The sequence below is a fragment of the Capricornis sumatraensis genome, chromosome 5 (assembly GCF_032405125.1).
Source record: "Capricornis sumatraensis isolate serow.1 chromosome 5, serow.2, whole genome shotgun sequence".
Taxonomy (NCBI): Eukaryota; Metazoa; Chordata; class Mammalia; order Artiodactyla; family Bovidae; genus Capricornis; species Capricornis sumatraensis.
The window spans coordinates 69809646-69953824 of record NC_091073.1 but is presented as its reverse complement, the minus strand read 5'-3'; the positions used below and the strand labels follow the sequence as shown (position 1 = coordinate 69953824).

At 40.8% G+C, this 144179-nt stretch overlaps 1 protein-coding gene across 1 annotated transcript; it reads right to left on the bottom strand.

The window, feature by feature from the left end:
- Positions 1-14792: 14792 nt before the first annotated feature.
- NEUROD6 (neuronal differentiation 6) lies at positions 14793-15806 on the bottom strand. The gene has a single exon (XM_068973355.1). The coding sequence runs from the start codon at positions 15804-15806 to the stop codon at positions 14793-14795; it is 1014 nt and encodes a 337-aa protein (XP_068829456.1).
- Between the last annotated feature and the right edge of the window lie 128373 nt (positions 15807-144179).

The window sequence follows — 144179 nt, the reverse complement described above, 5'->3', positions numbered from 1 at the left end:
GAAAATGAAACCTCCAGGAATTAATAAATATGCCCTTTTAAAAGGCATACAGCTATTACAGAAGTGTTGCCCTAGTGTTTTGTAAGGAAGCTTGGGAATACTTCTATTCCTCTCTCTATTGGCACTGAGTCACATACTAATCGAAATCTGTCTACAGAGTCCTGAATATACAGCAGGGAAGGTGAGATTCTGGTACAGTTTCCTTTTTTCAACTACAATTCCAGTTTTCTGCTGGTGCTGGTCAGTCTACATTCCTGTCTAGATCCTATTTGATGTGATATGGGACCCCCTTGCATGGTTACTCAGTGGGAATTTGCAAGTCTCCAGATGCAGTAAATAATAAAATTTAAAAAATTGGTTGGGGAGATAGCTCTTTTATTTTCCGAGTCCACGAGACAGTCTTGGAGAACGTGCACAAAGACCGGTTTATCTGTTATGTGCATGTGTGCTAAGCTGCTCAGTGATATCCAACTCTGCAACGCTATGGACTGTAGCCCACCAGGCTCCTCTGTCCATGGGATTCTCCTGGCAAGGATACTGGAGTGGGTTGCCATTTCCTCCTGCAGGGGATCTTCCCAACCTGGGGATCGAACCCCCGTCTCCTGCATTGCACGTGGATTCTTTACCCCCTGAGCCGCCAGGAAAGCCCTATCCATTGAGATAAGCCCACAGTCTTTTAAGACACTGCCATGAAGAAATCCGTATTTAATGCAAGTCTGCATTTATTCACAAAAGAGGAGGGACAGCCTCAGGTCAGGGTCCATGTCGATGTCCTCTGTTATCTCAGGTTATGTCTTAATACAAACACACACAATCCTCTTTCATGACTGATTTTACTTCCATTAGATTTGAGAAGAAATAAGTACAGAACGCTCAGCAAGGGGGATTTAAGAGTGCATGTATTTTAAAAGTGTACCAGGAAGAATGCCAAAAGAGTTGGGTACCATTGCTCTCTAATGACTTATCTCAGGTCTTCCACGTGTTTATCCAACTTTTTGCCTAGAATGCTGACTGCTCGAAAGTCGGAAAGAAAAACGACCTTTGTGTCTCAGCAGATCACACACCTGTGATATTCCTGACCAACACTGCTGTACAAAGGCTGAGACTCATGTTGGAACTGCACTTTCTTCTTCTTTAACACAAACACTAATGCTGCGATTCATGGAGTCGCAAAGAGTCCCACATGACTGAGCGACTGAATTGAACTGAACTGAACTAAATGTTGTTGTTCAGTTGCTCTTTGTGACCCCACGGACTACAGCACTCCAGGCTTCCCTGTCCTCCACTATCTCCCAGAGTTTGCTCAAGTTCATGTCCATTGCGTTGGTGCTACTATTTAACTATTTCATCCTCAGCCACTCTCTTCTCCTTTTATCCTCAATCTTTCTCAGCATCAGGGTCTTTTCCAATGAGTCGGCACTTTGCATCAGGTGGCCAAAGTATTAGAGCTTTAGCATCAGTCCTGCCAATCAATATTTAGGGTTGATATCCTTTAGGATTGACTGGTTTGATCTCCTTGCTGTCCAGGGGACTCTCAAGAGTCTTTTCCAGCACCACAGTTCAAAAGCATCAGTTCTTTCAATTGATCAATCAATTGCCAAACACTAATGGGCACCCAGTATTCTTCCTCTTCTTAGTTATTTTCCATAGTCTGTATCCAACTATCTTTCTGAGAGTTGAAAAGACAGTTCAGCTTTTCTTTCACGCATCTTTACCTGACATTTGATGTCATAAAATACACTGAACTCTATGTGTGAGAGCATGTGTGTATATGAAACAAAGTTTAAGATGAACTAGTACTTACTTTTACTATATGCCAGGGACTCCATTTTTTATTTTATTAAAAATATATTGATTAAATTCACTATACTAAATTTGTATCACAATGTGCAACCTCAGTCAAACTTGAACATAGAAAAATATTCATACTTTTCAAATTTAGCAGGAATAAATATGTTTTGGAAAAGGTCAGTTTTCATTCCAATCCCAAAGAAAGGCAATGCCAAAGAATGCTCAAACTACCACACAAGTGCACTCATCTCACACGCTAGTAAAGTAATGCTCAAAATTCTCCAAGCCAGGCTTCAGCAATACGTGAACTGTGAACTTCCAGATGTTCAAGCTGGTTGTAGAAAAGGCAGAGGAACCAGAGATCAAATTGCCAACATCTGCTGGATCATTGAAAAAGCAAGAGAGTTCCAGAAAAACATCTATTTTTGCTTTATTGACTATGCCAAAGCCTTTGACTGTGTGGATCACAATAAACTGTGGAAAATTCTGAAAGAGATGGGAATACCAGACCACCTAACTGGCCTCTTGAGAAATCTATATGCAGGTCAGGAAGCAACAGTTAGAACTGGATATGGAACAACAGACTGGTTTCAAATAGGAAAAGGAGTATGTCAAGGCTGTATATTGTCACCCTGCTTATTTAACTTCTATGCAGAGTACGTCATGAGAAACTCTGGGCTGGAAGAAGCACAAGCTGGAATTAAGACTGCTGGGAGAAATATCAATAACCTCAGATATGCAGATGACACCATCCTTATGGCAGAAAGTGAAGAGGAACTAAAAAGCCTCTTGATGAAAGTGAAAGAGGGGAGTGAAAAAGTTGGCTTAAAGATCAATATTCAGAAAATGAAGATCATGGCATCTGGTCTCATCACTTCATGGGAAATAGATGGGGAAACAGTAGAAACAGTGTCAGACTTTATTTTGGGGGGCTCCAAAATCACTGCAGATGGTGATTGCAGCCATGAAATTAAAAGACACTTACTCCTTGGAAGAAAGGTTATGACCAACCTAGATAGCATATTGAAAAGCAGAGATATTACTTTGCCAACAAAGGTCCATCTAGTCAAGGCTATGGTTTTTCCAGTAGTCACGTATGGATGTGAGAGTTGGACTGTGAAGAAAGCTGAGCACTGAAGAATCGATGCTTTTGAACTGTGGTGTTGGAGAAGACTCTCAAGAGTCCCTTGGACTGCAAGGAGCTCCAACTAGTCCATCCTGAAGGAGACCAGTCCTGGGTGTTCATTGGAAGGACTGATGCTGAAGCTGAAACTCCAGTACTTTGGCCACCTCATGTGAAGAGGTGACTTATTGGAAAAGACTCTGATGCTGGGAGGGATTGGGGGCAGGGGGAGAAGGGGACAACAGAGATGGCTGGATGGTATCACTGACTCGATGGACATGAGTTTGAGTGAACTCTGGGAGTTGGTGATGGACAGTGAGGCCTGGCTTGCTGTGATTCATGGGGTCACAAGGAGTTGGACACAACTGAGCGACTGAACTGAACTGAATATGTTTTGGGGGGCTTCCATGGTGACTTACACGGTAAAGAATATGCCTGCAATGAGGAAGACCCGGGTTTGATCCCTAGGTCAGGAAGATGTCCTGGAGAAGGAAATGGGAAACCACTCCAGAATTCTTGCCTGGAGAAACCCATGGACAGAGGAGCCTGGTGGGCTGTAGTCCACGGGGTCACAGAGAGTCACAAACATACCATACCAAAGTCTCTGGTATTGGCATTCCAGGGACGTATGTGGACCAGATGATGAAGTAGCAAAGGATTTAGTAAGGAGAGGTGGAACCTGAGAATTGATGTTCCCAAAAATGACCTCTGGGTGATTTTGATGCTTAGCAAAACTTGAGAATCCTGACCTCCAAGTCTAGGACTTGATTGGATTCTTGCAGGCAATTCTGATGAGTCCTTTAAACTTTTCCTTTTTTGGCTCCTGCTCTATACTCCAGTGTAAATTCTCTGAACTTATTTAAGTCTTCCTCCCCTTCCTGATATTAGAAAGATTCTTCAACATCTCTTCCTCAGAGTTCTCATTGCAGTCCTGCCTTTTTCAAACTTTGGAGAGAAACAAGGTATAAAAATATGCTTATACCATATTTGTAATAGAAATAATAGCAGTTTCATCAGCTGCTTGCTTAATTTGAATCAGGAAGTGGGCTAAGCGCTTTTCATAAAGATTGCATTTTATCTTCAAAACCCTATGACATATGTGTTATTCTCACTTTGAAGGTGAAAAATCTGAATCTTACATGGTTGCTCAGTGTCAGTTGTTGGATATGAAAGTTTTGTGCTGTTTTGCCTTTGAACTGAGGTTACTCTGTAATAAAACAAGAGCTTATAGCACTAATTACAATCAATGAATCAAGAACTTAATGAGTGCATGCCCCATAGAGACACAAAGAGGATTAAAACATTGCCCCTGCTCACCTAGAGTGTACAATCTAGTCAAATCTCTAACTTAAATAGCAAGGCATGTGTACATGTATATGTATGGCTGAATCCCTTTGCTGTTCACCTAAGACTATCACAACATTGTTAACCAGTTATATCCCAATAAAAAATAAAAAGTTAAAAAAAATAGCAAATGTATGACCTAAATGAGATTTTGATTATAACATGATATCTAGACAGTGAACATTTAGTTGACAGCTATGTGATCCAAACAATCTGAGCTGCGTGCTTCAGAGCAGCATGACGTCACTGCACACTAGAGAGAACTGGGAAGCTTCATGTAGGTGGCCTTGAAAGACACGTGAGTTTGAAATGATAAAGAATAGAAATGAGAGCGTCTCAACAGCTGGAGGATCAACATACTGTAAACATGTTCAACCAGGGACGTACACTTGCAGGGACTTCCCAGGTGGCAAAGAACCCGCCTGCCAATGCAGGAGATGTAAAAGATGTGGGTTCGATCCCTGGGTCGGGAAGATCCTCTGGAGGAGGGCATGGTACCCCACTCCACTATTCTTGCCTGAGAATTCCATTGACAGAGGAACCTGGCAGCTACAGTCCATGATGTCACAAAGAGTTGGATACAACTGGAGCTACTTAGCATGCAAGCACATATGTCTGTAGAGTTCAGTTCAGTTCAGTTCAGTTGCTCAGTGGTGTCTGACTCTTTGTGACCCCACGAATCACAGCACGCCAGGCCTCCCTGTCCATCACCAACTCCCAGAGTTCACTCATGTCCATCGAGTTGGTGATGCCATCGAGTTGGTGATGCCATTGAGTTGGTGATGCCATCCAGCCATCTCATCCTTTGTTGTCCCCTTCTCCTCCTGCCCTCAATCCCTCCCAGCATCAGAGTCTTTTCCAATGAGTCAACTCTTCCCACGAGGTGGCCAAAGTATTGGAATTTCAGCTTCAGCATCAGTTCTTCCAATGAACACCCAGGACTGATCTCTCCTTTAGAATGGACTGGTTGGATCTCCTTGCAGTCCAAGGGACTCTCAAGAGTCTTCTCCAACACCACAGTTCCAAAGCATCAATTCTTCGGCACTCAGCTTTCTTCACAGTCCAACTCTCACATCCATACATGACCACTGGAAAAAGCATAGCCTTGACTAGACGGACCTTTGTTGGCAAAGTAATATCTCTGCTTTTCAATATGCTATCTAGGTTGCTCATAACTTTCCTTCCAAGGAGTAAGTGTCTTTTAATTTCATGGCTGCAATCACCATCTGCAGTGATTTGGGAGCCCCCCAAAATCAAGTCTGACACTGTTTCCACTGTTTCCCCATCTATCTGCCATGAAGTGATGGGACCAGATGTAGATAGAGGTTGTCTAATCTTGCTCCTCAGAGATATCTCAGGAGCTAGGGCAGGGATGGGGAGTGTCTTGGTTCTTGACTCTCCACACCTATCTTTACCAAGGTCAGAAACATTTTCATGTGTATACTAGCTCCTAAGAAATCATCTGAAAACTAAGGGTACTGATGCTTAAAAAAAAAGTGGGTGAAAACCATTTATATAATGAAACAGGATATCAGGTTGGAAAAGAGGACGTGAGACCTTAGGTGCTCAACTAAGGGGCAAAAATCTGAGAACTGGATTTGTCCACTTACATCTATGGGCTCTGAGCCCATGGATGAGTGATGCAACTTGGCTGATTCTGTTTCCAATAAAATAAGAATCATAGGGATTATTATCTCATGATAAAGTTCCCAGGATTAAATAAGCTGAATACGTGAAACGTGCTTTATAAATTCTAAACTCCTATATGAGGTCAGCAGTTGATTTAACTTTCAATATGGAGAATTTAGACAAATGAAAAATTTTTATCATTCATCAGACAGAAAATGAGAACTGTGAAAGATGTTAGTTACTCCAAGGGATTTGAGTGTTAGAGTAGTTTGGGAAGATTAAGCCAACCTCGGGAAACTGGCTGGAAGGAGGAAGGGTGGAGTAGGGGTATTTAGCTTGATGGTGGTTATTTAGTCGCTAAGTCATGTTCAACTCTTGTGACCCCATGGACTGTAGCCCCCCAAGTTCCTCTGTCCCTGGGAATTTCCCAGCAGGAAAACTGGAGTGAGTTTCCTTCTCCAGGGGATCTTTTTGGACCCAAGGATCAAATCCAGGTCTCTTGAATTGCATGCATATTCTTTACAGACTGAGCCACCAGGAAGTAACTAGGAGATTGACAAATTAGTCTAGATGTGAAGGGATAAGGGGAGTCAACAGAACCTGAAGACTAACTGCAAAGGGCAGTGGCCAGAAAAAGAAGGAAATATAAGAAACATTTAATTTTTTTATGAAACGTTTTTCACATTTGTGCTCATTTAAACAAAGAAGGCTCAGAGACTTTATTCACAGGAAACTTCAGTAATGTTCTGGATAAGGCTGGCAGGAGTGGGTAGTGTTTTGGAGGGGGAGTGTTTAGGGGAAGTGTTTCATTATAGACAGTTTGTTTTAGAAGACAATGGGATATTCAAGTGGAGATATTTGGTGGACTTCAGTGCAGATCTCGTAGTTTTCATATAGAGGGGACAGGAGGAGAAGTGGGGTCTGCTAGGCAAGGAAGAGGTGCAAAGGGCTGAGGAAAGGTAAGAGGAGGACAGGCCTGTGAAGCACACAGAAGGATAGTTAACAAAGTGAGAGGAAATCCACAATAGCTTGGGAGGGCAGGAGCAGCCAGAGAGATGGCAAAGAGGATAAGGACTGGATGAAAATCATTGAATATCAGTAAACTATTTTTTCGGATGGACCTTATTTTATCAGAAATTAAGAATCTGCAATATCATGTGTGTTGCTTGCCCAGGGGTGCAAAGCTAATGGAAGTAACTGGAAAAGTTGGGCCCTCAGCCTTTACACCCTTGGGTGATCTTCTGTATTCCCCACCTGGCCCCCAGGGCCTTGTATAGTGAGAACTCTAGTCAACTTTTCCAATTTGATATCTGAATTCTTTTTGTCAGTGGTTTTTACACGCTCCCTGCCCCCTTCCTTTTCTTATTTATTTATTTACCTATCTGTCTAAACCCTCTCTGGTCCAGGATGTCCACCTCCTTCCCTGGCCTGCTGTGCCCAACCAGCATGTGGAGCCACATCCTTTTCTCCCAGCCCTTTGCCTCCCAGAGGTGCCACAGGGCCACTGTGCTTGCCCCAGGGCTGGCTCACTGGCTGCTAAGCCCGCGGCAGCTTCCTGTTGGCTGGGGCACAGTTCTTTCTTTGAAACATTAGAATGCTTTGTTAAAAGGATATTTTAGGGGTAAATATTAAAATATATGGAGCCTCAGGTGGTAGAGATGAAAGAGAGAAGGTGCTAAAGAAGGTAAGACATTCTGGAGACAAATACTTATTGAAGAACTTTGGCTAGGAAGGAAAGAGGGGAAAAGTCTAGGTGGAGGCTTTACAAAGATGGAGGGTCTTTTGTTGCTGCTTTGGTTTGATTCTCCAGTTTGGAAAGAAAGCCTTATATACACAGTTCTTCCCAGGTGGCTCAGTGGTAAAGAACTGGTCTGCCAATGTAGGAAAGCCAAGAGACCCAGGTTCAATCCTTGGGTCAGGAAGATCCCCTGGAGGAGGACATGGCAACCCACTCCTCTATTCTTGCCTAGAAAATCACACGGATAGAGGAGCCTAGTGGGTTATAGTCTGTGGGGTCACAAAGTCAAACATGACTGAGCACACCTCATATACATAGCTGGGTTTCCGCCTAGGTTAGAGCATCATGTTAATATACTTTAGTGTAAGAGTACAGGGTATAGACCCTCCCCTTCCTATGCTCCTGGTATACAGTTACTCACAGGAAGAACTTGAACCTTGTCCTATTTGGGGTTTCCACTGGAAGCCTGATTAATAAATAGAGTCCCTGTTGGAAAGGGAAGATACCCCACACATATGGAATGGCTCAGATGCATTGAAGACAGCTCAGGATCAGGGCCAAGGGGAGACAAGCTGCAGTAGCTTTGAAAAAACAGGAAGCCATGTTTGAACCTACCCAGACCGATCTCCCTGTGTGCCTGAGTGCCTTGGGACCAAGAGAGCTGGGTCATTAAAGCAAGAGACCCTTAACAGGAACTCAAGAACTTTGCCCTCTTATCAAAATATGAACATATTTTTTCCTTATAAACCAGAGACCCACACAGAGGTGAGAGAGAAGAAAACCAGTTTCAAGGGAGGTCCCAAACACTCAGAAGACATTTGATGGGGGTGCAAAGATGGGCTCGATAAAGGACAGAAATGGTACGGACCTAACAGAAGCAGAAGATATTAAGAAGAGATGGCAAGAATACACAGAAGAACTGTACAAAAAGGATCTTCACGAGCCAGATAATCACAATGGTGTGATCACTCATCTAGAGCCAGACATCCTGGAATGTGAAGTCAAGTGGGCCTTAGAAAGCATCACTATGAACAAAGCTAGTGGAGGTGATGGAATTCCAGTAGAGCTATTTCAAATCCTGAAAGATGATGCTGTCAAAGTGCTGCACTCAATATGCCAGCAAATTTGGAAAACTCAGCAGTGGCCTCAGGACTGGAAAAGGTCAGTTTTCATTCCAATCCCAAAGAAAGGCAATGCCAAAGAATGCTCAAACTACCACACAAGTGCACTCATCTCACACGCTAGTGAAGTAATGCTTAAAATTCTCCAAGCCAGGCTTCAGCAATACGTGAACTGTGAACATCCTGATGTTCAAGTTGGTTGTAGAAAAGGCAGAGGAACCAGAGATCAAATTGCCCACATCTGCTGGATCATGGAAAAAGCAAGAGAGTTCCAGAAAAACATCTATTTCTGCTTTATTGACTATGCCAAAGCCTTTGACTGTGTAGATCACAACAAACTGTGGAAAATTCTGAAAGAGATGGGCATACCAGACCACCTAACCTGCCTCTTGAGAAATCTGTATGCAGGCCAGGAAGCAACAGTTAGAACTGGACATGGAACAACAGACTGGTTCCAAATAGGAAAAGGAGTACGTCGAGTCTGTAAATTGTCACCCTGCTTATTTAACTTATATGCAGAGTACATCATGAGAAACACTGGACTGGAAGGAACACAAGCTGGAATCAAGATTTCTGGGAGAAATATCAATAACCTCAGATATGCAAATGACACCACCCTTATGGCAGAAAGTGAAGAGGAACTAAAAAGCCTTTTGATGAAAGTAAAAGAGGAGAGTGAAAAAGTTGGCTTAAAGCTCAACATTCAGGAAACGAAGATCACGGCATCCGGTCCCATTACTTCATGGGAAATAGATGGGGAAACAGTGGAAACAGTGTCAGACTTTAGTTTTTTGGGCTCCAAAATCACTGCAGATGGTGACTGCAGCCATGAAATTAAAAGACGCTTACTCCTTGGAAGAAAAGTTATGAGCAACATAGATAGCATATTCAAAAGCAGAGACATTACTTTGCCAACAAAGGTCCGTCTAGTCAAGGCTATGGTTTTTCCAGTGGTCATGTATGGATGTGAGAGCTGGACTGTGAAGAAGGCTGAGTGCTGAAGAATTGATGCTTTGGAACTGTGGTGTTGGAGAAGACTCTTGAGAGTCCCTTGGACTGCAAGGAGATCCAACCAGTCCATTCTGAAGGAAATCAGCCCTGGGATTTCTTTGGAAAGAATGATGCTAAAGCTGAAACTCCAGTACTTTGGCCACCTCATGGAAAGAGTTGACTCATTGGAGAAGACTCTAATGCTGGGAGGGATTGGGGGCAGGAGAAGGGGACAACCGAGGATGAGATGGCTGGATGGCATCATGGACTTGATGGACGCGAGTCTGAGTGAACTCCGGGAGTTGGTGATGGACAGGGAGGCCTGGCATGCTGCGATTCATGGGGTCGCAAAGAGTCGGATACAACTGAGTGACTGAACTGAACTGAACTGAAAGGTGGGTCGGTGACACCAGGTGGGCTACGCAGTATAACTTCGGCCACATAATGCTTCATTGGAGGTGGCACTGGCATAGGCATCCTGTGCATGGGGGCATGCCTGAGAAAAGGCATCGGTGGTGCCAGGAATTGTAGATGAAATCCTCTCCTTACATGCTTTCAAAATCCAGACAGCAAGAGACTGGAGGTCTTGCATTTCGCAAGGAGAGAGGAGGAGGACTGGACTTAAGAAGAAATCTACTTAGACTCTATAAGCGGGGGAAGCCAAAGAAACCATTTGGTAGCATGAATGTATGTAGTCAAAGAGGAAAGAGATGGTAGAAACAGAAAAAAAGAATACTTAGGAAAAATGTAAGATCTCAGACAGGGGAAGAAGGAACTGGTGAACAGCAGAGGTAATGACATTGGTCTTGGAAAGAGGCGAGCAAACCATACAGCTGGGAAGGGATGGGGCTCACTGTACTAAGCCTCTTATCTGGCAGGCTAAACTCTTGTGAGTAAGGCAGGCGATGCCATGGGTGGCACGAAAGTATCATGTTGGAGGCCAGGAGCAGTGCAGTGTGGGGATATAGAGGTCAGTGTGATTCAAGACAGTCCCTCAAGGGATACTGATGAAGGATGGCTGTACTGCATCAGTGGTCCGGTGGAGGTTTGATATGCAGTGTATCTCATTAGCACACAGATGGAAGACATGTCCTGAAATGTTTCCCTCCCGAACCATCATGAGGATTTTTGAAACAGCTGAAAATTATGATGAATACCTATGATGTGCAAGGCAAACTGCTGAGGAGGTCCTCAGAGTGTATAAGGTGAGGTTCAAACCTCGAGGCTTTCGAATTTAGAGGAGACGCATGGCAGAGATTGATGGATACTAGATGCCTAGGGGAAGGGGAAAATCACTCAGTCGTGTCCGATTCTTTGCGACCCCACAGACTACACAGTCCATGGGATTCTCCAGGCCAGAATACTGCAGTGGGTAGCCCATCCCTTCTCCAGGAGATCTTCCCAACCTCGGGATCGAACCAGGGTCTCCTGCATTGCAGGCGGATTCTTTACCAGCTGAGCTAATATAAATATTCGCTAAAGGGATCTGATGAGGTAGGTGGCATATCCTTTTGCCACCCTCTTTTCTGCTTCTTAATTGAAATGAGGATGCAATGACTAGAACTCCAGCAGCCATTTTGGGCCATGAGGTGAACATGAGAATGAAATTTATACTAAATTTAGTGGAGTAGAAAGGGAGATGGAGCCTAAGCTTCTGGTGCCTTTGAACAGCCATACAGGTCCTACATTACCTACTGCTTCTCTTATATAAGAGAGAAATGCATCTTTACTTTGTTAAGACCACTTATATAGATGTATGTATATTATATATATAATATATACTAATTCTGTTGAAAGAGAAAAGAATCTTTTGAGAAGTTAAATATGGGAGTCACATAACAGCTCAAAAGAGATGCTTAATCAATTTGAGAGACAGTAAAGACCTCTCATCCTGGGAGGTAAGGAAAGTATGAGGTCAGGAATTGGACAAGGAGCTAAGGTATCCTGACCTTCTGGGTGCTGTGTACCATCTCACTGTAATTGCAATAACAGGTTAGCAGCGAAGTAGCATTTTGACCTGAATCTGTCTGTTTCCAGGCCTTCCTGATCCTAAACTGCAGTCTCTGTGCTATCCTATTTCCTCTTCCATTGGAGTGATACCGTAAAAGTATCACTTAAAAGGATTCTGCAGGGCACTGAACCTGTGATGTTGGTGTATGAATGAACAAATCATATGATTTCTTGGAGTTGCAGTCAACAGGGAACAGAGACGGCCCTATTAAGGAAGAGAACTGATACTCTGCCCTTGGTGAGTGTAAAGGAAGGCAGCTGGGTGATTCCAGGCGTCATCTGAGATCTGAAGGATGATTAAGTCACAGGAATCAGTCCCACACACCCTGTCACACACAGCACAGTATCCTGGATTCCACCAGCCCACTGAAGGAGAGAGCACACATCAGATTTGTGCATCCCAATTACAGAAGAAATTTCATTATCTCTGGGGTCTTTGACTACAGTCCCACTCTTGCTTGAATTTGATGCGAAGAAAGCTCTCAGATGAGACGCTTTTTCTGAATATTTGCTTCTTCCCCAGACATTCAGCCAGCTGCTTTTCTTTGTAGCTCTCCCATATTGCCAGAAGGGAGACAAGAGAACGCATCTCCTGTTGCAGCCTCCACTTCCAACATGAGTTTGTGACCGTGGAAACACTATACAGCTTTCAAAGGTTTCCTGGACCAACAAGACACTGAGAAGGCGCAGGGCGGGTCACCTTGGAGAGAGCAAGGGTAGCGGGGAGAGACCGCACCTATTCCGCTAAAGACTAAACAGTACTGCCTGCTTTAAAAATCAAACACAACAGATTCTTCTAGTTCTAGATGCTTCCTCACGTTCGTGCTCTTTGCTCAGACAGGGTGAGCAATGATCAGACTCAGCGTCTAGGGGGCCTTAACGAGGCCAGGCAGTCCAGGACCAGTCCCAGGGAAGGGCAGGTGTGCGAGGATGCGAGGAAGCAACCAGTCACTCCTGCGTCCGCGACATACAGGGGACAGGCGGCTGGCTCTCTACCTGAGGCAAACTTCTCTCTGTCCGTAAGGGGCACTGGGCTTCCCGTTTCCCGACTCCTTTGCCCCTGCCTTCGAGGGGTTTGAAGGGGCAAGTGCTTTCATCACCCGTCCAGTCCCGCGCCAGTGTCTACTGGCACCCTTGCCCCTGGGAGCGCAGCGGCAGTACGCGCCGCGGGACGGGGAGTTTAAGGTAGGGGGAGCTTGGAGACCGGGAAAGCCGCGTCTCTCGAACTTGGCTCAAGAAACCCCGCCAGCCGTGGAGCGGCAGGACGAAGCAGGACTTTAGCCGAACTTGGGCAAACTGGAGCGGTAGCCGCCGCGCGTGCCCCGCTGCACAGGTGAAGTGGGCAACCCTTTTCCCACCTTTCGGGGCCTGGTCGCCAAGAGGTCTCCTCCTCCCAGTTCGGGGCAGGGTCTGGCGGGCCCGCCCCCGACGATGGTGAAGTCTCCTCCGCAGCCACACCGGTGCGAGAGCCGCGGCCCCAGGCCCGAGGGCGCCCACTGCGGGCCGCAGCCGGGCAGTGCAGTCCGTGTCCCTGCGCCCCGGTGACCGCAGGCGAAGGAAAGCCGCCTTCACTCCTCGCCGCGCCTCCCGCGAGGCGCCGTCCGGCCTTCAGGGCACACAAGAAGGCAGCGTGGGCGCAGCCGTGGGCCGCGGACCCCTGCCCCGGCCCAGCCAGCCCCGCGCGGTCCTGCCACCCCTGGACCCACTTCTAGTGGCCTCACCAGCCTTCGCGGCTGTCCCCATCTTCCTCTCGGGAGGCAACCTGAATACAGGGGCATCTGGAGTGAGGTCACTGCCACCTTGATTTTTATTTTGGAAGGGGCTTAGTTGTGCTTAAGAGGGTGAGCTGCTTTGCGTTTTTCAAGTAGGGTTTAAACTTACACTCACACAGAATTTAGCCTCTAATCGGCCAGACTTATTTAAAAGGCACAGAGGAAAACCTTCCAGTTTTAACATCCACTCTGGTGTTTGCTGGAAATTTGCCACCAAATTTCGGCTCGAGCTGAAGGTTACCAGGATTTATCATTGTTTCCCCAGGATGTTTAACCCTCATGGGCACCTCTTCTTTCATTTAAGATACTTAAAAAACAATCGTGTAAGCACTTTGGCCATTTTGTTTAAGAAATTTGTTTTATCTCATCTGATTTTGAAATCCAGAAATATTTATGAAATTGGGAGGAGGGAAGGTTGGAGACAGAAAGCAGCTGTGTACCAGGGAATAATAAGTATCATGCAAAAATATCACAGCTAATAGATGTCCTTTAGGAGTGGAAATATCTATTTAATTGCTTTAAAAATGTGGGTGGAAAAACACAATTATACATTGTGATAACAAACCTGTACAGATAATTTCTGAACAATACAAAACAAGTGCTGAAAATTTTTTGTTTAGGATTGAAATAATTGTTCCAAATTATGACACCACCTACCCAAATATCACGTTGCCCCATTTGCAAATCCTTGAAGAGGAATAGTTACCAATCCAATGCATTTAGACTCGTTCTTAATAAAAAGAAAATTGCATAGCTTTTTATACTGTTGTACATCCTCAAATGCATCTTCCAATATCATTGTCAGCTTAGTGTTATTCTCGATTTTTTAAATGTTTTTCAGAGATACATAATATATAAATTCCTAATAATTATAAACACATTTTATTCATTTGATTTTAATAACATGCATTTTCATAATTACTTACTGTACAACTGAAGTAGACATTGAATTATGCTGTGTGCATGTCTTTATTCAACAGTATATTCTTAGACACCTTGCTCAAATGAATTTAAAAGAAAATAAAACATGAAAAATAAATCCTTCCAGTAGAAACAAAATCACAGTGCTTTACAGAACAAAAGGAAAGGAAAAGAAGTTCTCATAGGAAAAGAGATTTATTATTACATAGAAAATTCTCACAATAGTTGAAACACACTCCAGAACTAGTAAACACCTTAGATAGAGTTGTGCCAATTATTCAGCCCACAAGCATCTGCTTTGTCTTAATTAGACGGGGGAGGTGAATGACCACTGTTTATTTTCATTTTCCTCATTAATTATGAAAAACTGCATTTAATTCATCTTGCATGGTGAGAGATTGGCTGCGCAGATGTAAGTCGTAAGGGAAGTGGCTGTCGGTGGGCAACCTGAACATGGCACCCTGCCCAAGGGGACCCCTGGGTGGCACTGCACAGTAATGCATGCCATAATTGTAATTTTTGCCATAGTCCAAGGTTTCTTCTTGCTTCAGGGAAAATATCCCATTATAGTTAATTGGGGGAGGACTTAAGGGACCTTCAAACTGAGGGCTGGCACACTCAGGGGAAGTGCTTTCATAGAAGGATTCGTATGCACTGCAATAATTGTAGGGTTTCATGGACTTGGAATTATCAAGAGTTCCATGCCCTGGGGGAGTGGTGAGCTCAGGGCTGTGGTAGGGTGGGTAGAAGGTAGAGTAGGGTGACCTTGTGTGGTGTGCAGCCTCCCCGCCCTGACCCACCAGGAAACTCCTGGCATTGAGCTGCAAGCAGCCTGCCACCAAGTTTGTAGTTGGCTGGGAAAGACCTTTGCATAAGTTTTGGACGAACGTGAGCAGATCAGGTCTCTTGCCGATTCTCAGAATTTCGGAAAGTGCCCAGATGTAGTTTTTGGCCAGTCGTAAAGTTTCTATTTTGGACAGTTTTTGAGTTTTAGAATAGCAGGGAACCACTTTTCTCAAATTGTCCAGGGCGTCATTGAGGCCATGCATCCTGTTCCTCTCCCGCGCATTAGCTTCCTGTCTCCTGAACTTGACCCTCTCCAGTCGGAGCTTGGTCGTCTTTTTTTTCCTAAGACCCCTCCTTCTGGGCAACCCGTTTTCATCTTCCTCTTCCCTGTCTTCCTCCTCTTCTTCTTTCTCAGTCTCTTCTCCAGGGGCCCTTTTGATGCTCTTTCCTCGAAGGACAATCTGTTTGGAAAAGCTTTCTGGTTTCTTAATTTGCTTCTGGTCCTCGCATTCTCTAGAAAACTTTCTGCACATCTGGGATTCTGGCATTACAACAGACTCATCAAACGGTAGTGTTAACATGGTTCTCTAACCTTAAATTACCTGAAAAAATGCCAGCACAATATTTAAAGTGTTTTCATTTTTAAAGTTTATACACGTAAAACATATTCAATGACTTAATCATAAGAATACGAAAACATAAGAAAAAACTGATTCCAGGACTAATTTTTAGATATTAAATAAAAATTTTGAGTTTGTGCAGCCTAGTAATTATAAATAAATTGACACATGCAATAGGATTAATGAATACAGGCAAAGTATCAAAAGAAAATAAAACATAAAGTATTTATTGTGATACCACCACTACCTCCGTTTCTCTTTGATTTTAAACTGATTTTTAATACACAAAAAGGACTGTGGAATTCAATCAAATGCAAAACATGATATAGCAATGCAGAATTTCATGAATCCCAATTCCCCTGAGTGCAAAATGAGAAGAGACACCAGTTTTTAAAAGAAAAAAAGTGCTGCTTCTCCATTAGCTGACAAATTTGTGGAGATTTTTTTTAGGAAGAAAATAAAGCCTCAACTTTATTTACTGTATTATATAGCAAGGAATTTAGGTAGTAGCTGTAGAAATATACAAATTTAAGGAGAAGATTAATCAGAGCCAATTTAGAAAACTGCTTTCTTTCTGATCAGTAAAGAAATATGTAAAAGAGCACTATTTTCCAAACCTTTACCAAAAAAAAAAAAAAGTGGGGAGAGGATTAGGCTAATTTGGGATAAACTCTATAAATAAAATTTTCAAAATCCCTGCCATTATTTTAAGTCAAAGAAAATAGTGAGACTCCTTTTCTATTTAAAATTTTTCTCAATGTAATTGTTTACTGCTATTCAAATCATCCTGACAAAAAACACTCTCGTAGTGTTTTTGTTCTACGAACCACAGAAGTCTCCCTCTAGCTAATATCTGACAGGAACAGTCCAAGGATTCTGACTGCAATTGTACACGTGTATTCAGAATCCTGAATGAAAGGGAAAAATAATTTGTGTTTCAAATGCAATTTGGCTTTTGTTTGGTGAAGCAGCAAGTATTTTCATCTAAAGTCTTCAAACAAATAGGCATGAAAACAGAGACTTTTTAATTTAACAATCTCTAGCTCCCTCAACACACACACACACACACACACACACACACAAACTCTTAGTAATGTCCACATACTTGCAGTTACATAATAGCAGTGAAAGTATGTGATAATTACATCATAAGAATGAAATATGATAAGAAGTTATAGATGACAAAGAGCATATAAATACTATAAGACAGTGACACTGTATCTTTAAATACTTGCATGCAAAGCCAGCATCAATTGAAGTATATCTTTATTTATATTACCTTAGGTTTTAATTTCATTCAATAATCAGTTTTCATTTTGGATCTTCCAAATCTTTTCAGGCTGAGTGTCGCATCGTCTCCTGGAGTCTCTAGATCTGTGTGTATCTGCACTATCTCATTGATCTCTAAAAAGTGACATTGATGCCAACTGCCAGAGCTGGTACCCATGCCATCTGCTAGTGACGTCACAGGGCAGAGAGAACCATGTGATCCTCTCTCTTGGGACCTTCATTCTGCACTGATCATCTGGCATCCCTGTAAGTGGGTACCAGCATTCATGCATCAACACAGAAGGTTAGACTGATAGGAAAAAAATCTGCACCAGCCTTTCACATACAGTAGGTGCGTTTCTCCTCGAGCTGCTTCGGCTTCACTGGCAATCTGTAGAAATAGCTGTGTTAGTGTTCAGTTTCGCCCTGCCAACGGTACAACTATTAGGGAGTCGTTAATATTCCATTCATTTACAAGATGGGCTTTTGTGTGAGCGAGAGAGGTTTTTTGTTGTTGTTGTTATTGTTGATGTTTTGTAAAGATCACCATCCCGTTTGTGCACCTGGGTACCCAGGGAAAAAAAAGGCAGTGAAAAGGAGCTGAAATCAGGAAAATGGTCTTGAGATGCTTAACCAAACTAAGATTTGTGTAAGCGAACGGGGATCAACAAAGGTCTTCTGATTTCCTTGTTTTGTTTCATGGCATGAAACTTATGGGTGTGTGTCTGTGTGTTCTCTTATTAACATGTAAGACTTCTGTGCTTCTTAAGAATTTGGAATAAAAGAACAGTTTCTCCATCTGGGGTCTGTGAAAGACATGCTCAGATGCTCCCCTTTCTACACTTGCTGGTATCTTTCAACAACTTTTCAGAGAGATTCTTTGTGTATCTGTATAAAATGCACAGACAACTGCAAGCCCACTGTGAAAGATTTCAAACTATATTCTCGTGCCCTCTTCCCAAAGTCACAACTTTACTCTCTTGTCCCTGTCTTTACAGCCTTCACTGACCTGTTCCTCATTTCATTTCATAAACAATAAGCATAAAAATGATCACTTAGGTTTTTATCTTTCTCTCCCTGACATTCTGCTGAGTATTTTAATCAAAGGTTAGCTTTCCTATTTTTTAGAGCTTTCAGATGTTTTTCCCTTTCTCCTAAAAATCATCCCTTCACATTTTTCCCCCTGTAGATCAAAATCAATTTATATATCTTCTCATCTTTATACCAGTGTCCAGTTATTTTTCTCTGTCAGATTTATTTCATATTTATCTTTTTTCTCCCACTTTTCCCTTTTGGTTTCTTAACAAAAGCAGGGTAGAAACAGTTAAGCAAGGCTGGCAAAGCCTTGTGGATAAAACAAATTGTGAAGCCAGAGGCAAACCTTGCTTTCTTCTTTTCTCTACTTCCCTGCCACCATCACCCCCAACCCCTGAAATAAGAGGACATTTTATTTCAGGATTGCCTGTCACTAAAGTTAAAAGTACACTTAAAAAAAAATAAAAGTTTAAAAATAGACGAACACAACCTTTGTTGTTTGACAACTGAGTAATCTCTTTCTATAAAGTGAGACAGTATGCTTTTGGTATTAAAGTAATCCCTGGCAGAGTCATAACTGTTGAATCTGTGTTAGCATTCCCCTTATAAATCCCAGTTTTGAAAGGTTTAAAATTCTGCTGCTTTAATGCATTTTAGTTCCAAATTGGCATCAGGGGCCTCAAGCTAAATGCAGCTTTTCTCCTGTCATACCCCACTCATTTCCGTCTCCTCTCAAAGTTACCTGACTTTTCTTGGACTGTTTTAGAAAATTTGGAAGACGTTGACAAAAAGAAGAATCATGCTAAGTAAAGGAGGGTTATTTTTTTCTCTCAATGGTTTGGTTTAAAAATGCAAATTTAAAATAAAAATAAGGGTATCCATGCGTAACTTAAAATAGGTGGGTAGGTTGGCCTAGCTCATGTTATTTTTTTAAATAATCCGATATGCCAAAGGCATTTCAAAATGTCTTGTTTAAGGGGATAGTCCTGGTAATGGGTGCCTTGAGACTATTTCCTATAGCTTGTGGTTCAGAAACAACATATACTTTTTATATCAGCACAAGAGAATTTCTATAGGAAGACCAGGTGCAGATTTTGTTTGTTCTCAAATATAGTTTACTTTTCAAATGTGAAGGAGTGTAAGTATCGGAATCATAAGCTGCAGAGCAGCCAGCCTTGTCATGAATGTTGCATATTGCACTATATTCTAAAGTTGCAAAGTCTCCAGAAGCCGCATTGTATTACAGGCATCACAGACGTGAAAATCAAAATCCAAGGAACAGATAATATGACGTGTTGGTAGAAAATTATCACCGGTGTAGCTCATCCCATGGATAGATCTTATATTTTATCTTTGCGATGTGCAGACAAATGAGAAACAGCTTTTCCATGAAAACATTTGGGGCTGTTCTATTTCTGCCTTTGAACATGAAATAAAATCCTTTGGTGGTGGTAGTGATGTGCTGGGGTGGGGGGAATAGAATCTGTGTTGAGGTTTTCTGAATATTAATCTATTGTTTGATAGTCTTAGCTATTTTTTCCCAAAAAAGAGGACACAAAAAGTTGTTATGTCAAGATTTATCAAGGATTCAGTATGTTTGTACAATAATCTTTCAAATGGAATTTCATTATGCATTTTCTACTATAGTTAAGATATGCAAATGTCTGTGCTGTTAATATGCATTCATAACATACACCATAACGGCTGTTCTACTCTCTGCTAAGAAAGCATGTTAACACTAATACTCTAAACAGAAATACATTCTGAGTTATAGACACATACTCAGAGTGTGGGGTAAGTATCATCCCCCTTTCTATAACCTATTTTCTCATTTTACGGCAATCACTGCACACTGAAGTTCACACCTATAACTCAGTTCGTTATTAACTGAACTGATATGATCTTTGCTTCTGGGGATATGACATTTTATAATAGATTTTTTTTAAGGGCCCAATGTCTGTCTGTCTGCCTCTGTCTTGCTTTCAGTGGATGAATGTTCATATTTCACTTATAAAAATGACCCAGGGGAAGTTTAGATATAATTTGACTCAGTTGCAAGGCAACAGAGACTGAAAGTCTAAATTAAGGCTCAAGTGTTATTATTTTTAGGTCATTCAGTTGGTACCTGTGTCTTAGCAAATGGGAATTCTGTTGACTTTCCTTTTCACAATCCCCTCATTACTTAAGAGATCAGTTTGGAACATGACAAGCATTTTCCTTAGCTCTCCAAGGGTATAAGGCAGCAGAATGGAACCTGCCCAAGATTAGGCAACAAAACCCCAGGACTGGAGTTTTTTTCCCTCACAAGTAGGGTACTTCCTGAGATAGATATTGGATAATTTTCTCTACTGCCTTCTCTTTCTTTCTTTCTTTCTTTCTTTTTTTTAAGCTCTTAGACAAACGCTTCAGGGCAGCCTGGAAGCCTGTGAGCCTGCCAGTGTTAATCTCTAGAGTTTTAACTCTGTGATCCCCATTGCCTTGAAAGAGTTTTATGGCTGTGGCAGAGCATCCCACTTTGGAAAACAGCCCTTGGGATTTAAATAAAGGTATTTAAATTATAAGACAAAAACACAAAACAGTCTTATTTCCCTTGAAGCTTTAGAGGGCTTAAAATATAACTTAAATGAAGATGTCTTAATAGTTTGTCTACATGTATATACACGAGGATGACTTAGAATACAGACAATCTGGAAATAAAGCAACATTTGGATTGTTTTTTAGATTTCTTTCAGAGTGAAGACTAGACTGAATGGTACTGTTATTATGCAATAAAATACATTGTTGTTTATGCCACTCACAAAGCACGACAATATACAGTCTTTGATTTTAGCCTTTGCGCAGAACAACACTGCAGTCCTTTCTAGAAATACATTTCTTATTTTTCTTCCATGAAGCATACTCTTTATTTTAATCACAAAATTGCATTTATTAAATTCTTTTAAAAATTTGTTATCAAATAAGGTCAGCTAAATCTGCCAGTGAAAACTTCTACCAGTATGAGAAAACCAGTGTCACTAGACTGAGTTATTAAATTTCCAGCTGTTAGTAAAGAAATGATGTTTTATTAACTTTTGTGATCTTATTGTAAGAAAATGTAGTTTTCTTTAGTTTTTATAATATTAAGAATGATTTATTGTCTCCAATTACTATTTTTCATGTTACTGAATTCAAAATTTTTGCTATATCCCACTCATATGTACTGTAATCATTACCTACAAACATAGAACACAGAAGTGCAATTTGTCATCTTCCTGTTGTATGAATCTATTTTGTAAGATTGCAGTGAGTATTTTATAAGGAGATTTTTATTTTTTGCATAAGTATATGCAAACTGCATCTTGAAAATCAAGTTTTAAGTTAGTTGCTTGTATGATGATATGTAGGCTCTCTTCACACAAGGGATTCCTGAATGGGTTTCAAGGGATTCTCGAGCCTCCTAAGATTGTGTACAAATTTGGCATATACATACAAAAGTACATTTTTCTAAAGAAAGGCTCTCTCTCAGATTCTAAAAAGTTGAGAATCACAACTAGAATTTTGTGGACCTACTAACCTTGCTTTAAGCCCGATCCTGCTGTTTAATAGCTATGTGTCACTCACTCATTCATTTATTCATCCATTCAACAAAGGTTAACTGAATATTTATTTCAGAGTAATGCTTGACTCCTCTTTTTTGCACTCTAGAAACCAAAGGTCTGCAAATTTTCTCAGTACTGTCTTAAAATTATATCCAGAATCTAACCACTTTCTGGCAATTCCACTACTACTTCCAAACTGCCTTCATCTCTCACTTGGCCTAAATGACACCTGTGCTTTCACTCTTGACATCTTATATTCCATACACGGTCGTCAATTCAGCATCCTGAGGCATCTGGTTAAAATCTGAATTAGATTGTATTTGTCTGTGCTCAGAAATTTTCAGTGGCTTCCCCTCTCCCCCACTTGAAGCCAAGTCTTTAGGGAGGCCCAGAGGCTTTCTCTGGCCTTTCCAGTCTCACCTTCCACTGCTCTCACCTTCATTCATTCAGCTCCAGCTGCACTGGCTTTCTCACACTCTCAGGCATGTTCCTACCTCAGGATCATTGCCCTTACTCCTTCCTGAGTCTCCTTCCATGGTTTACTCTCACATTCTTCCAGTCTCTGCCCAAATGCTCCTGTCAGAGAGGTCCCCTTTGACCACCCTGGTGTATACTGTACCCTTACCCCTATCCATCCCTCTCTATCTACCTCCCACCAGTTTTGCTTTTCTCAATAGGAATTATCACTTGCTAACATAATACATTGACTTATTTACTGTGTATATTAATCTACAGTTCTAGCACTTGCTCATGAAAGGCCATAAGTACATACTTGAATGAAGATAGTTGTTCCAGGCACTGAGTTAGTGGTGGCTATTCAGTGGAGTGTAGAATAGCCATGGCAAAGTTGTTGAGGAGGTTACAGTCTAAATGGGGGACAGACAATAAACAGGTAAACACAGAATTGTGAAATTTACATGTTAGTGGCTACAGCGAATCATGGGAAGATCTACTGGATGACATGGGAACCTTTTTCCGATTCGTTTTTCATGCTCAGCCATAAAGGAAGAGCAGCAGAGATAAGAGCACATGTGAAAGGTCACGTGTTCTCTAAGGACCAGAAGGGTCAGACCCCAGTGGTAGTGAGGATCAGCTCATATGAGACTGGACAGTGGTGAAGAAGATGTTTTTCCAGAAACACATCTACTTCTGCTTTATTGATTATGCCAAAGGCTTTGACTGTGTAGATCACAACAAACTGTGGGAAATTCTTCAAGAGATGGGAATACCAGTCCATCTGACCTGCCTCCTGAGAAATCTGTATGCAGGTCAAGAAGCAACAGTTAGAACCAGAAGTGGAACAACCAGTGGTTCCAAATTGGGAAAGGAGTAAGTCAAGGCTATATATTGTCACCTTGCTTATTTAACTTATATGCAGAGTACATCAGGCAAAATGCTGGGCTGGATAAAGCACAAGCTGGAATCAAGATTGCCAGGAGAAATATCAATAACCTCAGATACACAGATGACACCACCCTTATGGCAGAGAGATAAAAGGAACTGAAGAGCCTCTTGTTGAAAGTGAAAGAGGAGAGTGAAAAAACTGGCTTAAAACTCAGCATTCAGAAAACTAAGATCATGGCATTTGGTCCTATCACTTCATGGCAAATAGATAGGGGAACAATGGAAACAGTCAGAGACTTTATTTTTGAAGCTCAAAATCACTGCAGATGGGACTGTAGCCATGAAGTTAAAAGACGCTTATTCCTTGGAAGAAAAGCTATAACAGACCTAGACAACATATTAAAAAGCAGAGACATTACTTTACCAACAAAGGTCTGTCTAGTCACAGCTATGGTTTTTCTAATAGTCATGTGGATGTGAGAGTTGGCCTATAAAGAAAGCTGTGCACCAAAGATTGATGATTTTAAACTGTGGTGTTGGAGAAGACTGTTTAGATTCCCTTGGACTGCAAGGAGATCCAACCAGTCCATCCTAAAGGAGATCAGTCCTGGGTGTTCTTTGGAAGGACTGATGCTGAAGCTGAAACTCCTTTGGCCACCTCATGCGAAGAGTTGACTCATCTGGAAAGACCTGATGCTGGGGCAAGAGAAGAAGGGGATGACAGAGGATGAGATGGCTGGATGGCATCACTGACTCGATGGATGTGAGTTTCAGTGAACTCTGGGAGTTGGTGATGGACAGGGAGGCCTGACGTGCTGCAATTCATGGGGTCGCAAAGAGTCGGATACGGGTGAGAGACTGAACTGAACTGAATTGAAGATTTGAAAAGATCATTCTGGCTGCTATGGGGAGAGGAGTTGAAGAGAGAAGAAGAAGAAAGAGGGAGAGGATTTACAAAGCCTATGAAAGTGGACAGAACAAAAGGGTAGTCTAGATTAGAGAGGTGATAATGGAAATGGAGGTGGCTTAGAGAGTAAAAAAATTCTGCCTATAATGCAGAAGACCCAGGTTCAGTCTCTAGGTTGGGAAAATCCCCTCGAGAAGGTGACGGCACCACTCCAGTATTCTTACCTGGAGAATTCCATGGACAGAGCCTGGAGGGCTAGAGTCCATGAGGTCACAAAGAGCTGGACACGACTGAGTGACACACACACAATGGAAAAGGAGAGAAGGAGTTTGGAACTATATTTTGGAGATACAATCAACAGAACTTACTGATGGATGGGCATAGATAGATGTGGGGAAGTTTCTCAACTTCTGGTCCTGCTGATAAGGAACAGAAATCTTTCATTCACAATCTGCCAAGAACCAGCCTAAATGCTTCATTTAAAGTTAACATTTGAACAATTTAGGGGTGGGAGGTAGATGTGCTAATCTTCCTCACAGTCAAAAGCACATGTATAACTTATATTTGGCCCTCCACACACACAATTCGTTTATATCTATGGTTCTGCTTCCTTGGGTTCACTCAACAGTGGATTGTATACTACTACAGTCTTTGCTATTGAAAAAATGTATAAGCGTACCCATACAATTCCACCTGTGTTGTTCAAGAGTCAACTGTCTCATGGAATCCTTGCAATAAGGTAGATGTGACTATCTCCATCAGAGACTCTATGAAATTGTGGTTCAGAGAACTCATATTTTTAGTTGCTCAGTTTTTAGGTGAGAAAATCATGATTAGAACCTAAGTCTGTCTGAATCCAAATCTTGATTTCTTAACAACTCACACTTTACTGCTTAGAGAATTAAGTGATCAAATAACAAATTGTCTAGCACTGTTTCTAGTACAAAATAAATCCTGACGGAATAGTGAGTATTAGAAGAAGTAGAAAAACTTAACAATGAACCTATTCATGAAGTGAAGAATTATCCAATTAATATATCAGGTGACTTCAGCTTTTTTATTCTAGATATTTGTTTTTTGGATCCATGTATATAGACAGGTAGGTCAGTAGACCGCCGTGTATGACATAATCCTCTAACAATGATTAGCGTCATCATGACAGTGAGCTTCTGTTAGTGTAGAAGAATCGAAGATTGAATTCTTTATTCTTTCATTATTTTTCATTCCTTCAACAAGACACTCACTTTCCTGTGTTACCACTCTAGATATTATGACGAAAAGCGAAGATAAATAAGAGAGAGCCCCACTTCTTAAGGAAGTTAGAGTTGAATTAGCACATAAAACATGTCCATGATATTCTAATGAAAAGTCGTGTGAGGCTACTATGAGAAGAGAGTTCATTGGTAGGGAGTCAAGAAAGAATTTGGGTAGAGTTTGCGAGTATGTGGAGAGTTATTGTTTTCATTCGAAGTATAATAGAGACGAAAAGCATACATGACAATAAGTACGCAGCTCAATTAATGTTGGGAAACTGAACACCTCTGCGTAATAAGATCTTGATCAAGAAATAGAACATTACCAGAAGCCTCCTGCCTACCCTTTCTAGCTACCCACCACTTTGCCCAGGGAGAGAGAACTCTCCTGAATTCTAACACCATCGCTTGGTTTTGCTCACTTTTGTACATTATATAAGTGGTATCATTCAGGATATACTTTTGAGGGATCTGATTTCCTTATCTTAGCATTTTTGTTTTTGCAGTTTATCCATGTTGTTGTGCATATCTGTAGAATATTCGCTCTCATTGCTGTATAGTACTCAGTTATATGACTATAGTATAGTTTGTTTCTCCACTCTGTTGTGACAGGAGTTGGGATGATTTCCAGTTTGCAGCGATTATAAGTAGTGTTATTCTAGTACAAATAATTTATTAAACGTATATATATATATAGTAGGTGTAGTCCCTTCCTAGATATATGACCAACAGAAATGCATGTGCATACATGTATTCTGCATGTGTAATTTTAAGAGAAGTTTGGAATAGGACATTTAGAAAGAGTGAATCTTTACTACCTGCCTGCATGATAGTCACACACTTTCTAAGATCGTTAGGGCTTTCCTGGCAGCTCAAAGTTTTTCAGTCTGTTACCAATCTACAAGTGTTTATTGAATGACACCTTCGAAACAAGCCTTTGTGATGTTGGAGAAAGACAATTGAAGACACAATCCTTTCCCTCAGTGACTCAAGTCAAGAGTCCTGTTGAGGAGTAGAAATTAACAGACTTAAAGCAGTGAGATACATGAGGGACAGACTATGGTATGGCTGCTGCTGCTGCTGCTGCTGAGTCGCTTCAGTCGTGTCCGACTCTCTGCGACCCCATAGATGGCAGCCCGCCAGGCTCCCCAGTCCCTGGGATTCTCCAGGCAAGAACACATGGTATAGAGTATCAAACAAATGAATATCTGCTTTGTTTATGTAATATCCTTTAACATGGTGCAAATTTATGATTTTGCAAAATGCTTACCAGGAATATTTCAGAATGGCTGCGCTTAAAGAGTACTTTAGTTGATTTTAAGTTTTAAAACATGATGGCTAAATTATTGACTAACGTTTGATTATGTTATATTAATACCTTTAGTTAGTCACCCAGTCGTGTCTGACTCTTTGTAAACCCACCGACTATATCCCGCCTGGCTCCTCTGTCCATGGAATTCTGCCAGTAAGAATACTCAGATGGGTAGCCATTCCCTTCTTCAAGGGATCTTCCTGACCCAGGGATTGAACCCATGGCAGTAAAGAATCTGCCTGCAATGCATGAGACCTGAGTTTGAACCCTGGATTGGGAAGATCCCCTGGAGAAGGGAATCGCTACTCACTCCAGTATTCTTGCCTGGAGAATTCCATGGACAGAGGAGCCTGGAGGGTTACAGTTGTTCATGGCGTGGCAAAGAGTCAGACACAACTGAGCAACTAACTTTATACATAAGCAGATCAGTATGTGGTATCTGGAACCAGAAGCCCTGGTTCTTCCACTTTCTTGCTAGTTGACTCTGAGTAAGGTCCTATGCTTTAGCTTGTTCCATCAAATAGGGATAAATACATTTTTGTTTTATAGGTTGTTGGATGTACATGGCTATTATGTTAGCTAGGCCTTACATTATTATTTGATGGATTATTTTAAAATAAAAATGGGGGGGGGAGGCTAAAAATAAGGTATTCTTTGTGAAGGAAAGGCTCATGTCTCTGGCACTGTCCTCTGGTTAGCCTAGTGTTTGGGGTATAGAAGGAGAGCACATATTATGTTGTCAATGAGACCAATTATTTTGAAAATATTATATCCTTCTATTTACAAATTTTGCTCCTTGGGCCAGGAAATATAGTGGAATGTTAAAGTTAAAATAACATCTGAGGGAACCTTGAGCCAGGCTACAGATATTTAAGGAACTTGTGCTTCTCTCCTGTGAACCCTCCATTTCTTTCTTGCAGAAACAGGGCTTTGCCCTTTGTCTCCACCTACTTTTGAATTTCTTAGTGGCTTTGATGGAAGGAACACACTGCATACCGGAAGATAAACAGACAAAAGCATTTTTAGTCCTAGTATTTACATGCTTGCAGACATAAGCCCATGAGATGACTCTGAAACTAAAGCATTAGTTTGAAAGGCTAACTTTGTTCATGACGTGGATTCAAACTCACACAGGCATGATCCAGTCACTTCAGGGACCACTCTCACGTGTCCTGAGATCTGCTATGTGCAGGTAGATCTTATAACTCCTAGATCACACTAAAAAAAATTTACCATTTACTACCCATAGCAATAAAATAAGCAGCAAACTAATTCTGCACAAAATGAAAAAGCCCAAATCATTATTTGTTGTTTTGTATTTTAGACTTCTGGTTGGTTTGCTCTGTTTGGCTGGCAGATCTCATCTAATTACAATATATTTTTCATTTGTGTTTTAAAATAGCAATCCAAACCCACTGTTATTGTAACATATGTGGTAAGTTGTTGTTCCTGGGGTGGTAATAAATTCGTGGCGATCCATTCACATCCTCATGGGTTGGAATTAATCTTACTCCTCTGATTTCCCACTACACTTTGTGCTTCTATTATTGTGCTTAGCATAATTTACTTTGTAGTGGAGCTATTTGGGAATGCATCTGTCTCCCCAGCTAGATCATGAGGACAAAAATTATCTTGAATTTTTGTCTGTTTCACTATGTTTTGCAGTCCCTACATCACACAGCCCACTGATTTGTTCTTAGTATGGACACAATCAATATTGATAGTGGAATCAAGTCGACCACTTGCACATTTGGCTGCAGAGCACCTGAGAGCAATGAGGCCCATATGTCAATCAAAGCTATGATCTTTGCTTCATTAACACCAGGGCTAAGCAATGAGGTAATACGTTAGTGACAAAGAGCTTCATGCCCCACATATCACACATTAGATGGTAGATTATATAATTCCTTAAGCAGCAGATATCTTTTGCTAAGCAAAAGGGTCTGAGGTGGCAATACTGATCCGTGATTTTATTTGGTCTGTGCAAGACTTGCACCCAAGTATCTCCTTCCTGGCTTTTTTTTTTTTTTTTTTTAATCCCCAAAGACTGCTCCAGTACTAATTATTTTTTCAAAAGCTAGAGTAACTGCTTCACTAAGCTGTTTGCTGTTCATTTTGGCTATCAATACTGGTACAAGATCCAGGCTAAGACTGTGGCACATGGCTTTGACTTCTTTAATTGGCCAGTGTTATTTTCTGCAGGAACTATATCATTTTTTGACTCAAAGGCTAAGCATTCATTCTCCAGGCTGGATTTTCTAGCATTCACAGGAGATAAGTTTGGCTTGTTAGTGGCAATGATATCTTTCTGTATGCTAGCTCTACTTTTCTTCTGTTACATTTTTGGGAGATGTTGACATAAAAAAAAAAAGGAAGGGACTGTCCTCCGTCATGCTCCATCTGGCCCTGCTGGTTACTTGGCTGCTGAGGCAGTGCATACATTTGGTGGACTGATAAGGAATGGGAAATCCACGATATTAATATCGATCCTCTTCTCTGAAGCAGAAATCCTTCCAGTTTAGCATGTCTCTTACAAACAATCCATGTCGGGAGGGGGCTGAGAGAGACTCCGTGGAGAAAATGAAATAGAAGTGACTACATTCTGCATTTGGAATTAAAGACCAAACAGAACACTTGAAGATGACATGTTCTTAACAGCTGTAATTATTGACTGTCTAGTATGATAAACCAATAGAACATGGTGCCCATTCTTCAGAGGCTCTTGATATTTAGGGACACTTAGACTCATGTAGACATATTCCTATAAAGTAGCTGGGTAAGAATCATTTATAAAACTCCATAGAAGTCTGTCTCTTTTAGGTTGGAAGAGACCCTAGACATTTTGGTAGTGATAGCAGTAAAAACAGAATAGCGCATTGGAAATTTGGATGAAATAAACATGCTTACCTGGAAGAATTATGATTTTTCTACAATAGGAAAAAGCAGATTGAAAAAGAAATTCTGAAATGTAGCTCAGAAGGTCTTTGAGTACCTGATTTTTAACTATTCCTCAGGAGACTGAAAAACTCATTTTTATTTTCCATGGGAATTCTAGTCATAACTAAATAAAAAAGTGAGAATTATATGGGTGAAGTGGTGTGGTCTTTGATTCAGAAATTCTGGGCAGCATGGAATTATGACTTTTGTGGGCCCTAGGCACCTTGCTTTTTTAGGCCCTGTCCACCAATAAAAAACTAATTCAAATTATCAAAATTATACTTAGTGACTGTGTTGCTATATAAGAAGTATAATCCAAGGTAATTTATATTATTATTATATAATAATATGTTATTTATATGCTTATATATGGAGTAGGCGTCCCTGGTAGCTCAGCTGGTAAAGAATCCCCCTGCAATACAGAAGACCTCAGCTCTATTCTTGGGTCGGGAAGTTCTCTGGAGAAGGGATAGGCTTACTCACTCCAGTATTTTGGGGCTTCCCTCGTGGCTCAGATGGTAAAGAATCTGCCTGCAGTGTGGGAGATCTGGGTTTGATCCTTGGATTGGGAAGATCCCCTGGAGGAGGGCATGGCAACCCACTCCAATATTCTTGCCTGGAGAGTCCCCATGGACAGAGGAGCCTGACAGGCTACAGTCCATGGGGTCTCAAAGAGTTGGACACAACTGAGTGACTAAGCCCAGCACAGCACAACACATACAGGAAAAAAAAAAAAAAAAAAATATATATATATATATAACAGTATATATGTTTATAATTTTTATTCTTGTGTACTGTACCTAATGGATGAATCTACCTACCCACCTGTCATTGAAGGTAGGGCCTGGCCAATAGCACTTTTAGACCTCCACGCGGTTGAGAATCTCTGTGCTTTGGGAGTTACTCCCTAACCTACAAGGACCTTGGAATACCTTTTAGAAGTGTCTACCTCTTTTATTTCCTTCATCTTCCAGTTTTCATAAGCCACCCACTCTCCATATGAAATACACCTGGTTGGGGGACATGGCAGAATGGGTATACTACTAAGACAGCCAGATTTAGCAAGTCAAAATGCAGGATGCCTAGCTGAATTTGAATTTCAGACAAATTCATGTGTGGGAAAAACTTATACTAAAAAGTATTTATTGTCTCTCTGAAATTCAAATTTAACTAGGTATCCTGTGTTTTACCTGGCAACTCTCTGTACTTCTTTTATTCTTGGAACCCAAGTTGCTTTTTCATTATAAGCTACACTTTCTGATTAATATGCTATGCACTTTTATAGTGTTTCCCAATGAATACTCTGTAGACTGTTAATGGGACCCACAAAGAAAAGAATTGCATGGTCTAAGGTGTTTTTTTTTTTCTTGAATTCTTCCATATGACAAAGCTCATTATGACTTTCCCAAGAGCAGGAGGTAGAAACATGTCCCAAATTTGTTAAACTATCGTGAGTGACTTCCTTTCTCCTGGAGTATCTTGCAAGACTGAAACTTCTGATGGGATACATACAGTATCCTGTCAAGGGCCAATGTGCTTTTATTTATGATGAGTCTGATGGATATTTTGAACCTGCCTCACTGATCTACTTTTCTTTCCCTTTTTGCTCTTATTGGCTTCTGTGATGACTGGTACATTGCAGGGTGAAATCCAGCTTTCTCTTTTATCTCAAGTGTTTTACAGTCTCCCTTTGTGACTGGGGTAAGGTTTAGGTACAGCTGGACTTCACAGTGTAGGGTCTGTGGAATCAAGGATTTTACCTTTTAAAATAATGTTTTATTTTATTGAATATAGTTGATTTACAATGTTGCGTTACTTTCTGCTGTACAGTGGAGTTATTCAGTTATACATATATACATTCTTTTTCTTATTCTTTTCCATTATGGTCTATTATGGAATACTGAATATAGTTCCCTGTGCTATACAGTAGGACCTTGTTGTTCATCCATTATGTAATAGTTTTTATCTGCTAATCTCAAAACCCTAATCCATTTTCCCCCTCCCCTCCTCCTCCTTGGCAACCACAAGTCTGTTCCCTATGTCTGTGAGTCTGTTTCTGTTTTTTCTATTTTGTAGACATGTTCATTTGTGTCATATTTTAGATTCCACATACAAGTGATGTCATATGGTATTTGTCTTTCTGACAATTTAGTATGATAATATTTAGGTTCATCCATGTTGCTGCTAATGGGATTATTTCGTCCTTTTTTATGGCTGAGTAGTATGCCATTGTATATATGTAGCATGTCTTTATTGTGGATTTTATCTTATTATTGAATAAAGGGCACCTGAGGCAGGTGTACAGGGCCAGTTTCATAATTAGTGGGGCTGAGAATAAACTGAGGATGCAGGGACCTTAGTTCAGAAATTGTTAAGACTTTCAAGATGGCAACACGTAGATCATTAACCAACTATGAAATCCTTCTAGGTACAGTGTCCTTCTGAGTGAGTGCCCACACAGGTGGCACACTCATGAAGTCAGCCTTGCAGGAGCACCATCCTCAGTGCCAAGACACTAAGAGTCTTCACCCAGGGAACTCCAGAAAGAGTTTTCAAAGCTTAATCAAAACTATTTTCATAGTTACTAAGACTTCATAAGCAAGTGCTATATAACTAGATTAGGCCCCAGAAGATATAGAATTTTGATATTTTATTCATTGTGGATTTTTTCATTAATTTTGGATTTTAAAAACATTGTATTAAAATGTTATTTATATTGATTTTGATGCTGTTGTAGTCTGTTCAGGCTGCTATCACAAAGAAACTTAGACTGGGTAGCTTCAGTTCAGTTCAGTTCAGTTCAGTCGCTCAGTCATGTCCGACTCTTTGTGACCCCATGAATCACAGCACGCCAGGCCTCCCTGTCCATCACCAACTCCCGGAGTCCACTCACGTCCATTGAGTCAGTGATGCCATCCAGTCATCTCATCCTCTGTTGTCCCCTTCTCCTCCTGCCCCCAATCCCTCCCAGCATCAGAGTCTTTTCCAATGAGTCAACTCTTCACATGAGGTGGCCAAAGTACTGGAGTTTCAGCTTCAGCATCATTCCTTCCAAAGAAATCCCAGGGCTGATCTCCTTCAGAATGGACTGGTTGAATTTCCTTGCAGTCCAAGGGTCTCTCAAGAGTCTTCTCCAACACCACACTTCAGAATCATCAATTCTTCGGTGCTCAGCTTTCTTTCCAGTCCAACTCTCACATCCATACATGACCACTGGAAAAACCATAGCCTTGACTAGACGGACCTGGGTAGCTTAAACAACTGAAATTTACTTCTCACAGTTCTGTAAACTGTAAGTCCAAGATCAATGTGCCAATTTGGTTTCTGGTAAAGGAGGACTCTCTTTCCAGCCTGCAGATGGCCACCTCTCACTGTGTCCTCACACGACCTATCTTTGGAGCACAAACTGGAGAAGCAAGGGAGACAGAGAGATAGAGAGATCTCTTCCTCATCTCATAATGCCACTAATAGTATCATGAGGGACACAATCTCATGACCTAATCTCACTCTATTTACATCCCAAAGGCCCTGTCTCCAAAAATCATCACACTGAGAGTCAGGGCTTCAGTTACAAATTTTTTGGAGTGTAGATATTTATTTAGTTTATAATAGACATGTGTGAAAGTGTTAGTTGCTCAGTTGTGTCCACCTCTTTGCAACCCCATGGATTGCAAAGAGCCCACCAGGCTCCTCTGTCCATGAAATTCTCCAGGCAAGAATTTTGGAGTGGGTACCCATTCCCTTCTCCAGGGGATCTTCCTGACTCAGTGATTGAACCTGGCTCTCCTGCATTGCAGGTGGAATCTACCATCTGAGCCACCAAGGAAGGCACCACTTTATAACAGGCACCCCTCTAAATTTTGTTCTGGTATGAATGCTTATTCGCATGCCCCTGCTGCTGCTGCTGCTGCTAAGTCGCTTCAGTCGTGTCCGACTCTGTGCGACCCCGTGGACTGCAGCCTACCAGGCTCCTCCGTCCATGGGATTTTCTAGTCAAGAGTACTGGAGTGGGTTGCCATTGCCTTCTCCTAACCCTAGCAAATGGTGATGAAAAATTATGATCTATTTCATTTACTTTAAAACATAGTTTAAAAAGGGAAACATTTTCTTCCTTTATTTCTGTTTTACAAGTCAAACACAGAGCTACATATATATTACATAGATACATACACACACCCCAATGAATAAATATGATTTCATGGAAATAGTTGGCACAAAAATCTAGAAGCATCCTTATAAGAATGCTTCAAATGGAAATGAAAAATATTAGACTAAACTATTTGTGATTAGAATTATACTTATTTCATATGAGTGTTTTTTTTTTTTTTAAGAATGGCAAATCCTAAAAAATAATTGTGGCCAAACATATTTTATCTGCTAATTTATCTGGTATATTTTTTTATTTTCTCCATATGAAAGCAGTTACTTGGTTAATCATAACATCTGAATAATGCAAAAGAGGCTGTTCTTATTTAACAAATCACAGTTTTAGTTATTTTCTTAAGTTTCTGGACCACTGTTGATTTATTTATTTATTCTTTTTTTTTTTTTTGAATTTTTGCTTACTTGTAGTGGCCATCTGTTTCCAAGTGCCAAGAGTCATCTCTGTATATTTTGGCAAAATGTTCTTCTTTTCTTTGGCAGACGAGCTCTGTTCAGTCCACATGCTTTCAGTGGTCCTAAATTCACCTCCAGGGATAGGTTAGATACAGGGCCCAATTCTGGCCAGTCAACAAATTCTGTTCCCTGAATTGAGTGCATGCTTGGGGATCAGTATTTGCCCCAAGTGAGCCCAGTGAGAGTCAGCTTCAGGCTTCTGATAAAACTACTGGAAAAAGACAATTTTTTTTTTTTTAAACCACTGAAGCTGCAGAGCTGGACAAATGTCAGTCTGGAGCTGCTAGTGCCATCCTGACCACTCCTGAGGGGAAATTGATAAAAGAAGAGGTACACACAAGGGAGAGAGGCCAAGACATGGTGAGGATCCCTAATGGCATTTTTTGAACCCCTGGATCAAGCCATATCTGAAGCCAGATGCCTCAGACTTTTAGTTGCGGTAATAATAAATTTAAAAATTCTAGGATGGACTGGGAGTTTGGGGTTGGTAGATGCAAACTATTACACTTAGAATGGATAAATAACAAGTTTCTAATGTGTAGCACAGGGAACTATACTCAATATCCTATGATAAACTATAAAGGAAAAGAATATAAAAAAGAATATATACATGTGCATGTATGTGTGTGTATCAGTGAGTCACTTTTGCTTTACAGCAGAGATTGACACACTGAACATCAACTCTACTTTAAGAAAAAATGTAAAAAAAAATCTGGTTTAAATTTCTGTCACTTACCACCAACAATACTGACAAAATTTAATGCACAAAAATTTCAGAATTGGAGATGTGATGATTATATTGCAAAAGTGGCCTTTTATAAATATCAGAGTCAGTCTGAAGGCTCATTAATTGATATCTTCCTTAGACTATGTTAGATCCCTCCATATAAGTACCTGGACTGCTATGCTTTCACAAAGAATTGTAAGTACCTGCTTACCTGTCTGTCTCTTCTTTTGGACTGTGTGAGTTCCTTTGTGGCATTTGTTTGCTTGTTTGCTTTTTGGCTGCATGGCATGTGGGATCTTAGTTTCCCGATCAGAACTGAACCACGTCCCCTGCAGCGGAAGCGTGAAATCGTAACCATTGGACCACCAGGAAAGTCTGTGATAGACCCTCTGGAGACTGTTTTTGGGCTCAAGGGCTTTCATTTGAGGCTTACTGCTAGGCTCTATTGGGTGCTTTATTCCATTATCCAATTGTCACTACAATCCTATGCTAAATCCTATACTAAAGTATCTGTGCCTTTTAAAAAAATTGTATCCTTTTGCCTCGCTTGTAGTGCTGTGTGTCAGGGGTCAACTATGTAACTTGGAGTTTTCTGAACTTAATTCTCTTTAGAATGCATATTAAAACTCAAAACAGCCGAATCATTTCTTTAGAATGGAGGTGAATAAACTTTTCTCTCAAAGGCCAGATGGTAAAAATTTATAAGGGCTTTGCAGGTTATAGGGTCTCTTTTACTGTTGTAATATGAAAGCAGCCTTATACAATATATAAACAAATGGGCATGACTGTGTTCCAACAAAATTCTATTTATGGAATTTGAATTTCATAAAGTTTTCACATTATAAAATATTAATTTTCCTCTTCATATTTTTCAACTATTTAGAAAGGCAAAACCATTCTTAACTCTTGGCCTGTACAGAAACAGGTGGTGGATGGAATTTTGCCTATAGGCAGAAATTTGCATGGTTTAAAACTTAGACCAACACTTTCTAATAGAAACATAATGTGAGACACACATGTCACTTAAAATTTTCTGGTACCCATAGTTTAAAAAAGGCATTAAGAAACAAGTGAAATGATGGGCAAAAGCAATACAATATTGTAAAGTAATTAGCCTCTAATTAAAATAAATAAATTTAAATTAAAAAAAAGAAACAAGTGAAATGGATTTTAACAAGATATTTGAATTCTTCCAATATAACCAAACTATTACCATTTCAATTTGTATTATTCAATATATACATTCATTAATGAGGGGCTTTGCATTCCTTATATTTGTGTTGTTTGATATTTGGTGTATATTTTACATTATAGCACTTTCCCATTAGTATGCTAAGTTTTTACCAGGAATACTTGATCTGTATTTAGATTTCATAAAATTTACAGCTGAAAAGTACTTTCACATACACAAGTTGTTAGAAAACATTCTTAAAAGTTTTCTGGTAGTTGAAAATTTTAAAATGTAAGTTAATTAACCTTAAATTAAAATTTAAATATGTGCAATTTAGTTTCCCAATTACTCCAGTCATGTTTTAAGGATTCCATAGATATTATATTGAACAGCACAGACTAAGTACAACAAGAGTTTGTTTGTTTGTTTGATGAGAGTATTTTCACTGGCGTGGTTTAGAACTGCTAGTAAAATGGAGATTATAGAAAGCAGACTGAATATGTCAGTGTTTTAAGCCTTTTAAAATTCTCTACCGGGACTTCCCTGGTGGTCCAGTGGCTGAGACTTTGCCTTCCGATGCAGGTGGCATGGTTCGATCCCTGGTCAGGAAGCTAAGATCCCACATGCCTCTCAGCCAAAAAAACAAAACATGAAACAGAAGCCACATTGTAACAAATTCAATAAAGACTTTACAAGTTGTCTACATCAAAAAGTTGTCAAAAACAAATGAATAAAAAATCATTCTCTATGGACAGTGTATCCCCTCTTGCCTATACTCAGGCTTGGAATGTAGTGACCAAGGAAGAGGAAAATACGAGAGATTGCCAAAGAGGTATCTAGTTGTGGTCATGTGTGGCCTGGCAAGCCTTGGTGAGGATTTCAGACTTTCTCTTAAGTGTGACAAGCAGTCACTGGAGGGCCTTGAGCTGCTGTTGGAGAACAAAATTTATAAGAGGGCAGAAGTACGGTGGTGAAAGTGTTAGTCACTCCATCGTGTCCAACTCTTTGTGATCCCATATACTGTAGCTCACCAGGCTCCTCTATCCATGGAATTCGCCAGGAAGGAATACTGGAGTGGGTTGCCATTCCCTTCACCAGGGCATCTTCCAAACCCAGGGATTGAACCTGGATCTTCCGCATTGTAACAGCAGATTCCTTACCATGTGAGCCACCAGGGAAGCCTTCGGCAACCCACTCCAGTATTCTCGCCTGGAGAATACCATGGACAGAGGAGCTTGGCAGGCTAGAGTCCACAAGGTCGTGAAAAGTAAGACGCACTGAAGCGACTTAGCATGCATGCATGTATAGTGGAGGAAGTCTTGAGGCAGAAGCGGGTGTCTGGTGAGAGACATGGTGGGTACAGAGCTGTGATGGTGGGAAAGTGAGTTGGGTACCTGAGATTCCAAGTTGAAGGAGGCACTCACCCTTAGGGTCATGTGAGAACTGGTGTCCAATCGTACGGGTGAGCATCCCCTTACATTTTGGCCCTATGATGGCTTGGATATAGGAAGTGAGGGAGGTCACCAGAATTTGAATCTATTTTAAAGGAAGGGCTCACAGAATCTACTGGCAAATTGGATATGAAATGTGAGAACAATAGGGGACTGAAGATGACACCACATGTTTGATTTTCAGTGTAAATCTGGCCAGCCCCCAGGGTAGCCTGCACTGCTCTTCCTGCTCCATTGCTAAGTTTACCAGAGCACAGAGTACTTTTGAAAACAGGAATTTCAACTAAACACGTTTTGAAATTACACAGCCTCAATCTCCTTCATTGTAACAAAGATCGCGCTGTCTGTAAAGCTGGACGGTTTTTGGTCCCACTTCATTATTAACTAACACAGAGCTGGCTTGTCCTTAATACTGCTTATAAAGTCTCAGGGTACCATGGCTGCATGAACCTGTTTTCACCCCATTGAATACAAGGCTGCTCTGACCCATCACCCCATCAAATGGTGCATCAGCCCATCCCCCCTGCTCTAGGTCTGTAATGGAAATGCACACTTGTTCTTATCCCCCTTCCCCCCCACCCCCACCATCTCCACCCCTCTTAGATTCCATTTTACAACACACAAAGCAAGATAGCCTTTGTTAAAAAGTTTAATGTGCTTAATTAGTTGAATTGGTTGGGCTAATTAGAATACCAATTAGAACTGGCAGGGCTATCGTTAATTTGAAAGTGCTGTGGTCTAGTGTTAATCGCTATTAAACCTTATAGTTTGTGAAAGATAGAGGATGAATTCACAAAATACTATTTGAAATGTTAGAGGTCGGTGGTCAGAAGGAGCCTGCCAGTCAGTGAGGATTCCAGGGAGGCAAAACCCACAGAGAAGTGCAGTTGCTGAAGACTTGGGCCCTGCATGGGGCATAAGTGCTTCCCTTTTCAGAAAAAAATGTTAAAAGCCTGCAGTGTGTTTTACTAAAATAGCCAAAGTGTTTAATTCACCTAATGGACTGGAATGATTCTTTTAAAAAAATCAGTTTAAGTTAGCAAGGCACACAAAAAAGTTTCTGCTGTTAGCAGAACTGTGTGTCCCTTTTGGGTTGTAACTTTCTAAATATAAAGATCAGCCCTCACCATGAAACCTCTTTTGTTTCTGATCACTGTCTGAATAGGAAATTAAATCACAAAAACAAAAAATCAAAGCCTTAGTACAAAAGAAAAGCCATGTTTGGACTGTAGTCTTGAATGAGTCTGTATTTTCATGTCTCATTTGGAGATGGCTAAATGGATAAGCAAATCTTAATTTATGTCTTCCGACAAGTTTAAAAATCACTCTTCGTTTTCTCAACAAGCAAATATGGAATGGACAATTATAGCTATTCCTGCCGTACATTTTCTGAGATACAACTTGATTTTCCCTCTATTCCAGTGATAAAGACAGAAGGTATTGCCATCCATTATCGTTGCTGGTATCCTCTCAATATATCTGTGATACATTTCCAGAAAATAAACCATGCAGTTTATAGAAACAAATAGAAAGATATATTTCATCATATGTATTATGGCACTGTTAGGAAACAAGGAATCTTTTTAAATGGTGAATTGCTCTACAAAGGATATAAAAACATTCAACTCAATAGCTACCTCAAATCTTGGAGGTATATGGAGAATAAATTTAAAGCACACAGACCAACAAATACATGAGTGACTGAGTGCCTACCAGTTTAGTATTTGTGTATAAAAATTTGTAGGTGAAGAAAAAGTTTATAACCAAGAATTTGCTGTCAGTGTGTCTCAGGATCAGTGGTGACATCTGTATAGATATTGCAAAGTACCATCTAGTTAGGTTCCAGGGGAGCTTATGAAGACCTATTCCACCTTGATCAAATGCCCTTATATTACAGCCATTGTGCTCGATGCTTGCCCTAGGAACTGGAGAGTACATTGTTGAAAAAGACCTGGGTAGGGTGTACCAGGAAAGACTGTATCACTGACAGCAAAACACACAAACAGCAACAACAAAAACTGATAATGGATCAAAACAGACTTGTTGCCTTATATCACGGATTCACACCCCATGAAGCCTTTGTCTCACCACTAGTATTTTTTACATTTTTTTAAACTTCTTTATTGAATTTGCTACAATATTGCTTCTGTTCCATGTTTTGGCTTTGGGGGCAAGAGGCATGTGAGATCCTAACTCCCCAAAACAGGGATCCAGCTTGCACCCCCTGCGCTAGAAGGTGAGGTCTTAACCACTGGACAGCCAGCAAAGTCCGTGCATTTGGTTTTTAATCCAACTCACCAGCTCCAATTCTTTACGACTACTGGTCATATGTTAGCTTTAGGTTATGGTTGAAAATAACATTCAAGCTACTTGGTTAGTCTTATTTTGAATGTCTATGCGAAAAATGAGTAATTCTGGGGAGGTAAAATGCCAAAGAGTTAAGTACCAGAGGTTTTTGTTTAAGCGCTGAGAAAGGGAGAAACCAAGGCAAGGAAAGTGCAGACCCCAAGTAAAAGTCTGAACTGGGGACTGTACTGATCCACTGCTCATTTTTGTTTTCTTTAGTCTTATTTGACTGCATTTCAAGTCACTTATTTCTTTGCATATGTTTTAGAGCAGCAAACATTCATCAAGGCAAATCTCTTGATGAATGTTTTCCATAAAGTAAAAGTAAAAGTCACTTGGTCATGACTGACTCTTTGTGACGTCATGGACTGTAGCCTGCCAGGCTCCTCTGTCATGGAATTTTCCAGGCCAGAATACTGGAGTGGGTAGACATTCCCTTTTCCAGGGGATCTTCCCAACCCAGGAATTGAACCTAGGTCTCCTGCATTTCAGCTGGATTCTTTATCGTCTGAGCCACCAGGGAAGCCCATCAAACCATAAATGGCTTCATTAATTCATCCATGATTAAATCCATGCTTGTGATTTAACAAGCATTTATTTTTTACTCTATATCAGGTAGTGTGCCAGGCTCTAAGATACAAATATAAGATGCTGCTGCTGCTGCTAAGTCGCTTCAGTCGTGTCCAACTCTGTGCGACCCCATAGACGGCAGCCCACCAGGCTCCCCGGTCCCTGATAGCTATGTCTAAAAAAGTGATTGGTCTAAGAAGTGAGGTGAAGATATAAGAGATAGTTAGAATACTGTCTGTCAAGCAGTGTGTTGGTGCAAGGGCCAAGTGCGTTGGAGGACAAAAGATAAGTTTGTCTGTGGGCAGAGTTGGGGAGGTGAAGTCTGAGGGAGTTTTGAAGGGGCAAGTAAGGCCACTGTGGGATGGCTGTCCCCTGGATGTGCCAGGCAGAGGCTCTGGCTTAGGGTTTGTGGTCAGAGAGGCATCTGATGTTATTTGAACATGGAAAATATAATGCAAAAAGAGATGAGATGAATCAAAGTACAACTCTATTGTAATATGCAGGTATATTTCCCCCCTAGAATCTCTCTAGTTCACAAGTACACGAGTTGACCCTCAGCATTACTAATTGTGTGGTTTAGAAAGTTATCTAATGAATTAACAAAGCTCAGTGGTAATATTCATATACAAAAAAATGGGTAAAATTGAACTAAAGTGACATATTTTCAGAAATTTCTTTTGAAAGTAAAAGTTGTTCAGTTGTGTCCAGCTCTTTGTCACCCCATGGACTATATGGTCCATGGAATTCTCCAGGCCAGAATACTGGAGTAGGTAGCCTTTCCCTTCTCCAGGGGATCTTCCCAACCCAGAGATCAACCCAGGGTCTTCTGCATTGCAGGCGGATTCTTTACCAACTGAGCTATTAGGGAAATTTCTTTTAGCTTCTGTAAAAGGTAGACGACATCAAGGAAAGTATATACAATTCATTTCAGTGTTAGAATGTATGTTAAGAAAATAAGTGAAATAATTTTTATTCTCCTTTTGGTTTGACTTGAGGCTAAATGTATCTCTTATTACTAAAGAAACTTCCCAGCTGGCTCAGTGGTAAAGAACCCGCCTATCAAAGAAGGCAACACAGGTTCGATCCCTGGGTCAGGAAGATCCCCTGGAGAAAGAAATGGCAACCCACTCCAGTATTCTTGCCCAGAAAATCCCATGGACAGAGGAGCCTGGCAGGCTGCAGTCCATGGGGTCACAAGAGAGTCGAACATGACTTAGCAACTGAAAACAGCAACAGAATCCTAAAGAAGGCATTCTCACCAAGTCAGGCTCTCTCCAATTGCAATGTGCATCCTTACCCTGAAAATGGTTTAGTGAAGTCAAATCAATCAAGATGCTATTTACCAGTCGTCCTGATTCCCCAGCCTTCCTGGAAATTTTTTTAGTAGATCCCTCATTTTACTATGGGTGCTTAATGTCTATTATTTGAATGTGTGTCTACATGTCTGTGAGCATGTTTATAGTTTATTTGCCCCATGTCATCTTGCAGAAATGGATTCACGCAGTCAACTAGCTAGGAGAGCTTTGAGCTCAGCTATCAGCTGGAGGAACAAAGAAACTGCAATCAGAGCCCCCTGAAGGGAAGGTAGTGTAGCCTGCAGTCCCCTGAGGGGTTTCATCAGCACTAGAGAACTGTTTTGACAGAACCACTGAATTGGGTGCAGGAGTCAGATTCCTGGGACATCAAACCAGGACAGATTTCCCGTTCACCCACAAACAACATAGACCCCTCTGCCTTTGGGGAATAGGAGGAGCCCGGTCTGAGGGGCGTGCTGACTTCCAGGGTTGGTTGGAATAACTTGCTGTAGGCAAAAGGGCAAGGAACATTGAGTAGCAGAAATGGAAGCAAATAATTTACTATTTTTTTTTAAATTGTGAACCCTGATGTCTGGCCCCAGATATTTGAGCATATTCTCCATTCTTCTAACAAAAGAAACACACATGCTTATTCCACCCTTTTCCGCCTCATCTGGCAGCCGCTTTCTGGTCCAGCAGACACTAACATCTAATGAGTCAAACTTCTCATTTTCAGACTAATCAGTCGGCTGCACTAATTGCAAATGCAAATATGCAAATTTATATTAATTAATTACTCCGCTAATTAGTTCTGCGGTCTTTTTTGGGTAATAAATCATTGTGCAGTGGAAGGGAAACAAGTCCTGTCCCATTTCGCTCCACATAAAAATTTAATGTACTCATGGCAAAATATATATAAAAAAAGACACCCTGAGTTGATCACTGTGCTTCCACTGATGAGTCCCCTCCAGAAAAGGTGCAATTGTGAGAGGGCTTTCACATCTTCAGCAAATGCCATCACTAAGGTGCCTGTTAGCAATTTAATTATCACATTATGAGCTTCAGAAAAAGCCAGTTTGCTGTGCTGCAGGCTGTGACATGGAGCTCTGCAGTTCACCCACTTTGTAGCAAAACACTTATAAATAAAATGAGAATATAGAGATGGAATCAGATTTCTTTGCTGAGAAACTATAGCTTGGAATCCAACATTTTCAGAGTTTTTGTCATTATTGTCTTTGATTTAAGTCAAAGGTACCACCTTGTTTTCCATGCCCTTGAATGAAAAGTTTTCTTTTAGGTGTAGAGACTCAGTGAAGGACTGTGTGGTGGAGAAGGGGGTTCAGGACAAGCTCCTGGAAAGGAAACCATCTTTCACAGTATTTAGGAGGTATATCGTGTCCACTCAGACTCAATTATTTAGTAAATCTTGCTGGTGACCTACTATGTTTCCAACTACGCATCTTAGAGGATAGTGTGATATGTGAGTGACATATGAGAAACAGTCTCTCCCAGTTATCCTGTGAATTCTTTGAGGATAAGAAACTGTGTTGGATTTATCTCCATGTTCTTTGCTCAGATAGAACATTCAGTAAGTATTTGCTGAATGATTGAATGAATGAATGGCTGCAGCCTTCAAGAACCTCAAGTCTATTGAAGGTGACAATAACTGTTATTCATGTACAGTCTTGCCTTTGTTATTAGGTAAGTGCCAAGCGAAACTCACTGCTTAGGAAATGAGAGGAGGAGCCATGGAGGTTGAGATTTAAATCCTCATGTATTAAATGTCCCTTCATTTCCTTCTTCTCAACCAGAAATTTCCATTTTAATTCCCCATGCTCTTTCTTTATTGTGCCTGCTCCACATGGGATTGCTCTATTTTATTTGAACAATAAAAAGGGAACTCCTGTCATTAGAGCTGGGCAATTGGCATTGGAACCATGGCTCACCCATTACTGGTTTTGTAATCTTGGGCAAGCCATTTAACCTCATGGAGTCAGTTTCTTTACCTTTGAAAATGGAAGTGGTGGATTCCTTGTCAGCTTTATAGTCAGGAGGCTCAGCACCCAGTCCTCACCCCCTCAGTTGCTCTCTATGTGACTTTACTTTTTACTATTTATAAAAATTATTTACTTTTAATATTTTTGAAAAAATCTGAAATGTAGGACACACATATGTGATACAAAATTCAAAAAGTATAGTTGTTTTCCTTGACCCCTAACCTCTCTGTCCCTTCCCCAGGGGCAACGACTAATTCCTGTGTGTCCTTCCAGATGTCATCACTTGTATGTATTTCCCCGCACACAAGTGAATGAATGATAGCATGCCATGATCCTCGTCTGCATCTTACTCATAACCTATACGCTGGATGCTTTCCATCGTATAAGAGTACGGAAATTTACTTGTATTAGCCACCAATTGATGCACATTTCAGTTTCCAATTTTCAACTACTATAGATAAGGCTGCAGCTAATATTCTTGTACATACAACATATCGCCCATATGGAGGTAGATCTGCAGGGCGATAGCTCAGAATACAACTGCTGGATCAAAGGATACATGCTTCTCAAAATCTCAGTTCCTCAGTTTTCTTATTGGCAAAGTGGAGATAACAGTGCTCCTTTTCTCAGACATGGTGGTGAGAAAGAACTGAGATACTTAACGGAAAGTCCTTAGTATTGTTATGTGTTATTCTTATTCTCAACATCAGCATTGTTAGTTTTGCTTTCGCCACCTCATGGCTTTATTTCGAGGGCAAAGGAGACCATAGTTGTGAACGTATTGTGTGTATATAGAGCGATGCCAATGTTAGTCCTATGTTGTCATCAATAGGAACCTGTTTTGCTTTTCCCACCCTGTTCTCTCAGGTTTTTGTGCCCTGGTGGCCTCTTATGTTAAGCCTTCACATTGATTCAGTTCATAGAAATATTTTGTGAGTGCTTTTGAAGGTTTTTCTAAAGCTTCAGATATTTCTGTACACGTAACATGCTTAACAAAAATAAAGCTAATACTAACTTCATTCCATGAAATTAGTCACATACCTAAGGTGCAGAACAAGAAAAAGTTAAAAACTTGAGTGATGGGAAATGAGAATGCAAACCAAGGAACTAAATGAGGGAGACAGGAAGTGAAGAAAAAACCAGGGATGGAGAAAAGGGAATAGGAAAGAACCTGGGTAGATGATCAGTTGGATTGCAGAGCACCAAAGGGGAAGGTATAGCCAAAGTCCAGGACCCAGAGAGCTGCCAGCAGAGGAGATGGTTGAATGGATGATCTGAGCATCTGATTAGCCTAGAGCATGCACAAATCCTCACTGCCCTTCGGGATCATACTGCCATTGTTTGCCGAGCAGTGGGCCTCCTTCCTGCCTCTTCTTTCTACTCCATGCACGAGTTGATTCCAGGACTTCTACTTTATCCCCTCCTGTTCTATCCTTGAACTTTCCCCGCTGTATTCAGTCTCTCCCCTAAGTTTCAGTGTCCACTAGTAGGTGACTGTCTAGCTGGGCACCTTAGTGCCGTGTTTTAGGTCACCAACAGAGCACTGAAAAGTCATCCTTAAATGATTTGTTCATTTCCAGCACAACTCACCTGCAATCAATCTCATCCTCTCTCTGAAATGCCTTTTTCTTCTTAGTATATTTCCATGGATGTTAATCAACTGTAAATAACTTATGTCTCTGCATATGCCCCATCAGCAAGGACAGCATTGTGCAGTAGTCTGTACATAACAACTGCTTGTCCGTTGACGATGGGTGAATCCCAAGTGTTTCCCATGCTTGTGACAGCCCCCATCTTCCCCAGTGCAGCTCACGTCTCTTATTTTCTATTTTGATATGAACTCAGTTTGGAGATTACTTTCTCAAAGATGAGACAGTCTTTTGAATGTTTCACGGCATGTGCTGGATAATTAACAATTCTTCAGCAGAAGCCTTCAATCTGCTGGTCTCAGAACAGCCTTGGGAAAGGCCAGTTGAGCCACTTACCAAGTGTGTTTACATGGATGGGAGAATTCAAACCCTTCCATTCTGCAGGGCATATAGCTGTGCTCTACAGGGCCCAAAGGGGAGAGCTGGGCTAATTATTTATTTTATGTGAGAGCCTGAGTGCACTTAGAACATAACGAGACTGATAAAAATCAATTGTGATGCAGATTTTAAGAATATGAAAGGATATGGCTCAAATCTGAAGAACTGAACCTTCAAAATCCCATCTGAAAAAAAAATATTATTAATAAATGCTTTATGAAGGTGAAATGGAGAAACACATAAATATATTTCTTCAGATAATTAAATGAAAAACCCTATGCCACGTACTAGATGTATTTTGTATTTATTGGGCTTTTTAGAAAAAAAGAAAAATTTTTCAATAGATTGTTTTTCTATAACCCCTGTTTTAGACAAGAAATTATTCAGTTTTGTTTTTTTGTTTTCAGCCTCACATTATTTTTTAACAATCAGGTGTAGTTAAAGAATGATACTAATGAAGTGGGATTGAACATTTCATGTCCCCAGATGACCAACTGACCTATTGTTAGAAACTTTGTCCTCTGTATGCCTGCACTGTAGCCATCTCCTCTGAAAATACATGCCACTGGATATGAGAAGACATACATTAGGTTTCCAGGAAAAGGAATTTAAAATCCTTATCCCTTTAAAACTATTATTTTATATTCATGGTTTCTTGCTGTTCAGTCGCTTGTCCTGTCCGACTCTCTGCGACCCCATGGGCTGCAGCACACCAGGCTTCCCTGTCCTTCACCATCTCCCAGAGCTTACTCAAACTCATGTCCATTGAGTCGGTAATGCCATCCAACTATCCCCTCCTCTGTTGTCCCCTTCTCCTCCTATATTCAATCTTTCCCAGCATCAGGGTCTTTTCTAATGAATTTAGCATAAAGAAAAAGAAAATCACCCTTAATCTTACAATCCAAAGATGATCGCTATAAATATTTAGGGTATAACCCTTCCCGACTTTTATGTATAGCTACATCTAGAACTGTTAGTGTCTATGTACATTCATACTTCCCCACAGATACATCTCTGACATTACTGGGGTTTGCACTGATGCTGCAACTGGACCATCTGCTTAAGGCTCATTCTGATTGGTTAGAATCAGTACTATATAGACTGATAAATACTTTGAGTGTCCCCTGTCTAACAAAAGGGGAGTCGACCTGTCCATACTAGGGGGTGTGTGTGTATTTGCCACTTACTAGTGTCGGTTTTTCAAAACATAACAGTATTATTTTTATGACTTCAGAGCACTTAGTTGTGGGCATGGTTATGCCATGATGTACTGCAACTAGTCCCATGTTTTGGGATGTTTTGAATTGTTTTCAATTCAATCTTTTTTATATTTATATGTCATACTATTTTGTGTCAATCTTCCCTTTCCCTTTGTTATCTTTGTTGCTTACACTTCTTTCCAGCAGTGGTTTGAGATTTCTACACTTCTTATTCTCAAATAGTCATTATCTTTTTATTGAAAATATTTGAATCAATCTTTATTGGCATTAGGGTTTCAGTTTCTGCTAATTTCCCCAACTCCACTTTCCTGTGAGAGCAGATATCAATATTTCTGCTTTTATTGTCTCCTTCCATCTTCCTATTCTCAGTTGACTTTAAATAATTTGGGGCTTTTAAATTCATTTCTCAAAATACAATTTGTATCTCTTCTTTCAAGAATTATTTTTGACATTTGCATTGTTTATAATCATGTTAGCAATTGTTTAGCTGTTAACTCTACTGCCTTGATTGCTCACTGCCATTTCTTTTAAACAACATTTTACATGTACTTAAATTCATTATTTTGTTACCTCTCTCGGTGAACTGAAATACTTTTTTGGGGACATTTTCCAGAAAAAGCACTGGGTAATAAACATATTTTGCCCTTGCTAATCAGGAGAAAAAGTCTTTTTCTTGTCTTCAAATATAAATGGCATGCAATTTATTTCTGTTATTCTTAAAATTTCTTTGCACATTCCCCTCAATTATTTTCTGGCTTTGACTTCTAATCTGATTTTTTTCTTACTACATTACCTTGTAAAATATATATATATATATATATATATACACACACACACATATATATATAAATGTATATAAAATACAGATATATAGTTTTCTTTGTCTTTCAAATGGAAAACCATCACTAGAGTTTGTGAGTTTGTGTATGTGTATTTACCTTCCCTCATTACCTTGTGTAGTGTACCAGTGAATTCCAGTTTCAGCTAGCCTTTTTTTTTAAAATCACAGGAATCTTTCTATTGTTATTTCAGTCTTGAATAATTAAGTCTCATGCATGTTTCTATTTTCTGTATTCTTCCATTGTACTCATACTACAACTTGTGGATCAATCATCTATGTTGCTTCTCTTTCCACTTATTGCTTGTTCTATTTATCATCTTGCACTGGGTTCTCTGGGTGAAAATCTAGTGTTGTAACTCACAGATTCTGTTTTCTACACTCTCTATTCTGCTATTCACCACTTCACTTGTACTTTACATTAGAAAATCCTGTTTTTCATCTGAAAGCATTCTCTTTTGGAAGCAAATCTTTATTTCATTGCAAAGATGCACCTCTGAAAGATACTGAATTTGTGACAGTATATATTGTCATGTATGCTTAATACACAGCTTCAAATACAGAGATTTTTAAAGTTTCTTGTCATGAACATATAGCATTTGGGGGATTTGACTCTGCTGCTTCTATTGGTCCGGTGAATCTTTGCATATGTCTGATGAATCTTCACCTTTGGGAGTAGGAGCAGAGATAGATGTTTGTTTAAGTATTATGATGGTTTCTTTGGCAATTTTATAGATCCCTGTTCACATGTATTTTAGTTTCAGACAAAAAAAAATAAAAACAGCTTATATTTTCTGCAGTTTTATTTTGACAGATAAAGGTTCCAGATGCTTAAGAAGAAAGAGTAGGAAATATAGCCAGAAGCAATTCTGCATTCTGGAGCCTATGACTTTCTTCCCTTGTCCTTTAATACCTGGACTGCCATGTGGGGTCCAGGCTGCAGAGTGACATCCATGTTGGTTCCATTCAGACTTTCTGAAGCCACTGGGAGGGGCTATCTTTTCACCCTATGGAGGCTGCTGTGTCATTCACCTTTCCTAGAGATCCTGGTTACTCTATATTGGAGGCAGAACACAGATTCTTAAGCTATCATGGTTTCATATATGTCATTTACTGCTACTCCAGACTGGCTTAGCCCTCCAACTAGTCAAGCATAAGCTAAGACAGAGGCATGTGGCCTGTAAGCTGCGCTGCTTTGTGACATCATTCATAAAATTGAGATTTGTTCCCACAGCCTACCCCAGCCCTGCTCTTGTCAGTCTGGGGGTGTTTGTGAGGATCTGCTGATAATTCACTGTCTTCATAGGAAAGTGCATCATTTTACAGCCAGAAATTTCAGCCTGGTATCCCATGTCTCAGTCTGGACCTCCTTGGCATTATGTCTGGCATGTATTCTGTGACATTCTTGGCCTGCAGCTGACAGATCCTCACCTATTTTTATTGTCAGGGTATTTGCATAATTGGAGTAGTTTTCAAAATTATTGAACCTCTGTAAGGACATTGAGAACTATGACAGATTCTACCCAGCAACCTTGTTGGTCTATAGGACACAGGACTATCTGAATGAGCAATTCATTAATCATTGTGATCTACCATCTCTAAGATGTGACCCCCAAATCCAGGCTTTGAATTTTTTTCTTGATGTTTGGCTTCATAAAACTATAGCTGCCAAAAAACATTTTCCCCAACGTCTGAAGATCTTTCAGGCAAAGGTACGTTTTAATGTAGTTGGATTGATCCTGACCCTTGAGACTCTCTCTTGCGTGTTTGTAGAAGACCTGAAATGACAGTTTGTTCACAATTTCCTTTCAAGTTGCTTCGCTCTCACTCTTACCTCCCTTCTTAAGGCACGAGCTGAGCTTTGCAGTTCGTAATATTTAGAATATTTATTTAAAGGCAGTTGTGCTTCCTGTTTTTCCTGGAGAGATGGGATCAATATGTTACTAGATTCCCAAATTTTATTCACATTATGGTAGTAGCCCAGTCTGCAGGGAGCCAGCCTAATAAGGGGCATTGTCCCCCTGTTGTTTAAAAACGGTTCCCTCCACAAACCTTTTAACTCACAAGTTTGCAACCATTAATTCTTAAGGGTTTTGACAAATCTCCTCAGTTAAATATTAAATAATAAATATGGTCCTGTTGGTAACAGGGCTTTGTGAAGTCTGTTTGAAGTGTCCTTTAAAATATTAAATTCAAATAAATGATTGAATCAGAACAAAGGATATATCTTAAGACAAATTCAGCCAAGTCTCTTTAACCTTTGAGCGTTCAACATAGATTAGAAAGCTAGAGCAGCACATGCTTTCATAGCAAATTGAAATGGGATTTTTGAAGCAGGTCTTGCAAATACAGGTAACCCATACCTAGGTTTGATCTGCCTTTGCCATTTTGGGGGAGAGATTTTTCTGCCTATTGTTTGTTAAGAATGTGAGTTTTTTCTTTTTCTTTAAACACTTACATTCAGAGAAGCAAATCCTTGAAAACACTAGCTTTGGGTGCTATGTTTATTCCTTGTCAATGTCTTCCATATGAAATCTGTTCTGCTTATAATATCTACCACAGTTGGAGCCCTGGAAAAAAATCTGTTTCGTATCTGCCCTTTGCACTTAGCTTATTTTGTTTTATACTTCCCCCCGCGTTATCTGCCTGTAATCAGTCTTGCTTACATGCATGCAGTCCTCAGGGAAGAAGACTTGGGGAGATTGCTCTGCATTTAGGGGGATCCTGGATGCCTGACACTTCCGCTGCACCTTATATACGTAAGGAGTAGGTAAAGGAGAAGGGCGTGGCTTCACCACCTGGGATGAAAAGATAAGTAAAGCCAAATTCCGTCTCCTCCTTACTCCCCTATCCTGTCCCAGGCTGGTTTGGCACCCAGCGTCTCTGTTCTCAGGTTTGTGCTCTGCCACTGGGTCTCTGTCTGTTCTATCTGCTTCCTCATCTCTGAGCAGCCTCCCATAGCTCCTGATTGAATCTGCCCAGAACAGTGACTGCATACACCCAAGTTTCCAAGTGACACAGTTGGCACAGGGCACACCCAATAAAGAAACCATGTTAAAATAGGATGTAGAACAGTCTGCTTGGCTTCAGGGGGGCTGAAGGGTGTGTGCTTGTCAGACAGACACCCACCAAACATCTCTGGAATGAACACTTGTAGGCTGCAAGGGCTTTGGAAAGGAGCAGGAATAAAACTCCTGCTTCTCAAATTGCTACAGTGTAGGAGGCCTGTGGGCATCTGTGCCCAGCCTGGTGAGAAGATGCTCCAACACAAGGAAGTCTGATAATCTGCCCCTGTTTTGATGTAGACTTTGATGTAGATGTCCCGCCCTTATTGATGCTTCATCTAGGGACAGGGGTTTCCCTTACTTCAGAAACTGATGAATAAAGTAATTAGCCAATACAGGAAAGATTGGAAATTATCCAAACCGGTAAAGGGAGTTTTAAGATCCAGAGAGAAAGCTCCTTTGGAAACCTGGGAAGAAGATGCTCATCTTTCCTCTACAGGAAAGAGAAGTGTCATTTTTGGGGCAGCTCCATGGTGTGGAACCACCCTTGATGGATTGAAGCCAGTTGTGTAACCTGCTAAGCTGAACTTCTTCCAAGAATCCCCATGCAGACTCAAACCTAACACCTCTTTTCTGAATGGTGTCAGGTTATTTGAAGGCCCAGACTTCGGTGGCTGTATGTCCATCTTGTTCACGCCACTAGGGGTCCTCCTTGATTTGCTCTGGACAGAGCCAAAGCCAGTTTTTAATATAGAAACCACCCGAAGGAAACTTATTTGAATTCTCTGCTGGTTTTAGGCTGTGTGGTTTCAGGCAAGATACTCAGCGCCCCTGAACCTCTGATTTCTCATTTTTAAAATGGGATGGTCGAGAGATTTCATTTTTTGAGGACCTACTATGTGCCAGATACTGCTTTTGTTTTCGTTGGAATTACTCCAAAAACAAAGTCCAAGATAAGCACTTGGATATAGCCGCTTATCTGGGAAGCATGGATCATGGGAAGCATGGATCACAGGAAGCAGGAGTGAGGGTCAGAGGGTGTATGACAAGGAAAAGCCAATACACGGGCATGTTATGGAGGGGTTGCTGAGGACCTCAAGGTCCTGATTCCAATGAGACCTCATCAGAAGTGTCCAGAGTGTGCTCCCAGATGTGTCTAGAAATGTCTGGAAAGGTTGCCTCATTTCCCCACTGGCTCCCATCCCATGTGGGTTGAGGATTGTTTCTGAGGGTGATATGCTCTCCCACAGAGCAGAGAAGGCTCTGAGACAGAAGGTGGAGACACGTGGTGCCACTTAACAGTGGTGGGTGTGAAATCAGGCGAGCTGCCTCTAAATCAGACAGAAGCCAAAAGATGTCATACAGGAACCTGGCCTATAGTGTTCAATGACATACCTGTGTGTGGCCTGCCAATCCATTTGGCACTTGCAAGGATCTAATAGTGCTCAATTATATGTATATATATATACACACACATATATATTATAATATACATATATCATTATTATGGTATAAATTATCATTATTATGATTGCGCCTGATTCAGGGGAGGATTTAACAAACAGAGCTCAGCGCTTTTTGGAACAAGGAGCCTACGTCCTATAGCAAAGCACAGTCCCCTCCCCTGGGGACCACTGTGCTTTGGGGGAGGAGGGAGTGTTAGAAAGAAAGGGACCACCCACCAATGAATCTTTTGGGAGCCATTCAGCTATTCCTATAGCTGCTAAGACCATCCTCAGTGGGAGCTTGTTAAATGAATGAATGTAACCATGGGATTTCTCTTTGCTGACCTGAGTAGTTGCAGGATCCTGGATATTTCTGAGATAATCAGTTGAAACACCAATTGGCTGAAAACCTTCACTATCATATAAAACATCCATGGAATGTGCCCGGCACCGCATTTGTGTGCATGTGGATATTAGAGGTTTTAATGTAATTATTGTCTTCCCTGGTGGCTCAGAGGTTAAAGCGTCTGACTGCAATGCGGGAGACCTGGGTTCGATCCCTGGGTCAGGAAGATCCCCTGGAGAAGGAAATGGCAACCCATTCCAGTATTCTTGCCTGGAAAATCCCATGGACGGAGGAGCCTGGTGGGCTACAGTCCACGGGGTCGCAAAGAGACGGACAAGCCTGAGCGAATTCACTTTCACTTTCAATGTACTTATTACTACATTCCACAAAATGATACATTTTCAAATCTACATAAATAAATCTGTGTTAAACAAATATTCATTGGAAGGACTCATGCTGAAGCTGAAACTCCAATACTTTGGCCATCTAATGCAAAGAACTGACTCTGGAAAAAGACTCTGATGCTAGAAAAGGTTGAAGGCAGGAGGAGAAGGGGGTGACCGAGGATTAGATGGTTGGATGACATCACCGACTCGATAGACATGAGTTTGAGCAAGCTCCTGTAGTTGGTGTTGGACAGGGAAGCCTGGAGTGCTGTAGTCCTTGGGGGTCACAAAGAGTTGGACACGACTGAGTGGCTGAACTGAACTCAAATAAATAGTAATTTGATAACAAACCTGTCAAAAAATTTTTTAAAGTGTTTTATCTAATGGAATATGTTATGGGTCCATTAGCAGAGCAAAGTTTAAGTTGGTGGCTGGCATAGCTTCATTGTAGTGAATAATGACCAATGTGTTTATTCATTAGGGCATGACTATACCTCGACTGCACACAGTTGTACTTCTACTTGTTTTATTTAGTCGCTAAGTCATGTCTGACTTTTTTTTGACCCTATGGACTGTAGCCCTCCAAGCTCCTCTGTCCATGGGATTTCCCAGGCAAGAACACTGGAATGGGTTGCCATTTCCTTCTCCAGGGGATCTTCCCAACCCAGAGATCAAAGCTGCATCTCCTGCATGGGCAGGTGAATTCTTTACCACTGAGCCACCAGAGAAGCCATGTTTCTACTTAGGATTAGCTGTACTCCAATGTATCTGCGATGAACTGCTTGAAATTTTTAGTGTAATTTCCCAGAGAGTTTACCAAAGTCTGATCATTTGCCATCTCTTGTTTAGCTTTCTTCTTTCGGAGCTTGCAAACAGCAAAAGATATTTTTAGTGAAAGACTTGACAGCCTGTAAGCCAAAATGTCCTCAGAGCCTCTACCTCGGTTCAAGCCACTCTCAGCTGTCAAATTATCATAACCTTTGCTGTACCAGTGTCTGCCTCTCAGCTTCCAGTCTTGTCTCTGTTTCAATCCAAACCCCTCCTGCCCCCAAAGGGATCCTTACAAATGGCAGATCTTGTCGTATATGTCATTCTTTTGTTTGAAATCTTTCAGTAGCTCCTTATTTTTCAGAACAAGGTAAAAACTTCGACCTTACATGATAGCGCACCCCCTCCTTTTCAGTCCCCTCCAGTCACCACATGTTTCTGTAATTCCAGACAACAGTGGCTGAGACACTGCACTCCAGGTCTGTGTCTTAGCTGGAAATGTTCCCTCTGCCCTAACCTGCATCAGCACTTCTGCCGTCTCCTCCCTCCATATTCATCTCTGCTCAGTGGTGTTGAATGTGCTCGCCTGAACCACAGATGAAATAAAAGAAGCCTGCTTCTTTCTAAAAAGGTGATTTGGTCAAGCTCTACCAGGGCACAGAGAGGTGGGAGAAAGTTCTAGGCACAGGAAGATAAAGAAGTGATATAATTCTCAACTCTTCCTAAAGTGTGTTCACTATGTGTTTAAATATTTTTTTAAAACTGACTTCTAGGAGCACCAGACCTGTACAAACATTTAAATATATAAAAATTGGAAAGTTTAAGCAAATGCTATGTATGTGATTCTTGGGTTTTCACCATTTTAAATTATCTGATACCCTTTGTTATAGAGAATAAAATTTGATTGGCTATCTATAATGGATGTGTTTGTGCTAACTGACACAGACATTGAATCCTTGCTATTCAATACAATAAGACTTGACATACTTTTTTCAAGGTACAGTGGAAAATGGACCTGATTTTGGTTGAATGAGGTATCCTAAAGCTAAGCTATTATAATTTCATCATTTTAAAAAATCAACAGGTCTACAATTTGCCATCAAAAAAGTGCCTTTTATCACCAAAGAAGTGAAATTATCCTAGTTCATCCCAAGATTAAATAGGACTATGGTTACTAAAATAACTTGCTTACTATATTTGCCTTATATGAGAAATTGAAGACTTTTTAAGACCCCCCCTTTTTAAAAAAATGTATAATTTATGCTACCAGTTGCCTATTTATCTTGTATTACGGTTTATTGTTAGTAAGTTGCTTTCCAGAGAGGTAGCCAACCCATGTGGAAGTAGCCTTTATTTAGCGATCATGTTTAAACAGTCTCCTCTTCATCAGTATACTAATAATACCAAATATGTATTGACTCATTCATCCACAAATTCATTTAATCATATTTCAAGATGTTTACTGAACAGTTATTATTTTTTTGCTCCAGGCATGCTGTGATAATAAACTTCTTAGAGGCCATTTGATGAGTTGATTATCTACCCTCCATGAGAAGTGCTTTGTTCAGACTATCCTGATGCTCAAGATACTAGGCAGAAGTAATTTCTATAGGTGATATTCCAAAGAATAGAATGACTGAGAAGGGCCAGTCCTAAAGTGAAGCATTCACCTCAGTTTTAAGAGGTGCATCATCACCAGGGATGAACAAAATCTGCTCCCCTCCAATTTTTTTAAAATTTATTTTTGGCTGTGCTTTGTCTTCATTGCTGAGCACAGGCTACCCTCTAGTTGCAGCTTTCAGGCTCTAGAACATGGGCTCTGTAGTTGTGGCGCACAAGCTTTGCTGCCCTGTGGCATGAATCTTCCCTTGACCAGGTGGAACCCATGTCCCTGCATCAGCAGGTGGATTCTTAACCACAGGTGGTGGGGTGGGGATGTTTACTTGTTCAGTCATGCCCGACTCTTTGTGACCCGCATGGACTATAGGCCCCCAGGCTTCTCCATCCATGGAATTCTTCAGACAAGAATACTGGGTCTTCATTTCCTTCTCCATTTAACTGCTGCACTACCAGTGAGTCCTCAAATTTTTATTTCTTAAGTTTTGCACCAAAATATTTATCTTAATTGTTTTTTGGTTACTGAGTCATGTCTGACTCTGCGACCTCATGGACTGTAGCCTGCCAGGCTCCTCTGTCTGTGGGATTTCCCAGGCAAGAATACTGGAGTGGGTTGCCGTTTCCTTCTCCAGGGGATCTTCCTGACCCAGGGGTCAAACCCACATCTCCCACATGGGCAGGCGGATTCTTTACCAGTGACCCACCAGGGAAACCCTTATCTTGATTACTTAAGGGTTTAGTTGGTGCTGTTGTTGGTTTGTGTGTTTGGTGCTGCTTTAAGTTTTACACCCACATCTAATGCCTTATGGGACTTCCCAGGCGGCTTTCCAGGTGGAAAAAAGATAAAAACACGATAAGTAACACAGAGGCCTCTGTCTTATTTGTCCCCAGACTTTCCTGCCTATGTATTTTACACCCACGTCTGTTGCCTCATGAGGCTTCCCAGGTGACTCAGTGTTTATCTGGAGTCTTTGCTCTTCCTCTTTATCCTAAATCTGATCCTTGGAAAGAATTTATATGAGGCAACTCCTTAGGAGTATATATGAAAATCACCCTTCTATCTTGTCACTGACATCTTAAGTCTGAGATCTGAGTCCAGGTCGATCCCAAGTGGTAGGAATGATAGAATCAGAACGTTTGAGGTAGCAGCTCTCACGTTCATATTTTCCATATAAAGTATAAAGAATTTTTTCTTCCATGAGGAGACAAGGACATAGCTTTGTATTTCCTTCAAAATACAGCTAATTTTAATGGACAAGAACAAAGAAATTTAGAGCTAATGGTGAACATCTGTCTATGATTAACCCCACTCGCACTTAGAGATTAGACAGTTGCACTATTTTGAAATTATGTTATCTTCAAGTGAAACTAACCATTCTGGGATCTTGGTCTCAAAAAAAAAAAAATTGCTAGTAGTCAGTTTTAAATTGCCAGGGTTTTGAAATATATTTCTTTATAAGTATAATGTTTATATTTTTTAATATTTGGGTTTGTGATATTTGTCCCCTTAAAGGAATTAAATAAAAGAGTTCATTTTATTTTCCCCATTTTCTAATCAAGAGAATATTTAAGACAATCCAAGTGTACATGATTTAACTAGTCTAAATGCACAGTATTTTATAGACAATAAAATGACCTGTTTTTCAATAATAGAAACTCTATATCCTGCAGCCCTTAACATACAACATTGATAAACTCAGAAAACTTTAACACAGAAATCCAAGCTCAGCCCTTACCTCAAGACTGAAACCCATTTAAATTCCAAGAATAAGTAGCTGACAGAGATAATTTTCATAGATTAACATTTTTCACCTGGGTTTATATTTCTGGAAGAAATATACAGTGCATTGGTTATGCATTGATCAAACTTTTATTGTGCCAGCTGTACTTCATAGACCTGAAAAAGTGATTCAAGCAAAACAAAAGAGAACATAAAAGCACAACTATAATGGTTTTAAATCCCAAAGAGGCAATTACAAGTTTGATTCCAGTGATGCAGCTGGACTCCATTGGAAAATGAAACACCTTATCCATATTAAGTAGTTATGAAGGCTAGGGCTCAGGATGTAAATAATAAATTTGCACTGCAGTCATATTTGTAAAGTACATCCCTTTTAATAAGTGGAAAGAATATGGTAATAAATTTCACACTAATTCATGTGCAAAACAGAATTTTACAGAGTTCAAATGTGTTAAGGCAGGTAAAAAAACTGAGGTACGAAATAACTAATTATTGGGATAAAACAAATGAAAAAAGATTATAATCATGTGCACAGGATTGGATTGTAACTCTTTAACCGCCTGGTGCTGGGTTCAGCCTAATGCAGCTTTTTGTATGCATGATGTTTCTCTGCCTCTTTTTAAAAGAAAAATGAAAGTAAATGGGGGCATTGTGCTGCTTCCCAAATTAATTCATAAAAGCCTAGGACCAGATACTTCTAGAACTAATTATTGCATAGCTTAGAATATCTTTCTCTTCCTCAGTTTTTAGATATCAGGATGAGAAAAGTGAAGCATTTATACAGAATTCCATTCAGCATTAAGCAAGCTGGCTGGGGCTCATCCAAGCTCCCCTCTGAGTGCTCCAAAAATGTTCATTAATTCTTTAATCTGCCAAACATTAATGTCTATTACAAATCAGGTGCTAGGGATGTAAAGATCAGAAGGCACTGCACCAAATCTCAGTGTCCCACAGGTTAGTGGAGGAAATAGATGGGCACATGGATATTCCCAGAATAAACTATTGCTAAAGTAGGAAAATTCATTGTTGGGTTGCAGAGTCAAAGACTACTTACCTCTTTGTCTTAGGGAAAGAATTTCAGGCAAAGATTCAATAGAAGAGTGAAATTTGAGTGGTTTAAAACCAAGTTTTAAAAAGTCTTTGCTCCAAATCTTTCAAATTACCCAGCCTTACCCCATTTTTCCTCAATGGGCCATTCACAAAATTCGATCCCCATTCTTACCAAGGAGAGTCTGATGATTAACCATAGAGTAAAAGATAAAATTGGATTCTTTCCTCATATTAAGCATAAAGATGGATTTAAAGATTAAATGCAAGAAGCCAAATGTTAAACATTTAGAAAAAAATATAGGATGATGTTTTAGGAAGTTGGAGTAGGGAAAAAAAATCTTAATCAATCCTCCCAAAAAAATGCAAGACCAGATGGAAAAGAGAGATAATTTTAACAACATTAAAATTGAAATTTTCTTTTCATCAAAAGGCAAAAAAAAAAAAAAAAAAAATCTAAGAAGACAACCCACAGACTAGAGAGAGATTTCTAACTTATATAACCAAGACAGCATTAGCATACTGAATGTATTACATTTACAAAACAATAAGAAGAAAATTAGAAAGTAGAAAAATGAGTAAAGAAATGAAAGAATAGAGAAACACAGGAAAAGATGCTCAAACTCTGTGATCATGACAAATGTAAATAAAAACTTACATTTTATACGTATCAAATTGACAAAAGTTAAAAAAAAAAAAAAACTGACGGTGCAAACTACTGGCCAGGAAATGGGGTTAGAGATACTCTCATATGCTGCTGGTGGGATTGTCAACTGGTATAACTACTTTTTGAAAAACAAAACAGCAAAATCTAGTAAGGATGAAGATGTACATACTTTAGGGCCCAGCAATTTTACTTCTCAGTGAACATTGCAGAGAAACTTCATACAACCACACACACACACACACACACACGCACACACAGAGCGTATGTCTGAGAAGGACATATTATGTCTGCTAAGGAGCCGAAATGTCCATTAAAAGGAGACTTGATAAATAAAATGTGGCATGCTCATATAATGAAATACTGCATGGCAGTGAAAATTAATTAACATGTGAGATACTGAAAGAAAAAGGGAAGTAGTGAAAATGAAAAGAGAAGTGAACCATGAATATAAAAGAGAAGCTGAACTGGGACAACCCTTGGTTTTCATGATAGAAGATCTTAAGGTGGGGAATGGAGTTTGAACGACTACCCAGGACAGAAGATGGGCTACATACAGCTACATACAACAATAACTTAAATTTTGAAATAGATAAGCTCAATAGATTAGATACAGCTAAAGAAAAGATTAATGAACTGAAAATTAGGTCAATGCAGGACAGGAAAGAAAGACCAGAGCTTTACATATGAAGTTTCTAGCATCAAAATCTTCATCATCTGGAAAGTCTCCATACACTAGTCTGGTGAAGGGGCAAGAAAGTTTGCTTTGGGAGAGAAGGAAGATATCCACAAAGACTTGAAATCCTATGCCTGTACCACAGCAGTGAAGAGTCCCAAGTGTACCAAGAGAATGGTGAGGAAACTCCACATGGAGTAATCAACATAAGAACTAGCTTCAAGAACTGAGTTAACAGAATTTAACCAGCCCTTACAATAATGAAACTCAGCTTCAAATCAGCTAAATACTGACATTTAGAAGCAAAATAAATTATCTCTGGAAGAAAATAACATCACTCTGAGCCTTGATTTTTTTTTATGCACAATGTCCAGCATTTAATAAAAATTATCAGGCTTATTAGAAAACAAGAATAAAGAATGAAAAACTTAGAGAAAAAAGAAACAAGCTTATAAGTAATCCTGATATTGGAGTAATTATGTGCAGACTTTTAAGTAAGTAATAAATTCAAGAAAATATATAGATGAAGAATTTTACCAAGCAATTGTGTGCACACAGGCACACACATGCACACATACAATAATATGGGAATTCTACAATTTAACAACAATAACTTAAATTTTGAAATAGATAAGCTCAATAGATTAGATACAGCTAAAGAAAAGATTAATGAACTGAAAATTAGGTCAATAGAAAATATCCACACTAAAACGCAGGGAGAAAAATAGATGAAAATCACCAGGAAAAAAGCCCCAACAACATTAAAAACAATAGGAGACAAAATGGGTGCTTGAGGTAAGACACTGTCAGACTGTTTGGGAATTGCTTATCCAAGCTGCCCATTAAGTCAGAGATGGGCCTGGCGCATGTGGCACAAGATACACAAAGCCTATACTATAAAATACAATGGTACTATTATACTCCAATTAAAATATTATGAGAATTATCCAAGTAAATTGAAAAGCAACAACCATATGCTACTTACAAGAGAAACAACTTTAAAATAGTGACGCTGAAAGTAGAAATAAAGGGATGAAAAAAGATATATTCCAGTGCAAACTTTCATAAAAAAATAAAGGAGCAACCCATTTAGAAAGATGAGGTAATTCTGTATTTTTATAGATTCAAAGCAAAAGTGATAGAAATAAAGTTAATCAGGGAAGAATGAAGTTATGCTAGTCATTGAATACTCTCAACATATTCATGTAGAGAGTATGCACTGTGATGAATTAGAGGCAAATGTCCCTGAGGTGTGAATATAGCAGTGCCAAATGGCTCCCACCTTGCCTGTAACAGTACCTAGAATTCTGCATATTGAGATACGTTCCTTAAAGACTTTTTAGTCTTGGCGCTGTGTGGATAGCTAGAAACAGAACCTCCTGAGTGCGAATATCATGGGGGTGGGACTGGGAAGGAAAGAGAACCCAGGGAAGGGGTCACGATAGATTGATTTTATTATTCCCTTATGTCTGTCCTGATGTTTATACCTAGAATCTGCATAGCCAGCTATTTTTCCCTATACATCTATGACAAATATTTGGACATGCTTTGATTGTCATTTTTAGTTTCTTACAAACTCAGATACAGTCCTACACTTACCTATTTGCCTCTGAACTTCCTGTGGAATGACTGTTCACTACTGTCTTAGAATCATTTGGGTCTTAGAATTAAAATTTACAATGTTTCCACTTCATAAGGCAGCATCAAACAATGACACCTAATTTCGTATGGCTGTGTCTTTTGTTGCTAATTGTCTTGTAAAGCTGAAATAAACATTTCTGATAGGATTGTACACCATTACTGTGTTAAAGTACATATAGCAAGTATGCATCCATTGTGTTAATGCAGATCTTTGGGATTTTTTTCAAACTTGAAAAATGCCAGTTATCTTTAAAAAGTTTTTGTTAGCCTGAAGCCTTTTTACCTGTCCCGTCTAACATGATGGAGACTGATCTATAAAAATCAAAAGTTATTAATGGATGCCATAAGCTTGAGGCAGAATAAATTATGTTATCATGTCCTTTTCCTTGGATATTCAGTTGAAAGGAACATCGTGACTTTAAACATAGGCAAGAGGCAGTCCTGCATCTTGAATCCAGTGCATGGGGACCCTGTAAGAGTGGCATTACCCATGGGAAGAATTTTGTCTACCTGTGAAGGGTTTTGTTCTTGGGGTGCAGAACAGTAGAGCACAAATCTTGACTTTGTACTATACCTGCTGACAGTTGTTAGGCAAGGCATCTGATTTTCTGAGCTGTTTTATTCATGCATAATATGGGAAATGATTTCCGTCCCAAACAATTGTTGACTGACTAAGAAAACTCATGTAAAACCCAGTACAAGCAGAGAAGTTGAAATCTAGAAGTCATTACCATTCAGAGACTTACCAGGAGGGTCTGTGCAGAGGCCTCCCAGGAGGAATTTACACCAAGACGGCTGAGATGTTAAGGGTGGTGTTAAGATTATTGTCCAAGGGGTGATTCTGGCTAAGTGCAGCGTCCATCACGTGGGCTGTACTGTAGTGGATGAGCCCAAGCCTCATGAGTTCTGCCTAAATCTCAAGAGGAGCAGTGCAATAACAAGTCAAAAGTGGAGCCAAGGGCATTAAGATGCTGCATGAAGAAGTCAGCACCGTGTTGCAGCCCGTGTGTCATAAGTGGTACAAGTAGTTGCAGGCCGCTGTTCACACATGGGCTGAGTGATGGCACAAATTACGGGCGTGATAATGAGCTGGGGGAGGCTTGGGGATACCTCACTTAAGGAACTTTGAACCCTGTCACAGCAGATATCCCACAGATGCTTGAGCAGGATGGAAACAAGTCTGACTCATGCGTGGACTCACCAGAAGGACCCATCCTCGGAACAAGTGTGGAGGTATATGAGGCAGCGCTCAAGTTTCCACTAAGAAATAGGGAAGGGTGGAGCCAAAGAAAAATGTGCTCTTTCCAGGCTGGTCTGGCTGTGCCACCCAGGTTATCTTCCCATCCTGGGTGATACCCCATGGAGCTCTGCAGTCCAGATATCAAGTTCTAGTTCCTCTCTGGTTGCTTGCCATCAATTTATTTTTTCCTTTTCTGTGTTTGTCTATGTATCATTTACATCATTCTTAGGATATGATTAACCATGCATCATTTCTTTGGACATATTATTAGTTGGATTTTGCCCAACCTTTATAGTATTAATACATAGAATGTGGAATATGGCATTCATATGTTCACACCTTTTTCTCTCCTGTTCCTCAGACTTGTTCCTTTCAACCCCCCTCTCTGGGTATTTTTGGTTCTCCCTTAATACTTTCATTTTCCTACAGCTTTTATCACCCACTCTTTGTAGGTGCATGTTTTATCATCCATTATTTGCTCTTGTAAAGATGCTTTTGCAGATCTAACAGCATCCATGCAAGCAGACTTATGTATTAGTAGTTCGCTTCTGTCCTCTGCTGAGGAAGATTTGAAAATTATTCTCTTATATATATTTTACATTGTGTTTACCAAAGTGCTTTTTAAAGATTTTTGCTTTTAATGAGATTTTTGTTAGTTAAAATGTTGAACATATTTTTAAAATTTACTTCATTTTAACTGAAGGATAATTGCTTTCAGGAACATATTTAAAAAAATAAAAACAATCCTTGGTATTTTTAATACTAAATGATTTTGTTGGAGAACCAAAGGAATGAAAAGCACCCATCAAACTGAGATGGTATTTTAAGACCAAAAATAAGGCATGCATCTCCATATAATCAATGGATCAGTTTATTATACAATAACTTACTCCCTGGGAGAGAGCTAAATCTGGTGGACAACAATCCAGAAGCTGAATTCTGCAATATCAAGGGGCCATTAGGACAAATTTATATTTAACCTAGGGCATGGAAGTAGAAACTTGGAAATGAGATATTCATTCTAAGTCAGGATTTATGAAGTGGGTAACTAGTTTTGTGGCTAGTGGCAATATGTCAGGGAAGGTTTTTATCATTGTTTTGGGACCAACAGAGTGTAGAGGCTGCCTGATCCTAATGATCATTAAACAATATCTATTAACTACAAAGCCCTTGACTGTACAGTGTACAGTATAGTGACCCTGGGTAGGGTCCACAGAAGGACAGGAGAAAGTTTAAGGGCCCAATAGGGTGTTAGTTGGGCTTCCCTGGAGTCTCAGCAGTAAAGAATCGGCCTGCAGTGTAGAAGATACAGGAGACGTGGGTTTGACCGCTGTGTTGGGAAGATCCCCTGGAGAAGGGCATGGCTTCCTACTCCAGTATTCTTGCCTGGAGAAGCCCATGGACAGGGGAGCCTGGTGGGCTTCAGTTCATAGGTTTGCAGAGAGTTGGACATGACTGACGCACCTGAGCACATGTGGCCCGACTCTTTGCAACCCCTTGAACTATAGCCTGCCAGGCTCCTCCATCCATGGGATTTTCCAGGCAAGAATTGGAATGGTTTGCCATTTCCTTCTCCAGAGGATCTTCCCAACCCAGGGATCAACCCTGGTTCTCCTGCACTGTGTGCAGACCCTTTACTTTTTGAACCATCAGGGAAGCCCAACAGACATATAGAAGACTTCAACAGTGTCTTTATTTTTATTTATTAAAAATTTATAAAATAACATGAATAAAGAATGAGAGAAGGGTAGCAAGAAGAAGGAAGAAAGGGAGGGAAGGAGGTTGGGACGGACTATCGTATATAAGTAAACACTTTTATTTGAAATCACATCACTTTCATAGTCTTTCTCAAAGGAATTTACAAGCACAAGTTGCAACACAGAAACATTCTAAAAGTCATGTAAACAGCTTCATGACTATGCCTTACGAATTCAGTAATCATTCTTTTTGAATAGTTATTATGTGCCATCCGGGGATGCTTAGTTGCCCAGTCACATCCAAGTCTTTGCGACCGCATGGACTGTAGCCTGCCACGCTCCTCTGTCTGTGGGATTCTCCAGGCAAGAATACTGGAGTGGGTAGCCATTCCCTTCTCTAGGAGTTATCATGTGCCAGGGCTCTAGAAAGTGGAACATTTGACTTCCATTTCTGTATTTTCAAATGTAACTCTAAAACAATGTTTACATTCGGCAGTCCTATAAGAAAGAAATGTCTTTTCAAACAAGATAACAGATGCTTCTGCCTCAAGGATTTGTGCTGAGTTATTTTTCTAAATGAGGGTAGGTTTTTGTGATTATTTACTCTATCGTGTGGCACTGTGGCCAAAGGAAATGGTTTAGGCAAAAGAGTTTTGTTGCAGAGGAGAGGTGTGGTTGTTGGCCATGAAACACAATGGAAACAAGAAAACAGAGTAGAACAATAGAAAACAATAGTTTGAGCTCATAACTTCATTCGCTGTCTTATGTCTAGGTGAGTGACTATACCATTGTGGTAAGCTGGGTCATTGGGAACTTTTTTGTATAGTTTTTCTGTGTATTCTTGCCACCTCTTCTTAATCTCTTCCGTTTCTTTGAGGTTCTTACTGTTTCTGTCTTTTATCATGCTCATCCTTGCATGAAATGTTCTCTTGATATCTCCGATTTTCTTGAAGAGATCTTGTCTTTCCAATTCTATCATTTTCCTCTATTTTTTTGTATTGTTCATTTAAGAAGGCCTTCTTATCTCTCCTTGCTGTTTTGTGGAACTCTGCATTCAGTTGGGTATGGGTATATCTTTCCCGTTCTCCCTTGCCTTTCACTTCTCTTCTTTCCTCAGCTATTTGTAAAGCCTCCTCAGATAATCACTTTGCCTGCTTGCATTTCTTTTTCTTGAGGATGATTTTGTTCACTGCCTCCTGGGCAGTGTTATGGACCTCTGTCCATAGTTCTTCAGGCACTGTGCCTATCAGATCTAATCCCTTGAACTCACTCATCTTCTCCACTGTATAATCATAGGGATTTGATTTAGGTTATACCTGAATGGCCTAGTGATTTTTCCTATTTTCTTCAATTTAAGCCTGAATCTCAGCTCATGATCTGAGACTCAGTCAGCTCTAGGTCGTGTTTTTACTGACTGTATAAATTTTTCCATCTTTGGCTGCAAGGAACTTAATCAATTTGATTTTGTAATTGACCATCGGGTGATGTCCCTGTGTAGAGTTATCTCTTGGGTTGTTGGAAAAGGGTGTTTGCTATGACCAATGTGTTCCCTTGACAAAACTCTCTCAGCCTTTGCCCTGCTTCATTTTGTACTGCAAGGCCAAATTTGCCTGTTTTTCCAGATATCTTTTGATTTTCTACTCTTGCATTCCAATCCCCTCTAATAAAAATAACATCTTTTGGGGGTGTTACCTCTAGAAGCTGTTGTAGCTCTTCATAGAACTGATCCACTTCAGCTTCTTTGGCATCAGTGGCTGGGGCATAGACCTGGATTACTGTGGTGTTGAATGGTTTGCCTTGGAAATGAACCGAGATCATCTTGTCATTTTTGAGATTGCACCCAGAGGGCTACTCCATTTCTTCTAAGGGACTCTTGCCCATAGTAGTAGATATAATGGTCATCTGAATTAAATTTGCCGTTCCCATCTATTTTACTTCACTAATTCCTAAGATGTCATTGTTCAGTCTTGCCATCTCCTGCTTGACCATGTCCAATTTACCTTGATTCTTGGACCTAAATTACAGGTTCTTATGAGTCTGAGTGAACTCCGGGAGTTGGTGATGGACAGGGAGGCCTGGCGTGCTGCGATTCATGGGGTCACAAAGAGTCGGACACGACTGAGCAACTGAACTGAACTGAACTGATGCAATATTATTCTTTATAGCATCAGACTTTACTTTCATCACCAAACACAACCACAACCAAGCATCATCTCTGCTTCCGCCCAGCCACTTCTTTCTTTCTGGAGCATTTCATAATTGCCCTCTGCTTTTCCCCAGGGCAGGGGGCGGTGGCTCATCTTCAAGCGTCGTATCTTTTTGCCTTTTCATACTGCCTCTGGAGTTCTCCAGGTAAGAATATTGGAGTGGGTTACGATTTCATACTCCAGTGGACCACATTTTGTCAGAACGCTTCACTATGACCTATCCATCTTAGGTGGTCCTGCATGCCTTGGCTCATAGCTTCATTGAGTTATGCAAACCCCTTCTCCATGACAAGGAGTGATCCAAGAAGGGGTGAAATTAGATAGTACACACAAAAATAGCAGCCCACGTTTGTGGACTAGACACTACTCTAAGCACTTTACATATTATCCTATTAATAACAATCACAGGAGGTAAGTGCTAATTTTGTCCCTTAGCAGATGAGGAAATGGAGGCACAGGTAGGCTAGTAAGTATCAGAGCTGAAATTTGTTTCCCAAGTCTGCATTCTTAAACACTCTTTTTATTTGCAGCATCAACTTGAACACAATAAACTCCTACTTAAGGTGAACTAGAAATATTATTATTATTCCTTAGGTTTCTTTCATTCTAAAGGTTTCTGTCTTCTCAAGATGTCTTTTGAAATTCTTACAAAACCAGAATGAGTGACATCAAAAGTCAGTTTGTGCTTGCAGTGCTTTTAGGAGTACATCTAAACATAAGTCAGGACTTCCCTGGTGGTTCAGTGGCTAAAACTCCATGCCCCCAGTGCAGGGGCCCAGGTTTGATACCTGGTCAGGGAACTAGATCCCACATGCAAGAGTTCATATGCCACAGCTGAAAGCTCCCACATGCTGCAAATAAGACCTGGCACAGACAAAATAAATAAACATTAAAAAATAAAAATAGGTCATATACATAAGTATAAAGGTCACCCATAATAAAATTATTATGAAATTACTACCTCCTGATTAGGATATAGTGACTGAATGGTACTGATGAGTGAAACACTTTTTTCCCTTCCTCCTGAAAGTTAAAGATATTTATTTACTTATTTGTTTGTTCATTTATAATCAGAATGGTTATTTTTTGTTCAGATTTCTGATATTTAATTGAGGAGTCAGAAGCGTATTACCATTAATGTAATAATCAAAATCTTTAAAAACAAATTTCCCATTGTCAGACAACCAAATTAACTGGCATAAACGTTTGACAAATTGTAAAACAGTTGATTAAATCAGTTGCCAAATAGAGCTCCATTCAGATAATAACTTAATGTTCAACACATTTTAGCACAGATTACATGAAAAGTCTTTATTTATAAAAAGCTGAGATCAAGATTGTTGTCCTACTTTTATTTTCTCAAAGACAATGTGATAATAATAATTTGACTATCTTTGGTATGCATTATTTCTGGGTTCAGTTCCCTAGAAACTGTGTTTATTTCTGCCAGTAAAGGATATAATTCTATAGTGGAAAAGGATAATAGGTTAGAGATTTTTTTAAAAGATGCCTTATGTTGCAGGTGATGACCACAAAAGTCAACTGATATTTGCAAGGCTATACAGCAAACACAGGGTCAGAATCCAGGACTCCTGCCTTGCTGGCTCTTGTTCTTCCTATAACAATAAATTGCCTAGTTGGTTTTTGAAGATAATTAAGGAATTAAATCCATAATTCCTTGGACATATACTCCAGTAGAGACACTCTATGGCCAGATAGGTGCTAGAGATGCTTCCTTCCCAAAGTAGGGGCAAGCCTGGAAAAAACAAATGGTTGGACTCCTCCTTCTGCCTGTTATCAGTGGTCTGGTCCTGGTGCTACGTGGGCGTCTCACTTCTCAGGCTCAGATCAGTGATGTCATTTTCACCACCTTCCCCTGCTATACGAACTGTTATAATGGCAATCTTCTCTTAAAGTGGTCCAGAGTCAAGGCTATGGTTTTTCCAGTAGTCATGTATGGATGTGAGAGTTGGACTGTGAAGAAAGCTGAGCATGGAAGAATTGATGCTTTTGAACTGTGAGGTTGGAGAAGACTCTTGAGAGTCCCTTGGACTGCAAGGAGATCCAACCAGCCCATTCTAAAGGAGATCAGTCCTGGGTGTTCTTTGGAAGGAATGATGCTAAAGCTGAAACTCCAGTACTTTGGCCACCTCATGCGAAGAGTTGACTCACTGGAAAAGACTCTGATGCTGGAAGGGATTGGGTTCAGGAGGAAAAGGGGATGACAGAGGATGAGATGGCTGGATGGGATCACCGACTCGATGGATGTGAGTTTGAGTGAACTCTGGGAGTTGGTGATAGACAGGGAGGGGCCTGGGAGCAAAGAGTTGGACACGACTGAGCTACTGAACTGAACTGAACTGATTCAATTCATGCTAAGTAGCAGCACTGAAAATTAAAGTACCATTTTCCCCCTTCTTTTCCAAGAGTTGTTATTTTGTGCTTGCTAAAGCTTTTAGAAAATATTGAATATTATTATGAAGATGAACATTTTGGTCTTCTTGATTTCAAGGCACTAATGAAGTATGTGCTGTCTCCCCAAAGGCCTTCCCTAATAATCCAAAATGGGACTCAATCGCAGAACTTTTTCTGCAGAATTTGGACTCTGTTGATACACTACACTTGTATACCCCATGGCTATTCCCATAAGCTATGGTCAACTGGTAGGAATGAGCAGAGAGAAGATCATTTGCCATTCACACTCTCGAATTTTGCTGTGCGTGGAAGGTGTTCTCCACTATCCCATATTTACTTATGAATTTATTTGATTTTTTAAAACCAAGATTGAGTATTTTCAGCATTTCCAAGATGATTATATGCTTTTCCTTTTTTGTCTATTATTACAATGAATTACATTAATTTCAAAATGTTAAATTGTTCCTAAGTTTCTGGCTGAACTATTTCTTGGCTGTGGTATATATACTTATATATATATATATTTAACATTTTATTTAATTTTTTGGTAACTACATTAGCAAGTGATATTTACCTTCAATTTTGTGGCTCCCTATTTTAAAACCATCCTTTAAGTATCAGTGTTTTGCTAACTTACATCATTTGAGAAATTTCCATCTCTTGCTATGCTCTGGAGTTGTATAAAATTTATCTGTTTTTTTTTTTTTTTTTTTTACAGGGCCTATATTTCTGCCTATAAAACCATCTGGGCTAAGTAAGTTTTGAAATATATTTTCAATTTTGTTCATAGTTATTAATATGTTGAAATGTTCTTCCTCTTCAGTTAGATTTTGGTAATTCACACTTTCTTAGAAAATAATTCATTTTATCTGTATTTTCAAATTCAGTTTCAAAGAGTTACAGCCAGTATTCACTTATGATTGTCACGTTCTCATTTATATTCTAAAATTCTAAATGTTGCATATTTGTTTTTTTCTTTCTTATCATTTTTACCCTCTTTAGAATTGCCTATTTCACTGGTCTTTTCAAAGAATCAATTGTTTTGTTCATTTATTAATTCTATGAAACTTATTTTTATGTTATTCAGGTATAGATTTTAAAAAGCTACTATGTTTCTATAAAATATTTCTCTATTGATTTCAATTTGTCCCATATTTCAATATACTCTTATTTCTTACTTTTATTTATTGTATCACTACTGTAACATTTATGTTTTATCAGTATAATAAAGTGAAGTCACTCAGTCGTGTCCGACTCTTTGCAGTCCAATGGACTGTAGTCTACCAGGCTTCTCTGTCCATGGGATTTTCCAGGCAAGAGTACTGGAGTGGGTTGCCATTTCCTTCTCCAAGGGATCTTCCTGACCCAGGGATCAAACCCAGGTCTCCTGCATTGCAGGCAGACACTTTACCCTCTGAGCCACCAGGGAAGCCCAAGACCCTCTTTATTTAGACATTTTCCCTTTATCTGTGTTGTCTTACATTAACATAGGAATATGTTCTTTTGTGTTAATACTATCGTTGTAACCATGAGTAACATGAGTAGCATGAGTACTATGCCAACAATGGATAGCATTATGAAAGCTATCTGGATGGACACAATGCCAGCTCTAACACAGCTGGGATTCTGTTAGTAAACTAGAGAGATAAAATTGATATTGGATAGGTAATTATAGTCTTTCCACAGTCTTCTTTTAAAAAAAAAAAAGTAAAAAAAAAAAATACATTTTTTAATTTGAAAGTATACTTCCACACTTTTATTTGTGAAAATTCAGATTTGCCTTGGATCATAAACTTTCCACTCAAAATCCTTTATTTATTAAAGCTTTATTGAGATACATTTTACATACCATAAATCCACCCATTTAAAGTGAATACTATAGTGATTTTTGCACCCATCACTACAATCTATTTTAGAACATGGTCATGAACCTAAGAAAACTCCATTCACACTAACAGTCACACCTTAGTCCCCTCTCTTCCTGGCTACTGGAAACCACAAATCTACTATCTACCTCAATGGATTTTCATATTCTAGATGTTTCCTATAAATGGAATCTTACAATACACAGCCTTGTGTCACTGGTTTCTTTCACCTAGTGAAATGCTTTCAAGGTTTGTCCATGTTGCAGCTGGTATAAGTACTTCATTCCATTTGTTGCTGAATAATATTCCCTTTTTTGGATATACCACATTTTGTTTATTCCATACAATTACCATACTGTTGATGGATATTTGAATTGTGTCCGCTTTGGGGCTATTATGAATTATGCTGCTATGAACCTTAATGTCTAAGTTTTGTTTGAATGTATGTTTTCATTTCTGTTGAGTATAAAACCAAGAGTAGAATTATTGGCTATTAGGGTAACTCTATGTGTAACTTTTTGAGGAACTGTCAAACTTTAGACAGAGTGACTGCACCATTTCACACGCCCACCAGCAGAATATGAGAGTTTCAATTCCTTCACATCCTTGTCAATACTTTATATTGCCTGTTTTTTTTTTAATCATAGCCATTTAAAAAGGTATGAGGAATATCATTGCAATTTTATGTTGTATTTCCTTAATGACTGATAATGTTGAGTATCTTTTTAAGTGTTTATTTGGCATTTGCATCTCTTCTTTGGAGAAATGTCTATTCAGAGACTTTGCCCACATTTGATTGGTTGTTGAGTTGTATGAGAGGTGTATATGTATGTTGGATACAAGTCTCTTGTTAGATAAATAATTTGTGGGTATTTTATCCTATTCTATTGTCTTTTCAATTTATGGATGGTGTCATTTGATGCACAAAAATTTATAATTTTGATGAAGTTTATATTGTCTTTTTTGTTCTGTAACTTAAGTATTTTGTATTGTGACAGGAAAACTGTTGTCTAGCCCAAGGCGACAAAGATTTGATTCTGTTTTACTTTTGTTGTTTTAGCTCTTACATTGAGGTCTATAATCCATTTTGAGTTAATCTTTGTGTATGGTATTAGGGAGGGGTCCAAATTCATTCTTTTGCATGGGGATAGTCCATTGTCTTAGCACCATTTGTTGAAAAAACTATTTTTTCCCAATTGTATTATCTTGGCACATTTGTTGAAGATCAGTTGACCATAAGAGGGTTCATTTCTGAATTCTCTATTTCATCATTATGGAATATGTCTATTTGTCTATTGTTACCATTATCATATTATCTCAAAGTCTAGAGTTTTATAATAGATTTCGAAATCAGTACATATGAGTCCTCCAACTTTCTCTTTTTCAAAATTGCTATTTGTAGATTTCTTCTTGAGTAAGTCTCTAACTTAAGTGCTTTATTTTGAGGGACGTTTCGTAGAAGGCAACGTACCACCCTCAGCTCTTTCTCTGCCTTGCAGTTTTCTGGAATTTTCAGCACCCATGGATATGGGGAGATTGAGACAGGGAAGGGATCAGGGCGCCATCGTTCAGCCATCTTCTGGGGTACTTCAAGAAGTATAGTAGATGAATAAATGTCTCATCCTTCCACAGATGTAGGTCCCACATTTCCAAGTCAGGGGACAGATTGGTGGGGAGAGACATTTTTTTTTCTTCTTTTTTTTTATTTACTATGGTATCATAAAATCTCATTTACCAGAGTTGGGTGGGTTCCTCTCAACCTTATTCCATCTGTATCACTGAGACTGATGCTTAGCCAGCACCCTCCACTATGACCATTAAAGTTGTTTGCAGCCAGCATCTGTATGGATGAGAAATACTTTTTAATAAGACCCTGCTTATCACCTGCGTCAATTCCACTATATACCAAGATGTGATTCCTTTTTAGGTTAAGCTTCGCTGGTGTCATGACTTTTCACTAAAGTTGGACTTGGAGCTGTAAACCAGGTGCCACTTTGCTTTCCAAGTCTCCATGGGATGGGATATGAAATTCATGGCATAGCTGCAGTTTTTCACTGCAACTGAGTAACTTCATTTAATAATCATTTTGATTTTCCCTCTGTGTAACTTATCCCTGAGAGGAGGTTAGGCTCTTTGGGAGATGAATTCATTGTTTCAAATCATTAAGGTTCCAGTTAGTGCTCTGCAACTATAATTAATTAAACTATGCTCAACTTTCCTAAAAATTAAATTTCCTGTATCCCTAGTGAACGTAAAGTTCACACTAAATAGAACAAGACATAAATACACCAAACCTTGGGTCTTTCTAAAGTCTCACTTTACTTTTTTTTGCCTCTCAATCTGTCTTGATGGAGGTAGCTTGTGAGTGGGGATATGATGAAGCTGACATTTCATTTCTGCTTTTGTATTTTACAGATTTCTTCTATTTTTGCTAATCTAAATGTCTTATCTGGTAACAATATCTGAGAAGAGGGTGATAGACAGTAAAAAGGAATAAGTATTCTTTATTTTAATTAAAATGCTAACATAAGGCATGATCATTGAGTGATTGCATTACAAAACAGCTACTTGTTCTGCCATAGTTAAGTGTGATTTGATGCATCCATTATGAGTCTCTATTCTCAGGGGTTTATATCTTGGCCAAAATAGTCCCTCCAGGCTGCAACTTGGCAGACATCTTAGCCTAATTATAGTCATTTTCCTTTTTGGATTAAGAAAATGGAATTATTACAGTGCCTTAAGCCTACCCACACCACTGTTTTCAAAGGTCTGTATTTATATTCATGTAAATTGTGGGCTTTTGATCATTTCAAATAAAAAGCCAACTTATCAAGAACCAAAAGACTTCTATAGTACCTGTGAGCAACTTGATTCAGGCATTTCATGGAGAGGGACTCATCCTTGCTCAAGCAGTTGCAGCAAAGAGTCAGGACATCACTGCATTAACAGTGAGGTATGTGGGGATGTCAAGGAGGCCAGGGCTATGGGTTTTGCTGCCTTCAGCAAACAGGTGGGGTGCATCTCTTGTTCCCAAGTCAAGGGGCTATAGCCACCTTCACATTCCTCCCTTAACTTTCAGCTGTTCCCCTAGAATTGTCCTACTACACATCGGAGCTCTGTTTTCCTCACTCATCTTTACCCATCAACAGGAGTGGACAAAATCCAAGGGCTTTAGAGGCAATTAGAGCATCTTTAGCGTAATAGAAGAATTCCTCAGTCAGTGATCTTCTCTGAAGTGTTTCTTGTATTGTTCTCTTGGAGACCTTGTGGTAAGGTTAGTGGCTTTACCAGGCTGCAAAGAACCAGGGAACTGACTTGTTTGCTTCCCCAAAATACAAGTGTATAACTTTTGCAGGAATCATTTGAAACATAGACTACTGTGGGTAGTACTAAAATTTTCATCATATCTTAGGTGCAATAAGTGAGGTTTGACTTAGAATTCTCCATCTTACCTTTTATATCCCCTGTTTGACATTCTTGTAACTTGAGGCATGTCATATCCTCTTTCCAGTGTAAATATTGTAGGTGGTAGATAGAACGGTTTTGCAACACTTAGATAGCTTCCCTGACAAAAAGCATGATCTGTAATTTGCAAACTTTTGTGAAAAAACCAATGAGGTGTCTGCAGTTTACAGCCTGGAATTCCCTGGGTTCTTGCTTGTAAATCTATCTAGATATATGCCATGAATATGTAATATGCAAACCCATGCTGAATGTAGCACTGTACAATATAAATAGGCTACACAGGCTTTTCGAAAAAGCAACAGGAGTTGGTTTAAAAAAAAAAAATTCTACACTGTGCAGACCATTGAAGAGACTGTGGAATCAAAATGTTGAAGATGCTGGAAAGAAAATTTTGCTGAGTCAGTTCCTTCTAAGAGGTTGACGTGAATGAGTCACGTTGTATGGAGGGAGAAGACACTCAGGCATACCCAGAGCTGTCAAGGATTTCATTTACCTTAGGAGGTCTGGTATTTGTGTGAGTGTCATGAGCAAATAAACATGTCAATGGTACATAAAAATGAAGCCTACAGCAATTAAATTAAAAACTAAAAACGTTTTGAATAGTAGAACTGAATACATTTTAATTGAACATAATTCTATGGAAGACTATTAAATTACCACCTTGGAACAGAAGCACAAACAATGTGATAATGAGCTATGGAATCAAAATTTAGAATAGATAAACTGAAAAAATTACAGGTACCCTAGTGTAGGAAACACACAGTGCTGATGATATGAAAATATGAATTATTTATATCTTCTTTAAATGTAGAATGTAAATTTGCTTGGAATTAATTTCTGTTGGGAAATCACTGCACAGTAAACATAGCTGTCTCTTAGGTTAATATTTTTTCCTCCAAAATATTATTATTGTATTATTATTGTTGTTATAATAATAACTGTTGTTATATGAGGAAGAAATAAGATGAAAAAATACTCAAGATTGAAAACTGCCAGATTATACTTACACTGGGAAACCACATCTTTTATTTGTAGGCAACATGTAATGCTACAAAGTAATTTTTTCCATAGTTTTCAACAAAGGATAGCCAGACTGGTGTTATGGGCTTAATTGTGCAATCAAAATTCTGTGCCAAAGCCCTAACCTGAAGCATGAGTGTATTTAGAGAAGGAGTCCTCGGGAAGTAAGTAAAGTTAAATGAGGACATGAGATGGGGGCTTCATCGAATAGGATTTGTGTCCTTAAAAGAAGAAGAAGAGGCATATTACTTTCTCTGTCTCTGCGAGTATAGAGGAAAGGCCATGTAAAGATACAGCAAGAAGGTGGCCAATTGCAAACCAGGAAGAGTGCCTTTCCCAGCAGTGAAACTGGCTTGCACCTGGATATTGCACTTGTAGCCTTTGGAAATCTGAGAAATAAACTTCTATTGTTTAAGCTGCCCAGTCTATGGTGCTATGTTATGCAACCTGGACAGGCTATGACACTGAATAGAGTTTACTTTTGAATTTAAATTGAAAGACATTTTTATATTTACTCGTTCTGTCTCAGTGGTAAAGAATCTGACTGCCAATGCAGGAGACATAGGAGACAAGGGTTAGATCCCTGGGTCAGGAAGATTCCCTGGAGGAGGAAATGGCAACCCACTCCAGTATTCTTGCCTGGAAAATCCCATGGACAGAGAAACCTGGAAGGCTACAATCCATGGCATCACAAAGGGGGGACAAGACTGACCATGTGCATGCCTGCGTGCGTACACACACACACACACACCTGCTAAAGACCATAACGACTTTTGTGCTTTCAACCCTCTGAACCGTGTGCATGTGAATATCTGTGTGTACTTTTCCTTGATTACTTCTGTTTATTGATTCACTGAATGCATATTTTTGTCTCTTCAGAACTGGAAAAAAAATCTGTCTGAGGCTTTAGGGTTTGAGAAGGTCCACATTTAGCCAGCACCTGCCAATAAAAATATATCTCTTTAAAATATATAAAAATAGATAGATTAAAAAAATAGATAAAAAATATATCTTAAAAAATTTTTCTAGTAGCCATTTTAAAATAAGGAAAAGATGGAATTGATTTTGATAATATATTCTTTTTTAATGCAAGGTAGCCAATATAATTTCAACATGAAGTCAATATAAAGATTATTGAGATATTTTACATTCTTTTATCCTGTTAAACTTTCAAACTCTGGTTTGAAAATTTTACATTTTCAGCACATCTTAATTCAGGTTAATCACATTTAGGCTACTAATAACCACATCTTAGCTAGCGGCTAGCATATTGGACAGTGCCAGTTTAGACTGGTTTAAATTATTTTCTTATGCGAAAGCAACATGGAATAAGTCTACCATATCTCTTAGAGAATATTTGAGAGATCAGCCAATAAATTCTTGAATCTTCTTAAATAGATACTCTCAAACTATCTAATGTAGTCTATGACTAAAAGGGAAAAGAAAATAATAGCATTTATCTCATAGAGTTACTGTGAGGATTTCATAAATTAATACATATGCAGTGTTTAGAATAAAGGTTTTCATCTCGTAAGCACTCCGTAAGTGTTTGCTCTTTTTATTATAGATAGTTCCTGGGAATCAGGTACCACATTTCATACTTCTACTGCTCTCTTGGCACTCAGCCCTGTACCAAATGCATCATAATCATCTTAATAAATTGTTAATTAACTGATTCCCGGTTTCTTAATAGACTCTGATACCTGATGGTTATGGTAGTTCTGAGTGATGTGGGCAAACCTTGCAGCGTTGTGTGGAGTTAAGCACACCAGTGCACCAGGCACCCTGGGTCCAACTGCTGAGTCTATCAGTTTTTAGCTATAATACCCTGGGCAAGTTATCAGTACAACTCCCCGAGTGAAGTTTTCTCATTTGTGTAATGGGCATATTTTAGCACAATGTCTGGCACCTGGTAAGAACTTCATAAATGTTAGCTATTATTATTCTCCTGTCATGTCTTCCTGAGGTCGTGGGGTCCGTACCTGCGGGTATGGAATTAGGACAGAAGGTTGGTTCACAGAAATTCTGGCTTCTGGGATGGGGAAGGGAAAGCATAGACATGAGACCCCTCCCCGGTTTGTGGCTTTGGGTCCCGGACCTCCGTCTTGACTAACATCTGCCTCCTTGCCTACCCTTCCCAGAGAACCTTCAAATAGCACTGGAGAGTTCAGAGCTGTTTTTGCATGTAAGCAGCCAAGGATGGACACGACTGAGCAACTTCACTTTCACTTTTCATTTTCATGCATTGGAGAAGGACATGGCAACCCACTCCATTGTTCTTGTCTGGAGAATCCCAGGGACGGAGGAACCTGGCAGGCTGGCATCTATGGGGTCACACAAAGTTGGACACAACTGACGCGACTTAGTAGCAGCAGCAGCAACAGCAGCCAAGGATTGTAGTAGAATCCCTCAGTGTCCAAGCTAGACAGCATCTTAGCTGCCGCACACCCCACCCCATTTCACAGGCGAGGAGACTGAATCCAGAAAAGGACGGCAATCAGTTTGGTCAAATCACACAGGTAATTCCGAGTAGGACTAGGACCAAGACCCACATCTTCCAGCTGTCTATACACTGATCTTTACTAAACCTTGGCATTTTTGAATTGGGGTCAGAAGGCCTTTGTAAACTTTACCAAAGTAGCCATACCACACAACATATGTAAATCACACATGGGGAGAAGTAGAAAACAGGAGGGGAGGGATCTGAATGAATGAATTTGATTAATTAATATAAATATGTAGTAATGCTTTTCCTTATACTCCCACTCAAGGCACTGAGAGCCAAACACTCAGTATACAGGAGAATATGCGGGGGGTTTTGTCAATAGCGAGGGGTTCACTGTCACTAAGAGCCAGTCAGACCTGTATGGTGTCTGACCAGGCAGCCTCTCTGAACCTCCCCGATGTCCAACTCCTCCCATCTCCTCTCAGCTTTACCTGGACCTTCTTCCACGAGGACCTCTTCTTTCCTCCATGCTCAACTTCTCAACATTCTTCCAACCCAACAACCTCTTATCCATGCCATGTCCTTGCACCTAACTTTCCCTCTGCTTGGAGCAGTCTTACCACTTCCCTCTCCTGCCACCCAACAGCTCTCTTCACCTTCTCTTGGTAGTATATGAACTCGGATGCCAGCTCCTCCCTGAATTCTGAATGCTCTGAGCTCCTCCAGCATCTCGTTTTGACTTGTCATGTTACCATAAGATGTGTGTTATGTCTCTCTTCTCTGCCAACAGTGGGCTCCTTCTGGCCAGGGACTTGTCTTACTCACTCCATATCCACATCTCCTAACACATGGCCTGGCACATAATAAGTGCTTATGCAGACTAGTTTGATAGATGAGTTAACAACCCTGCCCGCATCTGACCGCTATTCGTACCGTTATAGCTCCAGAGCACTTGCCCTTCTGTGTTTAGAGTCTGGAGCTCAATTAGGTTTTCAAATGTAAATTCCATCTTTTAATTATGAACTGTAGAAAAATAAATGTGTGAATGTGGGTGTATTTTTAACCTTGGATGCCTGCATTCTTTCTACCTTTGCCTGTTTTGGAAATCATTGCCTTCCTTGTGATCACACCTCTCTCCGAGTAAATGGACATGAAAGTGAAGACGTGAATATTTTTATCTGACATTATTTTGGAGCATTGCTTTCCTGTTTGCTGCTGTTTCCTTTTCATGGACCATTAGCAGCTTCCAAAGGCAATATCCTTTCACTGTCACACTATGCCATGGGGGGCCATTTCAACAACTTCAGACTAGGGCATTAAGTGCAATTCTGGATGAGAGTCAGCACATAACCAAATAAAAATAATAAAGGGAAAGCTTGTAGGAGCCATTTGGAACGCTGTCCCGTGCTGAATTCATTTGCAGCCTTGCAGAAACCTACCCATCACCAGTGATCAGCCCCGAGCCCGACCGTACCTTATTTAATTGTAAAGTATTTCATATCCTCAGAAACAGCCTGCTAATTTGCTTTTCCTTTTTTGGAGATTGTCTTAGTGGAATGCTGAGATTCTAATCAGTGGGAGAAGAAGAAAACACAGGTTTTGATTTCAGCAAGCACAAAAAAAAAAAAAAGCACTTCTTGTAGCTTTTCTTTCCCCCTTAAAGTGAGCATTTAGGAAGCTTCTTTGGAAATTTGTCTGAAATAGGTGCTTAGCACAGGGGAGAAGGAGGCAGAAAAGTGAAGTGAATTAACCTCAGGTGCCTAATCCAGCACAAGCCACCGCCACCCCCCGTCTCCACATGTCTCAGAAAGGAACCGGGGAAAACCAAGCATGGGGAGTCATCTCCAAGTCAGTAAGGCTGAAGTTCAACCAACTGAGAGGCCACTGAGTCAAGGGAAAGTCTTAAGTCTTGTATGGTCAGGGAAGACTAGCCTCACTTTCCTGACATCACCTCCACTGGGGAAGGTAGGTTGACATTGATTCCCAGATATTCATCACTAAAAATTCTGACTTAGTCAACCTGGGGTAGGCAATGTGAATCCATATGATCAGTCAAGTTAGAAAACTCTACCTTTATTTATTTATCTATCCATTCTCTAAATTTTAAATATAAATTTATTTATTTTAATTGGAGGTTAATTACTTTACAATATTGTATTGGTTTTGCCATACATCAACATGAATCCACCACAGGTATACACGTATTCCCCATTTTGAACCCCCCTCCCTCATCTCTCCCCATACTATCCCTCTGGGTCATCCCAGTGCACCAGCCCCAAGCATCCTGTGTCCTGCATCGAACCTGGACTGGCGATTCGTTTCATATATGGTATTATGCATGTTTAAATGCCATTCTCCCAAATCATCCCACCCTCGCCCTCTCCCACAGAGTCCCAAAGACTGTTCTATACATCTGTATCTCTTTTGCTGTCTCGCGTACAGGGTTATGGTTACCATCTTTCTAAATTCCATAAATATGTGTTAGTATACTGTATTGGTGTTTTTATTTCTGGCTTACTTCACTCTGTATAATAGGCTCCAGGTTGATCCACCTCATTAGAACTGATTCAAATGTATTCTTTTAAATTCCAATTGATAACCAATTTTGCACAAGGTAACTATGGGATACAGCAGAAACAAGCATGGAATCTGCCCTCCAGGAGTTTATAGTCTAGAAGAGTTTGTGGTACTTCCAGAAAGCTGGCAGTTCCTCCTTTTGTGTTCTGCTTTTCTACAATTTGGTGCCGCAGGTAAATCAGCACTCGTGGTCAATTCAATTATCATCTAGTCAAGAAACGCTCATACAGTGATTGTGCAAGATACTATACCATTCCTGGGGCCTGAAATAGTCATATCTCAGAGCCAGCCCTTCAGTTCAGCCTTCCTGAGGACAGAGATGTCCCATGAGTCTGCGGAAAAAGATAACACAGTCATGAAAATCACAGCTGGACTTCCCTGGTGGTCCAGTGGTTAAGAATCCACTGCTAATGCAGGGGACACCGGTTGGATCCCTCGTCCAGGAAGATCCCACATGCCGTGGGGGATCTAAGCCCGTGTGCCTGAACTACTGAGCCTGTGCACATTACAGCTTGTGCTGGGCAATAAGAGAAGCCACATCAATGAGAAGCCCATAAATTGCAACTAAAGTAGTCCCCCACTCACTGTAACTGGAGAAAGCCTGTGTGCAGCAATGAAGACTTAGTGCAGCCAAAAATTAATTAAATCACAGCTGACATTTATCATGTGCTTATTATTAGCTGAGCTTGGTAACTTCTCTCTAGGGTCCTTTCGTTAAGCACTTTGTTTACTTTGTTCATTGTTATATCCCCGGCTTTCAGGACAGGTCCTGGCACATGATAACTGTTCGATAAATAGCTTCCCTAGTGGCTCAGATGGTAAAGAATCTGCCTGCAATGCAGAAGATCTGGGTTCAATTCCTGGGTCAGGAAGATTCCCTGGAGAAGGGAATGGAAACCCATTCCAGTATTCTTGACTGGAGAATTCCATGGACAGAGGAGCCTAGCGGGCTATAGTCTATGGGGTTGCAAAGAGTTGGACATGATGAGTGACTAACACACATTATTCTGCATTCCCTGGTGGCTCAGATGGTAAAGCATCTGTCTACAATGTGGGAGACCTGGGTTCGATCCCTGGGTCGGAAAGATTCCCTGGGAGAAGGAAATGGCAACCCACTCCAGTATTCTTGCCTAGAAAATCCCATGGTCAGAGGAGCTTGGTCCATGGGGTTGCAAAGAGTAAAGAGTTGGACACACATTATTAGTTTATCGAATTTTTAAGACGGATATCTGAGCTACATATCAAATACTCTAGATACTCTAAAAATCTTGGAGGGAGTCCACAGAATCAGTATTTTTATCAAGCTCTTTGAGAGATTCTTAGATTGGGAAAGTAGAAATTCAGGACCAATGGATATTTCAATCCCCAGGTAGCATGGTAGTTCAATGTTTTTTCACTTCTATTTGAAGACAAGGTTTGTCTCTTATGGTGCTTTCTGTCATAATCCATGCTGCTGCTAAGTTGCTTCAACTGTGTCTGACTCTGTGCAACCCGATAGACAATAGCCCATCAGGCTCCTCTGTCCCTGGGATTCTCCAGGCAAGAACAATGGAGTGGGTTGCCATTTCCTTCTCCAATGCATGAAAGTGAAAAGTGAAAGTGAAGTCGCTCAGTCGTGTCCAACTCTTAGCGACCCCATGGACTGCAGCTTACCAGGCTCCTCCGTCCATGGGATTTTCCAGGCAAGAGTACTGAAGTGGGGTGCCATTGCCTTCTCCAATCATAATCCATACAAAAGTCTAATTACTTCAATTATTGAAAAGTTTTTCCTCATGACTAACTGAATCTTATCTTTGTTTCACTTTTACACACTGTCCATATTTCCTCTCTAGGAAAAGGACTATGCCCACAATATTCAGCGGTCGATCATGGGGCATTAGGTCATACTATGATCGAGAGACAAGGGCAGTGTAGAATCCATGGCCTGATCCTGTATGAGAGGCTTAGGAAATGACACTGTGCTCTGTGTTTAGGTAGAACATGGGCACAAGTCCCATAAACTTAGATCTGAAACTTGACTCTTTAACATACTAGTCCAATCAATGACCTTACTTAGATTCTCTGAACTTCAGTTATACCATAGGTGACATGGGAATAACAAAATATCATACCATTGGGAGAATAAAATGTGATAGCTAACAATGACAAAAATAATTCCTACATATAACAAAATAATACAAATAAAAATTGTGCCTCATCTCTCAGATGTGCCTATTATGTGCTAGACAGTTTTCCTCTAAGCTCCTATGAACTGTTTTGTTTTGTTCATTCCTATATCTCCTGCACCTAGGACAGTGTTGGACACATAGTAACTACTTGATAAACATTTGTCAAATAAATGAACCCATTATTATGGGTTCAATCTTACCTAACCTTCAAAGCAGCTCTCTGAGCTAAATGTTACCAGTAACCCTATTTTGTGCTTTCCTGGTGGCTCAGTAGTAAAGAATCCACCTCCAGTGCAGAAGACATAAGAGACATGGGTTTGATACCTGGATCAGGAAGATCCCCTGGAGAAGGCAATAGCAACCCACTCCAGTACTCTTGCCTGGAGAATCCTATGGACAGAAGAGCCTAGCGGGCTATAGTCCATGGGGTTGGAAACGACTTAGCGGCTGAGCACACAGGCAACCACCATATTTTACACATGAGAAAACTGAGGCTTAATAAGATTAAGTTACTTGCTCAACCAGGAGGTGAAGGAACAGTGGTCCAACCCCAGACACGTTCCTTGTGCCACCTACCAACTAGCTGTTTCAAGTTTTTGCCATTTGTTGATTGTTAATAAACATAGCTCTAGATCAGTATCCTTCTGTGTCATGCTATTTGCTGGAAAGAGACTGTGTTCACCGGGCTGTGATATCTGATCTCAGTCCTGTCGTGACTCCATCCTGTGGGTGCATGTACATGGGAGGCTAGGAGCACTGGGTCAGGGCAGCATTCCTTTTGTCCAGCATCTGGTTGCCTCGCCGCCTGCTTTGTGAAAGACCATGCTTTATCCAGAGTCTTTGGTTGTCTTTTCCTCCCGCTGAATAGTCACTGGAAAAAGCGAGAACTCTAAAACTGCTGGACTGAAAATGAAATATGCAATGGCTTCAGGCTACATTTTCCCTTTGCTGGGAAGCACCACCATGATAATTGTTTCTACAAAAGGAAACTATAACTCTGGAAAAAAAAAAAAATCAAACCCTCTGTTTGCTTGAACCTATCATAAACCATTCCTGGTAATTATAGAAGCTGATTGTGAGACAGTTTAGTTTAACTTAATTGGCAATTTTTTTAAGCTGCAACACAATAAAAATAGTGAAGAACAAGTCAGGTTCTAGAGACGGAACATTTAGCTTTGGTGAAATGTCAAAGATCTGCACAGGCTGCCAAAGGTGTGGGAATATAACTCTCTGCTGTCAGCTCTGTTATTTAAATCTTTGTTCCTCGGGTTTTACATTCCATTTGCTGAGTGCAGAGACTAATGTGGGCTTTTATCCTGTTGTGGCTGAACAGGTCTTCAAATGGCTATGGGAAGAAGTGTGCCCTGTAAACCAGTTTAGAAACTTGAGACTCCTGTGTCTGGAAGAGATGGCTTCAGTTCAGTTCAGTTCAGTTGCTCAGTTGGTGTCCGACTCTTTGCGACCCCACAAATCGCAGCACGCCAGGCCTTGCTGTCTATCACCAACTCCCAAAGTTCACTCAGACTCACGTCCATTGAGTCCGTGATGCCATCCAGCCATCTCATCCTCTGTTGTCCCCTTTTCCTCTTGCCCCCAATCCCTCCCAGCATCAGAGTCTTTTCCAGTGAGTCAACTCTTTGCATGAGATGGCCAAAGTACTGGAGTTTCAGCTTTAGCATCATTCCTTCCAAAGAAATCCCAGGGCTGATCTCCTTCAGAATGGACAGGTTGGATCTCCTTGCAGTCCAAGGGACTCTCAAGAGTCTTCTCCAACACCACAGTTCAAAAGCATCAATTCTTTGGCGCTCAGCTTTCTTCCCAGTCCAACTCTCACATTCCATACATGACCACGGGAAAAACCATAACCTTGACTAGACAGACCTTTGTTGGCAAAGTAATGTCTCTGCTTTTCAACATGCTATCTAGGTTGATCATAACTTTTCTTCCAAGGAGTAAGCTTATGCAACACCAACTAGAAATGTCCCATTAAAATTTAAGTATAGTGGCCTTTTCTGAGGGTTCATTTTGCTTGAATAAAAGAATGGTTAAGTCTTTACCTCTTTTTCCATCACTAGGGATAGTCTCATCTTTGTCTCCCTTCCCTTGGTCTTCTCCTCCAGCATCATGTTCACCATATCATCTCATTTTGTTGTCATCACCATCATCACCATCATCAGGCTGTCTTAATATAATAGTGATAACAGCTACCCACTAGCTATGATCACTTCCACAGGCCGAATGCAAGGCCAAGTCCTTTCTCTAGATCATCTTGTTTAGTCTTCACAACAACAATTTAAAAAGCCATCCATTAGAAAGTGATAGAGCTTAGATTCACACTCACACCTGTCTGGTACTCTGCTATGTGGTTTTTATCCAAAATGTTATTCTGTTGATTTTAGAATTTTGTGTAAAACGAGGCTCCCATCCCTGGAAGCTCAGCCCAGTTCTATAAGAAAGGCAGGAAATAGAGCAAAACCCCAGGGCCACCCTCCAGGGAGGCTTGAAATTGGTTTTATTACCAAAAGAGCTGTTGCACTTGATTTGTCAGCAGATTTGGAAAGCTCAGCAATGGCCACAGGACTGGAAAAAGTCAGTTTTTTTTCCAATCCCAAAGAAGGGAAGTGCCAAAGAGTGTACAAACTATCATACAATTGTGCTCATTTCACATGCAGGTAAGGTTCTGTTCAAAATCCTTCAAGTCAGGCTTCAGCAGGACCTGAACCGAGAACTTGCAGATATACAAGCTGGATACAGAAAAGGCAGAGGAACCAGAGATCAAATTGTCAACATTCACTGGATCATTGAGAAAGCAAGGCAATTCCAGTAAAGCACCTACTTTTGCTTCTTTGAAAGGCTATACGAAAGCCTTTGTGTAGATCACAACAAACCATGGATAATTCTTAAAGAGATGGGAATAATAAACTACCTTTCCTGTCTCCTGAGAAACCTGTATGTCACTTAAGAAGCAGCAGTTTGAGTCTTTTATGGAATAACTGACTGACTCAAAATTGGAAAAGGAATACAACAAGGCTGTATATTGTCACCCTATTTATTTAACTTCTGTACAGAGTACATCATGTGAAATGCCAGTCTGGATGAATCAAAAACTGGACTCAAGATTTCCAGGAGAAATAGCAACTTCAGATATGCAAATGATACCATGCTAATGGCAGAAAGTAAAGAGGAGCTAAAGAGCCTTTTGATGAAGGTGAAAGAAAAGAATGAAAAAGCTGTCTTAAAACCCAACATTCAAAAAACTAAGATCATGGCATCTGGTTCCATCACTTCTTGGCAAATAGAAGGGGAAAAAGTGGAAACAGTGATAGATTTTATTTTCTTGGGCTCAAATATCACTGAGAACAGTGACTGCAGCCATGAAATTAAGAGACATTTGCTCCTTGGAAGGAAAGCTGTGACAAACTTAGACAATGTATTAAAAAGCAGAGATATCACTTTGATGACTAAGTTCCATATAGTCAAAGTTACGTTTTTTCCAGTAGTCATGTACAGACGTGAGAACTGGACCATAAAGATGGTTGAGCACCGAAGAATTGACGCTTTTGAACTGTGGTTCTGGAGAAGACTCTTGAGAGTCCCTTGGACTGCAGGGAGATCAATGCAATCAATCCTAAAGGAAATCAATCCTGAATAGTCATTGGAAGGACTGATGCTGAAGCTGAAACTCCAATATTTTGGCCACCTGATGCAAAGAGCTGGCTCATTAGAAATTAACCTGATGCTGGGAAATATTGAGGGCAGGAGAAGAAGGGGGCAACAGATGAGATGATTGGATGGTATCATCAACTCAATGGACTTGAGTCTGAGCAAACTGGGAGATAGTGAAGGACAGGGAAGCCTGGCGTGCAGTCCATGAGGTCGCAAAGAGTTGAACAGGACTTAATGACTGAATGGCAAAAACCAACAGAACTGGATCTATCATGTCAGAGATGAACCCTGGGGGCCTGTGTTAGGTGGCAGTCTTCCCTGAGAAATAACCTGCCCCAACAGCTCTTCCTCCAGGGTTTGGGGAGTTCATCTCTTTTCCTGACCCAGCCTGCAAAGTCCCCACTAGGCTTGGAGCTCTTCTCTGAATGTTACCTTCTATGTGTAGCTAAAGAAACTCCTCTCTCCTCTTATCAGTCCCCTTCCTCTAGGGGCTGAATGACTGATCCTTGACCGTGGAGTGCACAGTGAAGCTAGGTCCTAAGATGCTTTCGTAACTTTCTTTTAAATGAAAATCTTTGTGATGGTGATGATTGTAGTGATTTACTTAGTACTATTTGCCAGTACTATTCTAAGTGCTTTTACGTGTACTCACGGTCCTCACTGTACCCTAGGAGGTAAGTTTATTGTTTTCCCCATTTTCCAGATGAAGAAATAAGGTAGAGAACAGTTTATGGCTTACCTAAGCCAGGACACCAAAAGTCTATAAGATTAGTCGTGCTGCTATGCTGTGATGTCAAAATAGTGCTATAAATGATTTAAGGAACCAAACTTTTAAATTGCTTCAGAGAAACACAGCAGCTTCCAGGGAAACTGATTTATGAAAAAAATACTTTGGCTTCCAACTTTTTAACCTATAGATTAAAAACAAAAAGAATTACTTATACAGCTAAAGTCCAGTTTGATTCCATCTGTATTACCTTCCCTTCCTCTCTCTTTTCTCCTTCTTGCTCTTCATAGATTCATTGGTAGTGTGTATCTTCTCATTCATGTTTACATATTTACCACACGGTGTGTGAGCACATGGGCTTCCCAGGTAAAGTGAAAATCACTCAGTCATGTCCGGCTCTTTGCGACCCCATGGACTATACAGTCCATGGAATTCTCCAGGCCAGAATACTGGAGTGGGTAGCTTTTCCCTTTTCCAGGGGATCGTCCCAACTCAGGGATCGAAGCCAGGTCTCCCACATTGCAGGTGGATTCTTTACCAGCTGAAGCACAAGGGAAGCCCAAGAATACTGGAGTGGGTAGCCTATCCCTTCTCCAGCAGTTCTTCCTGACCTAGGAATCAAACTGGGGTCTCCTGCATTGCAGGTGAATTCTTTACCAACTGAGATATCAGGGAAGCCCTGATATGTTTATCACATTTAAAAGAATCCAGTGCTTTTTTGACTTAGAAAATGCCACTTTAAATGCAGATACAGGCTTAGATTCATTATTTTAGAAATAAATCTATTCTCATTCCATTAGACTATTATGTAAGAGTAAAATTTCTTTTCTGTGTAAGAGTAAGTAGAGTCACATTTCTTATATCCTCAGAATTGAAATTACAAGTAAATTTGGATGTGTAGTTGTGGAGCGATGAAAGATTACCTGCTCTAGAAAGCCTGGGTTCTGAGAATAACGGGGATAATCCTGAGTAATACTGTTTGCTTTCATGACTCCCTAACCTTGTTTTTACCCATCCTCTGAAAATGTGTTGAATAGTGTATTTTTTTATTTAAGTTAATGAAATGTTTCTTTTGAGGAAAGTTATGTCTTCCTTTGTAATAATCAGAGACAGTGCTGAAAATCAGTGTCTTACAATACAGGGGTTTCAAATTCAAATGGACACTGAGGTAATTAAAAAACAAGTGAAGTGGAGTTGCATTTTCTTTAAAACACATTGGGATAGCTTTTAGTTTTACAAAGAAAGATAATTTTTCATTAAATATGTGGCCCATTGCTTATTATTTTTGATGAGGACCCTCTTCTTTTAGCAGAGAAATAGTACAATGATAATGGCATATATTGTGTGGCCTTAGGTCATGGAGACAGTAGGGGACGATGAGGACTACGGTGGGGTTCAATTTTCACCATGTGGGAATCGAACCCAAGGTTCCCGGATCTTGTGAATTTGCAAGAGAAACCATGAGCCTGTTTTTTTTTTTTTTTTAATGTTGAAATATCTTACATTTTATTTATTTAAACAATTTTTAAAATTAATTTTTATTGGAGTGCAGTTGCTTTATAATATTGTGTTAGTTTCTACTGTACAATAAAGTGAATCAGCTGTACATTTATAACCCCTCCCTTTTGGATTTCCTTCCCATTCAGGTCACCACAGAGCACTGAGTAGAGTTCCCTGTGCTAAACAGTAGGTTCCCATTAGCTGTCTGTTTTATGCATAGCATCAGCGTATGTATGTCAATTCCAATCTCCTAATTCATCCCACCCCCCTTTCCCCCTTAGTGTTCTTACATTTGTTCTCTACATCGTGTCTCTATTTCTGCCTTGCAAATAAGGTCATCTATATCATTTTTCTAGATTCTACCATATGCATTAAGATGTGATACTTGTTTTTCTGACTTACTTCACTCTGTATGACAGTACCCAAGTCCATCCGCATCTCTGTCAGTGACCCGGTTTTGTCTCTTTTTGTGGCTGAGTAATATTCCATTGTAAATATGTACCACATCTTGTTAATCCATTCCTCTGTTGATGGACGGAAAGCCCTACCTTTTAAAATAGGTCTTGTAAGAAATAATTTACAGAACAAAACAAGTGAGACATGAATGCCAACCGGATCCAGGAGGATCACAAGTAGTTTGCAAATTGCTGCTTAGGAAAAAAAGCAACACAGAAAGTTAAGGGAAAGCAGTTTCAGTGAGATGTCTGATATGAAGACTAGCTCTTTCCTGGAATGAATTGTTATCCCTAAAGGTAATGTGAGTTGCTCAGTGAGTGTGTAGACAGTAGGGTATCAGAAATCTATTTGGTTGAATGAGACATGATGAAAAAGTACATAACATTTTTGTGATGGAATGTTGAGAGTTGAAGGCCTGTGCTTGGAACAAGTGGGGAAGAAAGCAGCCTGGAAGCCACCATACCAGGTGGCAAAGGGCACCTTGGTTCCATCACTGCGGACTGAATGGGGCTCCCAGATAAAACATCAGGGCACAAGATGGGACGATAGTCTAGCTGAAGCGTACCAAGTCTCTGTGAGGCAGAGACCAGTCAAGATTAACTCCTTTTAAAGGTGATTTTTCTAATATCAGCAAGTGTTAAACAAGGCATTTTTGTTTAGGATAGTTCATGTAAAGGCTGGCTTTAAAAAAATCAGTGTTTCCGAAGGCTTTTTTGCCTTCCACCATCTCCCTAGCAATTGCTATTCTCACCTTCCCTGTTGGTGATGCATCCCACTTTTCCATTCTCCCTAAAGAAGTATATGAGAAGACTTCTTAAACTCGTGATGGTCTCACCTTTCTGGGTCCTGGCCCACAAATCTCGTTTTGGCCAATCACCTTTATGTACTTGTCGACTGAAAAGGCGCAAACACCCTGTACTCATAGTTAGTCAGTTCATAGTACTACATGAATTTATTTGAGTTTTTCTTTTAGCAAGGACTTTCCCCCTGTGAGAAAAAGAAAAAGAAATTTGTATTCACACTGCTTTGTCGAGTTTTAAAATGTGTTTTAGGGGGATACAATTCAAACACTAAAATAATCCATTTCATGCATATTAATTGATTTTTACATGAAAACAATTCCCATTTGCATGAGAGCTTTGGCAAGTTTTGAGTCTGGGGAAGATATTATAAACAGTAGTAGGAAAAAATAAAACCAAACATTGCACTAAGCTGGCAAGAGCTTAGGGAAACAAGTGCACTTATACTAGTCTTCCTTGGTGTCAGTGGCAATAAGTCCGTGGGTCCTCCTGGCTCCTGGCTGGCTCCTATCACTCTCTATCCAGAGTCTCAAGTTTGTGGTTCCTTGGATTTGAATCCTGAGCATTTTCTGCTCTCCAGTGACTGTCTTTCTTTAAATGAATTCATTCTATCCTGTGGATTTAAAAACTTTGTGTTACTGTCTCTCAAATTTGCTTCTTCAGGCCAGATCATTCCCTTGGTTTCCACCTCATTGACATTCCCCTTTGATATCCCAGTGACACAGAACACTCATCTCCAAATGATTTAGATAAAAAAAAAAACATTTATTGGCTCACATATCACATTGAAACAAAAGTAGGTGGCCACAGTCGGATTAATCCAGAAGCTGCGGATTTTGTCTGCACTTCTCTTGTCTCGCCTCTCCCCAACCAGGCTGGTTTTGTCTTTCAGCTGGCAGTGAGCTAGCTCCGGCAGTTTTAGACCTTGGGTCCTAACTTTGCAATGCCCAAAAGAAGAGCGAAGGATGCTTCCTGGATCCACTCATAAGAATGAGAAAGCTTCTCTCTCCAAAATCCCCAGAAAGGCCTTTTTTGACTTTTCTTGTTTCAAACTGGGATATGCCCATTCCTATACCTGTCCTTCCAGGACAGTTCCTATGGAAAGATTGGTTTGGCCAACAGGGTTCACAAAGGGCCTGATTTGTGAATCCTTGAAGTTTCTAGGGATTTCATACAGAGGACAAGCCCAGAGAGTAAATCTTATGGGCACCCATTTGCAGGTATAAATAGGTAGAACATTCAGATGCTGTCTGTTAGTTATATTACTTGTTAAGTGGAGTGTGTGCAGACATGTCTCCAGACTGTGAGTCTGGAGACCTTGCCATTTTTTTCACTACTATACCCCCATTGTTTAGCCCAGTGGTTCTCCAATTTAGCAGACATCAGAATGACCAAGATGATTTATTGAAACAAAAACTGCTGAGCCACTTCCAGAGTCTTTGACTCAGTAGGCCTGCCATGAACCTGAGAATTTGTAGTTCTAGCAAGTTTCCAGATGATCCTTCTTAAATTAGCCAAGATCCGAAGATCACACTAAAAAAAACACTGACCCAGTATATGTGAAGAAAGGAATTTATGCAATCAATTAGTCAACAAATACTTAGAGGGTGTGCTGGGGTCAAGTGCAGTACCCAAGTCAGATACCATCCTGGCCCTCAGGAAGGAACATTCAAGTGAGGGAGAAAAAAAGTAGAAAACAGTCAGTGTACTCAAAGTGGGAAACTAAAGAAAGAGGAAGAGAGACTACACAGGTGTGAATAGGGATCTTAAAACCACAAGGATGTGAGGCACCCAGGAAAGAGCAAAAGCTGGAAGCCCTTGTACCGCTGGGCCTGACAGGTCAGGGAGGGGAGCTGTCACAGAAACAGCGGCCGCTCTAGACCTGGGAGAAGGGCAGCCTGACAGGAGCTGTAGTCTCAGGTAGAGGACCCCAGAGATGGCTACACTGGAGCCCTGCAGGAATGGGTTGATGGGGCAGAGAGTCTCCCCCTTTTTCCTCCCTATCCTTCAGTCTCCTCAGTAACTCCCATGTAAGATTTCCAGATGAAATATAGGACACCTAGCTAAATTTGAATTACAGATAAAAAATGAATGTCTTTTTAGTATAAATGCAATGGTGGGAGGTGTTTCTATTATTATTCTTTGGTATCTGAAATTCTAATTGGGTGTGCTGTGTTGTTATTTTTGTTATTAAATCCGGCTACCCTATCTCCATGGGAAAACTTAACTAGAAGTCAGAAAGCAGGGGTAGTGAGAGTTTCAGTCCATAACATTTTCAGGGCATGGAGTCAGGAATTGACAGGGGATCTGGAGTTAAAGGAGAGATTCTGAAAAATCGGAAAATGCTCACATGTTTGCATGATCTTGCAGAGAGAGAGAGAACTGATAATGTCGGAGAGATGGAACACATCTGTGAGAAGGCTTAGAGAGGATCGTGGACTTGTTATCCATAGTGACAAGACTAAAGGCAGTATATGTGGGCGTAGAATCTTGACAATGGCATACAAGCTCTACAGGATCGCCCCATCCCTCCTATCATTTCCTCTTCATCTTATACTGCTTTCCCCCTACCATTCCTGCTCCAAAACCATTGGCCTCCTTACCATTTTTTGATATAGTTTGATAAGCAGGAATGTTTAAAAAAAATTACTCTGGATGCTCACTTGGAGTTACCTGGACAACAAATTAATTGGAACTCTCCTGGACTTCCCTGATGGCTCAGCTGTTAAAGAACTGGCCTGCAATAGAGGAGATGCAGGAGACATGGGTTCAATCCCTGGCTGGAGAAGAGCCCCTGGAGAAGGAAACAGCAACCCACACCAGTATTCTTGCCTGAAAAAGCCCATGGACAGAGGAGCCTGGCAGGCTACAGTCCAACAGGTTACAAAGAGTCAGACACAGCTGAGCACGCAAGTTCCTGGGCAGGAGATTCTGTCTCAACACTTGCCTCCCATGGACTAATGGCTTCCTTCCCCTGGCAGGAGGGGGTAAACTTTCTCCTGGAATCCAAGATGCCCAGATATTTTCAATAAACACCAGGCACTTCAAATTCCAACTGTCTCACTCCAAGCACTATTTCTTATCCCACTAAGAAGGTCACTCTCAAAGGCTGGAGAAATGGGATCAGAGGGAATCATATGAGGATAGGTTTTGGAGAATGGGTTGATAGGGCTTACTGATGGATTAGATTTGGTAGTTAAAGGAGAGAGGAGCCCAGGGTAACACTCACTGTGAATGGTGGGGATGGACTTGCCAGTTACTGGGCTGGGAAAGGCTTCTGGAAAAGCAGGTTGGGATGGGTTAGGAGGAAAATCAAGAGTTTGGGCATGTGTTTGAATATCTGTTATACATCTAAGTGCAATTGTCACGTGAGCACTTAAATATACTAGGTTCAATTTTTAGGGAAAGGTCATGGTGGAGATATAAATTTGGGGGTTTTATGTTGTTTTCAAAACCAAGAGGCTGTTTTAATTCATATAGGGAAATACATATTAGTAGTGAAAACAAGGGAGAGTCAGAAAGAGGTCCTATGACTCTCCAGCATTTGGAGGTCAATCAGAAGAGAAAAAGAAACAAATGGATTGAGAAGGAATAGTCAGTGAAGAAGGAAAATACAAACAGAGCATGTAAAATCTTGAATATATAGAGAAAAAAGTGAGAATGCAGCATTAGTTATTATTAATTTCAGAGGGAAAATGGCAATATGTGCATCTTAAAGATAATCACACTTTTTATTAAGTAATTCAACTTATAAAAATAGTCTATAAAATTCTAAAATCTATGAAACAAGATTTATACACTAGAGATTTTCACTGAAGCATTATTTTATAATAGCCAAAAATTATGTAGAACATAACTGTCCGAAAATAAGACATTAGTTAAATAGATTGTGATACAGCCATACAATTGAAACGTATGCATTCATTAAATTATGTCTATGAAGAGATTTTAATGAGCTGAAAAAATGCTTATAAGATGATAAAATGTTGAATGAAAAAATAGCATACAAAATTTTATGTATAATATCATCTCTATTATTCAATCATACATGTTGCTGTTCATTCACCAAGTCGTGTCCGACTCTCGTGACCGCATAGACTGCAGCACGCCCGGCTTCCCTGTCCTTCACTATCTCCTGGAATTTGCTCACACTCCTGTCCATTGAGTCAAGGATGCCATCCAACCATCTTATCTCCTGTTGCCCCCTTCTCATCCTGCCCTTAATCTTTCCTAGCATAAGGGTCTTTTCCAATGAGTCAGCTTTTTGCATCAGCTGGCCAAAGTATTGGAGTTTCACCTTCAGCACCAGTCCCTCCCATGAATATTCAGGACTGATTTCCTTTAGGATTCAGTGATTTGATTTCCTTGCTGTCCAAGGGATGCTCAAGAGTCTCCTCCAGTACCATAGTTCAAAAGCATCAGTTCTTCAGCACTCAGCCTTCTTTATGGTCCAACTCTCAAATCCATATATGACTACTGGAAAAACCATAACTTTGATTATATTCACCTTTGTCGGCAAAATGATGTCCCTGCTTTTTAATAGCTGTCTAGGTTTGTCATAGATTTTCTTCCAAGGGACAAGCATCTTTTAATTTCATGGCTGCAGTCATCATCTGCAGTGATTTTGGAGCCCAAGAAAGTAAAATCTGTCACTGTTTCCACTTTTCCCCATCTATTTGCCATGAAGTAACCATTCATAGAAGACTCTTAAGAGTCCCTTGGGCTGCAAGGAGATCGAACCAGTCCATTCTAAAGGAGATCAATCCTGGGTGTTCATTGGAAGGAATGATGCTAAAGCTGAAACTCCAATACTTTGGCCACCTCATGCGAAGAGTTGACTAATTAGAAAAGACCCTAATGTTGGGAGGGATTGGGGGCAGGAGGAGAAGGGGATGACAGAGGATGAGATGGCTGGATGGCATCACCAACTTGACAGACATGAGTCTGAGTAAACTCCTGGAGTTGGTGATGGACAGGGAGGCCTGGCGTACTGTGATTCATGGGGTCTCAAAGAGTCGGACACAACTGAGCGACTGAACTGAACTGAACTGAACCATTCATGCTCATTGAAAAGTGCAGGAAAGAAATGTTAACATGCTAATATAACCTGTAGATTATAGTATTATGAATAGTCTTATTTTTCTTGGTTTTTAAAATTTTCCCCTTATCATTATGTATTTCCTCTATAAGCAGAAAACACTGGAAAAAAATCTTTTTTCAATTGAATTGAAATCTGTCTCAGTCTTATGAAATCAACTAGTTCTTATTGTTCAAGGTGAGCAAATCTAACGTCTTTTATCTGACAGTCTTCAAGTATTTGAAGAGAGATGCCAGCTAAGAGTTTTAGCTTTACCTGTGATTCCACATCCCTCTGCCTTTCAGATTCCCAAGGAAAAAAATCATCTGTATCTCTTTCATAGTTCTTAATAGACAGGCTTCTGCACTATGCATCATTTGTTGTGTGATTAGCCTTTCTAAACTTCAGTTTTCTCACGTGCAAAATGGGAATAAATTGTTGGGAGGGCTGCATTTAGTGGAATACTGTACATAAATGACTTTTATAATCTAAATACCATACAATTTTGAAAGAGTAGTTGCTCATGAGAGGATTACCAGTGAGAATGGAAAAAAGAGGGAAAAGAGGTGACCTGAACATTCCCAGCTCTGTCTCTAATTACACCAATAGTCCTGGTCAGCCACAAAGACTCTCCTTCATCAAAGGAATTATGACAGCTTCCTGTACTGTCTACCAGAGTAGTTAGGAAGAAGTGAGGTGAGAAATATAAGCACCACTGACATGTGAAAAAGCACAGTGTATATTCAGAAATGTATTATTTCTACACTGGGATATTCTTCCTCACCCCGAATTCCCCATGCCCTCACGTGATGGCACCCACTGGGGACTTGTGATGCTGTCATGGGTTGATGTCATATCAAAGCAGACTTGATCCTTCTCCAATGAGCCCTAACTCCCTAACCCAGTCTCCAAATCAACATATTACCAACATCAAGATCTTAGTGTGTGTTAGTCACTCAGTCATGTTTGACTCTTTGCAACCCCATAGACTGTAGCCCACGAGGCTCCACTGTCCATGGAATTCTCCAGGCAAGAATGTTGGAGTGGGTAGCCATTTCCTTCTCCAGGGGATCTTCCCGACCCAGGGATCGAACCCAGGTCTCCAGCATTGCAGGCAGAATCTTTATCATTCAAGCCAGCAGGGAAGCTCTAAGGTCTTAGTCATGAGGCTAATTCCTGGGTGCTCTTTAAGATTCTAGTTAGCTTCCAACTCATCCTTGAAGTTAGACAGACATGAGTTCATATAATTACTTTCACATTTACTTGCCAAATGACTCTAAACATATTATTAAATTTTCTGAGACATAATTTCTTCATATACAAAGTAAGCCTCAAAATTGATACTTGCTATGGTTCTGTGGATTAAGTGATTAACACATTTAAAGTTCCTAACATAGAATCCATTACCCAGGAGGAAATTAATAAATCATAGTTTTCTTCTTTCTTCTTCCTCCCTTTTCCTTCTTCTTCCTATTTTCCACAGGAATCTCTCTATTTCTGATAATTGCTCTTGCTATTATCTTCTGCTTGAAATGCTTTCCCCTAATTCTCTAAAAGCTCAAGTTCTATTCATTCTAAATGACACTCAGGCCATGAAATTTCACTTGAAACACCTCCCTGAAGTGTTTCTTCTTCAATTGAACACTTATAGTACTTATTTATTCCTCCCTTTTGGAACTCATTAATTTCTAATTTACCATTTGGATTTGGATTTATTATTATTTTTTACTGCCTAAAATTAAATTTCTTGAGAGCAGAAGTGACCTATAGTACAGTGAATCTGTAAGGGCTTGTAATCTACCATTGTATCTTCACTTTAAGTATGAAGAAACTAAGGCTCAGTGATGTCAACTAGTACTCCAGTGTCTTATGTTGTAGTTGGAGGCAGAGCCAGGACTGGGATTGGATTTTCTGATTACTTTTACTACTGGTTCATGCTGCTGGAAGTGAATGAATTGCTGCCGGCCTTTTTCCTTTGAACTCTGCCCAGGGCTCTCCTTATAACAGAAACCATTAGGGCAGCAATTTGGGACTTGAAATAAGAGCTCCAAGAGTGTTGAATACATATTGGTGCTGAGCTGTGAAGTCTCCCTTAGGTCATGTCATTACTGTAGATCACTAAACTATTGGTTGTATCCCTACCCCTACCCTCTCCTTTGTCAGTTTCTTACTTTCACCTTAAGTGATGATTCAGCCATTTGGGAAGAAGGAATAATAGAGATAAAAATTGTCCCCCACTCCCATTTCAAGACTTAAGGACAAAACAGTTATCCAATTTGGTCAAGTGAATGGTAAGCTGACTACTTTTGGTAGGAAGCTAGGTTTTTGATCAAATGTCTTTTCCTGAGTTTTCTATTAAATATTTTCCTCTTGGTTCCATTTTCCTCAACTGATGACTTGCAGTGTTTTCTCTATTTCCATAAAAGGGATTTTCCCCAAATCTGAAGCTGAAAATCTCTTCTGCGTAATGTTGGTCTATCAGACATCTTATTGATTGTTTGCAGGTTAGGGCCCAAGTACCATAGCAATTTTATTTTCAATCTGAGTTTTCTGTCTTCCTCAGAAGGGTTCTCTTATTAATTGGCATGTAAATGAGGCATCAGAGCTATGGGTTCATCAAGGACTTCACATAGTTCTCAAAGACTTTCTCATCTCATTTTTGAGGCAATTTGCATACTTTCACTCATAGTTCTCCCTACATTTTTCTTTGAAGAAAGCTCTTATGCCTGTGGGTGCTCTGTGTATACAACTCCCTTGACCTAACACTTGTGCTTTACTTTCCCCTGAGCAATGACATTGCCTTAGGCAAAAATGACACATTTCCATCACTGATGAGCTTCCTAAAAGACTCAGAGTGTCTTGGGTACTGGCTTAAATGTATCTAGATCTGGACTTGTACATCCTGTTATCTTTAGAGATTCCATGCACAAATTAAAGGAAAAATGCATTCCTCCATGTGAAAAGAAATATTAACCCTTCATAAATAAAGTTTCTTTCTTTTTGCTTTGCTAATTAAATTTAGATGAGTTTGGTGAATGACGGGTGTTTTTTTCTTCACCCTTACTACTCCAATGGCCTGAAACAATGATGTCTTCATGAAAGGTAAGGTGCTCTGCCTCTTGATTTGCATTCTGAAATCATTCCATTGTTTCAGAAGAAGGGAAATGCTAGCCTGTTTCTGAAACTGAGTTTGGTACTTACTGGTCATCACATCTCATAAAGCAAAAAGCAGGTCTCTTTGAATGCTAAAATGTCCATCATGTCCTTCATTCATTTTTATTAAAAAAGAAAATATACATTGAATGACATTACATGTCAGACATTCTGCTGGATTCTAATAAAAGACAGACTGCCTCTAAGAGCCTGGTGGCTTAGCATCAGCACTCTGGTATACAGAAGAGGACGAAGTAAGCTAAGAATTAGGAAAGGTGGATTATGGTTCTGGGTTAGTCATTTGTGACCCTGGACATGTCACAAATGAGGAAATGGGGTTCAAATTGTAATTCCCTGTTTCATCAATTTAAGATGCCATTGGATGTAAGATGAACCTTGTATTATGTACCACTAAGATAAAATAAAAACTGTTCTTAATAAACTGATAAAATACTCTTATCCAACTGGACTTTTTATTTGATATACTAAAGTAGCTCATATATTTTTTTCTTTTTGGTATACTATGCAGAAAAATTCAAGCAAAATAAAACTTCAGAGTTGGAGTCTTCTGAGTCAGTTTTCACTCAGTGTTGCTGGTGTTCATGCTTTTCCATCAGCATCATTTTCTGCATCATCAAGAACACTGGTGATGTGCATTTCTTTGAAAGAGTGAGCCACTTTTGGTTGTGGTCTTTTCTTCATAATTTACTGATATCCATTCTGCAAGTTTTGACATTGAAAGGTTTTTGGCCTTACCAGAATGTGTCAGCTGGTGGTTTTCAGGCAACTACTAGAACTTGCAGTCTTCCATCAAATGGTTTTGTTCTCTACCCTTTCAAGTCAGGCTGCTTCCCCTTCCGGCCCCCCACCCCGGGATCTGGTGTCATTCAAGCCAATAGAACAACTTAATTCAGTCCAAAAGCAAAGGAAAGCCTGTTCTTTTATTTTTTAATTTAATTAGTTTTGACTGTGCTGGGTCTTCATTGCTGTGTGGACTTTTCTCTAGTTTCAGCGAGTGGGGGCTACTCTCTAGCTATGGTGTGCAGGCTTCTCGTTGCCTTGGCTTCTCTTGTTGCAGAGCACGGGCTGTTAGAGCCATCAGGCTTCACTAATCGCAGCGCCCAGGCTCTAGAGCACAGGCTCATTAGTTGTGGCCCACAGACTTAGTTCCCCTGCACAGCATGCGGGGTCCTCCCAGACCAGGGATCGAATCCACGCTTCCCGCATTGGCGGATGTCTTTTTCACCACTGAGCCACCAGGGAAGCCTGGAAAGCTATTCTGTGATCAGAGGATGGAGAGGATGTGCTCAGGCTCTAGAGCACAACTCTCCCACTCTCCCGACAGGCTATGGGAGGGGTGCATTAAGGGTCTTTGTCAGCAGAGGAGACGGTGGAGGTCTCACAGTGGGGAGGTGGGGCGGGGCAAGGTGCAGCTGTGATGCTCAGGCTCAGATTGCAGGGCCAGGAGTATCTTTGCACACGGCCTGCCACCACCATCTTGAGTTGAGTGTCCTGCTCAGTGCTTATGCACAGGGTCCCAGAGCTAAAGTATCGGTGCAGCAGTTCTATGCTGGGAATTCTAATCTGACATTGCAAGGCCTCTGCACATGGCACCCTATGAGCAAGTGGAACTACACCAAGCACAAAGGAAAGGAGGAAAATTGTCAGACTTTATTGCCCAGATTCTGGTTTTATTTCTTGGGAACTATTATGAGCTTTGCTGGTCACACCAGGCTTCCCTGGTGGCTCAGACAGTTAAGAATCTGCCTGCAGTGCTGGAGACCCAGGTTCGATCCCTGGGTCAGGAAGATCCCCTGGATAAGGGAATGACTACCCACTCCAGTACTCTTGCCTGGAGAATCCCATGGACAGAGGAGCCTGGCGGGCTACAGTCCATGTGGTCACAAAGAGTCAGACACGACTAAGTGACTAACATTTGCCAGTCACAAATCCTTCTCTCATGTCCTGCTCCTCATTCAAGAGAGGTGCTGAGGGGTGATGGTCCATCTGTAATTACTTCCTGCTGAGTTTTGGGCATCATCATAACCTCAGCTGGCAAGGAGCAGAGCTTCTCCTCAGCTGCCTTTAGATGTATATGGTTCAGGCCTCAGCCCTAACTGTTTGCATCCCTGAGTAACCACAGTCAGCCTAACCTTTAGGAGACAAAGGATGCCAGACAGTTTAAGGTACGTAGCCCAAATATTAGCAAGAGAACAATGGTCACGTGCCAAATTTTCCTAACAATGAAGGTATCTAGGTCTTTTGTCTATAGGCAAAAGCATGCTCTTATGTCAAGGCTCAACACCAACATTGTGACCTGAATATCCCTGGTCATACATTGGTTTTTCAGAAGAGAAGCTTCAGGTCAGATACATGCTCACATGAGTAGTCAAGTCGGATGTTGCCCCAGGTTGTCTCTCCAGAGTTTGAGGCTTGGGGCCCTTATCACTAGAGTGTTTTGTGTCCATGGAGTGATTCCTTGCAACTTCAGGACAGGAAGGAAGGTTAGGATCACCAAGTGGGGTCCATTCCACTTCAAAAGGAGCCATCTTTCAGGCTGTTGGTTTTCCAGGTTTTTAGGTTCACCCAGTCTCTTGGTTGGAAGTGGCAAAGGGCCAGGTGGGTGAGTGTGGGCAGCACCTGGTTACCATATTCCATGAGAGCATTCACGGTTTCTCCTATCTGAAAGGCATACTCAAGTAATTCTAGTCCAAGGGATATAAACTGTGTCTTCTCTCAGGCCTGGAGAATGGGTCTATCATACCTGAGTTCAAATGCACATAACTTTACCTTATCCCTTGAGGCTGATCATATAGGGAGCAGGACAATCAGAAGCAACTTAATCCAATGTTCTTCAGTTTCCTGACACAGCTTGACTAAGGCCCGTTTCAAGGTCTGATGGGATCTCCCTACTTTTCCCCAAAAGCTTTGGGAAAAGCCACAGCCTGCGTGGCTTATAAACGATGGAAATTTGTTTGTGACAGTTTTGGAAGCTAGAAGTCCAAGGCACACAACAGCCAGAGCAGTATCATGGCCAATTCCCTTCCCTAGTCTACTCTGCAGAGTTGGTACCAATCTTTGAACTGTCAAATAAGACATTACTAAAATAGTGGCTTTCAAACTTCCAAACATTTTTTTACTTATTCACAGTAAGAAATATGTTTTGCATTAGTTTTAACTGAATATTTCATAAAACTCTACTCACCCTTCCTGTCAATCTCATTATATTTTACTCTTTTCTACCATATTTCATTAGAAAAAAGCAGTGTGACCTACCAACATGATTTCATTATCCACAATGAGTCATGACTCACAGTGGGAAATTCACTAGTGTATTCTGCTTTCACTCAGAGGGAAGGGAGTGAGTGATATTAGGAACAAAGTTGAAAAAGGGTATCTCTGGTCTTCAGTGAGGTCAGGATTACCTATCCTCAGTGTAGACACTTGACTGACCTATAGACAAGAGCCCACAGATAGTAGAGCGACGCTACTCTCCTCTCTCTTAAGGACATGGAAGAGTCATTCTGTGGGGAAAAAGAAATGAGGAGAAGGAGCAGCAGCAACAGCCACAACTCACACACAGATTACATCAGTGATTTGGCATAAAAACAAACTATTTGTTTGCACAACAATCGTGACAAAGTATTTTTACAACAGAACAAAAAATTAAAGTAAAAATATTTACCACATTTTCTTTCACATGGGCTTTATATGAAGAAGATTTTGAGAGGATTTAAGAAAGGACCAGATTGCTTGCCTTAACAAAAAAGATGGTCACTGTCTAAGTCCATTTGGGCTGCTATAACAAAATACCACAGCCTGCGTGGCTTATAAACAATGGAAATTTGTTTTTGACAGTTTTGGAAGCTAGAAGTCCAAGATCAAGGTGCCAGCGTGGTTGGATGAGGGTCTCTGCAAGGTTGCAGACTTCCTGTTGTGTACTCACCACTGCAAGGAATGAGGGAGTTCTGTGGGGTCTCTTTTATATGGTTACTAATCCCATTCACGAGGACTCCACGCTCATGACCTAATATCCTCCCAAAGGCCCCACCCCCTAACCCCATTATATTAGGCAGTAGGATTCCAACATGTGTATATGGGGGATGCTAACATTCAGACCACAGCAGAGAGAGAAGAAAATAGACAGAAAGTAGACCAAAGGACCGACGAGAGGAAGGAGAGGAGAAAGAGTTGACAGTGGAAGTTTAAGAAAGCAAGCAGGCTGGGAAACTTGCCATGCAGTTAAGAAGGATTTTTCATAAAATTTGGATGTATCAAATATAAGTCCTCCCTTCACATACTACCCAATTCTAAGAATACCTTTAGAAGGATTGGTTTAGTCGCTAAGTCGTGTCCGACTCTTGGACTCATGGACTGTAGCCTGCCAGGCTCCTCTGTCCGTGGGATTTTCCAGGCAAGAATACTGGAATGGACTGCCATTTCCTTCTTGAGGTGATCTTCACGACCCAGGAATTGAACCCGGGTCTCCCACATTGCAGGCAGATTCTTCACCTACTGAGCTATGAGGGAAGCCCTTAGAGAAGGGTTATATTACCCTTTAAAGCTTTTGTGGACATCATGTATGTGTGTGTGTGTCAGAGTATGTATATTTTGTGTGTGATGAGATGAGCCTGAAGGCCACAGGGGGCCAGTGTAATTTGGATTACAGCAGTAAACTGAAACAACAGTGAAAACTGATAAATTGAATCTTTACTGACTGAGCAGTTGAGGAAGAATGAGCTTTATTTGCACTTGTAAGTATTTGCTTGCATGACAGTAGATGTTTCCCTATGAACATTTTCTCAGCAAGATCCCAGTGGGCCTGGTGAACCGGGTGGTCCTTGTATGTTTAAAATTTTCCCGTGGCTTTGGAACTTTCTGAAGTTAGTTGGCTTCTGAGATCTATCAGTGGTCTACAGAGTCTGATCTTACCTGGTTCAAAGTCTTAAAGAGAAACATGACTTTTTTCATTTTCATGAAATTGAAAGAAACCTGTAGAATATTTCCACATAGCAGGATACTCCCCACTCTATAAAAGTAAGTTCTCACAAGACCTCAATTGACTAAGAAAACTTAGCATTAGAAGGGAGGCTGAAGCAGCATTTCGATGACTTGTGGGGGAAAATTCCACAACACACCATTAAGTTGAACCAACCTATGTTTCCTAACACAGAAAAACTGGGTATACTCAAATGTTAAGATTGTTGAGAACTCTCACATCATGGAAGTTCAAGTTATCAAAAGAAAAATATTTACTGAACTTCCCTTGAACTTGAGGGTTTGATAAAACTTATAACCCTTGCATTCTAAGGAGCCCCTTAACTTTCCTTGGCAGAAAAACTATACCAAATGAAGTGGCATGAAAACAGTGCAATTATAGTGTTCCTATAACAGTGTAATAACAGTGTTCCTAGAGCAGTCTCCTTAGAAGTAAGGTTTTATGAGTCATGATGAAGAACTGAGAAGATGATGACCCACCTCCACCTCCCCAGAGACAATAGATGAATTCCCACCATGCTCTTGGACGTTCCAGTGCTCTCAATGGAATCTGAGTAGTGGGTTCATAGCCTTCTCTTTAGGATGCCCCGGTAAACACCTACGAAAATCATTTCCTTCTTTCGCTATATTACACGAATTAGTGAAATTGAATGTGCGTGCAAAATTAGAGCCTTTGCACCTGAAGTAATATATGCTGGTAGTTAGAGAAAACGGACCATAGGCAAATCAGAGCTTAGAGCAGAAACTAGAGCATTATTCTTCTCCTGTCCACTGGTAATCATTGGGAATTATATTTCTTTTATTGTAGATGTCATAACTTTCTTAATCTTTCAATGGGATGTTTCTATAACCTCGTTCTCTATGTAAAGACTACACTCATTATACGTTGTTCTTCTATCTCTAAAACCACTCTGCCACTACTTTCAAGAGTTCAGATCTCCTCTTTGTCCTATTTCTAGTCTCAGTTTCATCTTTGTAAAATGAAGGACTCAGCCAGCTCCAGTTCCCCCCCCCCCCCCCCGCCAATTTTCAAGTCCCCACCGCTGCCATGCTCCTGTGGCATGCTGGGATCAGCTCCCACTTGTCCCCACTGGCAGCTCTTTCCAGCTCTGCATTTGGTAACATTAGATTGGTAGCTTGGAATCAGTCATAGCAGGAGCATTTACATCATAGAAATTGACAAATACAATGTCAGAGTGCTTTTATTCCTGGAAAGCCAATTGTTAAACATTTATCAGTATACCACTACATGTCTCTCGAACTCAGTTCTAATGTTCAGCCTGATGGATACAGTTATTTGAATTTATCATGGTCATCTCAAACTCTGCTGGCCAAATCTAAAACATGAGTCTCAGATGTGTTTCCCCTCCCCTTCTCTTTCCCTTGTCTCTTTTGAGAAAGAAACTACATATTTTTCAGTCAGCTATGTATAAAATCTTAGTATTATCTTTGTTTTATCTCTTTACACACACTGAGGGTACGCAGTCTTAATGGTTGTTCCTTTGAAGTTGCTCGTAAAACCACCATTTTTCCCCATTTCCTTTGCCAAACTTCGTCATGTCATACCTGAATTTATGCAAGAAACTCCCAGCTTTCTTTTTTTACTTCTGTCTCTCCCAAGCTTGTAAATAGCATAAAAAAATTTCTTAAATCCTATCTTCACCCCCAACAAAATTTTCATGGCTCTAAATTTCTGATCATATTTCATGTCTAACACCCTCTGCCTGGTTTATAAAACTCCTGTCAGTCTGGCACTATGTCAGCCTCTCACTTATTTTTTTTCCTACTCTATCCCATCCCTCTGTTACAATGACTCTTCCTGTCATGTCACATAAGCCTCGTTTCCCAAGCTGTTCTCTCAAGGACTCAGGACACCCTTGCCTGCAGCTGTAGGAGAGAAGTCAAGGCTGTAACAGCTGCTGGTGCAGCAGCAGATGAACCTCCCTGACTTCACCTTACATTGGGCTGCTCTGAGTCTGCTCATGTTTCACTCCCATGGGCTTCTCTCTTTCTCCATCCAGCTTAACTCCACAGGCTGTCATTGCCTTGTTATTCTGACTTCTTTGGGAATGTTAACGTGACTCTGAACCGCTTTCAGTGATTCTGTTGGCCCTGCTGAGACGAGAACCCTAGAAGATGCTGGCTAGGCTCTGCATATGCTCTGTTCATATTCTAAGAATCCCACAGCTGAAAGTCCTGGGCCCTAAACCATGTGCATGGAGAGAACAGGCAAGATTATTTATTCCTACTGCCCTCTCTCTTCATTCATATTTGATAAAGTTTAATGAGCATATAGGAGAAGGCAATGGCACCCCACTCCAGCACTCTTGCCTGGAAAACCCCATGGTTGGAGGAGCCTGGTAGGCTACAGTCCATGGGGTCGCTAAGAGTCGGACACGACTGAGTGACTTCACTTTCACTTTTCACTTTCCTGCATTGGAGAAGGAAATGGCAACCCACTCCAGTGTTCTTGCCTGGAGAATTCCAGGGACGGGGGAGCCTGGTGGGCTGCCACCTGTGGGGTCGCACAGAGTCGGACACAACTAAAGCGACTTAGCAGCAGCAGCAGCAATGAGCATATATACGTGTTAGGCACCATGATGGACAAGAGAGATGCAAAGCTGAAAAGGTATAATCACAGTTGTCCAGGACAGGAGTTGGCAAATTATGACCTGTGAAGCAAATCCAGTTCACTGTCTGCTTTTGTACAACCTGTGAGCTAAGGATTGTTTTCATGTATTTAAAGAGTTGGGGAAAAAATCAAAAGAAGAATATATAAAATTTAGATTTCAGTGTTGATAGGTAAAGTTTTATTGGAACAGAGCCTTTCCCATTTTTAAGGCACTATCTATGGCTGCTTTTCCACTACAACAGCAGAGCTGAGTGGTTATGGCAGAGACTTAGTGGCCCACAAAGCTTCGAATATTGACTATCTTCCCCTTAAAGAAAAGTTTGCTGACTTCTGTTCCAAGATTTCAAGAGTGAGTGAGATACACATGCAGACAGTTAATTACAATATACTTAGGTGACTAATTTGGTGGCAGTAAAGACAAGAGGCATTAGTTGGAAGGGATAAAGTTCACTAGAAAATGTGTCTAATAGGTATGCAATAGCATGGTAGGTAAAGAGGTGTTCGACATCCAGGAAATATGGGGGATGAAATGATTATATGTGTTTTAAAAAACTAATTTCAGAGTAAGCGATGGATAATGGAGGTGTGAGAATGAAATCTTCAGAAAGATGAATGATGCATTATAGGGATGCCTCATGGGAATAAAACAATTCTTCTCAATTAATGTAGAGGTTGATTTAACCTTTCCAACATCCTAAACCACAGGTCATGTCAGAAAATAAGAACACTCTTCTTAGTTCACGTTAGCCTTCCATTTTCAAAAGTTTATCAGGCTAAAATAAAAGGGCATTAATTCATTTTAGATAAGTTATCAAAACCAGTAGATGTGCTCATTTCTCAGAATTCTAACCTATCACCATCCTTCATGCTCTTAATTTCTGACCTTGCTTCCTATTTTGGAGAAAATAGAAACAATCCAAAGAGAATCTTCACCTCTCCACTCCTACTCCCCTATCTCCATCAGGGCCTGTATTATCTACCTCTCCCGCTGCTTCTGCTCATGCTTTCCACTCAAGCTAAGCACTCTGTTTGTAGCCTGACTCCATGCCTCTATCCCTGCTCCAGTGGTCATCCCACTACCCTCTGTAATATCTTTATCCTCACCTCCCACTCACTCCTGGATCATCTTCATTGGCGTATGAATGTGCTCCGAGTTCTACCACATCCAAAAGGAGTCTCTCTTGAACTCACATCCCTTTGGAGCTACCCTATGGGCATCGATCTGCTAACTTTTTCAACAAAACATCTTAAAAGAGTTGTCTCTACTCACTCTCTCCAATTTCTCACCTCTTGTTTTTTTTTTTTTCTTGAATTTATATAAATCAAACTTCTGCCAACATCACTCCACCAAACTGCTCATGTCAGCGTCACCAGTAATTTCCTCACTGCTAAATCCAATGGTCTGCTCTCCATTCTTACTGTACTTGTTCTAGTAATAGCTTTTGACACGACTACTCTCTCTTCCTGGAGATGCTTTCCTCACTGTACCTCTAGGACACACTACTCTCTTGCCTTTCCGCCCACCTCATTGGCCAGTTCTAATTTCCTTGCTGGTTCTTTCACGTCTCCTCATTCTTTTAATAATGTAGCATTTAATCTCGGAACTTGTTTTTTCTCTGTCTACACTCTGGCTCTAACTGATGTATTCTGGCATGGTGCCTGTAAATACCAATCATATGTTTATGAATCTCAAATGTACATATCAATTATAGATCTTTTCTCTTTTAGACTTTATAAAACCAATTTTCCATTTAACTTCTCTACTTAGATGTCTAAGTGTCCAAAACCAAACCTTTAACCCCAAACCCTTAAACTGCAACTGGCTCTCCTGAGAGCTTTACACATCCTAGTAAGTTATGACTCCCTCCTTCCATTTACTCAAGACATAAACCTTGGCATCTGTAACTGTCTCTTTTAATATTCTATATTCCTCATTCAACAAGCCTGTAACCCAACACTGAAAAAATACTTCTGGAGGATATGAAATATATTTAACAAAATAGATTTATACCATGTTCATGAGTGGTAGGACTCAATATCCACTTTTAAACAATTATCCTAGGGAAAGTTTCAGTGTGTCTATGAGAAGATGTATGTAAGAATGTCCATTGAAGCACTGACTATAACAGTAAAAAAATCTGAGAAATACCCAAATGATTGACAGAACAAACAAATTATGATTTAACCATAGAATGAAATCATTGTATATCTATATGGATAACTTTCAAAACCATATTGAAGTAGCAGAATTACATCTTTTTATAAATTTAAGCATATTTATATACATACATATAAATATCATATATATGTGATACTTATATATGTATATATATATTTATGTATATATGTATGTGTACATGCTAAGTCACTTCAGTTCAGTTCAGTCGCTCAGTTGTGTCCGACTCTCTTGACCCCATGAACCGAAGCACGCCAGGCCTCCCTGTCCATCACCAACTCCCAAAGTTCACTCAGACTCACGTCTGTCAAGTCAGTGATGCCATCCAGCCATCTCATCCTCTGTCGTCCCCCTCTCCTCCTGCCCCCAATCCCTCCCAGCATCAGAGTCTTTTCCAATGAGTCAACTCTTCACATGAGGTGGCCAAAGTACTGGAGTTTCAGCTTTAGCATCATTCCTTCCAATGAAATCCCAGGGCTGATCTCCTTTAGGATGGACTGGTTGGATCTCCTTGCTGTCCAAGGGACTCTCAAGAGTCTTCTCCAACACTACACTTCAAAAGCATCAATTCTTCAGTGCTCAGCCTTCTTCACAGTCCAACTCTCACATCCATACATGACTACTCGTGTCCAAATCTTTGCGATCCTATGGACTGAATCCTGCCAAGCTCCTCTGTCCATGGGATTCTCCAGGCAAGAATACTGGAGTGGGCTGCCATTTCCTTCTCCAGTATATATGTATACATGTATACATATGCATATATGTATACATATGCATATATGTGTACACATATATATATATCATATGTGAATGATAAATACCAAATTCAAGATAGTGGCTATTTTTGAGAAGGATAGAAAATAGATTTGAGGATGAGTATCCAAGAGGTTTCACCTGTACTGAAATATTTTCTCTCTTTTAAAAAGTTATGAGGCAAGCATGGCAATTATTACAATTATTAAAACTCATTCTATGTTCACAAATTCACATTATTTCTAATTTTTAATATATTTGAAATATTTTTAAGTAAAAAAAATGATTTAGCTCTTTACTTAGAGTTGTTCATAGTCAACAGTTTAGAGGTGGAGGGTGACATACCTGCAACAAATTTGTATTTGGAAACTTCTGGATGACTAGAACAGAGAATCTGTGAGTGTAGCTTTAAAATGCAGACATTTATCATAAAGTCACACAAAGGAAACATTTATTGGAATCAAAGTGCAGAAAATCAAAATACAGCAAGAACTCCTGGAAACTGGAACTGAGGACTGGAAAGTGGACAGGAGCCTGGGCTACTTTCTATAGAGGCAGCAGGATTGCACTTGTGGGTGCGCTCTGATTTTCTCTGGGCGTGTGCTTTAGTCTCTGCTCTCTACTTCCTCTTGATTTCTGTGATTCATCTGTAAGACGTGACACAAAATTGCCCTTCTGTCACTGCCAGTCTCATTTGTAATTCTGTTCAGATTTAAAAAGAGCATAAAAATTCATACAGATCATCATTTCAAAACAGGCAACACAGGTCTTCCATCCTTGGCTGATATCATCAACTCAATGGACATGAGTCTGAACAAACTCTGGGAGATAGTGAAGGACAGGGAAGCCTGGTGTGCTGCAGTCCATAGTGTTGCAAAGAGTCGGACGCGACTGAACAACAGCAAGTCCGTGTAGAGGTCACTTCCCATGCTTAATCTCTTGCTCAATCTTAGTGTCCATTCCAATGCAAACAGCAGCCCAGGACTGTCTTCTTGCTGAGCCCTTACCTGTGAGATCTGATACTGCTGCTGCTACTACCGCTAAGTCACTTCTTGAGTAAAGGCTTTGGGAAGTATCCCTTAGTACTCTTAACACTACTACTACCTCCACCACTAATCCCATTTGCTTCACAGAGCAACCCTATGAGATAATACTGTCATCCCCATCTTACAGACGAGGAAGAAGCTAAGTAATTTACTCAGGGTCATACTGTAAATGGTAAAGCTAGGATTCAAAGGCAGTCTCAGCATAGCTGGCAAAGTGAGTGACATTTCTTGCTCTTTATTTCAGCCAGAGGAAAGCCCTGGGTTTCTCAACCACGTATTCCAACTCCCAGGGTGGGAATGGGGGGTCCCCAACAGTCCAGAGTTGTTGGGGTGGGAAGTTGTGTGGGGGAGCTGTTCAGTGTGGGGGGGTAGTTGTCAATACCAATAGTTAAAATATTGAATATATATACATGCTATTCAGTCCCTTCACTTTATCTGATCTTTTAAACTTGATGTCATGTATATCTTCTACAGTTACATCTCTAATAATAAAACTTTCGAAATATTTTTTCCAATTTTTCTTTAAATAGTACTGCCTACACAGAGCAGGAAAAAGATTCAAGTGAATAAAAAAGACATAGATTTCTCCTGACTTCTATCCTTAGTCCCCTGGTTTTCTTCCTATTAGGCAACCACTTTGCCATTTGCTTATATATCCTTCTAGAGAACAAAGAAACTATTGTAAATTGGTTGCGCACGCCCCAGCCATTATGTCTTGTATCTGCGTCCCATGGGGGTGGGGTGCTCAAGGCATTAGAATCTGCCAGGGTATAGAATAAAGATGCTTTCCGAACTCACACCTTACTCTTGCTCCCGCTGTTGTGTCCTCTCTCTGCTTTTCCACAGTCATGAGTTCCTTCATGAAGGACCAGATTACATGTACCCTGCTCTGGGACCACCTCCCTTCCCACCTGCCTGCTGCTCTGACGCTCCAGGAAGAACCCATTGCCTCCCTGGAGAGCAATCTGAGCACGCTGCACACACCAGTACTCTAGCCTGCTTCCAACAGAGCCATTGTTGGAATGCTCGCCCTCCTCCGTCCCTGCTCCCTGTAAATCTCTTGATGGCAGAAACCCTTCATTACAATTCTCTGTGACTTTACATAGAAGAGTGCTTATCACATAGTAGGGGCTCTGAACATTTTTGATAAATAAAAGACACAGGCAAGACCTTCCCACTGGTGAGTTGAATCTAATTGAGATGTGATTGAATCCCAGGAGCAAATCCTGGTTGGGCTCCTTCTCAAGACTCTGAATTCCTCACTGCCGCTCTCCAGAGGGGTCTGCTCATCGGGGCTCAGTGTGTGGTCTAGAGTCATGTGCACTGACATATTGCAACGCCGTATTTTAATGATGCCTTAGGTAGGAGGCAGCGCTGTCACATATGAAATGGCTAGAGAAAGAGACGGCTCTTCCTATTCCCATTTTGAAAGTTATCAGATATGTTGGAGGAAGATGCAAATATCAAATTCCTTTCAGACACACAGACATGGGCAGAGACACATACGCACACGGAAACGCTCTGTCTTAGCTAAATATAACCCTTTGTAGCGACAGTATCTCAATAATTTTCAAGTGAAAAGATAAGGAAGGGGAGCCAAGTCTTTCATAATGAATGCAAGCCTATAGCTTTTAAGCAGGGCTAACATATGGGCCACTGATGTGAATGTGAATGCAAATTAGATATTTTTGATTGCTTGAAATAAAGTCAGCAGAATCAAAGCCTCACACAGCAAATGGTGCAGCTTTAACTGCGTCGGTGCCAGGTTGAACACAAGAGCTCTTAACACATCCTCAGGAAAAAGGATTTTCAGACTGACATTTTGGATTGAGGCCTATCTAGGTAGGACAAAGATAGGGCCTGCCCCTTTCCTTTATTGCCATTCTGGTTCTTTTATAACAGAGTCTTTCATTTTTATTGCACAGAAATAAAGATCTACTTTGACCTCTGACCTTTACAATTTATTATTAGTTATCCAAAATCCTGAGATAGTAAGGAGCCTTTAGAGATTTTTTTTTTCATTTGGCCGCACTATGCAGCATGTAGGATCTTAAGTTACCCAGCCAGACGTTGAACTGACACCCCCCTGCAGTGGAAGCACAGAGTCTTAACCACTGAACTGCCAGGGAGGTCCCAGAGATCATTTTCACTTTGGACAGATAAAGTCACAGTCACCACGGAAGGCCCTGTCCTAGGGACTGGAGATTCAGAAGAAGAATATAGTCACTCAGCTCAAGAAGACTGCTGAATTTTGGAGACATGAGATCCAAAACCTCCCTCTGGAGTAGTGTGTTATGCTTGCTTTGTGAAGGTGAGCCTAGAATGCTATAGGAGCACAGGTGTGGGACATCCCCTCTAGTTGTGTGTGAGAGAGAGAGAGAGAGAGAGAGAGTGGTTCATGGAAGGCTTGCTGGAGGAGTGATCCATGATCTAAGCCTTAAAGGGTAGAGCAGCCAGGCAGTCAGAGGGAAAGGGACAGGCCTACAAAGAAGTACAGTGGTGAGAGTGAGGCTAATGCAGTGAGGCGCAGAACTCTTTTGAGGCAGAGCAGGAGAGGGCAGTGGGTGAGCACACAGTGTAAGCAGAGACACCCCTGCTCCCAGCATACCCAGACACCTGATGTGGTTCCAAGAGATGAAAGTACAAGAACAAAGCCAAGAGAAAGCCTTTAATCAGGAGAGGCTTTGCCCCCTCAAAAGAATGAAGTGCCTGCCAACTAGGCTGGACCATTCAGAGGATTCTTGCCCAGACTCAGGCAAGTTAAACATGAGAATCAGAGCTTGTCAAGTGGCCACTGGACCCCTGTCCTTTATTCTCAGGCTTGAATCCCAGCCTCCATAGCTTACCATTTGTAGGGATTTCCACTGTCAAGTCAGCTCAATGTTTCTGTCTCTTCTAACAATACAGGATTTCCCCCACCATTCCCCTACTCTTTAGCACAGAGTTCCTCCACCTCACTGCTATTGACATTTTGGACTGATACTTCCTTGCTGTGGAGGCCCCTCCTCCATGTTGTAGAATGCTTATCAGCACACTGACCTTGACAGACGAGATGCCAGCGGCACCCTCCACATACACCAGGTGTCAAAAATCTATTCCGATATTGTCAGATGTCCTCTGGAGGTTGGGGTAGGAGCAAAATCATTCCTATTGGAGAACCCGTGTGGGAGAAAATATAAAATATGTTTTATATATAAAATGTGTCAGTTCCTGACACACAGCTGCTAAAACCTTATAATTTCCCAAGTGATAAGAACATGAAGTGAAGTGAAGTAAATTGAAGTCGCTCAGTTGTGTCCGACTCTTTGTGACCCCATGGACTATAGCCTACCAGGCTCCTCCCTCCATGAGATTCTCCAGGCAAGAGTACTGGAGTGGGTTGCCATTTCCTTCTCCAGGGGATCTTCCCGACCCAGGAATTGAACCTGGGTCTCCAGCATTCCAGGCAGATGCTTAACCTCTGAGCCACCAGGGAAGCCCGATAAGAACATGAGGAGTCTTCTAATGTCTCTTGTTATAATGTTTGCCTTTGACCTCAGCCCTGACATGAACTCTTAAAAACATTTGTAAGTTCCTAAATGATAAGAGTCCTAGGAGTGTCTTTTTATTCTATTGAGGCTCTGGATGGGCTCCTGGATGGGGACTGGTCACCAGGAAGACCAAGCCATGGTTAGATTACAATTCTCAGGCCCACTCCTCAACCTCCAGAGAGGTATGAGGGGCTGGAATTGGAATTAGTCATTTATCATGCCTCATAAGGCATACAAATCCTCAAATAAAGGAATTCTGAGAATTTCCAGGTGGGTTGAACACATCCACATCAGTGGGTGATACACCCAAACTCGACAGGACAGAGCTCCTGTGCTTGGGACTCTCCCAGACCTCATATCATATCTTTAATAAACTCGTAAAAGTAAGTAAGTACTTTCCTGAATTCCATGAGCCACTCTAGTTAATTGAATTTGAGGAGGCAGTTGATAGAAGCTCTGATGTATAGCCAGTCAATCAAAGGTTTAGATGATAACCTGAGCTGTGACTGGCATCTGAAGTGAGGTAGGGTAAGGCAGTCTTGTGGGGCTGAGCCCTTTCCTGTGAGATCTGATACTGCTGCTGCTACTACTGCTAAGTCACTTCAGTCGTGTCCGACTCTATGCGACCCCATAGACGGCAGCCCACCAGGCTCCTCCATCCCTGGGATTCTCTAGTTGCCTGTATATAGTGTGCGCGTGTGCTAAGTCACTTTAGTCATGTCCAATACTCTGCGACCCTGTGGACTGTGGCCCACCAGGCTCCTCTGTCCATGGGGATTCTCCAGGTAAGAATATTGGAGTGGGTTGCCATGCCCTCCTCCAGGGGATCTTCCTGACCCAGGGATTGAAACTGCACCTCTTATGTCTTCCACTTGGCAGGTGAGTTCTTTGCCATCAACACCACCTGGGAAGCCCTGTATGTAGTATAAATTGAGTTAAATTGTAGGACACCCAGCTGGTGTCTGAGACCTGCTTGTTGTTATCCTGTTGAAACTGTCCACGTAGTGGGTACCAGAGAGTCAGAAGTGGAGTGTTCCGTGTGACGGTGAAGAAGACTCAGGGAGGAAATCACAGTAGGGAAAAACTTTCCCTACATAGAAAGGAAAAGACTCTGTTGCCCCTGCTCTAACCCAAACACACCAATACACTTCTGATAAATACTCATTTCCCTGCTCCAAGGTTGCAGCGTGACCTTGATGGGTACTTCTAAGTCTCACATGACCCCTCTTCCTGCCCAAAGTGTGACCTGACTGAGGACAAGGCCAGGCAAAGAAACACCCCAGTGCAAGCTGGGATTTGTGTTGGGTATTAACCATATTGTTTAGAGACTTGTTAGGGACTGAATCTCAATATATTCCTCTGGGGAATTAGACTATGGCCTTGAATAAAGAGACCCATGCAACTTCCTATGCCTCCTGAGGCACAGGAAGCTAAGGCAGTCTTGTGGGACTGAGACCTTACCTGTGAGATCTGATAGTAGTTGCCTGTATATAGTGTGCGCGTGTGCTAAGTCACTGTAGTCATGTCCAATACTCTGTAACCCTATGGACTGTGGCCCACCAGGCTCCTCTATCCATGGGGATTCTCCAGGCAAGAATATTGGAGTGGGTTGCCATGCTCTCCTCCAGGGGATCTTCCCAACCCAGGGAAGCTCTTGAATCCCAAGTCCTGACAGATTCAGGACTTGAATCTCCTGAATCTCAAGTCCTGAGCTCCTGAATCTCCTAAGCTCCTGAATCTCAAGTCCTGTGTATCTTTTTCCTTCCAATGTCTAGGAAAGCCTAGTCTTCAGATGAGCCTAGTCTCTAGACAACCATGGATAATAAGAACAAGGCTTTGTCTTGATGTCTGTGCTGTGCTGTGCTTAGTCAGTCATGTCTGACTCTTTGCGACCCCCTGGACTGTAGCCTTCCAGGCTCCTCTGTCTATGGAATTCTCCAGGCAAGAATACTGGAGTGAGTTGCCATTTCCTTCTCCAGGGGATCTTCCCAACCTACAGATTGAACCCAGGTCTCTCGCACTGCAGGTGGATTTTTTTACCAGCTGAGCCACCAGCCAAGGTAATTATGATGATCTGCTCTAGACCTTCTCTATCAGGCCTATCTTAGTTCATGAACTGTGAATAGGCACAACAAAGTATCCATAAATCAGCCTTTCACTATCATTGATGTCATCATCATCATTACCATTAATATTTTTAATTTTATTATAATGATCAGTTTTTTCATAATATCCCTTTCTTGCTTCAAGGCAATTATTATTAATATAAGTTTAGTGAGGTCTTTGCCTTGAGATGGTAGGAGAAGTTGTAGCTTTCTATCTCGTTAACCTGAATATTCTAAGTCCATGTTCCCTCAAGTGACGGTGGCAATGACATGACATTGTTGCTGCTCTTTCTCTGTCAACTTATTGTATCACATGCTGTAGGTATGTTAAAAGCCCAGGCTCCTCACATATGGATCACTCCATAACCTTTCAGTTCGGTTCAGTCACTCAGTCATGTCTGACTCTTTGTGACCCCACAACTGCAGCACGCCAGGCCTCCCTGTCCATCATCAACTCCGAGTTTACCCAAACTCATGTCCATTGAGTTGGTGATGCCATCCCACCATTTCATCCTCTGTTGTCCCCTTCTCCTCCCACCTTCAATCTTTCCCAGCATCAGGGTCTTTTCCAATGAGTCAGTTCTTTGTATCAGGTGGCCAAATTATTGGAGTTTCAGCTTCAACATCAGTCCTTCCAATGAATATTCAGGACTGATTTCCTTTAGGATGGACTGGTTGGATCTCCTTGCAGTCCAAAGGGCTCTCAAAAAAAAAAAAAAAAAAAGTCTCTCCAATACCACAGTTCAAAAGCATCAATTCTTCAGCACTCAGCTTTCTTTATAGTCCAACTCTCACATTCATACATGACTACTGGAAAAACCATAGTCTTGACTAGACAGACATTTGTTGACAAAGTAATGTCTCTCCTTTTTAATATGCTGTCTAGGTTGGTCATAACTTTCCAAGGAGTAAGCGTCTTTTAATCATGGCTGCAATCACCATCTGCAGTGATTTTGGAGCCCCCCAAAATAAAGTCTGACACTGTTTCCACAACTATTTGCCATGAAGCGATGGGACAAGATGCCATGATCTTAGTTTTCTGAATGTTGAGCTTTAAGCCAACTTTTTCACTCTCCTCTTTCACTTTCATCAAGAGGCTCTTTAGTTCTTCTTCGCATTCTGCCATAAGGGTGGTGTCATCTGCATATCTGAAGTTATTGATATTTCTGCTGGCAATCTTGATTCCAGCTTGTGCTTCATCCAGCCCAGCGTTTTTCATGAGGTACTCTGTTTATAAGTTATGACCTTTGGTGAATTCCTGTTCCTTGTGCTCACTGAGCACCATTTGTTGTCCTTGATTGTACTTGTGTGCCCTGTTCCTTCCCCAATTTTTTTTTCCTTGTGGGAAAAGAATCCATTTGCAGGGAAGAGTGACCTCCTATTTGGAATCTGAGTTAGAAAATGATTCCCTGTTGTTTGGCACTATGAAAATTTCAAGTAACATCTCCTTGGAAACAGTGGCAACTGACAACCCAGTTAATCACTTATTGCTAAGTATCAAGTAATGGAATTATTTTGGTTTATTTATTCTTGATTTTGAACTCAGTACTGTGTTCTAGAGAGTTGAAGAAACCTGCTAGAAATCTGACATCTGAAAAAGCAGAATGATATCCTACTTTTCTACAAGGTTGCTCTTTGAATTGTAGAACATTCTAAGCAATAGGATGAAAGGTGCCTAAGTTAAGGGTTTATTATATGTACTAAGTGGCTGTTAGCATCATGGTAGCTCCAGTGGAAACTGATATGGAAGGTTTAAATGATGTGTTAGAAGAGCTCTCAACTAGGACTCAGAAAGCAGATTTTGTGATACAGGTGTTTCTATTTTTTCATTGAGTCATTTTAACTCCTCTCCTCCTCTCATTCATATTGACTTGAACCTTGACTATTCAAGTGAGATTATTTATATAAAAATTCCTGAAATTTATAGGGTATGATCCATTTACAGCGTAAAATATTTATGTATTTATCTAAAAGGAAGGCAGCACACGTAAAGTTCTCAACTTACTTTCTTAGCTTCCTGGATAATACAGAAAATTAGAAGTTAACTTTAACTCATGTGGACAGGTAGGTGAAGTAGAAAACAAGCTCATGGGGAGATGGAAAGGAATCATCCTTGAGCAGATGAATAATGATAGAGGAAGGCAGTTGGCAGTGGGCTGTGTTATGTTCCCAGGCCTTACTGATTCTGGCATAGTCACCTTGAGGATTTCCAAAAATTTTAGAGCAAACACTTAAATATATGACAAAAATGCAAAGGTATTTGAGGAATGGGATAGTATAACTTCAAAGTTAACTTAGCAGATTTTTAAAAAGTGGAGTCTATTCACTTACAATTAACATGCTAAAGTTTTGAAATATCCACAGAGTCAGACACGACTGAGGTGACTTAGCAGCAGCAGCAGCAGCAGAAATATAAAACTTATATATGAGGAAACCAACCCAGAATTTGCTCAAGGATTAGAGTGAAGTTGCTGAGATGCTCTTTAATGCTGGGGTTTGGGGTCATTTTGAATTGCTAAGTGATAGAGCCAACGCCAAGTGACATATGGAATAAACTAGTCCAATCAGTTCATGACCAACATGGTAAATCTGACTTCCAAGATGATAACCAACTGCTCCAAGGTCACACCCTTAAATCTGTGCTGTCCTATCTGGTCAACATTAGCCATACACCGATATTGGAAACTTGAAATGTGATAGAGAAACTTAAAAAAAATGAGTATTACATTTTATTTTATTTGCGTTTCCCCTCGCTTCATGGCAAATAAATGGGGAAATAATGGAACCGGTGACAGACTTGATTTCCCTGGGCTCCAAAATCACTGCAAATGGTGACTGCAGCCATGAAATTAAAAGATGCTTGCTCCTTTGAAGAAAAGCTATGACCAAACTAGACAACATATTAAAAAGCAGAGACATTACTTTGCCAACAAGGGTCTGTCTAGTCAAAGCTATGGTTTTCCTAGTAGTGCTGTGTGGATGTGAGAGATGGACCGTAAAGAAAGCTGAGTGCTGAAGAATTGATGCTTTTGAACTGTGGTGTTGGAGAAGACTCTTGAGAGTCCCTTGGACTGCAAGGAGATCAGTCAATCCTAAAGGAGATCAACCCTGAATAATCATTGGAATGACTGATGCTAAAGCTGAAGCTCCAATACTTTGGTCACCTGATATGAAGAGCCTACTCATTTAGAAAAGATCCTGATGCTAGGAAAGATTGAAGGCATGAGGAGAAGGGGATGACAGAGGATGAGATGGTTGGATGGCATCACCATATCAATGTACATGAGTTTGAGCAAACTCCGGTAGATGGTGAAGGACAGGGAAGCCTGGCATGCTGCAGTCCATGGAGTTGCAAAGAGTCAGACACAACTGAGCAACTGAACAACAATAATATTTGGTTCAGTTATTGGGAAAGTTTAATTTAATTAGGATGCTGACAGAATGCTCAAAATAGTCCTGCAAGCACATGTATACCTGTGGCAGATTCATGTTGATGTATGGCAAAATCAATACAATATTGTAAAGTAATTAACCTCCAATTAAAATAAATAAATTTACATTAAAAAATAAATAAATGAATAACTTTAGACAATATCTCAAAGCTGTATGAAGAAATGGAGATAGCAATAAAACATGGGCAAATTACAGAATCTAGTATTATTTTAACAATGGTTTGAAACTCCACTTTTTGTTTCTTATGTGATATAAGAGATCAGTGCATTTAAAATAATTATTAGTTTATGTTTTAGGACACACAATCTATAAAGTTGTAATTTTGGATCAAAAAACACTGCAAAGAAGCAGTGTTTTATATGTTATCAAAGTTAAGTTGACATAAATTCAAATTAGAGAGTTATAACTTTAGAATATTAAATGTAGTACTCATGGTAACAACAAAGAAAATAGATATAAAATATACAAAAAAGGAGATGAAAAAGAAATGTTTATTTTACTTCAACCATACACGGAAAAGATGATATGAAGGGATTGAGGGACAGAAAAGTTATGAGGCATATAGAAAACAAACAGCAAAATGACAGAAATCTCTCATCAGTAATTATTTAAAATGTAAATGGATTAAACTGTCCAATCAAAAAATAATGATCCAACTAAATTCTATCTAGAAGAGTACAAGAAACAAAAATAGATTGAATGTGAGCACATGGAAAAAAAATTTTATAAGCAAATAGTAATCAAAAGAGAGCAACGTGGCTATACTGATATCAGATAAAGTAGATGTTAAATAAAAAAGGTTGCAAGAGGCAAAGAAGAGATTCTATATTAATAAGAGGGTCAATACAGTTAAAAGATATGCCAATTCTAACCATTTGTGTACCTAATAAAAGACCATCAGAATACATAAAGCAAAAATTTACAGAATTAAAGGGAAAAATACAGGCCTACAGTAATAGTTGTAGACTTCGATATTCATTCTCAATAATGCTAGAATAACCAGACAGAAGATAAGTAAGGACATGGTGGATATACATAACATAATAAACCAACTAGATCTCCTAACAGATATATATGGAACATTCTGCCCAGTGCCATAATACACTTAACTCCTCTTGGTCTTATCTGGTTCATGCCTGTGGCTTTTGATGCTAAATGTTATCATGTGGGGTTCTTACAATCTAACTTCATGGCCACATAGAGTTTTAACTCTGACCATGGTAAGCCTATTCTCCCTCTCATTCCTGTTGGGATGGGACAGATTCCAATATTTTGTCTATGGATGTTGTTGGGTCACCTGCCTTGGGGCAAAGCATGAAGTTGCAGTCATTTTCCCACTCCCCTTGCTTGAGAAATTCAGTGTGATAGGGAGAAAAGACAGCCAGTATCATCATCCAAAACAGAGATGAGCTGAGCAGAACTGACACTGAATTTACGTTAGCCACTGCATGCAGTATCACCGCCACTGTGCCAGATTTCTTCTCTTGCACTAATTCTGAAGTATTTTTGGTTAATTTTAGGCTCCAAGCCAAAGAGGTAAGGGTGGAGAGGATGAGCAGTTTTGCCATGGGACTGCTCTGTTAGAACGAGGCAAATTCAACAGCCCCTCTGTGATGGAATTCTATTGATAGCCTGATTCTCTGCCTCCCAGAGATATAGGTTGGTAAGCTAATTCATCTCTGAATTCTGCCAGACTAGCAGCAGGACAAATTGTCAAAGTCTGCAGAGTATCCCTTCAGAGGTTTTGTTGGTCCATCTTATCCACTGGTGGTGTGAGTAAAGGGGGCTGTGTGCATGCTCAGTTGCTTCAGCTGCGCTTGATTCTTTGCAACCCAGTGGACTGTAGTCTGCCATGCTCCTCCTACCGCGTGGTTCTGCAGGCAAGAATACAGGAGAGGTTTGTCATGCCCTCCTCCACGGGATCTTCCCAACCGTAGTGTCAAATGCTCATTTCCTGCATTGCAGGTAGATTCTTTACCCACTGAGCTACCTGGGAAGCCCCAAAGTGGGCTACTTTTCCATTAAGCAGCAAGAACTACAAGCTGTATCTATATCCTTTGTCCCAGATATTCCTGTTTCAGAATTTGTGCTTTAAGAAATAACTGGACAAGAGTATGAAAGGGCAACTGGGTAACTATAAGGATGCTGATGGCAGAATTGATCATAAAAGTAAAGGGTCACAAAAGCGAGGGAGGAAGGGAAGGATGGAAGAAGGAAAGGGAGAGAGAGAAAAAAACAACTTTAATGTTTCATAGTACAGAATTGGTTAAATAAACCATGATCCATCTATAAATAAAATACTCTAATACTGGGCAACTTTTAAAAAACATTCAATGTAGTTACTAGCCTGGAAAATGTTCTCCTTATATTATTAAGTTAGAAAAAGCAGGTTACCAAACAGTTTCCTTTTAAGGATATGCACTAAATGTTAACAGTGGTTATTTGTGGGTAGTGTAATTTCAGGTGACTTTTAAAATTTATTTTTGTTTATATGCTTTTTTTGAAGTCATCTACAAAAACATGCGTTACTTCTGTAGTTAAAAATTACAGTGAAGGATAAAAGTAACTAGTGGAGTAACTGAAGCCCCCAGCCATTCTGAGCTCATTGCCTTTTGTGAGAAGTAACAACCACCCCTGGGACCTAAACAGTGGTCTCTCCTGGAGTCAGTATAAGCAGAGAAATCTGGATGAGAACCTCATACTTGCCAGAGATCACCTCATGTAAATTCTTGGCTTTGGCGATCCTGAAACCACAGCAGAAGCCCCACTTGGGGGCCAGCTCCGTGCAATGAGTTTTCAAGAGCCCAGAGGTGAGCCACCTTCGATTTCACTGAAGCTTCAGAGGACAATTAAGGAAATTCAATGGTTCCTCAGCTCTTCAGACCTGTTTCTGATCTCAGGAAGAGAGGCTGCAATTATCTCTCAGTCTGCTAACATCCAGTCCCCAGCCACCCTGACAAACGATGCCTCGCAGAAGCAGCTGGGTGCACTTTCTGGTGCCTCATCCCAAATGGGATCAGGATCTTTGTGGGTGGTGCCTAGGAATCCATGTTTTAAACAAGCCACTCAAATGCCAGTTTGCACACTGAAAGCTGGAAGGCAGTTACGTTGCCCACAAGCCCGCCCTTTTTGTTCCCTTAGAAACTCATGCCAACAGAGCTCATTTCTTCTTTCTCTCTATGCAAGGTGGTGGAGTGCACGGGGATTCAGAGAAGCTGAATCTCACAACAACTTTCTGAATTTCTTCATTCATTGTCTGACACTGGTGGTAAATGAAAAAGTCAGGGCTACCACTCAGGATGATGCAAACAGCGGGGATGCTGGCATCTAAGTAGGTAGTTATTAGACACTGTGATGGGAGAGTGCTTAGAGGTCAGAAGCACAGAAAACAAGATGTGACAAGATGTAGAATATTCAGAACTGGTAGGAAATCTGTGCTTAGAGCAGCAGAGGCAGGGAAACAAGAGGCTGTAGAGTTAGTCAATGACAGATACATTGAGCCCATTGAACAGCTGAGACGACAGAGGAATTTGGGGCAAAAGTTATTTGCTTTGGTAATACAGGGAATTTGGGTTAGAAATAACTCTTTTCTCCCCAGGTTAAAATGCTAGCTGGGGTTCCTACCACCTTTTTAGATTGCTATGTGTGGTCCTGTAACTCTAGAAAAAAGAGAAATTGTACCTCATTAGATCCTAATTATTTTGATATCATGCGAATCTAATGGTATATACATATATGTATACACACACACTTGAAAAATTGGAAGTGGTTTATTGACCCCTTTCTGAAGCACTTCTTCAGTTTATAAGATAAAAACTCCTAACCTCCAGTAAAAGACAGAAAGAGGCGGGAAGGGTTAGAGTGCACCGAGCTGAAATCTAAGAAAACATTGTCAAGAACGTTTTCCTCATCACTGGGAGAAAATGCCTTGCTGAAGGGCAGGAGGAAAACAGCACGATGAGTAGGCCGTGTGACGCGCTGCCAGCAAAACATCCCAAGTGATGACAGCTGACGTGCTCACGGTATTTTAGGATCTCTCCACCACTCGCACATTTGCTCCTTAGATACACTAACAAAGGCCCACAGTACAGATTATTGACTCTCTTCCCATTGAGGCTTTGCTCCTGAGGCATAACAGTGTCAAAGTCGTGGTCCTGGGAAACACAAGCTATTGGTGCAATGAACACCACACAGTGTATACTAATAAAATTATTCAGTGCCTTTCCCGCAGGATTCTGGAACCTTCTTCTTTGCTTCTTGGTAGCACAGCTTCTCTGCAGTGCCTCTCTCTTAGACATTGCCTCGATGCCACCATCAGTGTTTGCCCAGCCAGGCCTCTGCGGTTAGGGCCTTGTTCTGTTAAATATGATAAACTTACTCTCAATAATTAGACAGCTGTTCATAGTGTCATGAGTGGCCCTGTTGAAATGACAGCTGAATTGAAGCTTCGCTTTCAAGGCCTCAACTAGGAATGCAAGAATACAAAGAATGAAGATAATTTGGCTCCATGGCCCTAAAATCCCTGAGCTTAACTCTGATAGTGCCATTCTTGACATCTAATCTGAAGTCAAGTTTAAAAGTGCTTCAGTTCAGTTCAGTTCCTCAGTCGTGTCCGACTCTGCAACCTCATAGACTGCAGCCTGCCGGGCCTCCCTGTCCATCACCAACTCCTGGAGCCTACTCAAACTCATGTCTGTTGAGTTGGTGATGCCATCCAACCATTTCATCCTCTGTTGTCCCCTTCCCCTCCTGTCTTCAATCTTTCCCAGCATCAGGGTCTTTTCCAGTGAGTCAGTTCTTCATATCAGGTGGCCAAATTATTGGAGTTTCAGCTTCAACATCAGTCCTTCCAATGAATATTCAGAACTATTCCCTTTAGGATGGACTGGTTGGATCTCCTTGCAGTCCAAGGGCCTCTTATGAGTCTTCTCCAAAACCACAGTTCAAATGCATCAATTCTTCAGTGCTCAACTTTCTTTATGAGAGAAAAGCTCTCACATCCATACATGACTACTGGAAAAACTAAAGCTTTGACTAGACAGACTTTTGTTGGCAAAGTAATGCCTCTGCTTTTCAATATGCTGTCTAGGGTGGCATAGCTTTTCTTCCAAGGAGCAAGTGTCTTTTAATTTCATGGCTGCAGTCACCATCTGCAGTGATTTTGGACCCCCGAAAATAAAGTCTGTCACTGTTTCCCCATCTATTTGCCATGAAGTAATAGCACTAGCTGCCATGATCTTAGTTTTCTGAATGTTGAGCTTTAAGCCAACTTTTTCACTCTCCTCTTTCACTTTCATCAAGAGGCTCTTGAGTTCTTCTTCGCTTTCTGTCATAAGTGTGGTGTCATCTGCATATCTGAGTTTATTGATATTTCTACCAGAAATCTTGACTCCAGCTTGTGCTTCATCCAGCCCAGCATTTCACATGATGTACTCTGCATATAAGTTAAATAAGCAGGGTGACAATATACAGCCTTGACATACTCATTCCCAATTTGGAACCAGTTGGTTTTTCCATATCCAGTTCTAACTGATGCTTCTTAACCTGCATACAGATTTCTCAGGAGACATGTCAGGTGGTCTGGTACTCCCATCTCTTGAAGAATTTTCCACAGTTTGCTGTAATCCGCACAATCAAAGGCTTTGGCATAGTCAATAAAACAGAAATGGATGTTTTTCTGGAACTCTCTTTTTTTTTTTTGATGATCCAACGGATGTTGGCAATTTGATCTCTGGTTCCTCTGCCTTTTCTAAATCCAGCTTGAACATCTGGAAGTTCACAGTTCATGTACTGTTGAAGCCTGGCTTGGAGAATTTTGATTATTACTTTACTAGCATGTGAGATGAAGGCAATTGTGTGTTAGTCTGAGCATTCTTTGGCATCACCTTTCTTTGGGATTGGAATGAAAACTGACCCTTTCCAGTCCTGTGGCCACTGCTGAGTTTTCCAAATTTGCTGGCATATTGAGTGCAGCACTTTCACAGCATCAACTTTGAGGATTTGAATTAGCTCGACTGGAATTCCATCACCTCTACTAGCTTGTAAGTGGTGGAGGGCATTCCTAAGGACCACTTAGGAATGGTCATGGTGGAGGGCATTCCTAAGGACCACTTGACTTCGCATTCCAGGATGTCTGGCTCTAGGTGAGTAATCACACCATCGTAATTATCTGGGTCATGAAGATCTTTTCTATATTGTTCTTCTGTGTGTTCTCGCCAACTCTTCTTCATATCTTCTGCTTCTGTTAGGTCCATACCATTTCTGTCCTTTATTGTGCGCATCTTTGCATGAAATGTTCCCTTGGTGTCTCTAATTTTCTTGAAGAGATCGCTAGTCTTTCCCATTCTATTGTTTTCCTCTATTTCTTTGCATTGATCACTGAGGAAGGCTTTCTTATCTCTCCTTGCTATTCTTTGGAACTCTGCATTCAAATGGGAATATCTTTTCTTTTCTCCTTTGCCTTTTACTTCTCTTCTTTTATCAGCTGTTTGTAAGTCCTCATCAGACAACCATTTTGCTTTGTATATTTCTTTTTCTTGGAGATGGTCTTGATCACTGCCTCCTGTACAATGTCATGAACCTCCGTCCATAGTTCTTCAGGCACTCTGTCTGTTAGATCTAATCCCTTGAATCTATTTGTCACTTCCACTGTATAATCCTAAGGGATTTGATTTAGGCCATACCTAAATGGTCTAGTGGTTTTCCCTACTTTCTTCCATTTAAGCCTGAATTTGGCAATAAGGAGTTCATGATCTGAGCCACAGTCAGCTCCAAGTCTTGTTCTTACTGACTGTATAGAGTTTCTCCATCTTTGGCTGCAAAGAATATAATCAGTCTGATTTCAGTATTGACCATCTGGTGATGTCCATGTGTAGGGTCTTCTCTTGCGTTGTTGAAGAGGCTGTTTGCTATGACCAGTGACAAAATGCTTAGCCCAGCTCTAAGAATGTTTGCACTGTAGAACTTGTCCTTTTAAAATGTTCCACAGATGGGATCTCAGTTGGCAAGTTTCCTCATCTCGGTGATAGGAGTCCTGGAAGAGACCTTCAGAGAATCTATTTAAAACCTTCCGTTTCGTATCTTACAAGGTATAGATTATTATTATTTCTGCTTAACAGATGAAGCAAGAGAGTCATCTATAGTGGGAAGGGTAGGGTTTGGTACCATAGGCTTCTGGATTCAGTGGATCTGAACCTCAACCTCCGTAACTATAAAATGGGGATACAAATCTATGCTATCCTACATTGTCATAGAAATTAATCAACCACTTTACTGAGAGTGCCTGACATCAAGGGGGGTAGCGAGTAGGTGCTCAAAAAACGGTTTTTTCTTTTAACCAACTGGACCAAAGTCACTCTTGTGGAAAATGGCAGAGCCAGGTGTTCTGATGGCAAATCCAGTTATCAGTCCATGCATGCTTTCTTGCCCTGCCTACTTCTTCTGTCTCTCACAGCCATTGTGGAAAGAGCTTCACATTCCCATCTGGAGACTTGGAGATTCACCTTCATGACAAAGATTTCTGCAGAATTAATTCACAGCATTGCTAAGGTGGGGTGGCGGAGGATGTGAGTGGTTTTTTTTTTTTATAGTGTTACAATAATTTATCATCTTCTCTCCAGCAGCCGTACTCTGGCTGGCAGCTCTAAAAACCCTACAGTCCACGAGAGAGCAGTGAACAGAAATATTTTCAAGAGCAGATGGGACGTACCTTCAAAACGCAGGATTGTCCCACTGAAACTGGGACATCTGGCAACCCTAAAAAAGCCCAAACTAGATGAAATAAAAATTATGAGATGGAGAAGCAGAAAAATATGTCTTTGCATTGATTAGCAGGGAATGTAATTAATCTCCTTCAACTCCCTTTTCAGTCCTGTGGTGTAAAACAAGAAGAAATCGCAGTCTTACTGTGTTCCCCTGTGACAATTCTTACGTGATAATTTCAAAGTAGTACGAGTTTTAAAACTTCATAGTAATGCCTCCCCTTCTATTGTTCAGAACTGTTCAGGGGGTGATAAAATTCATGCCCGAACTTCCTCAATACTTTTCTTATTAGCCTGGCCAACATGGGATGAGGGGGAGGGTGGAGAGTTGGCTGACTAGTATCAGGCCAACTTTTAGTTTATTAGGAAATTACACAAACAAATCTTTCTCTGTTAGGAGGCTTTATTCTGGGTTTTTCTCTTTGTGGGATAGAGGCAAGAAGGGGAGAGCTGACCAGCCCCATGGAAAGCGGGAAGATTTGCAGCTGTCCTTCTCAACTGCACTTCCTGCCTCCTTATTAGTTTTGGCTTTTAGCGTCTACGCTATTTTGGCCACATGTTTCTTACCAAGGCTGTTTTCCGTCTAAACTCAGCAGCACTGGGCTGGGCACCAGTGTCACTGTGCGACTACGCACCTTTGTCTCCTTTTCTTGCCCTGCTTTGTTGTTGTTCAGTCGTGTCTGACTTTGCGATCCCATGAACTGCGGCATGCCAGGCTTCCCTGTCCTTCACTATCTCCTGGAGCTTGCCAGAACTCTTGTCCACTGACTTGGTGATGCTATCCAGTCGTCTCATCCTCTGTCAACCCCTTCTCCTCCTGCCTTCAATCTTTCTCAGCATCAGGCTTGGGTCCGGCCCAATGCCTGAAACACTATAGGTACTGAAAAATAAAATCATAGCCCATGGTCTCTTACTTTTAAACATTCTTATCATCTTCACCACCTTTTGCCTTGTGATTTAATTGACCCAGTCAATTATCCGGTCATATCTAGATTTTGCAGAATGCCCTGTGAAAGTCAGTAAAGCTTAGTGGTAAAGACCAAGGACTCTGGTCCCAAGTTAAAACTTAGTTTTGCCACATGCTTACTGTATGATATTTGCCTAGTCAGTTAATATCATTGCCTCAGTCTCTACATCTATACATAGAACTAATGATAGCATTGATCTCACAGGTTATTTGAATATACATACATGTGTGTGCACATGTTCACATGCACAAATTTACTGCTGGTAACGCAGTAAGCACTGTGTAATGACAGGCATTATCAGCATTTATTGCTATTTTATTAATACAATTTCTGGAGAAGGAAATGGCAATCCACTTCAGTATTCTTGCCTGGAGAATCCCATGGACAGAGAAGCCTTGCAGGCTACAGTTCATGGGGTCACAAAGAGTGGACCCAACTGAGCAGCTAACACTTATTAATATAATTATTATAACATTATTATGTATCAATTTCTAGGCACTAGGGACACAGAGAGGAACTAAAAAGCCTCTTGATGAAAGTGAAAGAGGAAACTGAAAAAGTTGGCTTAAAACTCAACATTCAGAAAATGAAGATCATGGCATCTGGTCCCATCCCTTCATGGGAAATAGATGGGGAAACAGTGGAAACAGTGTCAGACTTTATCTTTTTGGGCTCCAAAATCACTGCAGATGGTGACTGCAGCCATGAAATTAAAAGACACTTACTCCTTGGAAGAAAAGTTATGACCAACCTAGATAGCATATTGAAAAGCAGAGACATTACTTTGCCAACAAAGGTCTATTTAGTCAAGGCTATGGTTTTTCCAGTGGTCATGTGTGGATGCAAGAGTTGGACTGTGAAGAAAGCTGAGTGCCAAAAAATTGATGCTTTTGAACTGTGGTGTTGGAGAAGACTCTTGAGAGTCCCTTGGACTGCAAGGAGATCCAACCAGTTCATTCTGAAGGAAATCAGCCCTGGGATTTCTTTGGAAGGACTGATGCTAAAGCTGAAACTCCAGTACTTTGGCCATCTCATGCGAAGAGTTGACTCATTGGAAGATACTCTGATGCTGGGAGGGATTGGGGGCAGGAGGAGAAGGGGACGACAGAGGATGAGATGGCTGGATGGCATCACCAACTCAATGGATGTGAGTTTGAGTGAACTCTGGGAGATGGTGATGGACAGGGAGGCTTGGCGTGCTGCGATTCATGGGGTCTCAAAGAGTCAGACACAACTGAGCGACTGAAGTGAACTGAACTGAGGGACACAAAGAGCTCTTTAAGGAGTTCACAGTCTAGAGGGAAAATAGGGATGTAAAGATAAGTCTTTCTAAGTGTTTTGAGAGCCCAGCTTTCTCTAGCCAGGAGAAGCTGAAAAGGCATTTTACATGTATGATTCTTGCTGCTCGGTCTTGATAGAGGGATGGGGTTCTGCAGGTTGATGAGAGGGAAGGGCATTTTAGGAAGGGTTTTCAGATTTAAATAGTCTCAACGTGGCAAGAAATGTTTGGAAACTGGGGAGGTATAGTGTACCCAGAGTGCAGGCCACTTCCAGGGAAGGAGTGTTGGGGAAGGTGGGAAAGGGGGAAAGAAAGAGCTGAGTCATGCTTGGAAGTTCAGTCCTTTTCTTACAAGCTTTTGGAAATTGGAGAGTAATCCACTTAAATGTCTACTCTAAGAAGATCACAGTGGTGCAAGGTGCAGAGAGTTCCAGAGCGAGGGGTAATAATTGTGGGGGAGAATCAGTCAACAGTCCATTGTGAGTGTGAACTCAGATCTTTGTAAGGAATCTAAGGCAGAGAGGGTGTGGGGAGAGAGATTAAGAGGCCAGAAATGCAAGACTTGACAGGACATGGGGACAGATTTGTTGTAGGAAGAAAAGGTGAGGGAAAGATTGAGGATGATTGATTCTTGGTTCTTAGCCTGAGCGTCAGGATCAATGGTGACTATAGGAGTTAGACTGAAAGTAGAGGAGGAATTTGCAGTGCCTCTGGCGTAAGTGTAAAGACAACAGGGAAGGAGCTGAAGGGACAAGTCTGGGGCTCAGAAGAGAGACCTAAACTGGGGTAAGGGTCTAGGGGATTCCCTAAGGCTTTAGACAATGCTTGAATCTGTAAGAGTAGCTGAGAATACCCAGGGGAGGGTGTCTGCCATAGTTGGATGAGAGTCAGAGATCTCCTGCAGGGATTCAAACCTGAGCAATTACGGTAAAGTTGGGAGGTATCTGTGACGAGGTGTATTTTACTTGTTTGCTATCTGCCTTGTCCACAAGAATGTCGGTTTCTTGAGAATAACGTCTTTGTGTTCTGCAACAGAGGCATTGGCATACATGCCACTAGTATTGTGTGGTGTAAATATAAACTGGGGCGTTTGGGGGGAATATTACCAGCAAAAAGGGGATGAGTGTACATGATCCTCCATGGTTTTATTATTCCAGAGAAGGTACCCAGGTAAGGAACACCATTAAAATAGCTCTGATAGAGAGAAAGCTTCCTCTGCCCTGACGTTATACATATTTATAACAGTGGAGAGAGGGCGACCAGATGACAGCAGAAAATGCCTGGTAAAGTGTCCTCATTAGAAAAGCGGAGCCTCAGAGCCCCGTGACTGTCTGCTTTGGCCCCTGTCCCAGTGAATTAACCCTCCTTGCTGGACCACTGAAGGAGCAGAGGTGAGCCTCCAGGGCCAAGCTATCCTCTCTCCTCTCTCGGGCATCCCAACACCTACAGCAGTGCTGAGCACCTAGGAAGTGGTCAGAAACAGTCACGAAATAAATGATGCACTCGATGAATTTGAGCAAACTCCTGTAGATGATGAAGGCAGGGAAGCCTGGTGTGCCGCAGTCCGTGGGGTTGCAAAGAGTCAGACATGACTTATAGCAACTGAACAACAACAGAAGTGTCTAACAGTGCTAGGTACACAGCAGGTGCTCAAGGAATGAGCTTTCTTCTATCCTCCAGATGTTTACAGGTGCATGCGTGCACGCTCAGTCACTCAGTCGAGTCTGACTCTTTGCAACCTCATGGACTGTAGCCTGCTAAGCTCTTCTGTCCATGGGATTTTCCAGGCAACAATACTGGAGTGGGTTACCATTTCCTCCTCCAGGAGATGTTCCCCACCCAGAGATTGAACCTGTGTGTCTTCTGCATCTCCTGCATTGCAGGCAGATGCTTACAGGACTGTGCCAATTTCTAACTTACTTCTGCATGCCCTCTTCTCTGTTCATACATTCCTTGTGGGGCTTGCTTCTCCTTAGAAGCCTCAAATATCCTGGGGTATTTCCTCTTTTTTTCTTCTGTCTCATTTACTGGACCTGTACCCCCATTCTTTTATCATTTTCATTTTCTCTGGATGTACCACTTTAAAATGATCTATTAATAATAAGATAGGGACCGTGGCTGCTATTTTTCTGTAAGGAAACTGAGGTTCTCAGGTTAATGCCTTGCCCAGGGTTAGAGAGATGACAAGTTTGTAGTGTGGAAATGCCCAAAGTTTTTGCCCAAAGCTCTGCAGGTGCCTTGTAAAGGAAATATGTGATACTCCTCACAGCTGTTCTTCAGCAGATCTTTGGGAGAAGATGATGAAATGATCATCACATTGTTCCTCCAGAAAAGCCAATCGACATAAGCTACCTAGAGTGGATGATGGAAATGAGAGGAAAGAGTTCTCTTAGTCAAGAGAGCTGGGTCTCAGGGTCAGCTCTAATGCTTGGCATATGTGTGAGCTTCGGCAAATCTCTGCACCCCTCTGGGCCTCAGTTTTCACTTCTGCAAAATGGGAGTAATAATTCCTGCCATTTATACTTTATAGATTTGTTGAAAGAATCACCAATTGCATAATGAATATGCAAAGCAAATGCAAATGCAAACATAGAGTCATAATGTGAGTGAAAAAGTGTGGAGGATTTTAAAGTCGTCCACAGTATCAGGGGGTCTCTCTTTTTCATTATAAAAATGGCCAGTAATGAAGAGAATACTCTTTAGGGTCCCTAAAGACTGAATCACAGTATCAATTATATATTAATTTAGATGCTAAATTATTTTCTCCTAAAAAGCATTGTGCATGTTTGAACTGTGCTTTATAAACTTTCTTTTAATCAGCCAGACTAAATTTCTTATAGTTCATTCTGGCAGAAATAATTCATTGTCACTGCCATCACTTCAATAAACAGTGTTCTAAGGGTTTAAAGCACCCCCAAGGGTAGAACTGATATTTGCCAAGGGATCTTTTGGTCCATGAATCTCACCACTTTGCTCCTCATGTAGTTATATGAATGGGGAGAAGGCCCTGGCTCTTGGATCTGGGACATCTGAACTGACTCCTGCCAAGTGGCAGGGACAATTTTAGTGCTGCTAAGAATCTGACTGCTGTTTCCGCCTACTCCCGCCTTCCTCCTTCCTCCTGTCCTTGAGACGCAGATGCTGCCTGCCTTCTGCTCTCTCCTTTACCAGTTTCTTGTATTTCCATTTCTCCTTGCACCCGTTTTCCTCTCTCCAGATTCTCACTTATCACTCTGTTTTCCTCCTTATCCCTCCCCATCCCCCATGTGCATGCGTGCTAAGTCGCTTCAGTCATATCCAACTCTTTGTGACCCCAGGGACTGTAGCCCCCCAGGCTCCTCTGTCCATGGGATTCTCCAGGCAAGAATACTGCAGTGAGTTGCCATGTCCTCCTCCAGGGGATCTTCCCAACCCAGGGATCAAACCCATGTCTCCTATGTCTCCTGCAATAGTAGGCAGGTTCTTTACCACTATTGCCACCTGGGAAGCCCCCCTGCCATCCCCCATGCACAGTTCTATATTGCTTGGTTTTTCCAACAGATCTTTAGTGTGTCTTTCCTTATTCCAGTGAGCATGTTCGGACACAGCCTGGAGGTGACAGGGGTGATTTTGTTCTTCCGCTGAAGCCTCAAAATGCCAATGATGACATTCTCTCCAAATGTGACCAGCATCTTTACTTTCTTTTTCTTATTTTCCCTGGATTGCTGTACTCTTCCATTAACTGGACACCTGTCTCCAGTTCTGTCCACTCCTATCTACCAAATCACCCCACTGCATTCAGAGTGAACCTTTCAAATATTAAATCTGACTGTGTCACTTCTAGAATCCCCTATAACTCCAGATAAAATCTACATACCAAGGTCATGTATCATTTATCATCTTCATTCAAGGTCATGCATCCCCTGTCTCCTCCTTACTGCTGGGAACTTACTCATTTCCAGCTACACATGTGGCACATACTTAATGTTAATCTCTGTTGGCATTGTTAGTGAATGAATGAATGAGTGAATGAATGAATGGTAGAAGCTCAGCATAGGAGGTAGTATACTGCAGTAGAAACGCTAGACCTGTGTTCAGGTCTCAGTCATTTGTTCACATAGATTAATCACTATAAATTAATCTATGATAGTAAATAAAAGCAAACATTATGCCTTCCTCAGGGTCTTGGCTAGGGGGAGGTGAATAAGGAATTCCCTTTGGATGCAAAATTTAAGGGGCCACCAAAAAATTCAAGAATCAAGAAAATATTATTTTCATATAATATTTTAAAACATCAAAATTAATGCAAGAAATCCATGATGGATGCAATTTCAAAGTTTAATAAAAACGGTATCTACTCTGCACTTACACTACTCACCTCACTCTCTTCATCTTCCCCTTCTTACAGGATTCCCGTGAGGACTCAGTGCAGGGTGTTAACAACCACCTCGTCTAGTGGCTGGCTGGTCTTTCAGTCTGACTTCAGTTTTCTCTAAAACAGTGATGCCCTGAGTGTGGTTCGCAGACCACTGTTGACCAATAAACCGTTGTTAGTCTATAAGGAGATAAGTGCAGAATTGAAAGTGTTTATTTACTTGGATAGTAATTGGACAAAGTGATTTTATGTTCAATCTACTTACAAATTTGGGCATTTATTTCACATATCTTCTGGGTTTTTAATTTTATTTTTTAGCAATTCATTTTTATTGTAGTTAACAGAAGTTTTGGTGAACAATGGTCTGGAAATAATTTTACAAAACTGGTCCTAGTTAATTTAAAAAACACTGACCTTAAGTCTGAGGCAGCTCAAAAAGTCTGTGTTTTTCCAGAAGTGGCTTATTTGTTTCTAACAAGACATACCACACTGTGGATGGATGTGGTCTAGGAAATGCTAACTCCAGGGGCCCCAGTATCATTGTAGTCTGTGCAAATGGCGCCCCCTGGTGTTCTGAGTATTGCAGCTTTGTGTGGGTCCCACTCCTACCAGAATTACTCCTTGTATCCCTTTCCTACCTTTCAAATTGTATTCCATTTCCCCTTCTTATTCCTTGCTTACTGCTGCACTCATCTGGACAGTGTATCCATCCATCTATTCATTCATTCAATAAATACTTATGAGCCCTTACTATGAACGTGAAAATGTTAGTCACTCAGCTGTGTCCAGCTCTTTGTGACACTATGGATTGTAGCCTGCCAGGCTCCTCTGTTCATGGGAATCTCCAGGCAGGAATGCTGGAGTGGGGTGGGTCACATTTACAGATGCTGAGAATATAGTGATGAAAGAATCAGATGTGTTACCTGCTTTACTAGCTTACCGTCTAGAACACAGACCAGATGAACAATGACACAAATAAATATATCACTTAAAGCTGGTGATGCACCATAGAGACTAAACAAAGTCCTCTGATGAATTAAAGAGCAAGGCTTACTTAAACAGGGTGTCGAGTGAAGCCCTTTCTGAGGATGGGACCTTGAATTAGGACAAGGTCTTAACCATGCAAATGGCAAGGAAGAAACATTTATAGGAAGAAGGAACGCAGTGCATTAAACACAGAGGAGGGAAAGAGCCCACTGTGCTCCAGGACCTGAAAGAAAAGCAGTGTGATTAGAGAAAGGGACAGGAGGTGGGGTCGGGAGTGGCACGCCACATCGCGTAGCCTCTGCGGGCCACGTGAGCGGTTCGCTCTCCACTCTAAGTGCATGGAAGTCTGTCCCCCGGATTACAGCTTGTGCCCATGTATTGTGATTAACACAAATTGATTCAACCTGGTTTGTTTTCTGTTGTTTAGTCAGTCACTCATGTCTGACTCTCTGTGACCCCGTGGACTATAGCCTGCCAGGCTCCTCTGTCACTGGGATTTCCCAGGCAGGAATACTGGAGTGGGTTGCCATTTCCTCCTCCAGGGGATCTTCCTGACCCAGGAATGGAACCCACACTGCCTGCACTGCGGGCAGATTCTTTTACTGTTGAGCCGCTGGGGAACCCTCGATAAGCCTCCATTAGCTGCTGTAGGGAACATTCTTTTTCGCTGGTGCAGGGCCCTTCCACCACCACCCTCCGTGACTGCTCCTTCCTATACTGTTGCTTATTCTTGTGCAGATTCTGACCTTGGGGAAGCAGGCATAATCTGCTTGGACTCAGGGACTGGTCAAGGGAAGAATGCGTGGCAAAAGCCAACCTCATCAGGTTACCTCTCTGAGGTTTATTCTTTATAGAAAGTGAAGTCGCTCAGTCATGTCCAACTCTGCAACCCCATGGACTGTAGCCTACCAGGCTTCTCAGTCCATGGGATTTTCCAGGCAAGAATACTGGAGTGGGTTGCCATTTCCTTCTCCAGGGGATCTTCCCAACCTAGGGATCGAACCCAGGTCTCCCGCATTGTAGGCAGACACTTCACCGTCTGAGCTACCAGGGAAGCCACCTAGCTATATAGAACCAACAGGAAAGAGTGTGTGTCTTTTTTGTTGAACTCCAACTGCCTGTGACTACATTCTTCACCTCAAGGTGAAAACTTGTGTGCATTGAAGTGAATGGGGTCAAAAAAGGAAGAGTGGTGAACTTCCCCGGTGGTCCAGTGCAATGGGTGTGAGTTCCATCCTTGGTTGGAGAACTGAAATCCCATGATGCAGTCAAAAACAAAAACAACAGGCAGACCGATATAAAGGACGGAAGAACAGAAACTTCAGTATCTGCCACAGGTCCCAGTCTCTGACCTTTTATGCTGCCCAGGTTCCTCAATATCCTAGAAACCTCCTAATAAATCCTTTTTACTTATTGTTTTGCCTAAGCTTGTTTGAGTACAGTTTCTATGACCTTTAACTAAAAAGACATTACAACTGTAGCCTCCTCGACTCTTCACAACCTCCAGGGTGCATCCGTTGCCACACTCCCACCTTGCCTAGGACTTCATCTCCCTTCACGCAGTTTAAACACAGTGAGGGAAAGTCCGCGTTTCCCAAGGTGGGTTTGTCAGGAAATTTCTACCATTGGAAAATGGAATTTGACCTTTTCTCAGTTTCTGGAGATGTCACTTATCATAGCAGCAGTTAGAGAATAGCATGATCGCAAATGAATATTCTCCATAGCTTCTCTGAGTCTCCAGTTTGGACATATACGTACTGTATCCTCTTGGATATGCATGCATGCACACACAGATGCACACGCAGACACACAAAGGCATACATGCTGGAGTGCATTCTTATGGATGTTCAGGGTATTTTCAGTTGTTGCTTTTATGATCAAATAAAAGGAATATCATTTTCCTCAACATTCTATAAATGAAAGGCCTTTTCTTGGGCTCTGGGTCAGTTTTGAGTTCTTCAGAACCATCTGGAGCACGATTTTCTCTCTTCTTAACAATTTCTTTGTGCTGTTTTTCTTTAAGCTCAACTGTAGTAAGGGGAAAAAAAAAAAAAAAAAACCTCTAAAACCAAGCCAAAAATCGGTGTGAATTCTGACAGCAGGCTCCAAAATGCCAAGTGGGAGAGAAAGAAATGGAAACACTGACTTTTTCCAAAGCCATATAACAATTCATCCTTCAGCAGATATCCATGTGGTCCTAATGTGTCTAAGCTTTCAAAGGCTGGCCTGGGCCAGCAGGCGCAGTTTGTCTTGGTGGCTGCTTGTTGTCACATGCCCATCGATCCATCTCCTTGTCCCGCACTGAATCTGGTGACCTTTAGGATATGCTGCAAATCCAGATGTTCAATCTGGCTTAGAAACCCCCAGAGGACTAACTACTGGTATGTCACCGAGGTGCAGGTAGATATTTTAAACTGCAGAGGATAAGTTAACGAGGAAGGTGGGCATGTAGAAGTCTTACAATGAACGATCTGCCGCTGGAAATTGGATTTTTCCGTGGCTTGCTCCACTTTTAAGAATAAATTCTACTGTTAATCTTAGATTCATACTATATTGCTCACACAGGTGGTGTCATGACTATGAATGTACCCATTTTGAGAAAATTCTCAACTCCAAGACACATTAAGTGTACATTTGTTCTTTGAATTTAAAAATAATTCTATTAATATATTTTTCTGTCGAATGATTCTGATAAACATCCATCTCTCTCACTTCCTTTAAGATATTTGTGACTACTTATACACATTTAGGGAAAAGTCATATTTGAGTAACATGGAAGATGTATGCTCTCTGAAACAAAAGTATTAACTAGTAAGGCTTAATCACATGGCATTCCCCTTAATAAGATTTGATGATTATCTTCACCATTTTATGTCTTGGGAGGGTTTTGCACTTCATGGGACTCTTTGGCTGAATTAAAGATTCTAGTTGGCTATTTGTTGAATGTGATGGATTTTGTGAAGGGCTTTTGAAACTGGTCCCTGGGAAATATCCTTGAATTCTCTTTTCCATCTGCCTGCTAGGTGACAATGATGGGATTGGAGAACCCTAGACTTGGAGCCAGAAACCTCGTTTGAGATTAGCCTCTGGTGATGACCATTCACATTGCCCTTTGGCAAGTCGTTTACTTCTTGGAGCTTCCCGTTCTTGATTTGTAAAATGGGAGTAATACCTGCCCAGACTCTCTATGTTGTCATGGGATTTAGATGAAATTACACATGTGAGAGCAGTTCCTTATCACACAAGCATTAATTATTGTATCATTTTCATCCATAAAATAATGATGTTCCCTCTGCTTGGAATGCTCTGCCCCTGCATCTTCACAAGATGTATTGTATCAGATTCCAGCCAAAAGCAGAATTCATCCCAAATGTTTTGGCTGAGAGACTATTCTGTGGGTTGGACTGAGGGGATAGATAGGAAAGGTGGGAAACTTAGACAGGATCCTTAGACTGTAAACAGTAAACAGTTTACAGCAAACAGACTGTAAATAGTATCCTTAGACAGTAAACTTAGACTGAGGATTCAGAGGAACTGGGGCTGGGGTGGAAGGACCTGTGTTACTGGAGCCCAGCTGGAGTTTGAACCAGGGAGGGGCTACTCCATAAAGCTGCCTTGTAGAGGACCAGCCTCCACCTGTCTGATAAGGCTCAGGCTCTGAGCAAGGCAAGATTCACTTACTTGCCCTCCTTCTGCCCTCCAGTGTCTCACTCTCAAAGAGTCTTGGAGGTAATGTCACTCATGAACACTCCCTTGTTGGTTTTGTCCACTGCTCTACCGCTAGAGCCTGGAGCATAATAAATCTTTGTTTAACCTGTTGAATGAATAACGATGGTAGAGTAACTGAGGAAGAGGTAATATGATTAAAGACGCCATCAAAAGAATACCCGGGCTGTAACTCTATCGGCAGAAATATCTTTACTCCTGACCTCTGGCTGAATTTCTAGTCAAACTTTCTCCTTATAAAGAATTCAGGATGCCCACTCCTGCCAGAGGCTGGGGAATGTTCATGAGTGACATTACCTCCAAGACTCTTCGTCCCCTCATTGCACTTTACACATTGCAACAGAAATCGGTTTCACAGGACAAAGTGGTGGGAAGAACCAAGGGCACTCACTTTCACTCACACCTGGAAGTGGTGACTGTTCCATTTCCTCTGCACGTTCCTTACCGTTAGAGCCAAAGGGGATTCACATGAATGCCCAGAAACCCCTGCCAGCGTCCCGGATGCTTCATGGCAATGAGAACAATGCTAGAAATCCCTTACACTTACATAAACTGCTTTGGAGATTAAGAAGTACTTTCAGAGTCATCATCTTTTAATCCTGACACTAATGCTTAAGAGAGGTGCTACTTTCTTGTTTCTTTTTTTTTTTATAGTTCTACTGTTACTTTTATTTATTTTTTTACTAATTTTTTTAAAAAATAAATTTATAGCAAAAGAGTCACAGATGTGTAGAACAGTCTTTTGGACTCTGTTGGAGAGGGAGAGGGTGGGATGATTTGGGAGATGGCATTGAAACATGTATAATATCATATACTTTCTTGTTTCTTAAATAAGAAAGTTGAAGCTCAAAGAGTTTAGCTGAGTTGAGGCCAACTGGAGCTTGGTCTCAATCTCAGTCCCCTTGGAAACTGTTTCCCCTGTCAATATCACTGAAAAGGAAAAAGAGCTCTACAGGCAATACCCATCACTGACAAGGGAAATCCATGAGTGGCAAACCTGCAGTAGTCTGTAGCAGTTGGTATGGCTTCATTCCGATTGCTACCTGGTGGCTCAGAGATTAAAGCGTCTGCCTGCAATGCAGGAGACCCGGGTTCGATCCCTGGGTCGGGAAGATCCCCTGGAGAAGGAAATGGCAACCCACTCCTGTACTCTTGCTTGGAGAATCCCATGGAGTGAGGAGCCTGATAGGCTACAGTCCATGGGGTCGCAAAGAGTCGGACACCACTGAGCGACTTCACTTCACTTATTGCAGATTAGTAGCAGTAGAAGTAGTATGGGTTCATTCATCACAGGATTTCTATTTCCCCCTTAGTGAGCACACTGGAAAGTGAAGGTAAGGGAGAGGATCCTATGCTAAAGACCTTGGATTATTCTTTCTTTTGTATTTGGAAGGGACAGACTCAAGTCCTGGATTACTCAAGTAATTGATTAGGGAGCTCAAGCAAGTAACAAAGCAAGTAATGTGGGCTTTGGACTCAGACTTAAGTGTAAGACCTTACCTTGGAACACATTTGTCTTTTGATTTTAGGTTAAGTCACTTCACTCTGAGTCACAGTTTTCTAGTCTCCTAAATGATGGCTTATTTAACATGTCTTCTAGAGTCATCTGAGAATTAACTTGCCCCAAACCACACTGTTAGCAAAGGGTGAAACCAGAATTTGAGCCCAGTCATTAATGCTAGAGTTTGCTCTGTGAGATAATAACACTGAAAATGAGACTGGAAATTCTTCAGTCCTCCTAAATTTCATTTGCCCACTGAGCCGACCCCCACTCATTGCTAGAAAAAATGATTGACGGAGGCAAAAGGCCTTGATATAGTGAGTTTTTGACGTCCCGTAGGTGCTGAGTCTGAGTAGAGAAAGCAGAAGATAGATGCTGAAACAGAGCATCGACCCACATTGGTCTTGATACAAAATTTATCTTGAGTAATCCAGGATTTGAGTCTGTCCCTTCCAAATACAAAAGAAAGAATAATCCAAGATCTTTAGCATAGGATCCTTTCCCTTACCTTCACTTTCCAGTGTGCTCACTCAGGGGGAAATAGAAATCCTGTGGCTCCTTTTGATACAGGCCAGGGGGATCCAGATGAAGCCAAGGATGAACAGCTGTCCTTCTGCTCAACAGCAATAAACAGCCACCCGCTTCCCAAGGGAAGTGGCCCTCGCCACTGATGTGAGCATAAACTGCCCAGTCTACCAGGGCTGCGACCCATATGCCAACAGGAAGTCCTTGCTGCTCAGGAGGGCAAGTGGACTTCACAGTTAATCAAGCAGCCGAGGGGACATTGTAGTTAATCATGTCAGATATTGTGGCATCAGCTCTATTTGAAACAGAAGGAGGGCAGGGGTCACTAGCAGCACCAGGCAAGAGGAATGGCAGGTAGTGGAATGTTTCAGCTATGAGTTACTGTTTCAAAAAGAAAGGGGGAAAATGCTGGCTGTGATTTTAATGTGGGTCAAGGTTAATGGAAATATTCATGGAAGTTATTCTTGTGAAGTAAAATCAGCAGAATTGGAGACCTGGATTCACTCTGAGAGAGGGGATCTACTGCCGGAGACACTGAAATCGAAATCGGCTTCCTTGGAAAATAGAGAGCTCCCCACTTCCGTTTACATGCCCAGCAGAATCCAGGTGACTATTAGGTGAAGATTTGGAGTGGTTTTAATCACTGAATGGAAAGGAGTGGATTAAAGTGGCTTGGATGATTTAATGTTATTTAAACTGTGTATGGGCTTCCCAGGTCATGCTAGTGGGAAAGAGCCCACTTGCCAATGCTCCTAGACATAAAAGACATGGGTCTGACCCCTGGGTCAGGAAGATCCCCTGGAGGAGGGCATGGCAACCTACTCCAGTATTCTTGCCTAGAGAATCTCAAGGACAGAGGAGCCTGGCGGGCTATGCTCCATAGGGTTGCACAGAGACAGACATGACTGAAGCGACTTAGCATGCATGCACACAAATTGTGCATGGGCTTCTCAGTGAACATACCCATATAATGATAGCAAAATTTGTATCCCCAGTGCCCGGTGCAGAGAAATTGCTCAAGTAACGAGTGCTTAATAATAATTATTATTATATATATTCATACTTTTTTCAATCAAGTGCCTGCAACGTACTAGGTGTTATGCTAAGAGATTCACACGTCATTCAGTTCTGTCCCCAACCAGTGAGTTGTAGATCAAAAGATTCAAAACCTGTCCCCTTAATGTTGATGCTTGCACACAGTATCTCTCAGTAACTGTTCTCTTTAGGGGCCTAGTCGGTTAGTAAATGTTAATCCAACAAGCTGACTCACACGGTATTACTAAGTGCTGTTGTTGTCTTCCTAAGGGCCTCTATGGGCTTCCCACGTAGCGCTAGTGGTAAAGAAACTGCCTGCCAATGCAGGAGACACTGGTTCAATCCCTAGGTTAGGAAGATCCCTTGGAGAAGGGCATGGCAACCCACTGCAGTATTCTTGCCTGGAGAATCCAATAGACAGAGAAGCCTGGTGGGCTACAGTCCATAAGGTTGCAAAGAGCTGGACATGAGTGAGCAACTTAACATGCATGCACAAACAAGAGCAGTGCCTTCAATGCTTTAACACAAATGTTCATATATGAAGTGTTTGAACACCGTGGAAACCTCACAGAGGTTTGAGGGAGCATGAGAGGGTCGCTAGCTACTCACATGGCTAGCTGCTTGTTGGAGATCTGTCCATTTTGAGTAGGGTCTAACCAGGTTCATTGTGTGTGTGAAAGTCACTTAGTCATGTCTGACTCTTTGCAATCCCATGGACTGTAGCCCACCAGGCTCCTCTGTCCATGGAATTCTCCAGGAAAGAATACTGGAGTGGGTAGTCATTCCCTTCTCGAGGAGATTTTCCTGACCCAGGGATCAAACCCAGATAACCTGCGTTGCAGGCAGATTCTTTACCACATGAGCCACCAGGTTCATTATCATACTTGAAAATGTTTTATAAGCAGCGGATCTTCAGGAAAAAGGAGACAGGCACTCTGCTATGCATTTGAGTAGAATTATTATTTAATACTCTAATGCCATGAAACACATATTATTATTTAAATTCCTGTGGAAAATGAAACCAAAGCTCAGAATGATTAGCCCACTTAACAGAGGCCACATAGCAAGTAGTAGAATCTGGTTTTAAATACAGGTCTTTATATTTCCAGAGCCCCCAAAACTGAAAGGTCTGGGACTAAGTAATTTAGTCCATTACTTCTAAAACTTGCTCTGGGTAAAAAATCTGATTCCCATGAGATATTCCTGAGGGTATCGTGAGATATTCAATAAGGTGGGAAATACTGCTTATTTCACCCTGAATTTGGAGATTCTTGGTGCACACTAGCTCAGCAGAGATCCTGAGAATTGTTACGATAAGGATTCTGTGCTTAATCTATGTTTCCCGAAGGTATTTGACCACCAAGTCTCTTCCCACCACCATTAGTCATTGTTGTTGCTATTCAGGAGATTGTTCTTTGTTTCCATGTAATATATGTTAACATACCATCGACCTTGGATTGTTAGCTTGTAAAACCACTGTTTACTCTGCTTTGACAGGAAATCAAAGTAGTAGCAATTGTTGATACTCAATGTGTATGTGTGTGTGTGTGCATGCACATAAGCACCTGAGAGAGAGAGAAGTATGCGAGCCTGAGTCCTATCACCATGTCTAACTGGGAAGAAGGGAGTAGGTAATATAGACAAATTCTGATACTGCGGTTCAGTTCAGTTCAGTTCAGTGGCTCAGTCGTGTCTGACTCTTTGCGACCCCATGAATCACAGCACGCCAGGCCTCCCTGTCCATCACCAACTCCCAGAGTTCACTCAAAAGATACTTCACTTGCTTTTTATTACAAATAGGCTCAATCATGGCCCCAACTTTCCTTCTTAACCATTATCATATTAATATTGCAGATGGGAATTTAATGGAAAATAATTTTGGGATTAGCATGTTTTCCTGGGAGTGGTAGGAATTGGAAGGTGTTGTGGGGTGGAGTGGCTTCCCAGGTGGTGCTAGTGGTAAAGAACCCTGGGTTGGGAAGATCCCCTGGAGGAAGGCATGGCAACCCACTCCAATATTCTTGCCTCCAAAATCCCATGGACAGAGGAGCCTGGGGGGCTACAGTCCATGGGGATGCAAAGAGGAGGACAGAGTGAAGCAACTTAGCATGCATGCACACATGCTGGGTGGAGTAGGAAAGCAAAGCAAAGGTGAATTCACTTCCTGGTGTGGACAGATGATGCTATAGTCTTGGATATGCCAGAATGTACCAGCTTCTCTTAGGAAAGCTGGCAAGTAGAATGCTTATATAAGTAGCTGGAATTACCAAGGCCAGGAAAGAAGAACCACAATTCCCCTTCTAGTGGGCCATGACCATCTGTGCCCTCTAGAATGCCCTCACATTTTAGATTGAGAAGTGAAGTCAACAAATGGGATCTGAACAAAAAAGGGGGGGAGCTATCCCTTCACCTTGTCTGAAAATAAACATGAGAATGACTAGATCTCACCTTTCTTTAAGGATGGACATTACTAGTAAAACAGAATGGTTTAAAAAAAAAAAAAGCCCAGAATGGTGACTATGAGAAAAAATAACCTCCGAACAGGGCACTGGAACATCACTGGAGAAAACAAGAAAAGGATTTCTACAAATCATCCACTCATGATCCCAAATATGTTTGGCACAGAACAAAAAGACATGGTCTCTTGTGAAACATGAACAGACACAGTCATAAAGAGAGAGCAGACTGAGATTAAAAGGTAGGTATGTGGAATTAAAATGGACTTAAGTGAGATAATAAAGGATTTCAAGGAATCTTAACATATAATAGCAGCATTAAAGTTTGCACTGAAAGAAAGTAGAACTGATACGTGAAAAAATTATCAGTGATGTGAATGACACATTTGTCATTTTTTTCAAGAATACAGAGGCAATGTGCAAAAAAGAGAATAATAATGATTATAAACCCTAAGGACAAACATGGATGGCCAATTTGCAAATAAGTATTATTTCTGAATGAAAGCCTAGAAAAAGTAGAAAAGACATAAAATTATAATAATAGAACATTTTCTGCAAACTCTACATGAATTCAAAGAAATAATACATATATCTAGACATTTGGATAAAGACAAACAACTAGGATAAAGATAAAAATCAATTATGATCCATAAGGAAAACAAATTTCCTGCAAAGAAACAAACATTAGTTTAGCTCAGTTTCTCATTTATAACCTAAAATGTCAGTACACAATAAAGCATTGTTTTTTTCTCTCTCAATGAACAGTTTTTAGCCCTAAGAATTTCAGACTCGGACAACTGTGAGAAGGCAAATAGGAGCATATTTTCTGATAAACAGAAACTCAATGACATACCTACTTTACCTGATAAAAGGATTTATAGATCCATTCCAATTAGCCAGGAAGTAAAGCAAAATGCAGAGCTCAAGAAAAAGGTCACAATATAAAAGGAGTGACTGAATGCTGCTGGCCTATTTACACTGTTCTTTGTCAGAACAAATGCATAAATGCTATACATATTATACACATTTAAATGAGATACTATAGAAACTCCAATCAATCTAAAAAGACTAAAGTACCACTAAAGTTTACATTGGAAAAAAGTAGAACTGACATATAAAAAAATTATCTACTGTAGATATACAATTTAATATTTTATATATACATAAAATAAGCAAGGTTATAGATGATATGAATAATATCATTAATAAGATGACTTTATATGTATATATATAGCCTCACATTTACATTCATAAAAAACTGAGAATCTAAAATTTCAGTGCCCGTAAAACATGTATGCAAATCAATATCTATGAGCTAATTCATATGAACAGTATCAAAAA

What these genes read in the sequence shown, in the direction of transcription:
- NEUROD6 (XM_068973355.1), bottom strand. Translation starts at nt 15,806, where the DNA reads ATGTTAACACTACCGTTTGATGAGTCTGTTGTAATGCCAGAATCCCAG.